This window comes from Xiphias gladius, chromosome 21, assembly GCF_016859285.1.
Source record: "Xiphias gladius isolate SHS-SW01 ecotype Sanya breed wild chromosome 21, ASM1685928v1, whole genome shotgun sequence".
NCBI lineage: Eukaryota > Metazoa > Chordata > Actinopteri > Istiophoriformes > Xiphiidae > Xiphias > Xiphias gladius.
The window spans coordinates 25,333,453-25,459,105 of NC_053420.1; the positions used below are offsets into that span (position 1 = coordinate 25,333,453).

Genomic DNA, 125,653 nt, shown 5'->3' on the forward strand with positions numbered 1-125,653 from the left:
TATGGTGCCTTCAGCGCAGTGTCTTGAGTCATTAGACACAGTTAATCCTGATGCTGTACTTAATTTCTGACTCACCCCTATGCCTTGTGGGGGATGAACCTCAGTCACTGGCCTGTAAGACCATCTTGGACATGCTTAGGACTTTTTCTTTACACACACGTGTATATATACGGTATCAGTTGGTGTATATATACCTGTGTATGTGTGTATATACACAATATATATGTGTGTTGTGTGTGTGTGTGGGTATATATATATATATACAGGTATGACTTTGGGAGGCTCAGTGAAATCTGATAATCTGGGAGCCAAGACTCGTTTCTTTGCAATTTTTTACTTTATTTTATATATTATTTAGAAAAGTAGAGCAACCTAAAACTGAAAAACTTACACTATGATGTTTGCTTGCTTTACCCCATTTCACATACCATAGTTTTTCTATAACACCACACATAATAATGCACTTTACCATAATAAATCAAGCATGCTGTTTTAGCAGTGAATTGTCTAAATATCTCAAGCAACACTCTGCAAGTTGTTTCTCATGCTATGCACATACTATAACCAGGTAAAAAACGGACTTTTAATTATATTTATATATTCAGCACCTCTCTTTTCCCTCAGCTGGCACTGGTGAGCAGGAAGCACTTGATCAGAGGATATAAGTGGTGTTCAGCAACACTTTCCATAGAAGGACCAGTGCGTAGGATTTAGTGGCATCTAGTGGTGAGGTTGCAGGTTGCAACCAGCTGGATACCCGTCCCCTCACCCCTCCGTTTCCAAGCGTCTAGGAGAACCTATGGTGGCCTTCAGGTAATGTAAAAACACAAAAGGCCCTCTCTCGAGTCAGTGTTTGGTTCGTCCGTTCTGGGCTACTGTCGAAACATGGAGCAACAAGGTGGCTCCATGGGAGAGGACCCGCTCCCTATGTACCTATGTAGATATGAAGGGCTCATTCTGAGCTAACGAAAACACAACAATACTTAGTTTCAGTTGATTATACACTAATGAAAACATAATTATGAATAATATAGTCCATTTCTGCCAATAGATCCTACACACCGGTCCTTCAAACTCTATAAGGAAACTGTCTCCTTTTATCAGATGTCTGGTAGAAACTAGGTCTGTCTGATGAAAAACCAGCCAGAATGGAGCAATGCCATCAGAACCTGCCTGTAAAATGGTTTTACAGCTTAGCTTAAATTTATGAGGCCTGTCTAATTTTCAGAATGCAATTAATTCTGGCAGGAATATAGAATACTGTGATTCTTTTACCACATCCCAAATGGAGGTGCTCAGCATTTTTACTTGCTGTAGATGTAGTGTGAATTCTGACCAGGACACTACAAAACAAGTGTTGCTGGGCAGTGATTCTTGTGCAGAGACACTATTATATAGCTCCAGCCCTCAAGGGTCATTTACAGCTGTCCAGTTCCGTTTGCCAGCTATTTTGTGTACGTGAAATTTATTTGATATTAATGGGTTTTCTCCCTTGTGCTGAGAAAAATGCCCTTAAATGCCCTTAAATAAAATGCATCCACAAACACGTGTAGTCAGGGGTTATATGTTTTAACATTTTTTGTGATAGACAAATTATATTACAGAGCTGCAATTTGATTACATCAATTCTAAAGTTCAGTTATTTATAATTGCACTGTCTGATCTGACAGTGCCTCTCAAACCACAAATGGAAGAGGAACTGAGAAAAGACCAGTCTATTGGTAGTGGGATTATAGGAAAAACAGACCGGTGACCGAAAACTCATTACTTTAATCACCGTCACCTTTCAAGAGTAGATGTCACAAAGTGATATAAAATAGAAGGGCGATGAGATCTAAAACAACCACAGACTACAAACTAAAACAAGCTATAAACTTGAACAAAAGCCAGTCTATACGGACGGTTGTGAGCTGTTTTTAAAAAAATATCTACAGTCCAGTGGGAGTGTGTTGAAAAGTCTGGGAGATACAACCTCAAAAGAGCGATTTGCCTTTGATTGTGTTTTGAGTCTGGAGTGTGATACGCAGAAAAATCCCTGGACAGATTACCTCAGTGACCTACCGGCAAGATACAGCACAGTTGAACTGATTTCTGAATTTAATGGGGAGCCAGTGTAAGAATATCAAATATGTGGGATGGCAGATTTTTCTGCAATATGATGTGAATCATGACGCCGCCACCATTTGTGATCTGCATGTAAGTGGCGCTGGTGCTGGTGGTGCTGGTGGCTTGCCCTGCTTGCCCTAGCCGGCAAAGCGATGAAGAGATGACCTGCTGAGTCACGTAAACAGAGCCACAGTAGCCTAAGCAGGATGAATTACAAGCATGAGTGATCGTCTCCTTCTCCGCTGGAGGAATAATGAGTGTGGTAATATATCTCAGTTGGTCAAAACAGAAGCGAATGTCTTACAGTTTCTCTTTGCTGCTGGTAATAAACATGATGTTTAAATGTAAACAGGAAGCCATTATGTAGGACGTGTGGCTGATATCAAGCAGAGCAGGGACATACGTATCCTGCCAGACTCCAACAGAGAGAGACCTCTGGCTCTCAAGTCTCTGTTTAATCACCTCTCCAAAGGATACACAGCTTCCCTGAGCCAGGTTAGCTGCAGGCACATTCACACACACACACACACACACACACACACACACACACACACACACACACAAACACACAAACTCACAATGCAACTTCAGTAACAAAACCTTTTTTCCTCTGATTTACACATTTACTATAACCTGTTGTAGATAATAGCAAATGTGTAGGTTAAATATTTCGCATCATGATCCAGTTTATCAGGCATTTCGCTTGGATCTCTGTCCCTTGTTGTTGCTGTAAAATGTGCCAGACATCTGCTGGTGTGACATTCCGTATGTTACTGCTGGATGTGGATAAAAGTCATAAATGAAATACCTGTTCTAATCGTAATGCGCTCCATTTCCCTCTTTTTCATGATTTGAACCACAGTAGCCTGAGCACTAAAGATCCTGCAGCAGTAGGCAGGATTAATTGAAAAGCAAAAGAAATGTGGTACATTAGTGGCTGCTGATCACTGTTGCTACGCAAATGTTCATTTGCTGTCAGACTGCTGCACTGACAAGTAACGAAACCTCTGAACCAAAGCGACACTATGGTGAACATAAAAGAAGTAAAGCTTGCAAGGTAGCTCATGCAGTCAACTTGAGTCCAGTGCTACACTCATATGCTACAGTCTTTTCACTTATACTGTATATCCAAAGCACCATTTTCATTAAGGCAGTGTACTTAAGCCGTCAGCTCTACGCTTTTGTTGCCGTGCCTCCTGCCACACTGCTCGACCGACAGCTATATTGTCATTCACTCCTGTGTTCATATCGCTTTTCAAAAGCCCCCACCTCCAACCCATCCTCCACCTGTAGGCTCTGACTGTTCATTCCCAACTCCCCACACCCTGCTAGGCCGCACTTGGTGTTCCCTTGTGGGGAGTGATGAGGCTCGAGCCCAGACGCCAAGTATCGACACTGTATTCTACGTAGACATAAAAACACATTCCCTGTGAGTTGGCTGACTGCGGTTGTGGTAACTGAGGGTTCTTTTGGCAAATTTTCTGTGTCAGATTTCCTTTTAATTGTGCTTTCAACACACAGAGGGGGAACTCACACATGGTCTCGGCTCTCCTACAATCGTCTGTAAATAAACTGGAGAAACAAATATGTAACAACTACAAGCAACCCAGTTCTTGCATCCACTCAATATGTGAAAATTGTCAACTTAATCTGATCATCTGTGTGAAATCGTAACAGATTAACACGAGGGATTAAATGTGCCATGTCAGTACTTCATGGGATATCCTGTTAATCATACATCCAGTCATGTAAATCCACATGCATCCATCACTTGTAGACCATCCTGTGATCTTTAATCAATTCATTTTAAAGAGATGGGATTTTGATATGATAGATTGTTGAATCTGTGTGGGCGATCATGTCAAATATTTCCCACAAGACATGTGACAGTACAACAGCAAGACAGCCCACTATTGACGCACAGAAGTGTCTGGCCATCAGTATTCAGTTACATTCATTAATGTTTCCATTTTGAGTTTTTATCCCTGTAATTCTTGAAATAAATCAGCATCGGTCTTGATATGGGTGATGTTAATTGCTCTTTTATGCAGCGCAGCAAATCAGATAGCTGAAAAGAGATCTTCTAGACAAAGAAACAAAAACAAAACCAAGGTCTGCTTGAATTTCATTAATGTACAATGTTTTTTTTCACTTGCACCTGGTGGACAACTATGTATGTGTTTTGAATAGCAATTATGCAGAGTGTCAAAGGAGCTATTATATAATGGGGATTTTCCATTACATTCAAGGTCTCTATATTGTTTTCCCCTGACACATTCACACATTCATTCACACTCATTATAATAGCTAGGCACTGACCTCTGCGTCTAAGTGTTAAATTCAACTCTTATTATGCAAAGCATAAAAAAATTCTATCACTTTCCCACACATTTAAAAGCACAAAGTCAGCATCCTCAGCTCTAGCCGCTAGAACTCAGCCTCCTCGTGTTTCTTGTGTGTTCGTCAATATTCTTGTTAGAGGGAGAGAGCGAGTTAGAGAGACCCTGCAGGTGGCGAAGCTGTGCGGGGATGATGAGCGATGGTGTGTCTTAAGCCCATCTTTAATTCAGATGTCTCATGCTTCTGTGGTGCAGAGAAAACAAGAGACTTAAGATACAAGATTGATGATCAAGTGGGAGGAATGCACAGCCCGTGTGAGTCAGACAGCTGAGGCATCATGCTACAAAACAAGCCGTAGATTTGCGGTTCATATGTCATGCCATATCTATCGACTGGGCCGTCTGGCGTTGTTGGTTTATTCATAAATCACATCAGATTTTGTCTTTTCATGTGTTTTGTTTAACTGAATTATTGCTGAAATATTAACAGAAAGTGCAACTGAAATTAATATTTGAGCATTTGTGTGAAGGACGCTTTCGATATAGAAGAAGAAAACTGAGCCAGATAAAACCACTGGAGGGCCCTGGGGGCGAAAATGAGCTTTGGGCCCTGGTTGACCCCCCTTCCTCTCATTCTCTATGCATTGTGTCACCTTCAAGGACCCGTCAAGTCAACTACACTCAGACCAATGGCAGCTTCACACCAAAATATGAAAGTGTTACACATATGTACAATTTACATAATAACGTATTATAATACACAATATACAGACAGTTATACAAAGTAGGGCTAGTGTCATGGGAAGAAGAAAACTAAAAACTGATGTTCTTGAGTTCATAAATTAGTGACCTCTGCTCTTGAATTACCTATTCTATTACCTAATCTATTTATTATAGGATCAAATGTTTTTGAAGGGTAACGTCCAATTATATCTATGTATCTGTGTCTAAAAATCCAAGCAGCTCATTTATGATAGATTTTACAGACTGTCCATGGCCTGACAACCTTCGCCATTTATTTAGTTAAAATGTGGGTACATATGCGGGTACATATTGGTATATGTTATGTTTACCTGACTGATAGCAACTAAAGTTGTCCAAAACTGTTGAAACAACTCCCAATGAAGCATAACCACTGTATTAAAGAGAGTGTCAAGGGGGCAAAGAGACATGTAATGAGTGCTATTCCCTAAGAAAATTAATATTAAGGGGTTAATTCAATATTTGTAGGTACCCCAATACCAAAAAACAGATGTTAGCCTGCCATTAGAAATCTGGGTGCTCCAGGTATAGCTCAAAGCAGCCACAACAACCTGTAACACCAGTTTTTGCTGTTACGGTAATTTGACAGTAATTTAAAAGCACAAAGTCTAATTCAAACATTCAAATAAAAAAGAACTACTCCTGATACCCGCCTGGTTCCGTAGGATTACCAGTAGAAGGGCTATAAACCTAAAATTTATCCTGAGGGAGGTACAGGAAGAAAGGTCAAAAAGTAATTAAAATCAAAAGATTTTTCATCCCTTGAAAAGAGAAATGTGCTCGGTAAATTTAATGGCAATCTGCTCATTTGACTTTCAGATGTCTTGTATTGAAAGTTGACATTTTGAGCATGTGGTGGTGATAGAAGAAATCAGGGGGTCACCAAAACCAGCCAAGAATCCTCCTTTCGGGAATTTGAAAATCCAACTAAATTTACCATTCCTAGAGAGTTAAATAAACAAATAAAAAAATAAATAAAAATGTGGCATTTTCACTCCAAAAGGGACGACTTCTGGAGCTTGTAGAAATTCACTGTCTTGCTCAAGGACAGTTTGTGGACACATACCAGCAAGGTGTCATGGTGTCTTGTATTCAGGTCTTGTGCCCCCCCACACACACACACACAAACACACACACACACAAAAAACACGCATGCACGCACACACACACACACACACACACACACACACAATACACACACACACCCCACCCCCACCGACAGCATCCCTCAGAGGATAGAGGAAATTGTAAGAAGTAGTACAAATGTACTGAGACTACAGGTGCTTGAATTAATTCTACGTACAGCAGTTCCCCGTGTTCCCCCAGAGACAGCACACCTCAAAGAATCAAAGGCAAAGGAAGCACATAAGAAACACATATCGGAACAAAAGGAAAGTGTTTTATCATTTGCCTAAACTGATTCCTGCCAGTGTCAGATCTAGAAATCACATATATTCACATTTTTGTACTTAAATTCTGTTTTTTATCAGGTGCACTTTCTGAAATATTGTAAAAATGGGTTGAAGCAATACTAAAGGGAATAGTCTACCTTTTTTAATCCTGAAAGACTTCTGAAGAAACCATAAAATGTGTCATGTTTTTGTACTGATTTTTTTCCCAGAGATTACTGGTCAGCACAGTACCAGGTAATGCCTGTTACCTTCATTTGGATAAAGTTTAAGATTTTTTTTCTTTTTTTTGCTGCTTTTTTCTTTGATCCACGACTGTGCTTATACTAGCTACCTAGTTCTTCTCTGTTGTTTGAAGTAATCCACTGTTACCTCTGTTGTTCAGTATAACATAAATGCATTCCTAAACTGGATATAGGTTGAATATCAAGCTGTGATATTTTTATGGAAATATTCATTTATACACAAATATATAGATTCATGATTAACATAAAAAGGTAAAAATGAAAAACCAAATAAATTGATAAACAAAACTCATAAACATAAGTTTGTGGAATCATGTCAAAACTTTGCATTTGTTTTATTCTCTTCATACCATTATGATAATTGTAAAATTGGATGCCTATAACTGACACAATAACCATATAGAACACAACTGTATAGAGACATGTTAGGCAAATAGTGGTCCATGGGCCAAATCTGGCTCTGCAACAAAAATATTTTGCACCCCCCCCCCCCCGCAAAAGAGGCTATTTAAACAGCACATGGATCTAAAATTAAGTGATAAACGAGACGAGATAAACAAAACAGGTCACTAATATATATTTAGCCTATTTGACTAGATTTAACAGATTAAAAAATTAATTCAACCACATTGAAGCAGACAATAGTGTTTATTGTGTGTGGGAAATGACATCTCCAGTCTCGTAGTGAAACGGTGAACATGTCCATGCTTGCGAGTCTTTTTTTGCCAATTGAGTTGATACATAAGCTGCTGTAACTCTGTAAGCACAAACTTACAGAGGGAATTATGACATCTGCCCTCAGATACACTCCTGAACTGTTTGATAAAATAGCTTTATTCTTTAATGAATTAACAGAAACGAATAAACAAAACTTATTGAAAACATACGTCTTCACCGCACCTTTAAACTGATATTGATGTTGGCCCCCCAGTAAAAGAAGCTGAAAAAGACTGGCCCCTGGTTGATCCTAATTGCTGACCCCTGATATAGAGTAATTATATACAGCACGTTCCTATGTGAAGACAATTGCAAGGAGTAAGGGCTGAAAATAATCTACAAGTCACATCTGCTATTAAACTGTCAAAGTGGGATGGATGTGTTGTATGGCATTCTTGTATATGCACCATAAGCAATGTGCTAAGATGGTACCTAAGATACAGTAAACGTATGTGTTATTGTGTGTCTGTTTGAGTTTTAGACCCATTTTGCATACCTGATGGTTACAGGTATGGTTGGGATATGGGAAATAACCAAAGTCAGTGAAGTGTCTACCAAAGGAGAAAAATACCACTATCGTTGTGAGTGTGTGTGTGTGTGTGTGTGTGTGTGTGTGTGTGTGTGTGTGTGTGTGTGTGTGTGTGTGTGTGTGTGTGTGTGTGTGTGTGTGTGTGTGTGTGTGTGTGTGTGTGTGTATGTGTGTATCCACCTATTTTGTTTAGTTAAACTCTCAGTCCTCAGTACGCTCCCTAAACACATTCCATATGTGTGGATCGATTCTAACGGACAACAATTGTTGCCCATTATTTGGCTCTTGCCATCACAATCCAACTTTCACTGCCAAACTAATTTACTCGTGCCGCCAGCACTCTTCATAGTTGCCTTGGAAACAAAACTTGTGGTAGCTTTTCTGTTTAGTGAAAGTGAAGTAATTGATGCATTATATGCTAATCAGAAATAACAGTGTGGGTAGGATGATGTGGATGTTCACCCAGTTGGCATACCAAGCAGATGCAGATGAGTGTAAAGCTGTCTGTTTCCTGGGCAGACCTTTGATGATGCATGCCAGGCGCTGCTCTGCTGATGGAAACGTCTGCTTCCTGCTCAGCAGACCAGCAAAGACACAGTCAATGGAATATTAAAATCATTATATCTGAGAATGAAAAAAATGAGAGCACTGGAGGCGGGAAATGGTGCTGCAATAAACATCCGTGATTGTTCAAAAGAAACCATTTCACCAGGCTGGAAATTCTCAGATGCTTCTGTGGTCATCACTGATATTCCCTCTGCTGATATAATGTCTGTATTTATGGTGGACAATGAAACGTTCCACAGAAAAAAGATGATTATTTTAATTGGCTGTGAGACTCAATAAGGTCATAACTGAGGAACATATGCACATACAGGAAGAGCTATCACAGTAAAATGCATCACTTTTATGTCACCATGTGGATGAAGGCTTAAATGGCTGAATACTGTAAATGTTCCCTTTTTTTTTTTTTTGTTGCTTCTCTTTGTTGTTATTACCGATTTCCAAAAGGCTGTTCCTAATGAGGATGGCTCTATGTGAAAAAATACAGCAGTGCCTGTTGATACAGCAGCAATGATTTGGGCTCCTGACAGTTGACAGGGAGAAAAAAGATAAAAATGGAAAAAAACCGAAGTGCAGTGTACTGAATTATTTAATGCAGGGGCCGTGGCAAAGATCTGACTGCTTGCTCATTTAGGAAGATTAACAGATGTGTCACTCCATTGTCAATCTTTTACAGTTCCAAGATGAAGAACTATGAATTAATCGGGTTTCATATCTCCAATGGGAACTATTCTTTATGAGGGTCCTCTTTTCTTCTCTTCCCTGCACAATAGATCTAAAAATAAAAAAAAGGGTTGATTTGTTATCCCATGGCCATTGTATCTCATTTTTCTCTGTGGCCTTATCTCACTCATTCAAATTCTGCCCTGACAGCAACTTCTGAATCCGTCTTACTTACACGAGGAAACACATTTGTGCAAGTTTTATGTAGAGCTGCACATAATGAGAAAAATATGGCACTGCTGGACAGGAGATGAGTGTGACCTGTGCGACACTGAGAGGCTACCAGCCAAAGATTTCGTAGAATAGACAAATATCCTCATCTCAAAATGATGCATCTTTTAAAACTCAGCTTCCATTTTGTTCTACATTCCTGTGACTTTGGTGTGCCATTACTTTCATGATAAGCTTTTGGCTTCACTTCTTACAGTTCACTCTTTAAAACCTGTCCTCTAACAGAGGAGCACTTAGACCCACTGAAGACACGGGCATTAATCTGCCACTGGCCCCGGCCTTGTTTAGGACATATTGTCCGCGGAGAATAAGTACTTCTCTTTACCACTGATCCTCTCTCTCATTTTCCTATCTCCTCAATCTCCAAGCCACTGTTTAGAAAAGGAAGCTGTGTGCTCAGAGGAGCTGTTGTCTTGTTAAATGGTACAACTGAGGAGGAAATGGACAGCCAACCTTGATAATTTTACATCCTCTGCCTCAGACAAAAGATTAAACCACTGGGAATGATTTGCCTCAAAGGATACCCATCTTTTATGATGCTTTATTAGTTAGTGCTGCCAAGTCTTGCATAGTTTTACCACTGACCTCAAATTCCCCGTTACGTGAGAAACAACATTGAGCGTTTACAGCCACGCTAGCATCTGTGTGAGGCCGTACTTACGGCAGGGCTTTGAGCTAAATGCAAACTTGAGCATGCTAGCACGCTCACAGCGACAATGCTAACATGCTGATGTTTTGCAGGTATAAATTTACCTTGTTCACTGATCATGTCAATGATTTAGTCTGATAGCATGCTGACATTTAATTATTAGCACTAAACGCAAACTACAGTTGAGGCTGACGGAAATGTCATTAGTTCTGCAGGTATTTTGGTCATAAACTAAAGTACTGGACAAATTCAAATTGATGATGGCACTGCATGAAAAGTTAAGGGATCAGTAAAATCATTACAATTCATCCTCTAGGAACCTTGAATATCTGTAGCAAAGTTCACAGGAATCTATCCACTAGTTTTCAAGATCCAGTATTTCACTCTGAACCAAAGCAGTGGACCAACCAACTGACAAGAGCCAAGCAGCAACTGGGCTAAAAAAAAATCGTCTAACTCATAATAGTTTGGCAAACATACCTGTGAAAACACCTCAGCTTCTGTTGAAGCAGGACATAAATTCAGTTGGACATTTTTCATTTTAAAATGTAAAGAAAAGGGAATGTTCAAACCGTGTTGTTTGACCAAGCACACTAATGTGGACACTTGAAGGATGAGGTGTGCTATCTCTGAGTTGACACGGGCTTTAAGAGCAAACATAGAGAATGGTATTATTAACTTTACTTGAGTGCAAGTTTGTGATTTCTGTCATCAAATTTGGGTGTCATTATTGCAGACCTGTTGGCCCATTGTTTAATGGGGTGATTCAAATTCTCCTTTAAGACTTAGACTAATGTAAACTGCAATTAATCAAGCAGGGTGGTCTCTTTGATGCAAAATGTCAAAGAGGCACATTGTGTCAAACACAGTGTCTGATTGGAGAAGACAACCACTGCGTAAAAACACTCTTTTCCAACTGTTCGACACAAGCAGCAAATTGGCTGGAAATTAAAACTAATGAGCAATTACCCCACCAATGAACTTGTAATAATGACTGTTTTCGGAGTGCTCTCCGACTGATTCCCAATTTCTAGAATTCACTATTGCATTCTGACACGCTTCCAAGAAAATAACTCATAATCTCCCAGCTCCTCCTGAATGACTGTAAATACAGTGTACACAGACAAACATCTCTATTCATAATCAAAACATGGCAACCACTATTGGTGCAGTTTGAGTCTACATTTATAAATACTTTATTAGATGTGGCTTCTATTATGAACCTCTCGCCAATATTTTCTGCCAAATTAAAGGTCTTTACCCTTAAGAAATGGTTATGTTGCACTTTGCTTGAACCGGCGGCTTGTTTCCAAATTCATCTTGTATCCCCTACCAATGCGACTGCACATGAAAGACCCTTCAAAATGGCACGGTAATGACTTAACAGGGTGTGTTCACAAAGAGAAATATCCAACAATATAATCAATTATTCACCCACTCTCTCAGTCCTGAACCACTACAGTAAGGCAGAGGATAAGCATGTGTGCATTGCTTTGATAATGGAATTCAACACTGTAATCAATGAACAGTGAGGTACACTGAAGGTTACTGTTGTTCTTTTAATGAACTAATGCATTCATGTGCAGATATTAACATAGTGAATTATAAATGTATAACTCTGCCATCAATTTCACTCTCGCAGAGCTGAGCATAATGTTTAGTAACCTCAGCAGAGGGTATGGAGGAACCTTGGTGGGGATTCACAAAGAAAGAAAACCCAACCTTTAATCCCAAAATGACTGGACTTCTCACAAGACTGCATTTCCATAAATGTGAACAGATGTGAATATGAGTGAGCATGCTTGAGTTTGTGCATGGAAACTGGACTCACCTGAAGTGTTCCGCATTCAGACAAATGAATGTTTTTTTAAAAGATCACTACCGCCACCTGCAGCTCGCTACCTGTAATAACATACAGTACATGCAAATGAATACTAAGTTACCTTTCTTAGCATCATAGTAGAAAACAGCTCAATGGTTTGCCACTCACTGAGCCACACAAGACACTTGGAAATACTTGCAACATGTGGGTGCGGCTCTTTGCCACAGTCATGAATGCGTCAACAAAACGGCAGAAAATCTCCATACGCAAGTCCTTCTGAGAGAGTAAAGCTACTCACTCATAATGTCTAATTTGTTTTGTGCCATCATTTGTCTGTTTAGTGTTGCGGTATTTGATCAGTGCTCTTTGTAGATAGTTTTCAATGCTTTTAGGCTCAGATGGTTGGAGCAGTGACAGTCACAGATACGAGGAGGCATCTGAGGCATCATAACAGAATAAAGTGAAGCTCCATCAGAAATATTAATCGGGTAATTATGCAAATCAGACACCAGCTTTCATCATTCACAAAATAGTGATCTTTATGTCACACAGACATGAAGCTCATTGTTAAGACTGTTCTCCTTTCTGCTGGTTCACAAATATCTTTCTAAATCAGAGCTGATAATGCCTACGGCTGATAAATGTCTGTATGCTTGGCTGAAAAGCTTGTGCTCACTTATCAAGTCCCCGAGCATCGATTCCCACAGACGTAATCTGTGTGATAGTTCATGCTGTCAGAGGGAAACTAATTCCTACTGTCATGCTTTAATTCCACATACAACACAGATGGCACGCAGGAGTAAAGCTCTATGAGAACAAAGTGTTGTTTCCTGTGCTGTGAATGGTTTAGCACACACAAACGCACACAGAGAATATGAGCATTTAAGACATCTTGATAGTAGTGTCATTCTTGAGGTTCGAGAAATTAAGAAATAAAACTTTACCATGCCAAGATTTCAGCAAATCTAACTGCCTGTGACCTTGTAGACGTCAGCCTGTGTTTTACGTAGGCCAATGCTGCTCCCTAGTGTGTGAAATGGGAATGAGGAGAAATTCAATGCAAGTCGCTGCTAGAGGCTTCTGTTAATAATTAAATGTAATGCAAAACTTGAGTGATCGTCATATTGGCCCTCCACCGGGAGTTCAGAGTACAGGTCAACTACAGATTACTGAAGTATTGACAGGGGGAGATAAAAACTGTAATTTCACATGAAGTCATCCAGGGAAACTGACAGTGGTCAACTTTATTCTGATTCAAACATCAGCTACAGAGCAGCACTGCTGGAGCTTCAGTGTCTTCAGATAATATCTCTAAACCCCTGGTCTTCTATAGTTTTCCAAGTACGCCATCAAATGTAAGGCATCAATCGTCCCTGATGTGAGAAACAGAATAAAAATAATCTGGGTTCTTTTAATTGAGGCCAATAATTTGAAAACTCTCAACACCATGTCACCCTGCTGAGTAAAAGACTATGAACAGAGTCCAAACTATGAACCACATACTAACCACATTCTACTGTGGTTTACTTTCTTCTTTTTTTTTACATTTTTTGCATAACCTGTGCCAGTATATTGAACAAAGGTACCAAGTATATTTACCCTCCAACATTTTAGTATTTTATTTCTATAAAGTTGGGGGAAGGTTGGGAAAAGAAGAATGGTCAAAGCTGAAGCAAAAGATTTCCTGAGTTTTAGTCCTTAACAGGGGTCAAGCTCCAAAATTCCTGAATCCTAAACGTCCCATAATGCAGCCAATAGCATGATTTAGTTTGACCCTCCCTTCCTGGTAAATGCTCACCTTTTTCAACCTCCGCAACCCCAGTCTGTCATGCAGGTTGACATCATCACCTGATGATGTGATCTGGGTTATTTTTCCAGACTTTAGAAAGTTCCTCCATATTATAAAACTATGTTCACAGGCTAAGTAGTACTCTTTGTGACAAGAAAACTGCTCTTTATATAAAAATTCGATGGATTATTCCTTTGAGTTATTTTTTCAATAAATGGCATATTTACTATATTATTTTTTCTTTTTCTCAATGGTTTGTATTAAAAATCGAATTTGAATAACAGACATGTTTGAGTCAACCACACATCTAAGGAGGCAATTAAATACTAATTTGGAGACATTTCTAATTTGCCACTTTTTCAGTGCAACAACCCATTTTCCATTCTTCGTTGACACACGCATTCATCGTAGAAGATGCAGTCTGGAAATCAAAGTTTTAACTGAATGCTGCCTTCACTGTACTGTACGTGTCCATCTCCAGTTTTCCACTGCACTAAGCACGGGGATGGAAACGTTACCTAGGGAACCAGCCAGAGCGACAGTGTACATTCCTATTAGAGGACAGCTTTGATTACTGACTGGAAATAGCCAAGGTGGCAACACTGCAGAAAGTCTGACTCTTAAAATATTCACATATTTTCCAGCAGCTGATCAACCACTTCCAATAGTTAACTTTTATAGAGCATACACTGGGACAGTAATAATGAAAAAACATGGGTTCATACTGTATAGTTATCACATACTTTAATTTGTTTCGTTACACATTTTCAGTTTACCAGTAATCTTTAATGTAGAAAAATACATTATAAACCGTACATGATTTTTATGATATGCAAGATTTTATCTGATACCAAGTAATGCTACATTCATGAGTGTTATAGGGCAATTTGTTCCACCAAGCAGAAAATAAGAGGGTTCTCTCTGTTCTGTGGCGAATACGAAAAATCGAAAACAAAGGTCACTTAGACTTTAACTCAAGAGTTCACAGTGTTAGAATGACTTCCTCCTGGTGTGAGGATTGTTCCTACCCAGGCAGGGTGCTACGCTACTGGGGGAGGCCTGTGACGACACGGTGCAGAAGCTGCATGAGGCCTGGTCCACCCTGTAGGAGATGGAGTTGTAAAAGACAGGGTTGCTGTGGCCTTGCTCCCGGTCATGGTGCGATGGAGGGGCGCTGTCGTAAATCTCTAGGCCACAGCAGACGCAGGAGAACAAGGCTCTGAGTCTGCTGGGTTCAGGAAGCTTAGGGTGCTCTCCCTGTTCAGATATAATAAGTCTGCAATCCTCTGCAGGAGAAGGGAGGAGGTTCGTACAGCTGATGGCCCCTTCCATGGGAAGACTGAGGTTACACCAGTTGCTGTGTCCATCTTCTCTGTCTTTATATCCCACCTCGGCAGTTTCTGCTTCAGCCTCTGACAACTCCCTGTCCTCCTGTGTATCTTCACGCTGTGGTCGCTGCTCCTCTCCCCCTGCCTCAAGCCTCACATCCGGCTCATCTGAATTTACAGTGAGGAACCTCAGGACCACCAGATTAAGAAAAGCTCCAATCACTGTCAGCCCAACCAAAATGTACATAAGACTGAAAGCCACATAGGGGGGGCGCTTGTGGAGAGCATCTTTCTTCTGCAGGGCTACAAAATCCCCAAAGCCGATGGTGGTGAGCGTGATGAAGCAGTAGTAGTAGGCATTGAAGAAGGTCCAGTCCTCAAAATGGGAGAAGGCCGCAGCTCCGATACACAGAGTGCTCATGCAAGACAGCAGACCGACCAGAACCATGTTCCCCATGGACACCTCCGTCTTCCATAAGCCCAGGCCCTTCTTGGCTCTTCGCAGGAGGTAGCGGACAAAAGTGTTGATCCTCTCGCCCAGGCTCTGGAACATGACCAGTGTCAGAGGAATGCCCAAGACTGCGTAAAACATACAGAAGGCCTTGCCAGCATCAGTTCGCGGAGCAACGTGGCCATAACCTACAAAGTCATAGTATATTGCAGGTCACATAATGTCAAGTACTACTGTTTAATGTCTATGAACATTCTCAGGCATCAAGATATACTACTGCTTTACACTATGTGGCTAAGGTGCTCACTTGTCACCTCGTTCATGTCAAAGTCAAATCTCAAGTCTTTAAATTAGGTCTCAAACAGTACTTAAATTGTGAGTTTTGCAGTCAACTGACTTTATGATGGGTAATTTGGCTGTTTTCCACTGGCTAAATGAGCATGATTCAATACTGTGATTCAAGCAGGTGTAATGTGAAACTGCTCATTGTGACAAAATCACTGGGAATGATCAGTAAACTGCAGCTCTACAGTGCTTTCTAGCTCATTGTTTGAGTTCTTCTCATTAACCCCAGAAGGCAGACATTTGCAGAAAACGGCTCCAATAAAATCACGGTACACTACCTGGCTAAAGATAGAGACCAGCTGGTGAAGAAAGTCAAACATCTGTCTGCTTGTTGTAATGTTTCTCTGCTTCCTACTGGCCAGAAATTCATTAATGCAGCTTAAAATGATGTGTTAAGGTGAGCAGACAGCTAACCTAGAGACGGAATGCACAGGTATCTACATAAACATGTATATTACACTACTTAGCTGTAAGAAAACATAATGACAGTTCTGCTTCTTAATGTCACAGGCTCTACACACCCTCACAGGTCCTTTCACTTACTCTGGCTAAGTAGACCTCTGCTCATGTTGAAGTTAGGCAGGAATGTTTGAGGTCACCAAATTGCAGGGACCAATAAGAATGGATGAAAGGTGTAACCTCTCCCGCCGTAAAGGTGCGGTCACGTTACACTTCCCGTCCTAGGAATTTTTTCTTGTTTACTTGCTTCGTCCACCATGCACTTCTGGTGCATGGTTATGTGATTCTACCTTTACAGATACAACGAAACTAATAAGTTGTCAATCAAGTAAGAGCCTGTGCACACACCCACACATTCCTCAAACAAGTTCTACTCAGGAAACTAAGTGAAAGCACCTGCGGGTGGACCGTGGATGTTTAGAGTGTTTAATAACTGGCCAGGAATCATGAATGTCTGAGAGAGAGACAAAAAAGGGGGGAAACATAAACATTTTCTATCAAGCTTCCAGTTTTACTTTGTTCTGGTTCACTGGCTGAGTGGTGCTCTAGTCCTGAATCTGTCATATTCCTTAGGCTCTCAGTAAATACCCACCTGAATACTGTCAACAATAAACAACATTAGGTGAAGTATCTTGAAAAACATGACAGCACATGTGTTTGGGTGATTGGGATGTTTAAAAATTTGAATCAATCGTTGAAAGTACCGTTTCAAGTGTTTTATTGGGCCCATTTTCAGCATTTTAGCTGCTGTTGTGACATCACTCTGCGGTTTTGTTTGTCTGCAAATCACGGGTACATTTACAGGGTAGATGCACTGTGCAAAACCTAAATATGACAATTTAAGGTGGTACTCCATTCAAAATCCATGTTTACGTATCAGACTTGCCCCCTGTAGAGTTGTACAAAGACTGTAGTTTAACCTTCTATGGAGGCCAAGGACTGTGGTCATCTTGAATTCCACTTGCAATGGATTATATTAGTGACCAGTTTACACAGTGGAAAAAATATCTAAAAGGTCATTGAAATGTCTAAGTCTCCTGGACACCTGTACTGTAACAAACTTCTTTGCTCTCCTTCCTTATGCTCAATATTTTCCAATCATACTTGATCAAAATCACTACAGAGGCAATATTGCTTCCTTCGTAATTCTCACATCATTCTGTCAAGCTCCTAGTAAGTTATATAGCAACAATGTGACATGTGCCTGCTCGCAAGGTTGACCAAGTTGTGTATGAGGATTACGATGATGGTGGTATATTTTGCCATGTTTTAGCAAAATATTACTGTTTGGAATAAAAATAATCATATAGGTATGAATATCAAGCAAATAAGAGGACTATACTGGAAGAGAAGTTGTAAGAAGGTTTGACAAGTTTCTTTTTCCTATTTTTACTTCTTCCTCTTTTTTTAAAGGTCATCGTCAGAATCCATTTTCACTTCTGTGAATCCATGCTGACCATGCTGCAAGTGTGGATTCACAGAAGTGAGGAAGAACAAAAACAAGGCATTTTGGTGAAGTATCCCTTTAAGTAATTTTATATGTCATGATTCAGGTTGTTAATTGGTCGTTTATTGTCCCCAAGTTGCTTTTCAGTGGCAAATCATGATCATCACAAACTTCAGTCCGCATCCTGCAAACACACACACAATATTGTGTACTCACAACACCCTGTCTGGTTGTACAGTTGCGCCTGTTCCTCTGCCGTGTGGCCCCTCTAACTTGGGTCCCTATGACAGGGCTCCCCTTTAAACTAGAAAGAGCGCCTTAGCACACCAACACACACACAGGCAGAAATGCTGCCTGTCCTGTGTTTTAAGATTACAAGCACGCCTGGAAAAAAATATTGTACTGCTGCAGTCTACTTGCCAATCGTGGTGATAACAGTGATGGCAAAATAAAAAGAGCCGGCCAACTTCCACTGGCTCCCGGCTCGGTGCGACCCCGACAGGAGGACCACTCTCTCAATCTCCCTGTAGTCCTCCTCGGTGAAGCCGTACTCGTTCTTCAGCGCGTTCAGCTTCTGCTCCAGCGCCTTCTTCCTTGAACTCTCGCTCTCCGACTCGAGTGCGGCGAAGACGGCGGCTCCTAGGAGCAGGTAGACGATGATGCAGAGGATGAGAGAGAGGGTCCTGATGGTCTGCGTCTTCATCCTCAACTCCGGGATGCGCGCGGAGCGGCAGTGGGGCGGGGTGCTGCTGCTCCTCAAAGGCACAGGGGACGCGGGAACATCCTCCGTGGGCTCCATTCATCTCCAGCGAGTTGCTTTATTGAGGCCCCTTCGGCCTGCTAGGATTAATGCAGTAAATGGGCTGCGTGTTGAAATTCTAGCCTGTTGTCTTATCGTGTGATCGGGTGAAATGGTCTCAAACCCGGTGTCTGCACAAGTTACCGGAGCTCAGCAGCTGACAGCACCTTGACCCTCCACAGGATGTTATTCTAGGATAGTTAAAGTCGCTCATTTACTGCACCTTAGCACCTGTAAAGATTTTTACAGGTGCACTCACCCACTCTCTCTAAAGAAGACAATGCATTAACCCCCCCCCCCCCCCTCCACTCAAAGTGTCTTTTTCTTAAAGTTACTTCACTTGGATGCTTGACCTTCACAGTGCAAAATGGTGATATATATATATATATATATATGTGTGTGTGTGTGTGTCTCTACAAGTATTATAACTGAGGATCTTTGTGTTCAGTGTTCTGTCTTGATATTGGACTATTGATTTACCTGAATTTATGGGGAGTTTATCTTTACAAAAATAAGTAATGCAGAAAAATGAACTGAAGTAGGGACAACTTAAAAAAATAAAATTAGGCTTTTCTGTAAATTAACAAGGCTACCAAAGCAATAAAAAAAAGTTAGTTCTCAGTATAATCACTTTCTGTTCTTTTTTTTTTTAAACATTATCACATTTTTGTAAAGTATTTACGCTGCAGACTCTCCAAGACTGACTTTCTCAGCTGTTAATAACTGATCCTGTGCTTGGAGAGGTTTGGGATACACAAGTGTCAGAGTGTCTGTGTGTGTTGTGTCTGAGAGAAGCGCAGCAGAAACAGCTGGCCTTTTCCAGAATCTACTCTCTTGATTATTTTGCCCCGTGAAGCGTTCATGTGTGGAGTATTCACAATGAAGCACGAAGCCATGAAGCATTAGCTGGTGGCAGCACTGACCTTTATCAAGCACACTGAGTCACTGAGTGATCCTCCGAGGCATCGTCGTTAACCAAGTCCAACACAGGGACTGAGTGTGAGACGGTAGGGATGATTTGCGAGTATGTATCGTTTCAGCTACGCAGGAGCCCGCTTCGTGGCGCTTCACTGGGGTTTTCTGGGACGTTTGCTGGGTTTTTGCTCAGTGTCATGCTAATTGGGTTCACAGTAGAGCAACAAGAAAATAGGCTGACGTCTGTAGCATCATGCTGCAAGTTATTTCACTTTCATATCCTGCATGAAGTGCCCATCTATTTTCAATTTGTGGGGCCTATTCACGCACTAAACCAGGCCATAAAGAGCCCGAGATCTGTCATTAAAATCCACATTTATTGCCTCCACTCCCTACAGAACATATGGCTATCTGTACGCTGTGTTTTTATCTTCCAGAGACAGTACGGGACCTTATCCCGCTTTAGTAAGCACAAATGAATCTATTGCTGAGCAGATGTTAACAGTGTAGCATGCAGACGAGTCCTGATTTTCTCCACTGGCAGTAAGAGCAATTATCTCCTTTTGAAAGGAGTCCCTGAGAGATAATAGCCTCGCTGGAGTCCACTCAATAAGAACAAACAGTGCTTACATCAGTATTATTCAAGATCAATTCCTTATGCAAATTTCACATTGCGTGTAGTTAACAAATAACGAACAGAAGAATGTTACAGTCATAAATAGAAACATCAGTTCAGCAGTATACTGTGTACTCGCTTCGAGGACAAGTCACTTTTTTAATAAGGGCCCTGTTAACAACTCTCTGCCCATGGAATAATGATGCCGTATTATCTGATGTACTCGTCTCATTTCTCCCTGCTCAACCGGATGGTTCAGACATTCCCTTTATCTCCCACAGGAAGACATTAAGAGCAGGATGTGCCCGGACTGGATCCGAGACTCTCATCTGTCCAAGTGCCGTCCCCTTAGAAAATAGACTGCAAACATGATGCTATCTTTACACTGATAACAGCAGGTGATGGCAGTGGCAATAAAGACGGTTGTTATGATGATCATATAGCAGAGACACAAAGTTTTTTGGTCATAAATATAAAAAATACCACCTTTTTGTAAAGCATGTCTAATAAATAAATAAAAACTTTACTTCCAGGCAAATGACTTTTTGGTGTCACAGAGGGAAACAGGCTTGAACTTTGCAGCTAATGTGAACAGTCCTTTGAGCCTTATTAGCCAAAAGGGCAGGAGCGTGGTCTTTAATTCCTCTATGTTACCTTCAGGGAGAAGTCCTGTTTTTTTATCACATGGATCAAAGTTTTCTCAAATTACAGTAAAGCGTAGCTCACTGCTCGTCTTTGTGTTTTGAAATTAGAGTCATTGTGTCATTTTCTGTGTAAGATCACACAGTTAAAATAAAAATCTGTCTATGTTTTGGGACCAGGGCAATTTTGTCCTGTGAATGTCCTGGTGACTAGACCACATCATTTCTGTTGACCACATTTTAGGGTACCAAATTAACTGATAGAAAAAAAGCAAAAAAATTCATAACATAATAATTAAAATTAAATTACTTTGACTATAATTATTGCTTTGGTATGCTAAGATTTATTATTTTGATATCGTTAATAATCTTGGAATGAGGAGGTCTTACTGGATGGATGGATGGACCAGGCGCCCAGCAGCGTGCCGATACGTGAGTGAACCAGAGGCGTTACCACTGGGCACCCTGTACAGCACTGTGAGAGGTGGTTTCATGGAGGCCTGTGCTGGAATCATTTCCTATTTTTAGCTTTTAGGGGACCTTATAGTTACTTTACTTTTTTATAATCTGCTTAATCTCATGTGAGGAAATAGGGAGAATTACTTTTGAAACAGTTGTTGTCTACTTTTTTCTTTTGCAATAGTGACTTGGCATAATATACTGCAATATTTGTATTGTTAGGCCTACTACAATCCCTAAATGTCCTGAATATAAACTGACCTTCAGTTACTTTCTATTTACCAGTACAAGTTTAGCAAATTTGAAAGGGCTGCAAGAGACATGCAGAACTACAGACATGACTACCCTGTAAGTTACGCGCACACACACACACACACACACACACACACACACTGCTCCATATTTAATCATAAGTCATGCCCACATTTTTCTTATATATTTCCCCACAGTCCCAGATCAGACCGGAACGCTGGAACCATTACATGCCCTATGTAAGTGCACCTCACACATGTTGACTTTTTGCATGGGTTTTGCTTTTATAAGACTCAGTTATTACTTCATTTGAAATAAAATTAAAAGGACCATGTGCATTTGTTATATTCATTTTACCTAATCTTCAACTGATGGTATAAGCGGGTGAGGGCTGTGGCGATAATGTCAATCATTATGATGATCATATAGCCCAGAGACACAGTTTTTTGGTCATAGAAATTAAAAAAATACCACCTCTTTTTAAAGCATGTCTAATAAATAAATAAATAAATAAAAACTTTACTTCCAGGCAAATGACTTTTTGGTGTCACAGAGGGAAACAGGCTTGAACTTTGCAGCTAATGTGAACAGTCCTTTGAGCCTTATTAGCCAAAAGGGCAGGAGCGTGGTCTTTAATTCCTCTATGTTACCTTCAGGGAGAAGTCCTGTTTTTTTATCATATGGATCAAAGTTTTCTCAAATTACAGTAAAGCGTAGCTCACTGCTCGTCTTTGTGTTTTGAAATTAGAGTCATTGTGTCATTTTCTGTGTAAGATCACACAGTTAAAATAAAAATCTGTCTATGTTTTGGGACCAGGGCAATGTTGTCCTGTGAATGTCCTGGTGACTAGACCACATCATCTGTGCTGACCACATTTTAGGGTACCAAATTACTTGATAGAAAAACAGGCAAAAAATTAATAAGATGATAATTAAAATTGAATTTCTTTGACTATAATTCTTGTTATGGTAGGCTAAGATTTAACATTTTGATATCACTAATGCTACTGGAATGATGAGGTCCTACTTGGAAACCTGGATGGATGGACGGATGGATGAATAATGTAACAGGACAGTGCAACGCACACTGAAACAACAATGCTCTTAATTAATCCTTAATTTATCCCTGAAAATACACTTTACAACTCAATCTAAATCATGGCAGCCAGAGATGCCTTAATTTATCCATCAATTTGGAAAGGTGAAAAGGAAAAAAATATTTTAAAAAGCTACTAATGAACAAATTGTGTAGATTTTAGTGCAGATTTAATAGGTTTAATCCACATACAATATGGGGTGAATTGATGGATAAATTACTGGACTGTAATATCCCAGTGCACATTCAAGACTTTACCCCACAGTTAGGGTTCATTAAGGTACAAATTAATGGATTGTAATATATTAAGTATTTTAAATGGACTATCTGCACAATGTAAGGGGTTAAAAACCCATCACTGAACCTTAATTTCCAAATGAATTCCTTTTAGGCTTTAAATTAAGGGAAGGCTTTTGGTTAAAGCCTTAAATTGTGCAGATAAATCATTTAAACGCCTTAATAGATAGCAAACCATTGATTATCCAATAATTACACAAGTCCGTCTCCTTAAAATGCCTTAACTGCATGAAAATTACACAGGAATTAATGTGTAAATTAATGGAATTTTAAGGCAAGTTTCATAAGGACAGAGGGATAAGGTCTCAGCTGCCCCTGTTTCAACTTAATTCCCTTGAGATATCAAACTTCATTATTAATTTATTATTCTTTTTATTATTATGAAAAATTAATTATTGTCCTTTGTGATAAGAAAAGGAAAATGAGTTTTCTTCAGATCATGAAATGATAGGCCTTTCAAATTCTGCACTGATCAGTTAAAACCTCTCCTCGTGTCATCTCTATTTTAGACTCTACATAGTGACCCGGGGTGAAAGTGGAAATATTTAAACGACTATATTTCAGTGAGTAGCAGGTTGGGTATTCAGTCGTTTATTTAAATGCTGTCAGAAAGAAGGGACACGAGTCTTTAAGTCAACGGCGTCCTGAAAGTAAACTTGTGCACACCGGGCCGTTTTTAGCGCGTTGTGTCCCCTTAGCCGCAGCAACCGCCAACGCCATTGCGCTTTTGCTCACCTCGCTAGCTAGCCGCATGAGCACGAAGCTGCTGCCCTGTTTGGGGGCGTTGGCCTCGGTTGTCAACAGATTTCTCGTTTTTCTGTAAAAAAAAAAAAGGGGACGTAAAAGAAAGTGAAAGTGAAACAGACTAACACTTCACACACACAGCCCCGGCACTTACAGTTGAATCCGTTGTCAGGGCTTGTGTCGCCTCAGTAGGCAGGTTGTGCTTGTGATGGCCTGGCTTGGCTACAACCGCGTTTGTCCTTTTATTTTGTGGTTATTGCGCAGCAGCCAGTCTTTCTTAAGGCGCTCTGCCACAGGGGTGCTCACTACACTAGCGATACTTTTAGCGATACGCTGGCGAGACGACCGCGGAAGCCCCGGTGTCGCCGAAATATGCGACGAAAACAGACTGGAAGCGACAGGTTCACCGGAGAAGGTCGAGGAGTCCCGCTGTGAGGGTCAACGTGAGGCCGCCGCGGGGAGGGAGGACGCGGGCTCCAGCCGAAGGTCTGGGGGACACGAGGACGATGACGAGTTTGACAGCGAGGACTACAGAGTCGAGACCACAGATGAGTTGTACTGCGGCTACGATTCAACCTGGGAGACTGAGGTGTGTCAGAAGACCACGCTCACGAGGACCAGGCGCCCAGCAGCGTGCCGATACGTGAGTGAACCAGAGGCGTTACCACTGGGCACCCTGTACAGCACTGTGAGAGGTGGTTTCATGGAGGCCTGCGCTGGAATCATTTCCTATTTTTAGCTTTTAGGGGACCTTATAGTTACTTTACTTTTTTATAATCTGCTTAATCTCATGTGAGGAAATAGGGAGAATTACTTTTGAAACAGTTGTTGTCTACTTTTTTCTTTTGCAATAGTGACTTGGCATAATATACTGCAATATTTGTATTGTTAGGCCTACTACAATCCCTAAATGTCCTGAATATAAACTGACCTTCAATTGCTTTCTATTTACCAGTACAAGTTTCGCGAATTTGAAATTGCCGCAAAAGACATGCAGAACTACAGACATGACTACCCTGTAAGTTACACACACACACACACACACACACACACACTGCTCCATATTTAATCATAAGTCATGCCCACATTTTTCTTATATATTTCCCCACAGTCCCAGATCAGACCGGAACGCTGGAACCATTACATGCCCTATGTAAGTGCACCTCACACATGTTGACTGTTTGCATGGGTTGTGCTTTTTTCAATTTCCTATCTCTTTTGTTGAGCAGGAGGACAAGCCAAATTTGGGATTCTACCTTGGAAAGAGGGCCTCTTCAATTGACGGTAAGCCTACAGCTACCAGTCCATGGGCCTGTTGGTGGGGCATTTTACATTGTGATTTGTTTTTCAGTGTAAATCTGCATCAGGAAATGTTTTTTTTTTAATCAATTATTAGGATTAATCTTTATCTGTGTATCTAGCTTGACATATGGTATATTCAAATTCAAATTAATTTACTTTTGGGTTGATATTTCTGCATTTCTATTTATCAGGTGTCTACATAGACAGTTTCCACAATGAATGGAAGGGAGATTATGCCACGCTGGAGGGCGTACACACGTATATTCAGTGGTAAATTCCTCTGTTGCTACGTGTGTGTGATGTAACATGTTCAGTTCCTGTTCATGAAATTTATATTAAAATGTTCTCTCAAAGGTTGTTCCCACTGCAAGAACCAGGGGTAAACGATGAGGCCTTGACACTGACAAAAGAAGAAATTAAGGTAAACTACTAAAAGCTATCAAGTTAAAATTTCCAAAGTTAGTGCTTCACATATCCTGACAGAAGTTCTACCTTTGCTGCAGGATTTTCTTGAAAGTGACACTGCAAAGGAAAATCTGCTGAAGTCATACAAGGTCATGTTGGACTTCTATGGTATCCAGTTGTGTGATAAGGAAACGGGAGAAGTCATGAGAGCCTCACACTGGAGAGACAGATTCTACAACCTGAACACGTGAACTATCTCTGACTTTTAATAAAACATATAGTTCTCCGAAAGTAACTAAAATCTCAAAGTAACCCTTATTTGCCTTTTTACTGTTTGTCATTGACAGTCACACTCATAACAAACTGCGCATCACCCGCATCCTGAAGTGCCTGGGAACCCTGGGGTATCCCCACTACCAAGCCCCCCTGGTCCACTTCTTCCTGAAGGAGACTCTCATCCATGGAGAACTTCCAAAAATCAAAGACAGTGTCCTCAGCTACTTTGTGTTTGCTATCCTTGATAAGAAGCAACGCAGGAATCTCATCAAGTTTGCCTATTTGAACTATGACCCTAAAGAGGAGTTTGTGTGGTGCCCAAGAAAAATACAGATGATGTGGTCAGGGCTGTCAGTGTCCAAGCAACAGAAGGTAATGAATGATAAAGATGGGTTATGAGCTTGACCGGAGTCGTGAGCATCCGAGCGTGGACATTGAGGTTAAAACCAAAGACAAGGCAAATCAAGCTGTCAAAGCAGAATCTGTGCCTGACATCTGTTGTCAGTGTTGACGACCTCTCATTAGAGCCTGAGCACCTGATGGGTGGTGACTACGTCTGTAGAGCAACAGTTACAATAGACTTGCCTTCACAGCGGCTGGGGGACAAGGTGGCCACAAAGCATAAAGAACTTATGCAAGTCTGCCAAATTAATGAAGATAAAATATCCAGCCCCAGCATCGAAGCGGGAAAAGATGGGGTCACTTATAGTACATTATCCAGTAATACACATGCATATGATCTTGACATCATTTAAATTTTCTCAGTAGTTCATACACTAGTTTATTGTGCTTTACATACCGAATCAAACAGCAGTTATTTTACACAAATGTGTTTCATATTTTATTCTTGTTTTATTCTTACTCTTTCACTTTCACAAAAATGTGAACTATTCCTAAGTGGAGGAATATGCTTTACACAAAAAGTGCAACTGTAATATAAGTGCTTGTGTTATGGTGCGGATACATGGGACACATGAAGAATTTGAAGAGACACTAGTCAGCTTCACTGTTATTGATAAAGCTGAAACGATTGCTCCCAATTTTAATTGTCTTTAGTCTTCATTCAATTTCTCTTATTCAGTATGTTCAGGTCCTGTTGTCTTATACCCTAATTGCCTTATATGATCACAGATTTGTCACTCTTGCAAATATTCCAGTTAAAGCTTTGTATATATTAATCTGATTAGCTTCGCTAACATTTAAGAACAGGTTATGGCCAAAAATGTCAAACGGTGGTTCTGTACTGGTAGTGCTGCATTTAGCATTCCTGAAAAGGGGGAGTATATGCTACTATACGTTCTCTGCACTGAAGCGACCTAATGGTTAAGGAACAGGGAGATACTGTATTTTTAAAAGTTGTGAATCATGTATTAATCCTATTCTGTCAGTCTTTCTGACACAGCACTTTTATCATGCAGATAAGTTTTTGGTTATTCTTGGAAATTAAAAGTAAAGGATTGTGTTCCCCAAATATTTCTCCTCATCATGTCTTTACTTTTTGTAGCATCTGCCACATATAAGGCTACATACAGACAGGTGAAAAAGGAAAAACCAACATAAAGGGTCTCAGTAAGGCCTTGGGACTTCCACGAACCGCCAGAACAGCTTCAGTGCTCCTTGGCATTGATTCTACAAGTCTCTGGATCTCTACTGGAGGGATGAACACCATTCTTCCAAAAGATATTCCCTCATTTGGTGTTTTTATGATGAGGATGGAGAGCGCTGTCTGACACATCAGTGTAAAATCTCCCATAGGTGTTCAATTTGGTTGACATCTGGTGCATATACTATGCAATGGCCATAGTATATGATTCACATCATTTTCATACTCATCAAACCATTCAATGACCCCTCGTGCCCTAAGAATGGGGGCATTGTCATCCTGTTTCTCAACCCATTTTTTAGGTTTTTCCTTGAATTTCTCACCCGTCTGTACGTCTTCTAGGGTTACATTTAAGACAAGTATAAACTGAGATCCCACCCGTACGTAGATAAATGTTGATATGAAGTGTAATTTAAGTATGACCTATAATGCCAAGAAGCAGTTAAATATTGGGAAGTCAAGAATTGGACAGCCTAAGACACAGGTATGCACTAGTATTGACCCATCTGTCTGTCATATAATTCCTAATCACCCAGAGTTACTCTTGTATAACTGAACCAGTGTGAAAGCAAAGAAAGTTCACATTACTTTGGAACCAAGCCTTAATGTATAATATTTTACGCAAAAATATGTATTGCAACGATAAGGTAAAGACAAATGTTGTCAAACTGTTTTAATTGGTTGAGCTGAAACAAACTCTGGACATTTCATTAACAACCATCGATGGGGTTTATACTGTATAGTTGAAGCCTTTTAGTTCGAAGCTGCTCGACATATAAACACACATTTGTGTATCAACAGTGTTGCCTTTACTTTCACATTATCCATCTCAGATATATGGCTTTTATTTTCTCTACTTAGAAAAGTATGATTAAAAACATAAGTATATACACAAATATATTCATATTTACATATTGCAAATGGTGTGTTAATCAGATGCATTATTGTTTTCTTTAAAAAAATGATTTGACAGGAGGAAGGTACATGAAATAGGACTCAGTGACCTACTTAATACATCTTGTACATAAGCAACTTAAATGGCCTTCAGTTGTTTTGTTTTTCAAATGTCATAAAACAAACTTAGAAACCTTTACATGACAAAGAGAATACAAACATAGCCAAACATTTTTTTATAGTAGGAATACGAGTGGAAATTTAACGAAAAACTGCATTTTCAGTGATGATTTCAACTGGTGAAAGATTTAAGAGTCTCAAAACTAATGTAGTGTCCATGAAACAGAGACTAGGACATGTTTTTGTCATTTTCTACAGCTTTATCACTCTCCTTGGGTGTATCGTGTTTACTGTCCTTTCTCTCCTCTCTCTTTTCTCGACTTCTGCTCCTGTCCCGACGATCCCTGTCTTTGTCACGGTCTCTGTCCCTCTCCCTCTCCCTGTCTCTGTCTCTGTCTCTGTCCCTGCCCCGGTCCTTCCCGCGGTCCCGGTCTCGATCTCGCTCTCGCTCTCTGCTTCTGGATCTGTCCCGTCTCCTGTCTCGCTCTCGATCACGGTCACGTTCACGCTCTCGGTCACGGTTTCTCACTCTGTCACGGTCGTAGTCCCTCCTGTCAGAATCTCTTTCCCTGGCCCTGTCCCTTTCCCTGTCTCGCTCCCGGTCTCTCCTCTTGTCTGTTTCTTGATCCCTGTGTCGCTCTCCCTCCGTCTCCCTGTGCCTCTCACCCTCCCTCCCTCTGCTGCGATCTCTTTCTCGGCTACGCTCTCGATCCCGGTCCCTTTCTCTGCCTCTGTCCCACTCTCGCTCTCGGCTCCACCGCTTTCCCTGGCCCCTATCCCATGATGGCCTGCCAACGTGGGGGACTTCCCGCTCTCTTTCCCTCCTGCGATCCTCAGACAGCTCCCTCTGTCTCTCTTCTGTGGGTTGTGAGGGACCAGGAGCAGGTTCTCTGTGCCCTCCTTCAAAGCGACTGAAGCGATCTCCACTGCGAGGTTCAGAGTCCTCTTGGGTGGTGCTGCTCCTTCTCCTCATTTCAGGAGAGTGGCGGCGCCAGTGGTCATCCCTGTGCAGGTCTGGACTGTGGGCTCCTATGCGACTTGGAGGACCTATGGGAGCCTCTGGAGGAGTTGGTAGTAGTGGCCCGCTGTGACGAACAGGTCTAGCCTCATCCGAGTGCCTATCAAAGCGGTACCGCTCTAATCCTCCAAAAGGCTGAGATGGATGAGGCCTATTCTCGTGAGGTGGAGGACCTCTGTGCTCGTCAAAAGATCCTCGGTGTGGTGGTGAGGAGTGTGGTCTGGAGCTCCCATACTGGTTATGCTGATTGAAGTGTTGTCCGCTCATTTCCCCGCTGGGAGGTGGGCCTCTTCTATCCTCATATTGGTTTAGTGGCGGTCCCCGGTAAGCTGGACCTGGCGTGGGGCCCTGACTTTCTTTAAAAATATGGAGAGAGTTTGGAATCTGATCCACATTTAGCTTGAAAGAGTTAGCAGTGTCTTTGCTATACTGTTCTGCAGGGCCTCGATGGTGGTCTACCATCGGGGGTTGGGCCCCAATATCACCATACTGAGATGGAGGGTGGCCCCTAGGCCCTGGGAAGTGGGACGGAGGAGGAAGTCGGTTATCAAAGTGACCAGGAGGTGGACCCGTGAAAGGTGGAGGAGGAACTCTGTTTGCAGGAAAATTAAAAGGTGGTGGTGGACCTGTGAATCTTGGTGTAGGTAAGCTGTTCTGTCCATCAAAAGTAGGAGGTGGGGGGAGGCCTGGAAGGGGGCCTTGTTGTCCAATGTGTTGAGGGGGAATGGAGGGATCAAATACTTGAGGAGGAGGGACTCTCTGGGCCATTGGAGGGAATGGTGGTGGTGGTCCTCTGGGTGGCATGATATTCTGAGGAGGTGGTCCAGGAAGAGGCTGCTGCTGCGGTGGTGGCTGGGTGCCTGGCCACTGGTTCTGATAGGGAGGGTATGCAGCTGGAGGTGGGCCATATTGCTGACTGCTGTCACCTTGCATGGGAGGAGGAGCACGTACAGGGGGAGGAACATGGATGGGCGGAGGGGGTCCCTGCATAGGAGGGGGCCCTGACATTGGAGGAAGGCCTTGCAAGGGTGGTGGAATAGACATTGGTGGAGGCCTCATTATCAGGTTTTGTCCTTGCATTGGATGGGGTGGGGGAAAGTTGGATGGAGGGGGAATGTCAGCTGGAGGTCTGTACTCGCTGTCGAAACCTGGCGCTGACATGTGATGCGACACTTGATGGGACTGAGTCTCAATCATTGCTGTGCTCTGAGTGAGTACTGGGATTGTCGAAGTTTTTGCAGAAGTGTTTTCAGGCTCTTTATAATAGCTTGTAGTTGGTGTATCTTGGCTATTCTCCTCATACTCAGAGTCTTCGGCAGCTTTTAAAATACTGGCAGCGTTTGGCCAAATACTGTACTTGTCCATCTCTGTTTCTGTCTTGACTGGTTCAGCTTCCTCGGTTTTCACTTCTTTATCATCCATGTAGTTGACCTCCATATCAGGTTCCACCTCCTCTCCTAATAAAGGAATTGACACCTCCGCCTTGTCTGACTCCATGAAGGGTAGCGTCTCGACTTTCACTTCTTCTTGAGGCAGTGATGTCTCTACAACTTGTGAGGAGTCCGGGAGTTCAGGAACATTGGGCAGCTGTGGCTCTGAAGGAAGAGTAGAATCTGATGTCTCCTCTTTCTCCTCAGGTGCATCAGTCAGTTTCCTGCCAACTGAGGCCTGGCGAGGATCCCTGCTCTGTCGAGGATCTCTCTTCTGATTGATCAAGGGAGCAACTGATGAAGACTTTACTAGCTCATCAACCTTTTTGCCAAGCTGCAATAGTTGACTATTGGCCAAAAGGGATTTGGTAGGTTGAGTTAAGAGTGTGTCTGGCAGTGTCAGTGATGCACTAGGTGTCCCTGTTGAAGACATTTGCTGATCTCCCTGTTTCTGGAATGTCTGATCCCCAAGGTTCTCTAGGATCTTTTGTGGATCAGTTATACATTCAGCTGCAGCCTTAGCTTGACTTGGGACTAAAGTTTTAACCTCTTCAAAAATGGAGTCATCCTCTGGGTCATATGCCACATCATCAGTTTCAATTGCAACCACCTCAGGCTGCTTGGGGACTTCAGGTTTGCTTACTATCTCAACAGGCTTCTTAGGCACATTGTGCCTAATGGGGTCATACTCTTCTTCTGGGTCATATGGTCGGTCATCTTCATCCTCCTCTAATGGTTTCTCTTTAGAAATCTGTGCAAACTGCTGCACAATGGGGTCTAGCATTGTAGCTGGTGGGACGGAGAGTTCTCCACCTTGATCAGACGGAGAGTTAGAAGCTTCTGAGTCAAGCTTTTTCTTCCCAAAAAGAGTATTGAGGATGGTCTGAAGAGGAGTGGCGGCTGCTGCAGAGGAAGCGACAGAGCTGGATGAGGATGGGGAATCCTTTCCAGTGGTAGTGGATGTGGCTGGAGCTTTGACAGAGGACATGAAGGAAAGGACAGAGGAGGCTGTCATCGTGCTGTTTGAAGTTTCTGAGGAGCTGGATGGAGGTGACCCTGGAGGAGTTGTGCTGAAGGGGATTTCTAGACTCTGCCGTGTGCTTCTTTCTGCTCTGACTGAGGGAGATGGCTTTGGAAGGCCAGTGTCATCAGCATCTTTGGTTTGAGTCTTGGACCTTTTTTCCTCAGTTTCCAATGGAGCACCAGCACGCTTTCTGTCCTTCTGGCAGATCAACAGCCCCAACAGGAGGTTAGGACGAGCTGGTTCAAGTCCTGCAAGATAGACAAAACAAGGAATTTTTGAAAATACTTGCATGTCAACTAACAGATAAAATTTCACAAAAAAGCTAAAGCAAAAGGTTTGATCGAGGTATGAATATTTCTGACATATGCAATAAAGACACAAAGATACCAGCTGAAATGAGAGCTTCTAAAAATTTCCCACAATAAATACAGAAAGTACACATAGCACATAAGGTTTATTAAATATAAAGCAACAGTTCTTTCAGCTCGAAGATTATACTTTTGTACGACAAATGACAATGATAGTAAGCTTGTCTACATTTTAGCAGTAAGTCAGTAGTCATTAGACTTGTTTCTGAATTAAATTAATTTTTATTAAATTATAATTATAAACATTTGTTAACAGCAGGCCTGTGTTGGCTATTGAAATGATTTGTAGATGTTCTGCCAGATATAACCAAGATTCAAACCGAATCGAATAAAATCACTCTGTATCATCCACTGACTGCACCCATAAATTGGCAAAACAAGACTGCAATAAAGACTGGAACAGATTGTAAACTATAATATTTTTCTGGTTGACCCAGAGTCAGGTGTATAGATCAATTCCTACTGAAATTTGATTTGGGATTATTACCAGCCTGTTCACAGGAACAAATGGCAAATTCAAAATGTGTTATTCCATTTTTCTAAAGTCATTCAATCAATAAAGAAAAAACCTCACAATCTAATATTCGTTTCTGAGGCACACTATGCAGGAGTAGATCTACTAATGTTTGAGCCCCTCTGAGATGGACATCCTTTTACTTACCACAGCTGCAATTGCCATGTGGTACTGTTGAGAGTGTTCTGATCAAGTGCTAATTCTTCATTTAGGAGCACATGTTTAAAAACATTGGTGTATTCAAGCGGTGCAGCATGTTACCATATGAGCAGCAGCATAGTATAAAGTGACTGTTACCTCAGCAATTTATTGATTACACATGTATTTGATTCTGTTTATATCGAGCCAAGTCTTAAGAAACAACAGGCTGAGACTGGACTCAAATGGCACCAACCTGCGATGCAAAATTCCTTTATTAGAAATGTGTGATACAAATTCATATACACAGCAGAGAGCACAGCAGCTGTTACATGTACAGAGGTGTTTTCCAGGGGAAAATCAACAAAGAGTGTGAGTGCCCCCTACAGTACAAACCCATGAATCAAAAAAGCTCTCACTTCAACCAGAGTTAAAAACAAAGATGACACAAAATATACTCACCACATGTAGGACGACAAAGAAACAAGACAAATGAACATGAAAACATTTATATGAATATTATTACATTCATAGGTATATTTGCATATCCCTGCAACTGCTTACCTGGCCCATCAAACGGTAATAGTTTGGAGGGTAAAGGGTCCTTTGAGCCCAGTGGGATGAGATAGAGGTCTTTGATGCGGCGGTTGTTGTTAGCCATCACACCAAATCGTCTCCTGCTGCTAAAGTAAGAGAAGAGAGAGACATATGCCACTTCCTCTTCCTCTGTGGCTGGGTGGAAACGGATCAGACACAGCTCCTGTGAGCATAGGTTTAAAAGAGAGCAAAAAACAGTAAGTAAGTAATGGAAGGCCTTTATAATTAAAATGTTGAACAAAATTCTTCATGCTAATCTTTGCGCAAACAAACCTTAGAGAGCGAGGTTTTCAGCTTCCCAACATAGTCCCACACTGTGTTTGGAGATATCCGTCCTCCAATATGAATGGTGTCTGGCAAATCCTGCATAATGTTGACAGAACTATGAATGATGCTATCGCTTTTGTGTATGCCCAAGAGTTTTTCATTCATCAATAATGTTTGATATGATTACTCCTATAATTAGCAAAAATAACTAACCTCCTTCAAGTGTTCAAAGGATCCTGAGACCAGGTAAGCCTTGGTCACAAACTTAGCCACCGTCTGCATGTTGATAAATCCTTTCCAAATCTTCTCTTGACCATGGAGGAAGATTGCTGTTTCACCCTCAGGAGGAGGCTCAGATGTACTGTAAAACCAAAACCATGTTCCTTTTAGAGAAAAGTCAAAAGCCAAATTCAAGCCTGTACACAGGGTTTTTCTTAAAGAAGAGAATAATGACGCTGCCCCATCATACTCTACTGTAGCAACACTAATGTTTAAAAAAGATTTTTACATTAATATTCTGAAATTTCATCACAGCGTAAAAAAAAATTGCCACTACACAAATATAAAGCACCTTGTTTTAGCTGATTTGGAGACAGCCACTGAAGATGGCGAAGCTGGGGGCATCGGGAGTGGTGCCTTGGGTCCAACCTCCACTGGAGCACTAACAGGAGCATGGAGTGGTTCTGGTTGGTTGTTGCTGGGCTTTTCTGGAGCAGTGTAGGTGACAGTCACACCGGAGCTGTGCCTGGCCATGCGTGGGTCTCTGCGGGTGATGGTGACAGAGGAAACAGTTGGGGCAACAGGTGCGGGGGCCTGGGGTGGAGGTACCAGCATGCTAAGGTCCTCCTGGTAAAGCTGCTGCTGCTGCTGCTGCTGCTGCTGCTGCGATTCAGGACCATCCATGTTTGACTGGTACGATAGAGGGACCGGGTGCTGGTAGGCTAAGGGGTCTTGGTGCTGGTAGGCTGTGGGGACCTGCGGTTGGCCCGCAGGAGAGACATCCCCTGACCTGGACGAGTGCAGCTCTTGTCTGGGTGGTTTAGTTTCAGGCTTCTTGGTCAGTTTGGCTTTCTTAGCTGCTGGCTCATCTTCTGTCTTCTGACCTAGTGGACAAGATTAAAAAAAAAAAAAAAAACACTAATAAAGTTATCTGTTGTATAACAAATTAAGTCTAAATCAATGGATGAATGTTACTCTGTCACTTCATGTCAGCCTCAGATTTACCTGTGCATATTTTACAGTTGAGGTCAAACAGATGAGTCCTGTGTTCTGCAGTGGTGTCTTTGAGCATGCTACTGAAAATTTCTGGCATGTTGCTGCCACTGCTCCCCTCAACAGTAGAGGAGTGAGCTGAAACTGAAGGAGTGGAGAACGGCTCTTCTTGGTCCTAAAGACAGAAAAGAGGATCTTTGTCAAATATGAGATGAACTGGAACAGATGATAATCACTCACATAACAACCCTAATTATGATTACTATGATGTGCACCATTGTATTTTGTGCAAAGTAGATGCAAGTAGGTTTAGTGCCAATCAGTGATTAAGAAAGATAAAGTTTCAGAAAGAAAGAAATTGCATTGAAGAACGGGACAGTTGGCAAGATAACCAACCTGTGATATCTTGCCTACTGTCTTTATTTAGCTAGATTTCACAGTTTGTGCACAAAGACCCCAATGTAAAGGTGAAAAGAAAAGTGTTTAAGCTAGAGAAGAAGAGCTTGCCACCACTTACTGCAGCAGAAGCCATGCGAGATGAAGTGGTGGCAGAGATACATACATCTGGATCAGATGTTGGTGGAGCATCCTCCATGTCCATGCTATGAGAGCTAGAGTCATGCCTGTTACCCAGTCTGGACTGCCCTGAATGGGCTCTTGTACTGGGAGACTGGGTCTACAGGAGACAACCATACAATATGTTGCAATTTTATGCATTCTGTTGAACAGTCAGTTTATTTAAATAAAACAAACTGAAACCACGTTTATGACTTTTGCTTGCTATTTAATTTAAAGGAAGTTAACCTTTACCTCAGGAGTGTCAGGCTTCCTCCACTCAGATATTTCTTTGGAAAGCAACTCTTCAGCACTTAGTCTCACCAATCTGAAGGGACTAACCTCACCACCCACCACCCTGTAGAACAGGCCCTGAGACAAACATTCCAACAGTTATTTAACATCTCAACATGAGTGAAATCAAGTTTAATCAGAAAAGCTACAGGCATCATAATACATGAAATGTACACAAAACTCTAATAAACATAAAAACTAGATTTGTACTCCATTGTAAATACAGACTGCACGCATGTCTATGTTGACTCACTTTGTTTTTAGGATCTTTCAGGTTGAACATGAGGGACCTATATTTGTTCTTGTACTTGCTGTCAGTGCTTAGGCAGAGGTTGAACATTTCCTTCTCAATGGCAACTGCCAGCCTTCCCACCTCACTCTCCGTCATTTTCAGATCATCACTGTCGCTCACCCTGATGGCAAGGAATACAACAAAATTGGTGCTTGAATGTGTTTAGGCAGGGGTTTACTCTAAGTATTTTAGAAACAATAAGATGTATCCTGAACAGTGGTGGGACACTCACCTCTTATACAGGATGTCTGTGAGCGAGCGGCGGATGTTCTGTCTCATCTGGTTGTTGGGCGGAGGCGGCATGGGGGACACAGGAGGTGCTGAAGCAGCTGGGTGTGAGAGCCTGGAGGACGATGAGTGGCTGGAGGGAGCTGAAGAAACTGGAGCTGATGGGACTCTAGAGGATGAGGATGAATGACTGTGGGATAGAGCGTCCTTTTGTTGTGGCTGCTTCTTAGGAATAGTGAAGTTAGACTTGGTGACTCTCAGTGCTCCCGTGACATGGATCGGACCTGGAGGGAAGGGAGAAGGGGCATGGGTGGGCGTCGGGCCGGGTTTCTTGGACTTTGCTGCAGTTTTACTTAGGGGTGTCACATGTTTCTTGGATGCCTTTGAGCTGGTAGCTTGAAGGGAAGGCTTCTTGCCCTTCGAGGAAACCTTGGTTGGTTTAGTGGTCGGGGATTTCTTGTTTGCTTTGACTGGTGTTGCAGATGCTGGAGAAGGTTTCTCGGGAGTAAGGGCTGGTTCCTTCCCTTTCTGTTCCTTCTCACTGTGCTTCTCTTCTTTTGGAGGGGCTGAAAATGAAGAGCAAGACCCAACATTTTAAAATATGCCATCATTTAAAATACCAGCAGTGATGTAGTGTGCCAGCAGTTTACTTACACTACAGATAATCACTTTGCATGTATAATTCAGACACGACTGAAAAAGCTCCATATTATTTTGAGCCGATAATTATTAATTTCACAGCTGATGAAAACAATTCAAATCACATAAGTTGAAACAAAACAGTAAAATTTATAATGAAACCCCCCTTCAGTTGATCCAAAAATAAATGACATTCACAGTTACTTCCTTTGCATGCAAAGAACGCATTGCAGTCAACATTCTGAAATAAACACAAAGTTGACAACTGGGCAGATAAATAGTCCCTCTTTATTTTTTAGCATGGGCAGCAGATACACTGTGCTGTTTATGCAGGTCCATTTGTGAAAAAAAGTATTTTCTTCCCAAAAATTACTTGGTGATGAACTTCAAAAAGTGTACTTGAATGCCTTCTCATAAGCCAGCTTGATTCTCAGTCCTCAGGGATCCATGCAGGGGAGAGGAAACTACTGTACTGGATCTTGTGCAAACTCTTACTGTAAACTCTTACTATCAGAAGTTACTAAGAAAAGACTACAACTACAAGATTCACTCAGTCTAATGTGAGAGACCAGCAGCATCGACCAGTTGGCTAACATGTAGTTTACCCCTCATGTGTCTGTCTACTAAAGCACAAATTGTCTAGAACACTGCTTGCAGAGAATGAGTCACAATAAATATCAAATATAATTTGGGAATAATAAAGTTGATGTTAACCTACTCACCCTAAAACTACAAATCTAAAAATTTATTCATATCACAAGCTCAGCTACAAACACTATCTCCGGCTGATAGAGAGATGAACTTTGACAAAAAGCAACTAGACCCAAGTCTTGTTAATGGTTCTGTCATTTGAACAAATTATGCAAGTACACATGAATACATTTAACCATCAACATTCACATAAAATCTGTAATGAAAAGTAATATATCAGCCAATTTGCACCAAGACTAATATGGCAATACACTTACTAGTTGTCAAATCTCTCTTCAAACTGTCATCTGCACATGCTAGTGCTTCATCTGTCATGTCCATGTTGCATGTTATAGCTGCAACAGTTCAGGCCCTAACCCCACTTGAACACACAAAACTATATACACACTAAAATGTATAAACCACAATAATTTTTTTCAGAGCAACAGTACTGAGACCCAAAGCAACCAAAGTCAACCACTTTCTGAGGCTCATAGGTTGTCACACCAATCAAATTATCACTCAGCAGAATATTGATCCTGAATGAGCAAATCAGTGGGCCATCATTTCCGCAACAACAGTCAGCGGTAATACTGGTGTCCTGACTTGACAGGATGGATTTACATTACATTTCCCTGCATTACCCTATCAATCAATTTCCTAATATTGTCTTCTATGACCCCTTATAAAGAGAGGTGAAAGAAACTGAAAATGTCCACATTTCACTGCAATAAACGTTCCAATCAATATATATTTCATCAGGTGCAAAATGTGTGTGAAAAACTCTGAAGATGGGTCTCCCTCTTCTGAATCTGAGTCTTCAGCCCTGGTCTTCAGCTTCCATCTTCTGCTGTGGCCTTCCTGAACTCCACTGTACTATCTCCAGGTGGTCTGGTCTCTCACTGCACCGTGGATAGAGGGGTCTGGCAGAGGTCGTTTCATCATCTGGGGGCTCTTGAGGGTCACGTCTCCATAGTGTGTGTAGATTAATCAGTTGTATATGCTTTTCTAAGATGAACTGGTCAGGATATCCTACAGCAAGCCAACACTGCTCACATAATCAATCGAGGCATCCAAAAATCTGTTATATAACCTTTTATTTTAAAGCCAGTTTCCCACGAGAAAGGATGCATCATATTCAGTATGAATCAAAAACTTTGCAAAAAGTCAGTTTCTTACCCACAAAATTAAGGGTAGAAAAAAAAACACAAGGTTGTGTTTAACAGCTGATATTATCGGCTCAATATGAGCTGTCAGCATCATTGGTCCATATTAACATTGGGGAATTCTGAAACACCTACCTGCTGGAGAAAAGGAGGGAGGGACCTTTTTTTGGGACCAATAGCTGAGGTGATGAACCCAGGAAGTGGAGTCGTACAGGCAAATAAAGCAGGTAATTTGTATTCACACTCCAATCACACACACAAGCACTATTCCATTCATCACATCCATACGCGTCCTCATAAAGCATCAGTCTGCTGACAGCTATGAGTTTGAAACTATTGTCCTACTTTTACCTGTACTACATGTTCCTTTACAGGTTTTCATCTACAGTCCTGCATTTTAACTATGACGTATTCAAAAGGGGTACTCAAAAAGTTGAGGGACTCACAAGAGTCATATTAAAAAAGGAAAGGTCAAAAATCGATGCAGCAGAGGCCAAGGTATCCTGACTTTTAGTCCATAGTATGGGTCAAGATCCAAAAATGCTGGATCCTACAATTCCCATAGTACATAAGCGTCATTTGTTAGACCCTCTGTGCTTGGTAAATGCCTACACCTTGCAAATTACTGCCTCTAGTTTGTACCACAGGCTTTCTGTTAAGAATTGAAATTCTCCAAGCCAAAGCTGACATAACTCTGATGATTACATGAGGGTTAGTTTTTCTGACTTGACAAAGCTCATCCGGAGCCACAGAACACACTGTACAACTGTTTTCACAGGCTGACTAGTACTCCACTTTGACTAATAGAATGATTTTGATGTGTGCAATCTACGGAGTGCCCCTTTCAAAATAGATGTGTTTTGGATTATTGAATACTTACCCAAAGCCACAAACGACTTACCTTTTCCACAGCTGCCAATATTTCATTGAGTAACAAAACCTTTACATTGATTAAACTCACAACACCTTGCAAAGCAGTCAAAAGTGTAGTGTACAGATGAGTTCATGTTCTTCCCCCAAATGTACGGATGATTTCTAAATTATGTTAGCATAACAGGAACCACATTTATAATGGAAAAACAACAATGTGGTTTCAATAACAGCCCAAGACCTTCAAAGAGATACATACACTTTTTGTTTAACACTGTTGGTGATATGGGTGTAGTCTTTTCTGGTGTTACTGCAATGTAATTATGGTCGCTGGACCAGGATGCAGTGGCCGGCGGGGGCGGGTGTTCCTCAGCATGCTCATCTTCGTCATCCTCATCTGGATCAGGACTGTGGTCTTCCTCGCTGTCTGACTCCTCCCGGGTCTTCTTCTGCATCTTCTTCACACCAGCAGTACTCCTCTGGATGGGTGGAAGAAACACATATTCAGGCCTTTTAGTAAGAGCACTCAGTGATCATGGTTTAATTAACATAACAGTCAAAATATAGAAATGTTGGACTTGAGCTATGTTGGCTTTTAAGGGTAGATTCCCTCTATGAGGAACTAGTAAATGGCAGGAAAGTCTGCCCTTGGAAAACAAAATCATTGACTCGTACGGACTTAGGACAACATGGAGCAGGCAGACCAATCTACTGCACAGAATGCGCATAGTACAACTAATGGCAAGTAAATTAATGGCATTTCTGCGTACCCCAGGCCCAAGACTGGCATCCTCTTACATTGCTCTGCATGTAGCATCTAAACTTCTGTAAACTTGCACATACATCTATGAAAAATGTACACTGTGTTCTAAATTATTCTTGGCAGATACATATTACTGGTCTGGGCTAGTGAGCCAAAAAGTTAATTTCAGACACTTCCTTCAGGACCGTACACTACAAAGCAATTTCAACATTGTCAGGCTTTCTTCAAGTAGCAGTTCTTCAAGTTTAAACCATATGATGATTGTTTCCCAGAACACACGTGTTACTTGAAATGATGAAAGGTCACAATTCATTCAGGTCACTCTCTTAAGTGTACATCATTGTTTTCTCACTCCCCCATCCCTTGAAAGTTCAAGCTCACAGTCCGCTGGAGTTTTCAGAGTAATGAGACAACGGGATTTTTTTTAATCCAGCTATAAAAGGACATAGAAGAGGTAAGGTCTGCAAAAAAAAAGCCAATAACTTCTAAAAGCAACATAAGAAGAGAAGAGTATTTAATACAAGACTAAGACTGTTGACTCTTGTGGGGAATTTCTGTTGTTCTATGGGCAAAATTACTTTAATATTAGGCAAATAAGAGATATAGAATGTGAGCACAAAAGTAAACTATACATAATAGTAAAAACTGTTCATGCAAGAATATTGTGCAGTTATTATAAAGGCTGCTCTATACTATTGATATTTTCAAGCCTATAGCTCAGTGTTTTTCCCCACTGTACTGTCTAATAACTGTAAACATAAAAACGAATGATACCGGACATTAGAAATGCAGATAGTGTGACTGCATAAAAAAGTTTAAAATGCATAAAGACATTTTGTAACTAAACTTGTGTGAAGATTAATTATTAAAAGCCATATTCATTTAGATATTTCTGTCATTAGATAAAACTGGCTTATCACAATCCTTAAGGTGCAATGGGAAATTTTTCACTTACACAACCCATGGCACTCCATCTATAAAAACATTTTCCCTTCATAAAGTCACCACATATTCACTACCAGTAGCCTTATTGGGCTAAACAGACTTTTTTAAATAACTGATATAATAAATTAGCTTGCAAAGCTTAGTAATTGTGGGTGTTTAAACACATTGCTCCACACTTTTAAATATTTGGTAGTTTAATCTGCGTGAAGTGCTTTTGTCTGCATCATGATGCAGTGGGAATGATGACTCCATTGTGCCAGTGATCTGACTGGTCAACAGCCAAAAGCCTTTTACTCATCTTGATTCAAACCATTGAAATCTGAAATTGATGGGCTCCCAAGCTGGTTAACAATGTAGCATGGATTACTTGGGGCACTGGGGCTACATAGGAGCCAGTTTTGTATTACAAAACAGCCGAATTTAAGTTACAGACTCACTAAATTTGCTTCTTTAAACAGGTAATTCAACATCAAAATATTCTAACACTAGAAAGCAGCACCTGTCAGTTACCATTTGTTAATTTTCTCTGCTTCCAAGTAGTTTTTTTTTTTTTTAAAGACATAACAGCATTTTGCTTTACTCTGAACCATTTCAATGTGGTCAAAATTTGAATTCTTGTAACATTATTAAATTGCAGACGGTACAACAACAGCAAAGGAACTTGACACTGCCAAGACCAAACTTTAAAATTGGACTTATATTTTTTTTTTTTTCAAATCCTGTAATAACTGTATGACTGTAATAACACCATGTGTATGTAACAATCATGACCTAAAATGTAATGACTGTTGCACAAACGAGTGCTTTCTCTAATGCTAATCAACAGTGAAACAAAGTTTTCATCCAAGTCACACAAGTGCAGCTATGTATGCAAAGTATATATAAAAACCTGTAAATTATTATGGTTTGATTCAAGTCATTCAGAGACAGGATAGTAAAGTACAGTCACACCACACTCGAGTATTCGACGTGACTACTGCTAAGCCAAGCTAATAATAAACCAAACAGTCAGCAAATAATAAAATGCACTTCAGGAAATTATTCCTCAAATGTGGTCAAGAGATGAGATCAAAAGTCTAATATCTAAATGATTACGACACAGATTGTTTGTTACACAAAATTTCTAAGAATGTGCTCTCCGTTGCTGTTATTATAACATACAAGAATGTTACCTCAGCTACCCTGTCCAACTTTTCCTCATTAGGTGAAAAGCATGAACATTCCTGCTTTAAAGACAGGCAAAGGCCATTAATTTCAGGTGGTCCAAGTTACCTTTGTCGTAGACTTGGTTTTCTGAGCCTTGGCCTTGTCCTTCTGCTTGGGCTCTTTGACATCAGTGATGGACTTCATGGCTGCAGCGGCGTGTCTCAGGATACAGTCGTTTCCACAGTACACGGAATCTGGCTGGGCGTTATTCTCACAGCCGGGCCCAATACATTTGGGAAGTGAAGACTCCTCCTCAGCCTTCTGCCCGGTCTGCTCCTCTGGCACCTCCGCTGCTGGCGTTGTTTTCACCTCCACGTTTGACGCCACTTTCTGCTCTGTGTCTGGTAGCTGTTTCTGCTCTGCTGTGGGTGCTACCCTCTTCTCCACCACTGGTGTAGCCTTCTGCTCTGCCTTATGTTCGGCTATCTGCTGTATTGCCTGCTCAAGTTCAGAACACAATAAAATAAACAGCTAATGATGCGTAATGCATAGCCTCGTCACAATATCAGAATTCTGAATATTCATTTTATTGATAGCAACAGTAATTTGTGAAAACATGTAGAGATGTTTTCCGTTTCAATTTATGGTGGGCTGCTTTATGCTAACACCATGCTTTCAACCATTTGTTTGTCCACATAGAAATTTATATGTGATAATGTCAACAACGGAGCAGGTTAGGAGCCCATGACCTCAGTTTTTTGGTCCTAATAAATTCTCAAAAAATAAGAACACAGTAACAGTTGGGGTATAGAGCAATGTACTCGAAATACAGAATGGGGGATGACTAAATTTAAGCCCTTTAAATTCCATTTCACCACATTCACTGTCAATTTGGTTCAAGTATGAACTGTTTATAGCACAAAATATGGAATTAAATCATTCACTGTGGTATCCTATTAATTTAAAAAATTTGATTATCGAGACAACACTTGACATGCATGATGAAGTACTGCACGGCAGAACAATATGTACACCGACTCCGACAATGATTTAATCGCTGAATTAAATTTGACCTCATAAAGACACCGTTATTTAAAGCGTTTAAGCTGAGATCAGTTGCAAGGACCTACCGGCTGAAAGATCTTTATCTTCTTTTTCCCAGTTGGATTAATAGCTTTCTCTATCCTGCCTTTGATTCCCAGGTCTTCTGCTCCCTTCTCTTCACTTCCCAGAGATGTGGAGGACGGAGGTCCTGCCACAGCCTGAACAGCTGATGGACTGGTGTCTGCTCCACTCGTGTTAGCTTTCTCAGCAGTTGCGGCAGAGGTCACAGCAGAAGCAGCAGTCGCAGCAGCACATGTCAGAGGAGCAACATCAGCCTTGGGCTTCCCGACCTCTGTACCTGTAGAAAGGATAGATGTGGCGGGCCTGAGCACCTGGTTTTTCTTAGCGGTGCAGTTGGGGCAGATGTAGTCTTCGCCATTTCTCTCCATCAGGCGCCCACGGGCCTCAGTGATGCCCACACAGTCTCCATGGAACCACTCCTCGCAGCGGTCACAGCAGATCATGAACCTAGAGAGCACGAGACATTTGTAGTATCACTTTTCCAAGGCATAATGCTCAACACAAACTTTCAGAGTTAAGAATGAAAATGACAAAACAGAATTTGAGCAATTGAAGCAAGATGACAAAAAGGAGAAATTATACTTAATTAAGAGCAATATAACGCACTTACACATCATAAACAATGACCAACTAATAAGGCAACAATGGATAAAGAATACCTTTTGTTGTGTCTCTGGCGACAGATGCAGTAAAGGGCATTGGGGTCATATCCTCCATCATCAGACTCAACGGATGATGAAGACGACGATGTTGAAGAGTCATTCTCATCCTCATTGTCCTCTTGTGTCTGGGGCTTGCGAGTCTTTCCAGCAGCTTGGGTCACTTTGGGCTTAGTTTCCCTCTTGACAGGAGTGGTGCTCTTGTTGGCAGGAGCAGGAGCTTTAACAGGGATAGCGTTCTTATTGGCTGCCTTCTTTTTATTGACATAGGTTCTTATTGGTCCACGTTTTACCACCGCTCCTACAGGCTTGTCTGCACTGTCCTCATCAGTCTCTCTCTCCGTTTCCACTTTTTCATTTTTATCTCCCTGTTCATCTTTCTCCTGAGCATCCTCTTTCTTCTCAGAGTCCAGCTCTGGCTGAGGCTGTACTGTATCGGTACTCCCCACATCTTCAGGAATGGGATCACTCTTTTCATCTTTTTTCTCCCCATTGTCATCCTGTAACTGGTCTTTCTTGGCAGCATCTCTGCTGTCCTCCTCATTCTCAGAGCTGCCCTCATCATTGACTGTCGCTCCACCAACTCCTCTGGTCTGTCTGCCACCTTGAGTTTTGCTTTGAGTCTGCTTCCTTGTGCCACTTCTCGTCCTCCTCTCTGGGGACTCCACCTTGTCCTCTACAGCCTTGGTGTCAGCATTACCATCAAAGCTGGCCTCTGAGGCGGTCTCTGCATCAGTTGGGGTTTGGGAAGGAGGATCTCCACTTTCCAGACTGGGAGGGGCACTCTTTCTTGACCCTCTTTTGGCAGTCAAGAGGAATTCCTCTAGTTTGTCAGTACGCTTAGACTGCCTACCACTACGGCGTACAGGACAGCGGTTTTCAGAGCTGTTGGCTGCTGCCTCCACGGGCATTTCTCTCTTTGCGACAGTGGACCGACGGAAACCCCAAGTCTTTTTTACCTCACTGTTGGCCTTGGAAGATTTGTCTGGCTCCTCTAGTGTCTCTTTGGCCACATTCTCGCTTTCAGTTTGAAACGGTTCCTTGTGCTCACTATCCCTTTCTCCAACACCTGCAGACAGACAATCAAAGAAGGCTGTGAGCAAACAAACACAGCATGCGATCACCAAGTGCACATAACAATACTGCCAACAAAGTATTGATTCTTTTGTGATAAAGCATACATCTAAATCAAAACGAATTTGGAAATGGTTACTTGACTCAGGATTTGACCATTACTTACCCTACAGTTTCACCCAAATTTAAAATCACTCAAAGGTCATAGAACCTGACACCACTATTGTGCCCAGTATTACTACAACATTCCTACAACATTCCCACCCCTTACTTGTGGAAAAAAAAGAAGCTCATTCAAGGTACCTTGAGAGCAGCTATCCATACGGTCCTGGCTCTGCTCTGGCTCAGGAGCTAGAGAGAGCTCAGGGCTCGCATTCTCCTCCATAGATGATGGAGTCAATCACTACTTTCAAACTGAATGTCTACAGTTAAGAGAAGAGCACAAGAGACCAGCTATGAATCACTCGTTTCAGTTCATTATATGACAAATACTGAGGGTTGCCATGTTTTCATTCATTAGCCAGGGCTGGGATTGCTCCACGTGTTTCTATTATATTCTTGCTCCAAAATAGTGTTACAAATATAACACTAAAAGTTTATTTGCACCATACACTAAAAGTTCAACCAATCTTTTCGTAGTAGCTCTATTGAGGGTATGCAATGACGTCACTTTTTCCAATATCACCACAATCACTGAGCAGCTCAACAACCGTGTTATAGCTGCCTTGAATAGGGAGAGACACAATACCGAGAGGAACAAAAACAAAAATCTTGAACACACAAAAGGCCATAAGTATCAACAAAAACTCGGAAACAAGTCCTCCTCAGTAAGTGATGTGTGACATTGAAAAGTGGCCAGAATGTGAGGTTCCTGACACAAAGACTGTACATACGTGTGTACATGCGTGTGTCAAAAACAAGGAGTACAATGAGCCTGAGGGCATGTATAGATGCCTGGTCCTGCTTTACCATACTTAATATTTATCAGCCTAATCAAAATTCCAAGGACTTTAAGGGACATTCTTGTTATCTAATGAGAGGTTTGTAAAGATAATTAAAAATTATTACATTTCTAAATAAAAATATAATAAAGCTGTGTACTTGGTTTTTAAACATTACACAGCCCTTTAGAAAGTGTCACATCATATTGTTTTCCTTCTGTTTCCCGATCTGTAGTCTAAAAACCTGTGCCTGGTTTTTGTTTGTCTGAATGTGTGTAGTAGATTGCACAACAGCATTTTATAATTATAACAGGCTTTTCTAGGCAAAAGCATGAATGCAGATGCTGACTGTTACATGTTTCTCACTCAGAGGAATTGACTGTAGGAAATTCTGTATATAGTCACATCACATGCATACCCTCTGTAGCCTAATGCTGCAATTATGAGTTTTAGTGATAAGAAAGAAAAGGAAAAAAGAAAAAAAAGGTAGCAGAATACAAAAATACATACAGAATTTTTAACTTATAAGTACAGATGTTTAATGATTGGTGTTAACAATTTTGAGATTAATGTATGGGTCAAATACTGGGATTAAAACCATTATATCATGGTTAACAGTCAATTCAAGTCAAAAACCCCCAAATTATTGTGGCCAAACATCATGTTGACCATGATTGGTGAGTCCCCCTGCAAAATCTTACTGCAAATGGGAATTAAAAAAGCTATACTTCATTTAAGATTCTCCAGGGCCAGACCCGCTATTCTTTCATTCAAAAGCACATTATGAAAATAAGCCCTTGTCTGTACCTGCAGTTCAGCAGTGATGGGTAGTAGAGAGCTTCTTCAAACTAAACAAAGTCTTTGCAGCAGTAATCATCAGTCTCGATAAAGGTTAAAGGATCTGCCAGAAAGAGGAAAACCCAAGTTAGGATCAAATTACACCATGCAACAAACAATATGGATTCAGTTAAGATAATGAAAATGATAAACAAATCAGGTTCATTTTCTGGAAATTACAGATGTTTACTAATTGGGATATTTATTCATTTTCCAAGTGTTCAATTTTAATGTAAACTTTATATAATCAACAAAAAATACACCAAAAAAAAAGTGAATTTTGAATTAATTATATTTTATGCTATAATAAGGACTTTGCAGTGTTATTCAAAGTAACTGCAAAGCAAAACAATCAGGATGAAAGAACCAAATGCGAGAGCTTGCTGAGCAATGACAACTGTTTGAATCTGTTGACGAATCACGGTAAGAAAGAACCCTTAGCACATTATTTAAAATTAGTAAGCATGGGTATACAATTAGGTCCATAATAATTCGATCTGCTTTTATATTCTTTTATATTGTCGCACTGATAAGCCTTGCACACTGCACCGCCAACACTGGGGGGAAATCAAAAAAATCCAACCAAAGACTAGAGGTGGTTAAACGAGAATCCTCCAATGGTGTGCCAGTGGTCACGACAGCGTGCCACGTGAATGGGAGGAAAATTGTTGCCAAGAAAGGTGGGAGGGGCCCGGGACGATTATCAAATTTCATACTAACGTCTATTTACACATTCAGACAAAGCGATGAAATCAACTTTCCGACATGTACAGGTGCAGCGGTATGACATGTCAACAGTGGCGCTGCGATCTAATGGTTGTTGCTCGACACCGAAAGAGGGAAGCTGCACACGGCCACCGCGCGCATGATATAACGCTTAATTCCACATCGCAGCCACGCCGCGATATCACACGTATATTGTCAAAACAGACCTGCCTGTACATATGTACGAAATAAAACAGACTATACTGGTGAGATCACATCAACTATGACAACAGACTATGCACCCTGCAGATCCACCACTTCCAATGATGGCCGCAAAGCCTTCACTTTACCGACTCACCTAACTATCTTATCTACCGTTAGCTAACGTAGACCATACGCAGAGATTCCGTTGAATTATTGGAGAGGCCATATTTTGCAACTCTTTGTATAACGTTAAGAAAACCTTTGCATGTTTCGGCTCTTCCTGTTTATCGTTTCCTTTCAAAATGAAGAATCGAGCGTTGCAAAACGTGAACTTGCAGCTAGCAAACCTGGCTCACGCTATTAGCCACCACGAGCATGAACATGCTAACGGCAGGGTATACTTGTAGCTATTAGCCGTTTAGATAACGCTGAAAAAAAACATTCCACTTCTCAAAACAGAACCATAAGAGACATTCAATCTGTTGCAAGAGCAATATCTATCTAAGTAATATGCCTGGCCAGATTCAAATGGAACAGCGTAGTTTGACTGTACACAAGTTATCGTTGAAGCTAACGTCAGGCGCATCATGTTCAACCTCGCCTCGGATACCTGGAGTAGGACAACCCCAGCAGTAGAACAAAAACTGAGATACGAAAGAATCCCACAAAAAAAAAAAAATCACCGCGACACAACTAAAATATTAAATTGTTGCTTTCTACCCACCTACACGCTAGAAATACCGATGATATGCCCTCGCTCTTTCTTCGGTCAGTCCTCCATTTTCCATTCCCGCTGGAGCTAACTGACTGCGGCAGATGGCTGACGGTTTACAGAACACGCTCAGCTCATCTACAACGCCCCCCATCGGGCAGGAGGTGAGCGGCCACGGGCAACAACGCAGAGATTGTTTGGTTTTGGCTGTTAGACGTATCAGATAATGTTTATAAATACACAGCATTCTGAAGTTTTTAGTTGAACATCAAACTATAGATACACTTTAAATACGCTAAAATTAATACATATAAAGATTTACAAACTGAAAAGTGTTTGTGACTTTTTATTTTATTTTGTTGATAACACCCTTGAGTTAAATGTTAATTTGCCTGATATATATATATATATATATATATATATATATATATATATATATATATATAGTGAATATTTTTGCATTTTAATATACTATTATACTGTGGGTCAGATCACTTTTTTAAAAATGAGTAAGAGCTTCCAGTTGTGAGAAAAAAAACAGACATCTTCTGGCATTTCATACAGAAATGCAGAATTTTGACCTCTCATGAGTCCGTATTGAGCCTAATGCCCTAATAAACCTCTTCTTCAGGACTTCTGACATACAGAGTTCATCAATATTAAAAATGTGCTACAGCTCTTACAGTTTAAAATACAGTCAGTGTTGAGCTGACAAAACGAGTTTTTACATATTTACATATATCAAAACCAATGGAACACATGGACAAGTTCCTCTGATACAATCATAAAACTTAAGATGGCACTGTCTGTGACCAACATTTTTGCAAGATTGTATTTTCTGAAGTTGAGTTTCAGAAATTCAGTTCTCTGATTAAACCCGACTTACCAATTCAGCCTACAGTCAAACCTATATTAATCTATTGCAGAATACTTCCTAACTACTTAGACCACATTATATCCATAGAAACAGCTTGTTTAAAATGTCTGTATTTGTTATTTTCTTTGCAGTGTACAGCAGGCATCATTAGAATAACAAATAAATTAACACAGAATACAAAATAAGTAATTTACAGACATTTCTGTCAACAGTCCTCTAATCTAAAACTGAGGTGGTCCATTAACATGGGTTACATTTTTGCAGTTTTAAACTGTTATACTGTTGTCCTTTACACTATGTGTATGTTTTGTGACACTCAAGCATGCTCTTAAGATCTTTATACTGACAGCTCTCTATAGACTGCAACAAGGTGCATGAATATGCAGTATACGTTTTTAAACTGCCCCCTCTAGTGGTTACTAACTATGAGCTGTCAGTGTTGTTTCTACATTTTAAATGTTTCGAAGACCACTGTGCCCTGGGAGCAGTGTGTGAGCCCTGAAAGGCGAACGAAAAATATATAAATAAAAATAATTTGGATTGCTCCCTTAACAGCCGCTCAAACAGAACAATTTACATGTACATATCCTTGTAGTAAAAAAAATATATATATATGTATACATTTACATTTTCAAGTAAGTTACGACAAAGTGACAGGCACACTGTCAGCACTCTTCTCCGTGTCAGTGTCTTTGTCTGATGGTGCAGAGACTGTTGTGTCTCTGAGAGAGTTTGGGCCACTGCTAGCCTGCCCTAACCCTTTGTTAGGGGGGTCTGCTGTCAACTCAGCCTCAGGTTCTTGCTGTGGGGCTGTGGCTACAAATAGAACAAAAGTATGCATTACATCTATGTAAATATCAGTATAAATGTCATTATTGTCAGCAGGCAAGTTAAGGAATGGAGATGTCCAGACAGAGTTAAGAACTGCCATAGGAAAAAACAATAGTCCTTGTTTGTGTGAATGTCATCAACAGCATGTTGAGACGGGTACGTGCTGTTACCTGACTGAGTGCAAGACTTCATGTGTTCTGGCCAGTGGGCTTGCTGACAAGGGTAATCACAGTAGCTGGTGTTCCAGCAACAGTAGAAGATGGCCTCTTTCCGGCAGTTAGCACACCACTGTTTCTTCTTTGTCTCATCCACTGCTTGTTGCTTCTCCAGCTCCATCTGTTTCTTCACCTCTGTCACCAACCTCTCTCTCTCCTGCTCCAGACTTTGCCTCATCTCTGCCATTGTCAGCTCTAAATGGAAATACACAAACATCATCAAACACAATTGGAACTCATTACGCTGTTTTGGGATAAGAGGCCTACAAGCAAAGTGTTTTTCAGATTTCCCCAAGTCTCACCGAGATTGTGCTTCATTTCTGACAACTCTTGTTGATGCAACCACTGTAATTTTTCTATTTCAATTCTCAGTCGTCTTATCTGTAGGAAAAACACATAGGCATGTCAGAGTAAGTAAATGGTCATGTGCAAAGCCAGTGTTACGATCTGAATCGTACTCAGTGTCTGAAGGGACGAGTGTTAACTCCTACCTCTGCTATTGTATTCCCTGAAGTATTTTTAGAAAGATCATTGTAGATTTCAGTCATGGTACCTTTGATTGCATCCATTATCTGAAAAAGAGAAGACCATAATATTATATGAAGACATGATAAATATATGAACCAAAAGCTCTTTTTTTTAAAAATGTGTAGTTTGAAAGCTGTAAAGGAATGGTTTATAATTTAAATTTAATCTGAAGGGATGAATATACTGTAACTATGTATATTTAAACAGCACAATATTTCTTGTAACTTTCCTAAAGTTACAAGAAAAGGCAATACAGTCCAATAAGTGACCATTGCAGATGGCACCTTACAGGGCAAAAACTTATACTAACTTTATTTGTGTACTTGGCAATGTCTGCAGCCACATCCGCTGAGGCAGTGGGGATATACAGGTCTGTTGCCACTGGTGAAGAAGAAGCAACTGCGCCTAGACTTGATGCTGCCATCATGGCAACAGAAGCTGGACTACTGGATACTAGAGTGACAGCAGACGTGGATGCGCTGAGTGGAGTGTCTTTTTGTTGAACAGCTAGAAAAAACAAAAAAAAAAAAAAACTAGTAATCAACAATATAATTATGGACAAACTGATGAAACATTTCACATTCACAGTGGTTGCTGTGGGGTACAAACTGGTAATATTCCACCTGATGATTTGTTTAACATATATACTGTATACACCATGGATCTCAAACATTTGAAAAGCTCCCACATTAATGGCCCACACTCTATGAAAATTCATACTTGGAATTCTTTCAAACTTGTGACTAAAACCATTTTATCTACCTTTGACAGCCTGTCTGGTCTGATAGCGTGTGCTTTGTGAAGACTGCTGTGCTGAAGATGAGGACACTGCTGTCGAGACACTCACAGCCTGTGTCTGGGTCAGCACTTGAGCCTGGCCTTGCCTGGGTGACGACGCCTGAATTTGGGTGGTTGCCACAGGTTGCTGGTTCTGTTGTTGACGCTGCACCTTCTGCATGTGCCATTTCTGCGAGGAAGTCTGAAACTTGGCAGTGGGATTCCACACAACAGCTCTCTGTACCACTGGCACAGTCTCTCTGGGCAGCAGAGGGCGCTGTTTCTTCAAAGCTGGGGTGGTGGAGGCTGAGGAGGAGGAGGAGGAGGACGAGGAGGACGGGGGTGTTGCTGTGACACTGGACACGGTTGCAAGGCTTATGGTTGCGGGAGAGGGAGTAGTGAAGGAGACCATGGTGACAGGAATGGCCATTGAGGACTGCGTAGAAACACTGGAGGGTGTGGAAAGAGCTGCACTGTTTTGAGACGGGACAGTTGATGGGGTCAGGGCTTTGCCTACAAGAAAAAGTACCCACATTGTTTACAAGTTCAATCAGTACAGAGTTGCTAATGTTTCCACATTACAAACGCTAAAAACTGACATTACATAAAGTATAATTTGATTTTTTTCTCATGGGATCAGCAGAGATTATTACAAATCTCACCTTCAGGTTTACCAGCAGGTGACTCCTTAACAATGGTGGTGTCTTTCCTGTTCCTCTTCCTGTCTTTGCCTCCCTGTTCCTCTCCAAGGTCAATAACCAGCTCCCTCTCTGAGTCAGAGTCCTCCACTGGCACAGGCTGCTTTGCCTCTTCTTTCAACTGAGCCTTCTCTCTGGGACCAGGTGATGCTGGAGGTGCTTTGGTCTTCTCTGGGCTCTCTTTTTCTGAATCAGTGCTTGTTTTCTCTTTAGTTGGAGCATCTGATGCTGTTGCAGTGGTGTCACCGGTTGCAGACTCGGATGCCACAGGTGCATCAGCTTTACCCTCCTTATCTTGGCTTGGGGGAGACTGGTCTTTGACTTTACTTTTGGTAGGGTCCTTCAGGGCTTCATCATTGGCTGCTCCGTCCTGGCCATCCTTGGTCTTTTGCTCGTCATCACTGGCATACTCACTGTCACTTGAGTCAGATTTATCAGAGTCTTCGGAGTCACTGTGTTCCACACCTTTATACACATCAACAGAGATCTCATCGATACCTACAAAACAAAGGAAGAGGGATGATATTACACTGCAATTCAACATGTCTTAGAATTAGAGGTAGATGTGTTCATCATATGAACACATTGCCAAAATGTGTTCCATTAGGCTACCTTTAAATGAAAACACTGATACTGCTGAATATATATCAACATCTAAGACAGAAATACATCAGAAATGTTTATTTTTCTATATTTTTTCTATTTCTTCTGTACGGACCCAGCTGTGCCTTGCAACTCTCAATGGTTTTGTCCAGGTTCAGCTGGAAACGGCTCTTAATCTGTCTTTTTGGAGACGTGAGGACTGGTGCTGTCCCTTGCTTCTGCTGAACTGTTTCACTAAGCTCTTTTAGGTCCATTTCTGCTTTGCTCCGATCTGGAAGAATACAACGTAAAATAATTCCAAATAGTAATATGTGCACATGAGAAAGATCTTATTTATTTACTTATTATATTTATAGTTTCTCGGAGAATCATATCCAATGATGCTATATTTGCTCACAAAGAATAGACATTATTAAACACTTGCATGCATATTACATACTTGGCATAAAAGATTCACCTAGATTGAGGTTCAGAATGCTTCCTGTCTGTGGTGTCTTCTCCTGCTTGGAGATGCCAGGAGCTTGAGAGTGGAATGGTTTAGGGCTGTCCAATGAACTGCCTGCAGGACCAGGTCGAGGATGGGAAGGTGATGCTGTTCAGAGATATTTACTGTTAATTAAAGTAGTCTCCCATTAGATACAACATGTTTGTGGCTATAGTAGATGCGTCTGGAATACCTGTACAGTCCATAGACTCTTCCCCTGCACTGTACTGACTGTTTTGGGCTTTTGCCTGCAACTTGTCTGCTGTCTCCTGTTCCCCATCTGAACCAGTATGGGCGGAGGAGTTGGTGCTCATGGGGGAGCGAGGCATATCACTGAGAGGGAGCCGCCGCCCGACTGTGCCCCCTCCCACCCCAGCCCCGGACAACATGGTCCTGGCCAAAGGGATTTTGGGTGATGCTGTCATATCAAAGCTCAGCTTGATCTTTTCCTGTTTCTCAGATTTGACAGGAGTGGACGAGGGGTTGGAGGGATCCAGCAGCATCTGAAAGTTGTTGTCAGGAGTGTAGGGTGTCCTGAAGGGGGCATAGTTAAACACTCCAAACTTCTTCCTCATGTTCTCCACATAGACCTCCATCTCTTGCATGGCACTGTTGAAGATGCTTTTGGTCTTCTTCACAGAGAATGGAATCTCTTTGGACATGAGGTAGCAGTTGTTTAAAGGAACCCATGCCCTGAAGGATAAAAACTCACATCATAATTCTGTGTTACAATAAACCTTGAAATGTGCCTCCGAGCCTAAGTAACTGAGGCACAAAGGGCTGATACCTGTCGTGCTGACCAAAGAAACGAGCGTCCACCTGTCCATCTTTGTCCCGCAGAGCCTTAGCAGGCCAGAATGGAAATCCTTTCAGTTTGGCCCACACTAGAGGGTGTGGGTTACTCTGCAGACATACAGCAAAACACTGGAACTAAGTGGATGTATTCCAGTGATCTATGTTTGAATGGGTAAACAATCTGGTGGAATCATGAACAGATACTTCAAGTTACTCTACTATCTTACACAAGGCTCACAAAACCAGTTGTCTCTCTTTTGGCAAGCAGACAGATAACACTCAGGACAAACTTCAATTTCATTCATCTGCAAAAAAAAGAATCAAGAATGTGTATGAAATAAGTTTCAGCTGTCATGTCTACTTTCTTAAATTTATCAGCAAATAAAAATTTGGCTTAAATCTAAAACTCTTCTTCAACACAAACTACATACTCACCTCATGCTCACAGATTTTTACTATTACTTTAGCTGTAGCCGTGAGTTTGTGATTGCCTGCAACAAGGATATACATTTGTGTTATACTATTTATATACAGACTAGACACGGTGATAATTCAACATTATTGCTAAGTGTCTTTCAGAGGGATTGTATTATGATGATCCCATCATGTTATCCAAATTAATGAATCTGAGAGAATTATGGTTAAAAACTAACAAAGTAAGTTATTATTTTAACCTTAATTTAAATTATTTTATGTAATTCTGAATATACCATATTTGACATATCATGATATAAACCAATATTTGAATAATATTCTTATTAATCTTATAATATTTATTCATATCAAGCAGCCTTACAAGATTATTTTCATATTGTGCCCAGAGTATGCACCATACCTCCATTGTATATAATACAGTTGTGCAAAATCCATTTTGCATCAGCCAAGAAGGCCTCTGTGCAGCCGTACATTTTCTTTTTGATATTCTGCAGTGCAAAAAGAAAAGATAGTTCTCATCTGTCATACTGTTCAACTCTTCTACATTTATCGTTTCAAATAGCTGTGTGACAGCTTGTGTTTTACCTTCTCAAGTGTGCAAAGATCCATAGGATGAAAAATGTATTCTGCATAATCTGGATGCTGTTCAAGAGAGACAGGTTTCTGGAAGGGTTCCGTCTATGAAATTGAGTAGACAGAAAAAAGAGTGAAGGTAAACAAACTCTCTGGCCACACTGACTATACAACCTTCCCCTCTATCGCACATCAACATGCTACCACTATGCTACTACTTAAAACTCTAAAAGCCGCTTCAAACAAAAGGAGGAAAACCAGTGGAGGAGAAAATCATGACGGGGTCTTGTTAGTGGTGTAATTGATTACCCAATTAAAAGTCTTTCTCTGCGTGGAAGCTGCGTGGGGGGAGCGAGATGACAAGCGGGGATGATCCTGAAAGAGAGTGAGAGGGGCAGCTGTATCCTCACCACCAGCTAGCATGTTTACCTTCATGGTTTCCAGCCATGACAGGCCCATTATTGCACAATGACTGTGATTGTTAGTTCAGTTATTAGACATCATTTGCTCATGCAAATCAATAATATATCATGCCGGTTAGATATGTGGACAGGTTTTACTTTGGGGTGCAGATCTTAACATATAACGCAACCGATGGGAATATGATGATCAGATAAAAGCGTGTCTTTTGATTGCACAAGCAATCTAAAAATCAAGACTGGCCAGAAAAGAACACATGCCAATATGCAAGTGATACATCTGAATGTACAATTAGAAAAGGCAGAAATTTAAAGGAGAATAAATAGAGTAACCCATTTGTTATAAAGCTACCTGCCCCAATATTATATAATTTTGGTAGCATGAATTTCCTAGTAAGACAGAGGGCCCAGAATACTTACACCTGGTTGTTTCATCTTCTGAAGGGCAAACTTTAGTAGGTAAGACAGCTGGTCTATAGTTAGCATCATCATGGCTTTGCTCTGAGTCTCTATGCACTCGGCAACTGTTATTTTCTAAAAGACATCAAGAGGAAAAGAGTTGAACACTTTGTTTATATCCCACAATTGCACAGAATGTATGTAGTCTTAGCATGTTTTTTTAGCTTAGGTCCAAGCTTACTAAGAGGTCCTCCGCAATTAAACAAATATTACAATAGGTTTTGACTACAGGCTCTGAAATATGTTTTTTCTAAAACCCACACGCTATGCACATTCCTGGTTGGGTACCTCACACTCCGGACAGAACCAGTCGCCCTCGGGCTCGGCTGGTAGTTTGAGGCACTTGGCATGGTACACCCTGGGGCAGAGCTCACAGCAGAGCACCTGGCCCTCGCGGTGGCACAGCCAGCAGTAGAAGTCATTCCTGCCGTCCTGCGGTACAACATCAACAGGGTCTGTGGTGAGTGCTGGCTGCTTCACATAGTAAAAGGGACCATGTCTTAGTTCTGACTGGAATGCAGGCAAAAGAAACACAAAGTTTGGGAAGGTCAAAATCAGGCCAGAGATTAGAAAAGCCAAGCAGACACGCACAACATCAACAAAAGGTAAACTAAAGTCAAAAAGTCCACAACACAGACAGCTGTTACACACTGCTGGTTCATGAGTATGCCATAACCACTGAGATTTAAAGGTCAACATTATATTGGTCAAAATTGCGATGGAAAAGATATCAAAAGATAATGAGTCTTGATATTTATTCTAAGTCATGTGACTTGCTCAGTTCTGTGACTCAGTCTGTGTTTTAGGACTCAAGCATCACTAATGTGCAGGAGGGTAGACAGTGTAGACAGCCTTGATTAAACTGGCAAAAGCCCAGATAGCTACAGTGGCTACTAATCATTTGCAAAGGTCAACTTAATGTGCCAAGTGTACAATACTATCCATCATTTACCTATTGTGCATCTGTGAACTGCTTTAAGCACAAAGCCAGCAAAGCATGCACATAAAAAACACAAGCTAAAATGTCAGGCACAAGTAACCACATGATTTTCTCAGACTGTGGAGAATATTAATAAAATAGTGGCAACCTAAAGTAGAATTTGGTTAAATTAGAGGTGCACAAAGATGCCAATTCCTCAGAATTTACTACTAAGCAAGTATAAAGCACTGAAAATGCCAATTTTAGTGACAATCTGAACGCTTAAAGTTAGGTTATCAGTGCTGTCCAATAAAATTGAAAATTACTTAAAAATATACATCAACATTTTTATTCATATGGCAGACAATCCTAAACATAACACTTTAAAATAGTACAAACATAACACATTAATAGGCTATAGTGCACAATGATTGAATCAGAAATTGGATACAGCCATTTACCATTCACAGCATACTGTGCCTCAAAAACCTCAACATTTGATCTAAATGGAGCAGACCAAAGGTTGAAATTGCAAGGTAACTCGTGGTATACTGTAATACTGTGAAAATATTTAGCCCCGGATGGAATGAGGAATCTAATTTACAGAGGACAGCTGGAATTAAACAGTACGATTTAACAAGTAGAGCGTTTCAGGCACATGAGAACAAGGGCCATTATTCAAATGTCAAACAGCTATAATGCAAAGGTCTGAACTACCAAAAATGGAACAGTTCAGAGCTAAAATGTCTGCAACTAGGAAAGAAATACCTCTACCTCAGTATCACAATAGAACATATGATGCTGCTGATACCAGTCTAGCAATAATATAAAGCAGGACACAATATCCCAGGAGCAAACTCTAGAGTACTTATGAAAGTCAAGGGCAGAAGGGGGTCATTTAAGAAGGATATAAAAGTCTAGACACACAACATCTCACTTGTTACAGTAAATGTGATGAATTTAATTTAAAGAACTTCACCCCTATATTCTCCAGTGGAGCTGCTCAATAGCCAACAGTTGGTTGTACTGGGCAACTTCCAGCTGTGGATGTGTTTAACTATGTGTAATGAGTGTTGATGGGGAGCAGGGCATTCTCAGTGAACCCCTGAATAAATACAGGCCTCACAATCTTGACAGAATATGAATTACTAAACACAACCAACCACTTCTTCCCCTCAGCAAAAGATGTTTATTATGATTGTGTCATCAAAAGTATCGGTCATGGTATCTGAAAAAGATTAATACTTTTGCAAACACTGTATATGTACTCTCTGGACACCTATGCCCACGCTATAGACCATATCAGTGCACCTGGAATTATAATTTCCTGAATCTGAAGGTCTGAATGTGGCAGCTGGTGATGTTTTGATTTTATAGCTGAATATTGCAGTTACATGTATAACAATATAAAAGCGAGTTGATTTAACCAGGTTTTGTATCCTCTCGCATCCAAAATTTTCTGCTGCATACGACATTGTTCCCTGTAGCTTACAGTGAACAAAGTCCTTATCTGGCACCTACAGCTAGGAAAACACTTCCAGAAAGTGTACACAAAATTCAAGGAAAATGAAAACTAGCTGCGGATTATGCAAAAAAAAGTTAAAATAGAGAGTTGCATATGTTTTATTCAGTAAGATTTTCACACAAATACTTGTATTATTGATATTTTGTCTGATTTCCACAAATTATTAATTGTGAAAATAATTTATTTTGTAAGGTATCATGTACAACATTAACCTTAATGTACCAGAGTTAGCTTAAAGCCAGTCAAAGCTAATAATTAACTATTTAGTAGTTATTACAATAATGCAGTTGAAGTAAATGAAAATAAAATTAAAGTCTTCACCAAAGATTGAACAAATAATATAAATATCTCATTTGAATTTAATTTTTTTGGATGTTTTGAGTGTCACAAAGTTCCATTGTCAGGGTGGCAGCACAGGCCTCAGTTGCAGACCTCCCAAATCTTTGACAAGTTGAATCCAAAATATCCACTTTGCTAGTGCCACATGCAAAATATGGTTTTAGGGAGTAGGGTGAACTGACCCTATAAGTAGGACAATCTAAAGGCTATATAACCCTGTTTATTTAAATCTTTCATTAAAGAGCTCGGCTGTTTGATGACAAAAAAAAATTCTCATAAGTTTTACTATCAATAATATTATTCACTTAGTTGCTGTCATGTGTAAGTCTGAATATCAATTAGTTTGGGAGCGATAGCAGGCTTAAATCCTGTTTTTTGGTGGTGGGTGCGGTGGGACCCTTTTGTTAACATTTGGATCATGGGTTGTGCTTTGATTGTTACCTGGTCTTTGCTGCTGCTCACAGCACCTGGTTTCTTCTTCTTTTTCATTGGGCAGGGGGAGGTTTCAGCAGAAGAGTGACCATTGGATGAGTGAGAGGGACTCGGCATCTTTCGTTTTTGGGCCGTCCGCTCCGTTGACCCTGTGTCTGAAACTGCAGACAAAAGTCAGAGGTTACACAAAGTAGTGAGCGCACACTCATGTCCTACTCAAAGCAGAAAAAATTTCCAGAAATGACACACCAGTTTTCCTGTACTCACACAGTCGGGTGAAGCCAGTAAACATGGTGACATACTTGTATATAATATAAAAACAAAAAAATAAAGCCACTTTACAAATCACTACATTCCATAAACAAACAGCTTTTCCCATCTAAAAACAAACTTGTAAGGTATGTTACCTTTGGAGCGTGTTGAGATCTCCATTCCTTCTGCTGCAATGTCTTTTCCCTCTTCGTCTGCCACACTGATGCAGAAAAGATCATAGTCAAAGGTTTGCCAGTCAAAAATAACCTATAGCTGAAGATTTCTCATACGAGTGATGATTGATAAGTTCATGACTTAAGGTAGAAGGAGTCAATTTTAGTCCATCAGCTGTGGAGCATACAGAGCCCCTCAAGATCATGTCTTGGATCTTGTCAGTGGTCTCCTGTATGGTGTCGGTGACCGGCCTTCTGGGATGGGGGTCATCTTCCAGGCTCTCTCTGCCACAATTTAATTCAGCACCCCACTTCTTCACCATACGTTAAGAAGGGGCACCCTCCCCTAGTGTTGCCACAATGTCTCCTTGGGTGATGAGCACTTGAGACCGAGGTAGCGGATGACTGCACAAAGGCTGCTGCTGTCCATTTTCTCAGACAGTGCTGACTTTGAATTTTTAATTACCCGAAACAGAAATACCACAAAGTTATTTACTTCACTTGCCTGTAACAAGAGCTGTATAACTCATCTCCTTCTACCTTAGGCCATAAACTTATCAATCACCCCTCGTATCTATGATATAAGCTATTATCATTCAGTTAAAAAAGTTATTTGAAATTGTGCCTTAGAACAACATGTTCTTTAGAAGTACACTATAGTTTGGACATCCTGGTGGCCAAGGAGTTTAAAATGACATCTCCTCATCCACCTTTGTTTCCTATGGTAATCTGTCTGATAAAGGAAGAAAACAGCCACCCCCCAAACAGACATGCAATATGCAAATGGTCAGGTTTTCAGTTTTTGGACTTTAATACATTCCTGCGGAACTTTGATACAGTCTGACCTACCAGTCCATATTTTCCCCTCACCCTATTACAATGGAGTTATTCTGACAAGAAAGGTCAGTTTTACCAACAGGCTCTCTCTTGACACTAATGTAATTCTGGTTATATTTGGGGTTCCCTACTGGGAACAGAAGCATCATAACTCTTCTATAAAAATTTATATTAAAACAAGTCTTCAAATCACTATCCCTACTGAAGCACTGTGTTTAAACTGGAGTCTTAAAGGCTCAAAATGGTGTGAATGATTAGGTCAGGAAATTAATTTATCACCGGTCACAGGTTGCTAAATTGTGTCTGTAAATGGTTGCGTTTTTAACCAACCATACATTTCAAGAAATATTTCCTTTTGCCTGGGATGGTGAAATCTATTTTTTCTCTTTTGAAATCTACATGATTTGAAGAAACACATTAAAAAGTTACTACACATTAAATGAATGTAGGACTACACTACATTTAAGAAAACAAACGGGCCACTGGAAATACTCTGCCTAACACCAGACATATTGTCTAAGATACAGGTACTTTGTTGACTTTAACAAAAATTAACTGTTTTGCAACTTTCAAGCCCGACCATGGCTGAAAATACTGATAATACAGCAATTATATCACACAAACCATACATCAACAGCTTAAAGACAACGCAGGCACATCTTCTAAATGTTAAAAATATCTTAAACTCAGGTAAAGCAAGAGTTAACCAATACTAGAGCAATGGCAGCTCAAAGTGTAGTGCCATTCTCCAATTATGAATAGCAGGCTCCTGTCTCCACCGGCCACAGGTCTATAAATGGTACACATGAAAACACAGAACAATACAATCTACAGTGCCTGAACCTTCTGACATCCAACAAGTGAAAAGCATGTAAATAGACTACCCTGCTGTTTTAAAACATCCAAGTAATATTCATTGATGAACTAACCTAATAACAGACAGTGTATTATGATGGATTACACAATCACAGACTGTTCTGTTGAGAAAACATTTCCTTGAAATGCCAGCCACAATTTGCTGTGAACTACCATTTATTCAAAATCTACCCAACAGGCTTTTCTCAGTATCAGTTCAGCATGATTCACCTTGGTTTGAAGGCGCCCTGTTGTCGATCCTATTATTGTTGCCATTTTCTCTGACGCCACAGCAGATGAATCGGCCTCACTGTTCAGATGGCTTAAATTTTGCCATTTTTTATTTCACTTACTCCTGAGCAAAGCATCATTTGAATGTATTGTGGGAAAAATAGACAGTCCTTCAAAAAAAAAAAAAAATACTGTCTCCACTTCAATTATGTTGCTCACAAACCCCCACACCCCTCCTCCTCCATCACTAAATAAAGATGAAATGACAGACAGAAACATGGCACATCTGCAGACACAGGCAGGGGTGCAGTGAAATGGCTTTACTGGCCTCCTCATCTAACCAGTCTGGACAGACTCAGACAATCTACCCCAGCAAGATCCTGTCCTGTCCTGGCCAGGAAATACAGCAACAAGAGGCAAAGAGAAAGACATGAACAGGGACGAGGAGGAAAATCAATGCTGCCCATCCTGACAAAAACATTTTTAAATCAAAGACCACAGAGCACACAATACAGCCTATTGTAACCTACTAAAACATCCCTTTCCACACCCACCATTTCCATTACATCCATGCTTCAATGTAGGAAATCAACAGCATACCTGTTTCCTTACTCACATAAGGATTCTTCAGCCTATTCTTTAATCTTTTTCAATTATTGAGGGCGTTGGGGGATGAGGGAAAAGATGGGTCCAGGTTTCCCAGAAGGCCTTCTCTCCCTGCTGCTCTCTCCTGCAATTGTCAATCTTTAACCTCGGCTGCAGACTGCCGATTGGCTCAAGCACCACACGGAGGTGCCTGATTGGGTGCTCAGCCTCAGTGTGCCACACAGGCTCTCTTCTCCCCGCTCTCCTCAGCCACACTGCTGCAATGCAGAGAGGACTGCTCCTCACTGTTGCAAAAAACCTCCTGAAAACCAAGTCCCTCACTCCCTTAAAACCCATAAACACATACTGTATACTGGTAGTGTGCCTTTTATCAGACATGTAAGATGCAGCTCTACAGGCTTGACAGGGAGAGGATCATATTCCCTCCCTCACTGTGCTCTCAGCCAGTGTATGTGTATGGCATCCATTTTGAAGACTCTCCCTCTCTCTCTGACCACTGTGTGCACTGCACACATAACAAATACACACAGCACCAGTCGAATCTGCTGTAAAGGACCACATGCAGCTTATTATGTGCCCCAGCATGTTGATATACAGCATGGTCCCTGATAGTGGACACAAAGACAAGTCTGAAAATGACACAGGCCTGTGCAGACAGTGTGCAAGGCATAACCCTATCCTGTTTCTCCAATTCTCCCTCAGCATATACTGCCTCATGATCAATATCTGCCCAGAGATCTGAATGTGAGCGACAGTAAGCTGAAAAAAACATGAATAAACAGCTGAGAGCAAAGCTATACATTTTTCCATCTTTCTATAGTAATTTCTGTTTGACACACTAGTTGCACTTTATTTAATCTATATAGAACCTTAATGCATGAAAACAATGCACACATTAAAACACATTGGTGCAGATACATTACAACTCAAGTATAAACCATCATTCAAAACAGAAACTAATCCAGGCCAATATTTCAAGGCCAGCTACCTAATCTAGAGAAGTCCAAGAAGGTCAGCTATTGGATATTGTAAAGACAGACACCAAACTAAATAGGCTGTGTGTCGGTGTAATACAGATTTAAGTGTGCCTACACCACTCCTCACACCATAGTGGAACGAGGGGATTAAACGCATTACCAAGCACCATTCACAAAACACTGAGGAGGGGGGATTTGCTGTTTCAGTCACTGCAGACAACTCCTGAACCCTGGTCAAGCAACATTATGTACGCCATTATATCCAGGCCATAGTTCCCCTGGTTATATTTAAATCAGAGCCTTTGTCAGACATCATCCACTAACAATGAAAAAAAATACATCACATATTCCACCTCAAATATATCCAGTGTTCGAGAATAATACAACAATATTGATAAACTGACTAAATTTAATGGTTTTTATCTGATTCATGCATACAGAAAACCAACACCAATCCCATTATATAGAAATAGAATTAAATCAAACCTTGTCGACTTCAAACAGGTTTTCAAGCCTCTCTGATGAGATGAGGTTTCTATGCAGAGCCTTTTCAGAGGAAGTCCTTCCCTTCTTCTTTCCTTCTCTCTTACATACAAATACCCAGTGTGCTTGGAGCAGAGGGACAGAAAGGGGAAGCTCTCTAAAATGGCTGACACTCGGCAGCAGAGAACAACACTGGGAGGCAGTGCACACCATTAGGCTCAGGCAATTCCCCCAATCCTGAGATAAATAAACTGCTCCAGCGTATTTATTCTGTAGGTAATTGGTATTTTAGAAAACTAGTGAGCAGTTTACAGGATAAGGGTTGTAAAAAGCATGTTTTTATTTGCTAAGTAAAAGGGGCATTTTGGTGAGGTGAGCTAGATTTTGTGTCAAGTGTAGAAGAATTAGGCATCTAAACAGTTTACAGTCTGTTCTTCATTGCCATGTTAGTCTGGCAAACAATTAACAAAAGTGCCCTGCTAACTTGCTCACATGCCAGTTTGAGGCCTAAATTAAACTTGCTGTGCTGTCAGTTTACCATCTGTTAATTCCCCTGGGGACTCCCCTCTGCACTGTTCCATGTCTCTCCCATCCTGCCTAGATCCCTCACCAGGCCTGCCATCTTGACAGCATAGGCCAGGGGGAAGCCACAAAATCTCAGCCCTCCTTTAATCATGACAAAAGAAAGCATGTTTTCTCAGTCAGTATTCTATGAATATACAGTGACCTTAGACTTGACCTGTGGCCCCCTACTGTACGTGTCCAGCCAGCCACCCAGTTAGCAGAGGCAGTCTGTTGTACTATACTATGCTATGCTCTCTTACCAAGCTCCACTTCTATGCTGTGGGGTGACAAACTCTTCCCCCTCCCCCAGTCTGTCAGGCAAACATGTATTATTACTCAGGCACGGATCACACACAGTGGCTTGTGCCTTATCAACAGAGTAGAATATGTGAAAGAATGAAAATAAGGCTTACCTCTGTGGATGCATGGCTAAAAACTCTGTGTGATATGTCAATGCTTATTAAAACATGGAGGACAGCCCTGTCAGCCCTCACCCTGCTCAGAGCATAGCCACGGCTCTCTAAGCTGTCCGACTCGCTGCTCTGATATAAGGCACACTGAGACTGGCCATGCATGCTGACAAAATGTAAGGCAGCTGCTGATTGGCTACTGCATTTCCTGGCTGCTTGTCTTTTGTTTAGCACAGGCAAGCAGAAAAAAGCAGTACTCAGAGCAAGGGGAGCTAGGCCCAGATCAAAATAATCAGCCAGTGCACACCTATTACGTACCAAGAAGACAGCATACAGCTTTGTTTCATAAATGTGCTATAGAGAAGGCCTTTGGTGTAGCTGTGAAGCGTAGTCAGCAGATGTGCACATAAAGAACAGACCTGAGGCTGTATGCTTGAGGAAGAATTTGTGTCACTAGTTCCCACCCTCAAGTTAAACTAACCATCATAGGAAAGATTGAAGAAGCGGCTATATAAATAAAAGGAATAGGTAAAGGGGCACTAATTAAAATGTACTGTTTCTTTGACCTCTGAAGATTTAACGGCAATTCTTAAAAAACAGGCTAAATTACAGTCATGTGATTTGCCTGACTCTGGCCTTTGAACTGGTGTGATCACGTGTTAACAATGTGGTTCCAGACAGGCCAAGATTATACTGTTAAGGACCAATGACTTTCAGTTTCTGTTGTATCATTCCACCATGGAGAAAGATTCAACAATATTTTCACAAGGTTTAATGATTAACAACAAAATGTATTATACCTCATATTACCTTATATTATTAGTACAGTTCTCCTGCAATTATTGTGATTTTGCCCTATTATGGAGCTTTGTTTTCTTTATTTTGCCTAATGAATATCTTGAGACATATGAGCTTGTTATGTTAAACATGTTATTAACACAGCTTAGAACCTTTGCTTTTGAAAATGCATTTCTCATCACACAAGAAGGAAGTGCCAGGTCGGCAAATGTCAGCACAGCTTTTTAGTATTTACCTTTTTTTTCCAAGCCTAATCTAATTTTTATTTTCACTTGTAGCATTTTGTTAAAAATTTTGTGAAAAACAGAAGTTATTTTTTCTCACGAATTGTGTCATAAATCATTTGTGGCTTTAGTTACACACTTCACGTAATCACATATACTCACCTAGCACTTTATTAGGAACACCATACTAACGCTGGGTACGGCCTCCCTTTGCTCTAAAAACAGCTTCAGTTCTTTGTACATTCCTTTGAGATTCTGGTCCATGTTGACATGATGGCATCACATCATTTCTGCAGATTTGCTAGCTGCACATTCATGCTGTCAGTCGCCTGTTCTAACATATCCCAAAGGTGTTCTACCGGATTCGGATCTACTGACTGGGGAGGCCACTGAAGTCAACTGACCTCACTGTCATGATCATGTGACATGGTGCATTATCCTGCTGGAAGTAGCCATTAGAAGATGAAAAATTGTGGCCATAAAGGGACGAACATGGTTAGCAACAACAGTCTGATAGACTGTGGCATTAAGACAATGACTGTTTGGTATTAAGGGGCCAATAGTGTTTCAAAAAAACATTCCCCACACCATTACACCACCACCAACAGCCTGGACTGTTGACACAAGGCAGGTTGGGTCCATGGATTCATGCTGTTGACATCAAATTCTGACTCTTCCATCTGCATGGCTCAGCAGAAATCCAGATTCTTCAGAACAGGCAACGTTTTTCCAGTCTTCAACTGTCCAGTTTTGGTGAGCCTGTGCCCACTGCAGCCTCAGATTTCTGTTCTTGGCTGACAGGAGCGGAACCTGACCTGGTCTTCTGCTATTGTAGCCCATCCGCCTCAAGGTTTGACGTGTTGTGCATCCTGAGATGCTTTTCTGCTCACCACAGTTTTAAAGAGTGGTTATCTGAGTTACCGTAGCCTTTTTGTCAGCTCCAACCAGTCTGGCCAATCTCCTGTGACCTCTCTCATCAACAAGGAGTTCCTGTCCACAACTGCCGCTCACTGGATGTTTTTTTTGCTTTCACACCATTCTGAGCAAAACTCTAGACACTGCTGTGAGTGAAAGATCAGCGGTTTCAAAAATATTCAAACCTTGCACCAACAATCAAGTCAAAGTCAAAGTCACAGAGATCACATTTTCCCCCTTCTGATGTTTGATGTGACCATTCTCTAAACCTGTTGGCCCATATCTGCATGATTTTATACACTGCACTGCTGCTATGTGATTGGCTGTAGCACCCAAAGAGTGCCACTCGCTGTATAAATAAGCAGGTGTACAGGTGTTCCTAACAATGTGGTCAGTGAGTGTACTGTATTTAATGTGTATGCACACGCTGCACATAATATATCATGAATCAGAGAGCTAAGAGCACACAGACAGCTTACAGCAGGGAGGGATGAGTGTCTTGATAAAAAGACAGAACTGTATTCTGAATGTCTGAGGGAGCAAACCAGTGCCAAAGGTTAGGGTTAGGTTATTAAAACTTCAGAACTTTCTAATTCATGCATTATCAAATGTAAATGTTTATAAGTGGCTGAAAATAAACCTTACTGAAAAACTAACAAAGCACATTACATGGCAATAGCAACACTATTTTAGATTGCAAATTTGACAAGTGGTTAACAAAGACCTGTTAACAAATTTTCTCAACATCTCTAGCTGAATATCTATTGGTATCAAATGGTCTCTTTTATCCCCCTGTCTGTATTGTGAAGGTTATTCACTGATTGGCTCAGTATTCACTGACAATACAAAAATGGAATTGGTGACTTAGTAGACTGTATATCCATCTACTGAACATTCAACTAGAGAACAGGTTGCCCACCACTTTATACAGAAATTCCTCTGTAGTAAGTTCATGGTAGGCATCATAGCCTTAAGCTGATCTGAGATATATTGGGTTAGACTGTTTAGGGGAGAAACAGATTGCTTCTCTGTAGGTAAAAGATTATATACCAGAGTTCATTGTTTATTTCAATTGGTGGCTGTTAGTGATAATACTAATTCTATTCTGCCATTTTTAATTTACAAGAATTGGCAGCTGAGAAGCACCTGTCTGCACTGTTCAGCTGGCCTCTCCTTCAACAGGAAGAAAGACAGCAGCGACATCTTGTGGGAAAACTTTTTAACAGCACACTATACACTAGCCCAAGGATTCTCAAACTTATTGATACCAAATATATGCGGTAAACCAAGTAGCCCATTTAACAACCTTGTTCCAACAAGTCCAACAGATTTGTTGCCATGATAAAGCAAAGAACGCATGTATGTGATGTGTAGGATGGATAATAATGGGTTGACGCCTACATCATTGTAGTAATTATACTGTATACATCAATGCCTGTGTGTGAGTAAATTGTGAAATATTACTGAAACTAACAAATCCTCATTTAGCTATGGACTCTTATGCGTGGCAACATTAATCTGCAAGGGACCCCAAGGGAAAAAATTAACTGTATGGCCTTCCTGATCCCCCATTCCTCCCACTCTGTACACTGTGTATGTATGTACCTTGTCACCTTCAAATGCACATCATGTACAGGGCCAACAGCTGGCTATAAAGTGCATCTTAGTCATATATTGCCAAAGCAGTAATAGAATAAGCATGTTAGTAGTAATGTACCCTATGTAAGCATAATGCCAGCAGGATGTAATAAATGTCTTAAAATCAGTTTTAAAATAAGGCCTTAACATTAAAAAAACCAACTGACAAAATGTGAACCTGTCTTTGGTTATCCAGTCTTGCTTTTGAGCATCACTGCTTGGGCTTACCAATAGTAAATCCCCGGGTTTTACCGCAGGCCAAGACCAGATGCTGACACACTGAAACTTGACAGCTCAGTACAACTGGTGCATTGACCCTATTGGATATAAAGTGTCAGAAATTTAAGCTAGCAGCTCTAAATTTTGAATTTGTGGGAAGTGACCCTGGAAAGAGTCGGTTGTCGGCAACGCAAAGATATCAAATCTGTTTAGGCCATTAAAAGCCACCTTAGGTAGGCTACAGTGTATTAATGTAAGTAAGTACTAAAGCTATCTAACCTAACTTTGTTTAGCTAGTCTAACTCCACTGCTAGCGTTAGCTACGATTTAGAGCCTCTGACAATTAAAGTGTGTAATTAAATTAGTGAGACTGGGAGTAATGTTACTGTTTTTCCTAATTTCAACTGAATGTATTTTATGGAATTGCGAAGGCTTCCAGTGCGAGTCCATTTTCACATCTCTCGACAGTTAACATTTGCATAATTAACTTGTAGTTATCGTTAATTAGTTATTAAATAAAGTTAATGTTAATTAACACTTGCAATCCCCCAAGATGGCGCCCTGGTCAGCCTTTCAATGCTAAGGCCAGCCGTGAGCTGTTCGAGACTAAACAGGGATAACTCAGATAACGACGTCGTGAAAACACACGGTCCATTTCCCAGTTTCATTTACGTTATAACATTGTTTCTCTGTTGACACCCCATATTAAAACCTAGCTATATACAGTACAGTATATATTCAGTAACATGTGTCAATCTCCACCGTACCGTTTGGTGTCCAGACAACAACAGTGACCCCATGAGCTTCATAGTTGACCGATTAGTAACGAGCCCTGTAGTCCCCCAAGATGGCGCACTAGTCAGACTTTCACTGATCAGGCCAGCTCCTTGAAAAGCCTTCTCGTCCTTGGATTCAAGGCCTTGAGTGTCATACACGTAAAAGTGCTTTTTTTTTTTTGAAGGGATTATATGCTGTTGATCAGAATCACATTGTTTTCTGAAAAGAAAAAACACGTAAAAAATTGTTGAGTAGACGATACACTGGCCACATAAATTATAACAGTCATTTTCCTATTTTAATAGGTCTTTCCTGCACTTTATTTTTTTTTAAATGTCACTAGCAACTGATAAAACAATCAATAGATTTTTACTGAACTTTAAACTTGTAAAAATTTTAGACACACACATATCATGGAAGGTATACCTTTTATTAACCTGACAGTAATTAAGTATCTGTGTGATTTTATAAGCTGCTTGGAAATGAAATCTCAAGAGTCGTTCCTCTCCATCTCTTTATTGTCACCTTGTTTACTTATAACTTGTGTTATAGCTGATAATGGACATGCAAGATCTCCTTTTTTTTGGGAGGGTTATGCCATTTGCATAGTGTTGAGGAGTTGGGGGATGGGAATGTGTTTGGAACAAAGAAAGGCATGCTGTTAGCTGTTTGCAGGTAAACCCATCTGAATACATTAATGATTATGGGGCTATCCCCTGTCCTTTCAAACTGTTATCTCCTGTCTTTGCAAAGTAGAGAGAATGAGTGGGGATGGGATTAAGTGTCTCACACTTGCTGAGGGGGGAGGTCAGTTTGCCATGTTTTGTGGGGGAAGGGGCACAAACAGAGGGCCACAGGGCCCCTCTCTGGGTCTCCATGGAATGGCATTGAGGTTCTCTCACACAGGCAGACATACAAGCAGACCATAAACACAGACAACATAAATCTGCAAGGCCTTTTACGTTTGCTTATTTTATCATATAATGAATCATCAGAAATCTTCTAATATAGGCAATAATCTGCATAAATCTGGGTTAATCTAAATGCAATTGTGGTTTGTATCAATATTGATAATAATTGTATGAATTACTTATTAACCATATTTACTAATTGAGTAAGACTTCTGGAAATACACTACGCCTTGCCAACAATAGCTAAGTCTGAGTAAATTTTGTGAATTGGTCGCAAAAGATAAAATGCTGCAACCGTGGTAATGAACTTCACTGCTTTATCAGCAGCTATGGTTTAACTAAATAAGCTGTAAGGATATTTCCGTTCTGCATACACACCCTTTCATTTTTTCCATCTCAAAGTTTTTAATGCTGATTGCAGAGAGAATGATGTTCAGACAGGAAAGTGCAAGTAAGGAGCTAATTACCTGGTATTTAACACTGCCTGTTTTTCACTGCCTTCGCCCCCATCCTGCTGCTCTCCCTCCATCGTTGGACCTCACTCCCTCCACAGTGGTAAAAGCTCAATAGTGGTGTGCCTGAAAGTTCGCCATGGAGACAGTTTCTCCCATCCTCTGTGACTGCTCAGGGGCCATAGTGACTCCACAGTCACTCCAATTAATATAACTGAAAGTGGACACAGAATCTGGATTGATCAGGCTGCGCATGTTGGCATGTACAGTATGTGAGTGCAGTCACTTTATAACTGGAGTAATTGCAAAGTACTAAAAGGTCAAATGTGATGCAGTGGATGGGGTGTTCTGTGTAACAATATTGAGTACATAAATCGCAATTACCACATTGTAGACCTACATCATACTTGATCCTGTCAAACTACCTGGACATTTGTAATGTCCCAGTGAAACAATATTGGAAAAACGTCCTGCTTTTTACACTGAGCTCTCTTAGCTGTTGCAGCAGGCTAACAGTAAATCCTCATACAACGTGTACATACTGCCCTTAAACAAATCCAAAATGCTATTCAGCAGAACTTGTTTTCTGTTGATTTTTTAACAACAATCTTCAATTCTTTAGTTTTTGTGAAAAATACCTCTGCAATTTTATGTATACTGAAGAACATAATAATGTGATTCACTATGGGTATGATAAGTCATTTGCATAAAGCTGCTTTTCTGCCAGCCTATAAATAAATTTTTAAATCCCTCCTCTAATAATATCAGTGACTGCTGCTCATATCACCTATGGGTATTGGTGTACGTGTAGTTCATTTGCAAAACGTGTCGCACAGTTTGATGTGGCTTGCCGAGGAAAGCAACTACATTACCCAGAAATCTTGTCGCGCTGCTACAAGCTGGCTCTCTCCGCTCTGGGAGTGTTTCCCATTTAAACAAACATCGTCCTGCCGAAGATGGCGGAGAGTTTGTAGAGGCGTAAAAGAAACTGCTACACTCAATGAAATCGTCGAAGCCGGTGAGTTTTCTGCAAATGGTTTACGATTTGGTTATTGCCAAGTTTTGAACACTGATGCTATTGTGTGTTTGAACGCGCAAATCCGTCTCAGGGGCAGTTGGTGTTGCTTCGCTTCCGAGCAGGCTGTGGTTTTTGAGATACCGTGTTACAACGAACCACCTTACCAAAGACTATTTGTTATTGAATGTTTGTTATGATATATTTGGCTGCAAAACTATAGATATAAAAATAATTTATACGAAGCCTGGCTTAATAATGTACCATTCTCATCGGTTACGGCGTTTGTTGGTGTGTCTATTATCCGCTAGCGACAAAGTTTACGAGACACAGTCTCTGATTCGCTGAGGTGCAATCGTCTAGTTGTTAATACTCAACACTGCTTGTGAGTGAACTCGTTTGAGTTTCAAAACGGTAATGTTAACTTTTTAGCGCCACTAGGTTGTGTTCACTGTCCACAACACAGCCGAATAGCTCTGGACACCACATTACTATTTTTTTTTTTTGCTGGACGGTCTGACTTGCTTCCTCAGTTTCGGTATAACTGGGGTTGCAGGAATCGTTCACAGCTAACGCAAGTTACACCGCAGTAGTTGTCTCGTTCAGCAAAATCAAAATAAAATTGTTTATTGCTCGTTTGTTACGGCTGTCTAGGTTCCACCATGAACGTAGTGTAAGGTAAACTCATTTAAACAGCGTAGTGTGCCTACATATTGTTTTTTTAACAGATTTCTTTACCCATAATTTGGCACACAAAGTGCACTAGCATGTAATAAATAGCAACAAACTAATTTAGCTGACTTTTGGGCATACGGATTTTGATACACACGAATTGCCTCTGGTCAGAAAACAGTAGCAGGTGACGATAAACCACCTTATCACCGTGCTTCACTGCTGACAATCAAACTTGAAGTGACCAGCACCGTGTGGCTGTTCTGGAAAAACCACAGCATCTGTTATTTATTTTCTTAGCTGTAGTGAGATTACGTATCTGTGATTGTAATTGTTGGTATAATGGCCCATCACACTATGATAACTGTTGGTTTTCATTCCTGATCCATCATATTTATGTGCATTTGTGTGTGAGATTATCTGTCTATCTAGCTATCTATCTATATATGTGGGTGTGTGTGTGTGTATATATACACACACACACACAGACAGACTGGCAGAGGGGGGTGGATGTGTTTCAGTGCAGGGGAGGTTGAACACTGGCAGGGTTCAGACAGAGTCCAGGTTTGCTTTTTTTCTGGGCTCCACAAGGTGTATGCCGTGCACTCAGATTTTGAGGTGGTAAAAGGACATTCTTCAGCATGCTCATGTGTAGGCAAACAATGGGGAGGTAGGTTAGTCATTCCACTGAAATGGTTGAGGTCTAGGTGTGCTGTCGCTGTCTTTGCCTGAGGCCATCCCTGCCAATACTTGCAGGCATTTCCAGCTCAGTGCTTATTTCCACGTGAGAGTCTCTGAAATCATCTAGGTATTTTTGTCCTGATCGCTACATTGTCTAGCTCCTAAGTTGTCATTTACTGATCAATATTCCTGCTTATACAGTTTCATGCCGGACACTCATTAAATGAGCTGTGATATTTCAATAATGTGGGCATTTAAATGGTGTGTAGTTGGGAACAAACAAGCGAGAATGGTGCTGCTGGCAGTCTTCAGCCGTCAGATGAGCTAACTTGTCTTTATTTGGGGTCTGATGGAATGCCATTACTCAAGCCCACGTATGTGGTATTTTGTAAGTGGCAGAATGACCACTGTGGGAACCTGTCCAATGAACTGCTTCTGCTCATATTCTTGGCAAATGGAGCCCCCTGTCCCCCATTCTCTGTCCCTTTATCTACCACTTTCTTTCTCCCTCACACAGGGTGTCAGGCGGTGTTAACAATGAATCAATCTTTGGGGGGATTCTTTGACTGCAGCTTTCGCTCTTTGTCTGCCGACCCCTGTGCTCTCAATGATTCATTAACTTATCACTTTTTCTCATGGGACTGGGAGAAGTCTCTCCGCGGTGCTAGATTCTGTGGTTACATCAGAAAGCCTGATTTGAAAAATCGAATGAAAATAAATTTTGTGGCATTACTAACGTTTAGCTAATACTCATAGAGCTTACTTTTGATGTTGAATATGTTAAAATTTGGTCCATGATAGAATTTAAATGCAGAATAAATTTATTGTGAGATAATAACCAAACAGACGTACTAAACGGGAGCGGGCATTGCAGATAATTCATCTACCAGTATTTAAAAATACACTATTTATGGCTTTTTGTATTTATTCAGTGGCATCTGTAGATACTCAATAAAGTTGGGCACACTTTTAAGCGTGATCACCACCCCACTAAGTTGTACATACATATGCGTTATTGTAGATGTATATGGAAGCGCAGGGGTCCAAACAGCACTTTATGAGTTTAGACTTAGTTTTAAAAAAAAACATCTTTCTGAATGAAATTCTCTGTGTTTAAGGCTTCAGAATTTCTTTAATTTTGCTATATGTTCTTGGTTTTAAGGGTATCCAGTAAATATTACTTCTATATGGTTTGATTTTTTTTTTTCTAATACTGACTGGTATCAGACAGAAAGAGGAAAAATAAGAGGAGAGCATGCCACTTTTGTGTGGCAGAGGCAATTAGATAACTGTCTCTAGTCTGTCAAGCTGCATTTTTGCGTCACTGTTGTCTGAATAGATGGCATTCTTTTAGTGTTTCGTCAGCCTGTGTGCCTTAAGCGAGACCGAGAGACAGAGATAATAAGTTTTGCTTCAAGTAACTGGCAATCGGTCACATGGTAAGTGTTCAATTTAAGATTAAAAGCTTTAGCTGTGAGACACATACAGCTGAAAGGGCAGCCTGATTGTTTCGCCTAATTGAAATATGAATCCTTTGTTTTAGTACCTTTTTATTAGGCGGCAAGCTTAGTCACGACAAACACCAGAGTTTTTTGCATCTGATTGATAACTTACACGCAGTGCTTGTCATTCAGGGACAGTGTACATCTTAAATTTGCAACAATAGTTTTTTCATTAGTTTTTTTTGTGATTTACCTTGGCTGGTTTCCAAGTCAGGTTAGAGCATTCAACAGTTTTACGGGATTCTCTGTAGCCAGTTAGACCTGACTTGTCATTGGAGGCTGTTTTACAACCAGGTTTAAAAATACAAAAGTTTCCTGTGGTCATGCTGTGTAGAACATCCTGTTTAGTCCTGACACCTCAAGGTCACTCATAGAGTGACAATGATCTTCTGTATTTGTGTTTGTTAAAGTGTGTATACACGATGGTGTGCTGGTGTGATAGTACACAACAGGTAGGTTTGCTTTTTTCTGCGCGACTCTCTAGAGCTAAATATAGAAAACTCTGCTCAACAGGACAGTCGTGTTTCCACTATTAAAATATTTACAGCTACTTTGCCCAAACAAGTATGAGTGAGAGTATGAGATGAGAGCTGCTGAAACCAGATTGTTATTCAGTATTCAGAGGAAGCCACAGCAAGTCTGCTAGGTCCCAAGTCAACCGATGCAGTTTGCACTCGGCCTGTATTTGAAGTCACATCTCATTCATCCCCTCGGTCCCCTCTTCTTCAACTCTGAGGTAATACCCAAGTGTTAGACTAGCTGAGCCATATGTGAGCCATGCGTACTTCTAAAAGCCAAACGGGCAGCCTGAAGCAATCATTGCACCCAATTCCAGTTTATAACCAGCGAGGATTTGGAACAGTTCACTCTCTGTAGTCCTCGTTGATTGGACGAAGGCAAGGGTTTATGAGGGAAAGGGGTGCCAAAAGCTTTGTCCCCCCTCCCCTCTTTGCCCTGCTTCTTTAACTTCAACTCCCCCTTTAACTTTCACTCCCCCAGTTGAAGAATGCTCGTAAAACGGGTTCACCTGAACAAGCCAGTGGGAGGGTAGCTCCCTGGCCTAGTTTTGTTACCATTGTAAAATGTTAGCAAGACCTTGTTTGTGTTTTGTTTAGGGCCCCGTTTTATAAAAAAAAAGTGCTTTGGAGGAGAGACAGCAAGGGTGAAAAAAAGTTTGGTTTGTGAGATAACTGCTACCAGATGCTCTCTCTGTCTGTTGTTCAGCGTAAAAAAGGAGAAAGAGAGGCTGGTGAAGAGGGGAAGAGAGAAGTGACACTGTCATTTTTTTGGTGAACTTCTCATCTGCTACATGGATACTCTCGATCCTGTCCCTGCCTAAAGTTTTCTTCTCTCATTTATACTCTGCCTCTATTAAATACACAAGTATTAAAAAAGGTGTTTTCACTCAGGCAAAATAGTTTTCAACCAACATAACACAAGGCTTTGACCTCCACTACTACAGTGTACCTCGGTTTTCTGTCCCAAATTTTCACCAATCCTACCTTTATTTCCCCAATACTCCAACCCCTGTAATTCAACAGTGTCAAATGGTTGGTTGCTTTTATTTCCTTTGTTTACATTGTTTTCCTCTTTCTGTCTTTACATCACCAAGATGAAACTGTTTGATGTTGGACTCATGTGGCAGTAGGGTGTGGTTTCTGGGTCTGTCTGGATTGAGAGGCAGCTGTGGCTGGCATGGAGCTGCAGCAAGTTGTAAGAGGATATGAGAACATGCAAGCAGGGACTGTAAGAGCACTAAGTTTCTCCCATCTTACATTTCACCTGCAACTTGAAAGTTTCTTTCATTAAAAGAAAATAGCAGATGTTGGCTAGAAGAATTTGCTCACAGAACTGTGATAAACAGAAATTTGATTTTTTTTTTTTTTTTTTTTTCCCACAAGTGCAATTTCCAATTTATTGCAGCCTTGAATTCAAAGAAATGTTAGGTTGTGCATGACAAAATGTCCACGGCATCATTAAAGGCTTCAGACTTACTACAGCATGTCAACACTGGCAAGGCATGTGTCAGATAATTTATTATCCCTTTTTTCTACAACGCTTATTTCTTAATTGGGTATTTATTTTTTTTTAATTTATTTATTTATTTATTTTTCCTCCTCTGCTTTCTGGATTAAGTGGAAAATGTTCCATTCACCATTGCTGCTCTTCACTCTGCCTGGTGACGTCACGCCTGTTTATGTGGCTTGTCGTTAAGACAACACTCCAATCAAAAGGTTGCTGCTCTGGAGCTTACCGTTACCCCAGAATAGCCGAGCTAACAATTGCCTCCTGACATCGCCATATCACATCAAGCTTTGCACCAATGGTGGAGTTCATATACCAAACAGCACTCACAAAAGTCGGCCATTATTCTGATTAAGCATTTCTAATGGAGGTGGTCCTACTTTTGGAAAATGATCACCATGTTTCCCTTCGGCAGACTTCTTGTGGTGCTCATATATGCTCATCTGATTGCTATTGCCATACGTAAACAAGTAATTCTATATGACTCTGTAATGAAAAAAATGTAAGAAAAAAAAGTACCCATTCAATTAGCACCACAGTAACAGTCCATACTACCCTGTTACTACTCTGTTCCACGTTGCCACCCTTGAAATTGGATGAAAACTAAACATTAGTTAAAGCAAATGGTAGAGTTTTGACAGCTGTGGGGGCCAAAACACAGTCACTGTTGCAGACCAGAATAAGTGTGTTGATCAAGTCAACCAACATTGTTTTGTAAGCTTCAATAAAATTGCTTGGACAGACAGACAAGAATGGTAATCACAAGTAGTGTAATAATAAAACAGCTGTGTTTGAATGTGTTTTATTCTTCCTTAGGTATAGCAATTGCAAATAGATGTCTCTAAGTTTAGCCTTTTTTTCATTTTTAAAATTTTTTTCTTTATGAAATTCATTGAAAATCAAATAATTGAATCTCTTCATAACTATAACTATAAATTAAAGGGAATAAATGGTTGTAGCGATTTACAGTGTTACATTTGGATGACTGATTGTAAGTACTAGTTGAGCAGTACAGCCATGCAAAAAAGCTCACATGCAAATTTCTTTGTGCACAATTAAAGAAGTCTGTCAACATGGTGAATTACACAAATGAATTTGCTCGAAGGTATTATGATCTACAGTACACTCCAAGCTAGGGAAGGGAATCTTGAACCATTTCCAGTTAACAACCAGTTCCAAATTGTGCGAACCATCGGAATCATATGCCTCAGAGCTTATCAGTTCCTTTCAATGACATTGGCATTTTTTTCTCATAGTTGCACTTTGCAAAAAAATGACACCAAACTCATGCATCTACACTTCTCTAAACTTGCAACAAGAAGACTCATGGTGGAGAGGAAGAAATGGTCCAAAGCATGGCTTCATTTCACAAAGAAAGATGACGACAGTGATAGATTTAATGTCTGTATAATGGTGATTTCAAGTAAGTGTGGAAACACCAGCAATATGCTGAAACATCTTTCAACACAACATGGGCTTAAATTCCAGGAATGCCATGTATTTGATGCTCTACGCAAGAGTGCCATGGCTTCCCAACCAAGCAGCAAGTCCGTTACCAAGCGTAAATATCCTAAGCTATAATAACATTTGTGTCACACAGGCAGGCTAATCATATTTCTTGTCTTTGATTAAGAAAACCTAAATCAGCAATTCCCTTACATAAGGTCTACATTGGCGGCCCGCCCAGTTAGGGGTATTGGAATATCACGGTATTGACAAGCCAGTCGCAGGGGATGGCAAGCAACCTCCACAACCACTATGTTCGTGTTTTTCCTTTTTTTTTTTTTTTTCATGAGGCTAGGCCCCTCTTGTTTAAATTTCAGGGCATGTGTTTTGGATGTTAACCTACTGGAGTTGCTCCAGTTACCAATGACCGGCAAAGCAATCGTCTGATTCTTTAATTATTGTGTCTGTAAGAGATTTATATAGGAACTTGTTTTTAAAACTGTCCTGCAGCGCAAAATTTTTCCGTTATTTAAAAAGCAACAATATACCTACTAATTGCAGGGGCTGACCCGATGGCCTCCACGATTTGGAGCTTCTACCGTTGCTGTAGTAATTGACATCCAAATCAGTATTAGAATTCTGCATTTTTTTTTTTTTTTTAATATATGCATTACCACAAAAATCCCAAATAGCCCATGAAATAAGAAATAGTAATCCAACATTATTCAGTATGCATCAACATTAATTATTATTAATTATTCTCAGACGTTTAATATAAGTGATAGTTTTGTGTGTCACAGCATCCCTCTAATGTTAACAGCACTGACACTGGAACAGTGACAGGTGACCACGTGACAGGCTTACAAGTTACAACTACACTAGCAAGATGTCAAAAAAGTCAAGCGTCTGCAATAACTTCAAAATTTGGAAAGAAAACCCCCAAAACGTGGCGTGCCAGATATGCCTAAAGAAACTGGCATATCACAAATCTATAACAAGTTTGGCAAATCTCCTGGAAACTGTAAGTAACAGTTTAGCCATCTTGTACTTGCTAAAATTTTGTTTTTTCTATTATGGCTGCTGTTATGGCTGAAGTCATATTCTTGTCCTCGTCTCTTTCTCTACGTTGACGCTGAAAACCTGTGTAGACCTACTTGTTGTCCACAAAGGACCAAATAAGCAGAATCAATAATTGCATTGGTATCAAAATCAATAAAATCTTTTCAATTCCCGTCCCTACTCTGAACGGACATTTTAAGAAATTTACCTGCAGGTTTTGTGTGATTTCAGCTTTTTAGTTGTGAAGTGTTGTTACATCCTGTAAGATAGGCTTGTCCTACAGATTTGATTGTGTAGATATTTTTGATCTATGTTGAGTTCCTTTAAATTATGTGGTATAAATTTACTACAGATATGTTGATAGTTTCTTAGCAATTATACGAAGAACATTTGCTCCAGGCTGGAACCCCACATAGATGCAAAATGCATCTCATTTTGCATCTATGTGGGGCTCCAGCCTTGAGCAAATGTTCTGTTTGACAAAACTCAAAATTTTTGACGTGTGGACTACTATAGGAGAATTTTTGATTTGACGAAAGTTTAGCCCAATCCAGGGCATTTTACAGGCCCTCATGCCCTTTCATGAAGGCCTCATAAAATGAACAAACTGCAGTATGTTTTCTTTGGTTCACGCTTTTGGTTTGACAGCTTGAAAGCCTTTGTGAACACATCAAATTTAATTTCATTTGGAGCAGTATGTAGGTCTCCAGTGGGTCTACATGTTTTTTGGTCAGTCAAGACTGTGAAGGTAGTCTGAAGCACAGACCGGCATGCGTCAGCTCAACCAGTGTGTCCCGTCCTTTTCCCCACTCCCTTACAGTGTGAGGGACTTGATTAGCAGTGCAGGCTTAATCACTCAGCAGATGGGAACAGAGTGCAGTGTCACCAAGACAAAAACAAACGCACAGTTGGATTATGGCTCAGCGTGCGTGTCTGTGTGTGTTAGTGTGTGTGTGTGTACATGTATGTCTGAGTCCAGTCAGACTGAACAACTCTGATTTGACTCATAAACACATTCTCGAGTGTTGTGATACAAGTCCAGCAGAGCTCCTTGTTTCTTTTGACCCCAATTGCCTTCTCTCTGTCTGTCTTTCAACACTTGGTCCTTTTGACCCTTGTATCCAGCCCGTCCTCATAAGTCATTTAAACACACTTTTAATAGTGTTAACCTGGAACTGAGCGACATGTGGTGAGCAGAATGTGTGGCAGGCTCTTTAAAGCATTGTCGATGAAGAAACATAGAAAGAGGAAAACCAAAGAGTACAGCTCTAGACTTTATCAAATAGACAAAGATGAGGTTTAGGTTTTGCAAAATCATTTTATAATCCATTAAATTCTATGGGGTTTTTTTACCACTGAATTGAAACAAAGCAAACAAAAATAGTCCCTATTTATATGTTAGACTAAAATGATCACCTGAACCTCGCATGGTAAGATAAGTTGTATTATTTAATTGATTTTTTTATTTATTGATTTTTAGTTTTTAATTTGCTAAGGTTAACAGCTCATCGGGAGATGAAAGGCAGCAGGTATTGACAGTTTTCTAAAAATACATTTCTTTGAGACTTTTAACAAACTCCAGTTCTTCTCCTGCTCTCCCTTACCCCACAGAAACCTTGTTTCTGGAATCTTTTTTTTTTTTTTTTTTTTTTTAACCTAGGCTCAGTCAACACCTGAAACTCGCCAGTTGAAAGAAAGGAAAAGGAGTAGTATGGCGAAAAAACGGGAGATGGGGGGTGCAGTTTTGAAACTGGCGTCAGACCATCTTTTGAGTGGAATTCTTTGCGGGGGTCAGAGTTCGGGTCTGCTGTGTGGCGCTGTGATTGGTTGAGGAAAGGTGAAATGAAAACCACAGTAAACTTTTGACCCTGGCGCAGGAGCTCTGCAGAAACGCCCAGCTCCAGCTCTGGTGTGGTGGAACAGAGCCTGCTCTCTTCCTGTGTTTACTCCACCAATCCAACAGGGATGTTGGGGAGACGAGGAGGGGGGGTGAGCACAGAGAGGGAGGAGAGAAAGATACAAGAGCAAGAGGGAGGGAGGGAGGAAGAGCAGCGCTGCGGTCTGAAAATGAATATCTGCCTTTTTACTGAGAGGCACAGTTGAAACGTGTGCATAAACACACAAAATGCTTCTGAAAATCAAAGTTAAATCCAAGCACTGTCTTTGTATCAACATGAGGTCCTTTAAACAATTGGTAGTAGTAAAGACAGTGATTGACATATCTTCACACTGAATTATCTGTGGCTTTGTGAGATTTGTCTTCCCACTGCATCTGTATCAGTTGCTAGTGAAGATGTGTGTGTTATCAGACTGGGCAGCATGGAGGCTGATCAGGCCCTGGAGCTCTGGCTCCCCAGATAAAGGGCTGTTTAGCCATTGATTAATTAACTCATTTCCATAATATTAGCCCCATGTGATCACAGCCGCCTGTGTTTTGTTTGGTCACTGTGGTCTCCTCTGGACGATGCTGTGTCCTCACTCTTATCACCTCGCTATATACACCAACATGTCAAGCTTATGGAAAATGAAGGGGTTTTTAGAAATGCAGCATTACAATGGTGTGCGATGAGATAGCTGGTTTAATCTGTGATCTCGTGGGTCTTTTCCTGTTCTTTTCTGTTCTTTGTCTGTATTAATGATGGATAGTTGTAGGAGATGCATGTTATACAAACGCACACACACACACACACACACACACACACACACACACACACACACACACACAGTGGAATCTGCCATCTCTTTGTTTCCACCTTCATTTATTTTCCCTGGTTTTCTACACGTTTCAGTTTGTGTGAGAAAAATGGGAAGATGCACACACAGCCTCTCTGAGCTCTGTGCGTGTTATGTGCATTGGGCTAGGGTGGGGGATGTTTTTCTAGGGGAGAAAGCAACCCTATGAAGGCAGTTTTCCCCCTGCTTTGAACTACCTTCTCTCCTTCACCACACTCATCTATGGACATTTTGTAAGGAAAAAGCTACTAGCACAAATAGCTGATTTGTGTTTTTTACACATTGCCTGTGTGTATTGTGTCCTTGTAAATTTTGAATATGAGGAAATTTATGCGAAAAGTATGTTGTTTTGCAGTCACTGTAAATGAATCGCAGATGGGTTAAGCAGCACTTAACTTATTGACAATTCTCCCCACATTTATTTTAATCCGCAAAGTTTGTTTGACTTAGATAATTAGATTTGGAAACTGCTCACATGCATAGAATATAGTGTGTGTTATGTTTTTCCCATATTTTAGACTTTGATTGGTCAGTTAAACTGACCAGCCTTCAGGTTGGATTCTTTAAAGACTGAGGCTTTGTGTACTTATTGATGTTTTTCTGAAATGCTTCACAAACTTCAATAAGCTACTGTGAGGGTGTGTTTCTGTCTGCTGTCCGAACTCTACCTTCCTGTCCTCTTCTCTCATTTTGGGGCACCACCATAGTTTTGAAAGGTGTGCTTTATTCCACTGTGTACTGCTCCTTGTGTGACTTTAATATTAGCTAAATCAGTAAATCTTTCTTTTGAAAGAATTATCCAAGTGAGTGAATTTGGTAAAAAAGACATGAAACAAATTTGTCTTTTTATTTGTTTTATTTTTGGCTGTGTCAGTTCACAACTCAGACATAGTTCGAATGGCCCTTTACATTAAAAGTACGCAGAGGAATAAAGTGACAGACATCTTGCTTTCCATCAGACTCACTGTAGACAAATGAAAGGAATGTTTTCAGCCTGGTTTTTAAGCTTCGCTGGAATTTAACAGCTGGCTCAGATCCTAAATGGAGGCGTTCTCTGAACAATTTACAGCTTCACTTTTTCAAAATCCACACTTGTACACACATGCTTGACATATGCCCTCCTGATCCCCATCCTTGAATCTCATTTAGTGGCGACACTCTCCATCTTGCAATCAAACCCTCTGGCTCCAGTGTAGTCCTAATAGCACGTTTCATTAAAATCATGTGTAAAGTTGGCAGGAAAACAGCTAATAAGCAATAATCAGCAACAACAGGGGCGCATTCAACTGTATGAAAAATGTTTTCTTCTGGAAGTTATCTTCCCTCAAAATTAGAGGGGAATCCCCAAAATGCTAAGATGATAGATGACGGCTGTACAAAGTGAAATTTAGTTCTAAATTAGATGAAGCAAGAGCAGTAATGTCATCCATTGCTCCCTTGTTTTTCCTGCCATCTAGCAAGGGTAAAAATGACTGGCTCTAGCATGGACTTAAAAGTAATGAAAGTTTCCATGTGTCAGGCACCGCGGGTGTTTTATGACAAGGATCCTTTTTCTCATTTAAATTTTGATTGAAAATTGAAAATTAGTTTTTAAATCTGATTTCACTGTCTGTTCATCTACAATGCAGAACTAATTAACCATCTCAAAAAACTTGGAGCAGACCAGTGCGAAGAATGTTTGGGCTCCAAACATTGGTCTTTTTTTTTCCTTTTTTTGTATTTTCTAATTTTACTGACATTACTGACTCAGTACTTTTAAAGCATTTAATTTATCTTCAATTTCATTCACTCAAACTGATGCAATTGTCTGATGGCTACACCTGTTTTTAATTGTGGAAAAGTTGATTTCTAATCTTTTCTTCTCTGCTTTGGGCAAGAAGGACACGGTACTTTTGGGTATGGATGTGCATACCTATCTGTCGCACATCTCACCATTAGGGTAAGCACTTACTGAAGTGAAAACATCAAGAAACATAATTTGCCAATGACCCTTTGCTAAACCCCTTCATTGTCTGATTATAGTTTTTTTTTCTTGTTGTTGTTGTTGTTGTTTTTGGTCTAAACTAAGATACTAACATTAGCATTTGGTTTCTCAGTACAACCATGTGTATTTCCTTTTCTTTGTCAAGGCTTTGCAGGTGGTTCGTGACAGTTTGCCACATACAGTAATAACCTACTTCCAGGCCAAACAGGAGCCATTAGTGTTTCCCTTAGACATTATGCATTACGCCACTGACAGAATCAAATCCACAGTGAAAAGGTTGTTCTCTATTAAGATTTAGTTGCACCAAGTGGGACAGTTAGTTGCACAAGATTAATTTGGTTGAGGTTCATTAACAAGCTCCACAAGATGCTCCTTGTTGACTACTCATTGTTGTTGGACAGTGTTTGATTTAGTGCAACAATAAAACAAATGGGATTTAATAGACAACAAATGGCAGTAATTCATCAAACCAGTTATCAAGGCAGCCCATCCTACATCGTGGACTCAGGACTTAACTCTAGCTCACATTACAACAGTCTGTTTAGCACGCAGGGTCTAGATGTCCAAATGGCTTTTTGTTTTTCTCTTTGTACATGCAGGCTTCCGTGTGAATGGGTTCCTATCATTCTGGTTAGCCAAAAAACTTTTTTAGTTTTGCAATTTTACCCAACAATTTAAGAACAGGAATCCGTAAATACTCAGAGATCTGTGAGATTAAATGAGATTATAAAATATTTTTGATTTGGATTATTTTTTCTTTTTTTTGTTTTAATTTTTTTTTTTCCATGAATGAAGTCCAAGAGGGCCATATTTGCAGGTCTGAAGGGTCAATATCTAGATGATGCAAAACATGGCTTCAAAATTATCTAGGATTTGTTGTTAAATGAAGACACAGAGAATGGGATTGGTGTGAGCTTCAATTGCACCCAGTGTATAGCTCGTTGTATGCTCAGCAGGAGGTGGAGAGGTTCTTTGAAGGCATACAGGAAGTCATTCTGTCCTTTTGTTTCCTTTTTGCACTTGATGTCCCAAACTCTAGTGGACACCTTTTTGTTACTTAATTACCTTTCCTCTTTGGCGTGTGTGTGTGTGAGTGTGTGTGCGTGAGTGTGCGTGAGTGTGCGTGAGAGTGCGTGAGAGTGCATGAGTGTGTGTGTTAGTGTGAGTGTGTGTGAGTGTGTGTGAGAGTGTGTGAGTGCAGTAAAGTAATGATGCTAAATGCTTCAAGTAGCTCATGTCTGCCATGATTTTGAAAAGAAAGAATTCATTGTTGTATTTTTTTTCAGTATTTTAGTGGGTTTTTTTTTTTCAAAACCCTCAAACTTTGAGCTGTTTAACTCTCTCACACACACACACACACACACGCACACACACGCACACACACTCAAGCACATACATAGTTATAATAAGGACAGTGTGGGTATGTGTTTTGGGGGGTCTATAATTGTGTGTATGGCGGCCCAGTTTGTCTGTTCTTTGTTTTGGGTGGGTCAGTGTTTATTGTTGGGCCTGCCACTCTTTGTCTCAGGGAGCTCAGATTGCAGGCTTTATTTCAGGCTGAGCAGGAATGTCCTCCTCACTATTCTGGTCCTGAATGACTGACTGACTGACACTGCTGCTGTTCTGGCCTTAAGCCAAAGGCCTTTATATCGAAGTAGTGTATTTATTTATATATTTTTGGCTACCAGAAAATTTGATGCAGATTTGGTGCAAAGTGCAGAAAAATGCAGTGTCATTCAGTACAATGTTTACCTAAGTAATCGAATCAGTCTTTCTTCTTTAAGAGAATATGCACGTTTGTTTAGAGATCCACTAGGGTGATTGGCTTTTCAGCTTATACCTGTTAGGCGTACAAGAAAAACAGAGAAACTCTGTATTCTGTAACGTGGTCCCTTCAAACCCATTTCAATCAATGAGGAATGTTAGCATTTTAAGAGCTGAGTTGTGTCACACAGATTATAACCTGTGTGCAGGATCATTATCTGAGAGAAAACCAGTATCAAGAGACAGATTGCCTATGTCTTTGGAGTTGCTCACTGTTCTCTCTTTATTTACCTTTGACAATATTAGTGAGGTCATGCTTGAGTTGAATGTTTTGAGGCATGCAACTCCTATATCCTCATAGGACAACCATGCCACTGATGACGTAAATGCTTGTTTTCTAACAACTGATTAGCCTGGCAGCAATGTTGGCAGGTAGTTTAGAAGATATGAGGAAGTAAAGCCCCTCACAGTTAAAGGGGTTAGTAGTACAAGAGATTGTGTCTTTCCATCCCCTGTCGACCATTGCTTTTGACCAGCTGAACAAGAAAATTCACTGAGTAAAAGAAGTTAAAAGAAGCATAGTCAACTTGAAACACAGAAATATTGTCCAAAAAAAATTAAAAAAAAAAAAGTATAGCCACATGTAATTATATGTGGAGCGTACAATTGCACCAAGCTACATCAGATGTTGATTTGAGTATCTCGTGAGCCTCATAACAGTTGGGTTTTGAATGAGCACTGCCAACCTCAAAGCTTTCTGTGAGCTGTGTGACAATGTTAACCACTTTACCACGGAGACTCTGACCTTAGCTGCAAATCAGAACCAGTATTTTAATGTCACAACAAAGTTCTTTTCAAATCAACGATGTGGCTGTTTGTTAAAAACAGAAAAGATAATAATGTACAGGCCATAACTGGCCAGTCTATTGCACCACCAACTTAATCTACTGTAGACTTCCCTGATGTCGTTTTTCTGAGCAGCAGGTTTCCCTTTTGAATATTTTTCAGGAAAACTGGCTGGAATATCTGTATTTTTTTTAAAAAAAAGCCTTGTTTGCCCATCACAAATCAATGTATATAATACTGTCACAGTCAGCATTAGACACATTGTTTTACACCATTTTAGTTCAACTTTAATATTTTGTTTTGGTTGCAATCTGATGCTTTATTATTGGCACTGCACTGAAACAAAGAACTTGATGGGTTTTTAAAAAAATATTTACAATAATAATTATAAAATTGAATTGAATAATAACAAAAGGTATTTTTATCATTGTAAAAATTGTATTGTATCATTATTGTGTATCATTGTTTTACTTTAAAGCAGTATATGACATTCAACTTAGACTCACTAAGACTATCTATATTCAGATAAAAAACGGGCATCAAAAAAGTTTAATGAATAAACTTTATCATAATCAAATAACTAGCGTTGCCACCAGTATCTGAATTTTTCTGAATTATACCCAGCACTATTTAGCTCACTGTACTGTGCCCCAACCCCCTGTTCCCCTTCCTCCTCTCCCTCTTCAATCTACTCAGTCTGCCTTGACTCCTCCTCCACCTCCTTCATTCCGTGTTCATAGAATTAGTGCTTACATTTCCTGGTCTGAATAACATTTCACTTCCAGAAGTTACCCTTGCACATTAATGTGTGTTTGTCTACGTCACCAAACAAGGACGGAACAGAACGCTTTTCTTTCTTTCTCTGTGTTAAATTATTCAGCTGCAGCATTAGCTCAGTAGCAGCCCAGCATTTAGGACTGATGTGATCAGTGGTCTGTGGTGGAAGATCACACAAATATACACACACACTCACATTCACTCACACACAGTCTCACACATACACACACACACACACACACACACACACACACACACACACACACACACACACACACACACAGACTTCTTCCACTATCCCCGTGAGGACACTTTTTGCATTCCCTAGCCTCTTACCCTAACCTTAACCATCACAAATAAATGCCTTTTACCCTAACCCTAAACCTGATTGTAACCTGAACCCTAAAACCAAGTCTTAACCCTCAAAAAGCTGTCTCTACTGGTGGGGACCTCATATTTGTACCCATGGTGAGACAATTCCCCATGGGTTAGTTTGCATTCAGATTACAGTCCCCTACAGGATATTAGAACAAGTACACCAACTTTTGGCAGAGTAGGTAGCAGGCTTATAACTACTGCCTCTGTATGCAGCTATTATGATTATGAGTTGGACTTAAAAATAATGAGGCTAAACCTGGATGGAGGCGCTATGATGGGGTTTTTTTTTTTTTTTTATCAAATCCAATTTTTTTTGTTTTTGTATTTTAAATCGCTAATTTCTATTTAGCATGTCCTTACAGAACAGCAGTAGTTGAAAAGTGAATCTTAAAGTCACATTGTTGTAGATGTATTATGAAGAATTAGTGTTTAGAGCTGTGTGATTATTATTAGATTTCATGAAGGAAAGAACATCTGACAGGCTCATCTGTGGCAGGAGGATGATGGTGCTAAAGGTCAGTGGTTTTGGATCAGTTTGTACTCAAACACTGAAGTACCCAGTATGTGGGTTAGGATCCTATGACAGGTCCCTTGATATTAAAATGTGGTCAGAAAAATCCCAAGCATGCACAGTTATTATATTGGAGTGTAGTATTGTAACTGCTATTTTGAAATGGAAAGAAAAACTGTACACAGATGTTGGTGATAAGCTCAAGAAAGATTCATTTCTGTTGCTTTCATGAAAACTTATCCAATTGCTATAATGAGAAAACACAAAACACCAGAGGGCCTTCTTTACTGTGATTATGAATACAATGATAAAGTACTAAAGCTTATGAATGTGTGTTTAAGTAAGTGTGGTTTCTGACTAATGTTTCTCAAAGTAGTGTAAGCACTGTATATTAAAAAGAAATAGTAGAAAAGAAAGGTGACATGCTTAGTTGCTTCATGGTTGCTGCAAATGGTGACAGAGCAACAAATAAAGTGCTGCTTAGTTATGTGCAAAGTGAAGTAAGGTCTTTGACTTGTCAGATTTGATTCACTTTTGCAGGAATTTTCTGAAATCTGATGAGAATGGTATCATTTGCTAACTGTCTTGTTCTCTGTGCTGAGTAAGCTAAGCTTTGGAAAGCATCTGATGGCCGGCAGCAATCATACCAGGTGTTAGTAGGACGACAGGGAGCCAGCCAGATGAACAGAATATGTAAATAGGGTGGATTAGTGGCCACATTTCCAGGAAAGGGAAGTGATGACGCATTGGAACGGGCTGAGGGGAGGACGCAAACAGGATGCACTGTGCTGTGGCTTCCTGTGAAATTTTAGAAATCAGTTTTTTCCCATGAATTTCTGTGAAAGCAAACTTATAAAGAGTTCATGCTCTTCTCATAGGAAGCAGAGGAGTGCCAGTGTTGAGTTATGTCGAGACATCCATAAACTTTCTATTTTTTTCTCTTTCTGTTTACAGGAGATGTTAAGACATTGAAGTGACACTAGACCCTGAATGGAGCTTGACTGGGGCTTGTACTGGCCAAGGTGAGCACATGGTATACGTAGAAAAACACACACACTCACACTCAAGCACACAAACTCTAGATAGACAATCCATACCAACCAACCAAAGGTTCAGACCCTTTTGTTTTTAACCATGAGATGTTATATTTATCACATTGGCAGCTGCTGTTTGTGAACCTGATGATTTGTGAAACACCTCATCTTGTCCCTGAGCAAGTTTCACTTTGTCAAATGAAGCTGTTTCAGATCAGTGGCATACTGCCAGGCCTGTTGAGACTCATCTGTGGTTTTGGTGGGCTGCTGCTCACGGTCTGTCACTCTGCTCTATAGGTGTTGCCTACTGGGGTTGGCAGTTTTTCAGTTTTCAGTCATGTCAAACTTTTAGAAGGTGCAAAATGTTTACATGAGTAACTAATGAAATATATTCTGGTGAACATAAAACGCACAGCAAATTGTGCCATGCAGTTGTCTAAACGTAGTTGTTTTGCTACAGTTGTTTTGTAACAAAGAGGCTCAGAGGCTTTTTAAAGAAAATTGTATCTCAGTGATGAAACCAGTTTACATTAACTCTGGATTTCAGCAATCCCTCCCTGTAGCTACAGTAGAAACCGTACTACCCTGCCGTGCATTCCTTGTTCTCATAAAGGCTCCCAGCAGCCCCAAATTTCTGCTGTTTGTCCGTTTCAGGATGTGAGGCTGACTGAGGGCTGATGTCATCTTTCTCCACTGCTGCAGAGGTGAGCCTTAGGACAGAAACCAGGAAGGAAGGAAGAAAGACAGAAGGGGGGGGGGGCAGCGAGAGTCACAACCGGAGCAGGACAGGCAGATTTAGAGAGGGGTGTTGAGAGGTAGACGGACAAGAAGCATGCAATGCAGATTTATGGCGCAGATTGTGTGTCTGAGACTTGGTGCGCTTCTAGTAGTAGTGGCGGTGGGTGACTGGAGTACATGTCCTAGCCTGCTGTTGTGGAGCAGGAGTTGCATAATGATTCTCATCCGTTCTACAGTTTTCCACTCTGGAATGAGCTCACTCTGTGTTTAAGAGTGCTGGTGTTTGCACATACATACATGCAGACACAAAGTGAAGGATAGACTTGTAGTAGAACAATGTGGTTGAACAGCCGCACGCTACAGCTTTGTGTGTGTTTCTGGGTGGGAATAGGAAAGATCTGTGACCTTAGAGGCTGGCTACAGAGGTTTCCTCTAATTTGAACTCTGAGGGGGTCAGACACAGGGCAATGCCAGAGCAAGAAAACAAGGGCAGGGTCCCAAGCCCAGTACTGCTAAACCCAGGGAGGGAGGGGTTGTCTGAGAATGGTATGGGGGGGGGCAGCAGTTTAAACCTATTGGAAGAAAGAACGGATGTAGGCTAGTATGGAGAATGCAGAGTGAAGGGAATGCGGAAGAGGGATAATTCTTACTAGTCCCTGGAATACGCTTTGGAGCCTCGCCTGGATTGTTTCTAGGCTACACAAGCCTGAGCAGTGTGTATTTTTTGCTCATGCAGTCCCAGGCAGTTAGACAAAGAGGCAGGCCGGTGAATATATACCTTCCTGGGACAGTAGCTACTACTGCTCAACTCCCTTACAGACTGTGCCGCGACATGCCTGAGCATGTAAGTGTACTGGAAATGGTTTGTATACACAATGTGTATGTGTGTTGCCGCTGCTAGCAGAGTGGTATCATTCTAGTGGGCAGGCTGGCTGAACGCAGGATGACCCATCTCCCCCGAGGCTCCAAATCACTACATCATCATCAGTCGCTCCTCACAGTGGAACAGATGAGATTTCACTGCCATCAAGCTATAAGCAGGAACCAAGGCTGCTTTACTAACTGGATAGTCTACACTCATAAGACTGTAGGAATCTACAATCTCTACTCTTCCCTTGGAAGGCACTTCTTTTTATAACCTCAATAGCGTGGGGATTTTGTTGATTTTTTTTTTTTTTCCCTCATAACTTGACACTAAGCTTTCAAGGTTTGCCTGAATTTAGAGTAATTTCAGAGTGGACTTGTCAAAAACTGACAACTGAGGGCACTTTCCAATCCACACTTATCCTTTCATTAGACTGTACCACACACATACGAGCATATAAAGCCACACTGTCAGTTCATTTACACTGAACATATTGCAGTGCGTGTGTGTGTGTGTGTGTGTGTGTGTGTGTGTGTGTGTGTGTGTGTGTGTGTGTGTGTGTGTGTGTGTGTGTGTGTGTGTGTGTGTGTGTGTGTGTGTGTGTGTGTGTGTGTGTGTGTGTGTGTGTGTGTGTGTGTGTGTGTGTGTGTGTGTAAATAAATAAATATATATACATATATATCAGGTGCTGATGTGTGCTGAAGATGAGTGGCGTAGGAGACAACTCGTTGGACCCGCTTTGCTCTGACCGCAAACGTAAACTGTCAACCTGTGACACACCAGGTTTAGGGTGAGTGCTGTAAAAAAAATTTTAATACATCATTCTTATATCAGTCCACTTTGGCTGCGTCTGTTTTTGGTGTCAATGTCAGGGAGTGCATCAGGTCACTTCCTTGCTCCTGGCCTCACATAAACATCCCTACCTCCCTGGTTCAAATGTGTGTCTGCTGCTAGCAAAATAACTGCTGCATCGGAGCCCTGGCCGTATGGCCTGCAAACGGACGGGGCATAGGGAGGTGAGGTTGCCATGGCAACATGTCTAATCCCCTTGGCGCCCCGGCAGGTGTGACAAGCGTCGGAGGGAACAGGAGAGCAAGTACATCGAGGAGCTGGCTGAGCTCATCTCTGCCAACCTCTCCAACATCGACAGCTTCAACGTCAAGCCTGACAAATGTGCCATCCTCAAGGAGACCGTGAGGCAGATCAGACAAATCAAAGAGCAAGGTACCACCGCTGTACAAATTACACCCATACACTCCTGGTCATGAGCAAAGCAGCATATGAAAAGATAGAATTTGACTATAACTTGATAATAATTCAATTTTAACTTAACTGCTAAAAAAATGTTTTTCTTTGTTTTTGTTTGTGGAGTAAATGTTGATTAATGTTCAATCATATCAAGAACCCTGCTGCAGGACAGATGATGCCGGTGATGAAGTGGTATGTTTGGTTCATGGCCAGGCTGCTTCAGACCGACAGTCACTTTGGCTGTTTGTATCGCCAGGGGTAAATGAACACCAGTAATTGAGACCAATCCTTGGTGGTCATGGCTCAAGGCTGTCAGTGACAGTGTGTATCTGTTAGTGCCAAACCCTGCTTCTCTCTGTGAGACTAATGATGCTGGTGACTCAGAAATCAGACCTTAAAGAGAGTCGCTCCTATCCTGAGGCCATTTTCCAATAATTTTGCAGATTTTACATGATTAGATGTGCAAAGGAAGATATTTTCTTCCAGCTTGGTTGAGATTAGATCTGTGAGGTTAAGTGGGTAAGGAAGAAGGAGAGAGCAATCATACTGGAATCTACCCAGAGGGTCACAGCTGGCTACTGCTGGCCCCAGTGTTGTGCAGCCAGGTTGCCATAGTTACAGGATAGCAATGATGGAGGGCCTCTTTTTTTCTTTTATTTTCTGTCTGTTGTCCATTTAACACACCTTTTTCCTTTCCCTGTTTGCACATCTTCGCTCTTTGCATCAGTTTCTCCGGTGTCTTTCATTTTTTATGTCAGTTACTGCTCTCTCTGTTCTGTTTGCTCGTACAGCTAGTTCGGTTTGAAATGAAATGAAATCCATCCAGTGATATATTAGCTGTCGTCTTGCTTAGTGTCTTGTGCCACAGATGACCCTGCTACATGGAGTGAGTGGTATCTAACAAAGCCTCAGACACATGCTGATTTTAAAAATAGAAAGGCATGCTAACCATGCACTCCATGACTTGTGCTGCCACCTGGTGGCCAGAAGAAGTACTTTATTACACTGTATACGTCAAGCAGCCAGCTGTAAATCGGAGAATGGTTGCCTTGAAAATATGACAAACAAATGATGATTTTTTTTTTTTTTTTTTTTTTTTTAAACACAGGTCATGTGCACTTCAAAAAATTGTGGCTCTAGAGTTTTTTGAGAATAATAACTGTTCATGCTAAGTCAAACAGTGGAAACAATTTGCAATGTGGAAAGTAAAAAAATTCCAGATCCATTGATAATTGTTGTAAAATGATAATTCTCTTCATCAGTAGTGCCTTGTGCTTCATCTGTCCTTTAGGAAAAAGCTCTTGCAGTGATGATGATGTCCAGAAGGCGGATGTGTCCTCCACTGGTCAGGGGGTCATTGACAAGGACCATCTGGGGCCACTGCTCCTGCAGGTCAGCTTGGGGACAATCCCTGTGGAGCAAAAGACAACACCAATTAGTCGGTCTTCCATATGCTGGACCAGTGCTTTGCTGTCACTGCTCACTTAAAGTTTATATAAATTTCTCAGCTGGTTTCTAGAGAGGGAAAATAGCAACCCAATTAGTTGTCTGTCTGTCTGCGTCTGTGTCTGTTTATATGTATATATGTGTGTATATATGTATATATTTGTGCGTGCATGTGCTTGTGTGTGTGTGTATGTGTGTATATGAAATAATATGAAATGATATAATGTTGGTATTTGTATTCAACTCTCCATTTTTGGTGCCCTGCTTTTTTTTTTTTTAGGCCTTGGATGGCTTTCTGTTTGTGGTGAACCGAGAGGGCAGCATAGTATTTGTGTCAGACAATGTGACCCAGTACCTGCAGTACAAGCAGGAGGAGCTGATCAACACCAGTGTATACAACATCATCCACGATGAGGACAGGGAGGAGTTTCACAAGAATCTACCCAAGTCCAATGGTGAGGCTGGGATTTATATAACATACACTCACACAGTCACTTACCCACACACACACACACACACACACACTTGTAGATGATGTGTAGAACACTTGAAAATCGGAGAGATCTGGCACTCACACACACGAATCATTCTCATCCGTTTACCATTGTTTTCTTTTTTTTTTTTTTTCTTTTTTTTCTTCGTAGCACCAAATGGGGCATCGTGGGGTGGAGAGGCACCCCGACAGAAGAGTCACACCTTCAACTGTCGTATGCTGGTGAACTTTGTTCATGGTCAGAGTCATGGTTTGTCAGAAGAGAGGCCTGGAAGCCAGCGCTATGAGACCATGCAGTGTTTTGCCCTCACCCAGCCCCGGGCTATGATGGAGGAGGGAGAAGGTAAAAGTCATTATTAACAGCTTTTGAACGTTTTTGTTTGTTTTTTTGTTTGTTTTTATTTTCAGTTTAAAATATAGAAATACCAGAAAAACAGGAAAATATGTGACAACAGTCTACATTTACAGTTCTTGATTTAGGAGATAGGATTTATTTTGCAATTCTGCATTTTTCTGTTTGACTTGCTTACATTACCCAGTGTCTTACCTGGCTTACACATAGTGTGTAGCTATGTTTTCTACTATTTATTGGTCAATTTTTGCCAGGCTTAGGGTGAGTGCTGTAAATTCTTCTTGACGTCGTTCATATATCAGTCCACTTTGGCTGTATCTGTTTTTGGTGTGTATGTCAGGGAGTGCATCAGGTCACTTCCTTCCTTTTGGCCTCACATAAACATGTGTCTCTGGCTTACAAATATTGTGTAGCTATGTTTTCGACTATTTATTGGTCAATTTTTGCCTAAATATTGTATATAATACTATACTCACGAGTAAAATATTGAATGTCCAGTTTCTCCTCCAGTGTAGTTAAATGAGGACTTAACATTGCATTGTCTCTTTCCTCAGATTTGCAGTCATGTATGATCTGTGTGGCACGACGCATCACTGCAGTAGAGAGAACAGAGAGGTTTAGCACTCGCCATGAACTGTCTGGTAAGTTTCCACTGTGTTCCATCTAATAGATCCAAGTAAGTATAGTAAGTATTAATAGTGTATTAATTTTGTATACATTTGACATGACCATTGGAAATGTTTTTGTTAGGCAGACCGCCTTACAAAGACCTCAATTCAACCTAGCTTTGTGCGTTTAAAAAGTTAACATTAGAATTGAAATTCTCCACCTTGGCTTGCCCTGATATGAAAACGTGATCTTCAAGCCAAGTTATTCTGGATATTTAGGGATGTACGCCATAGATTCTTAATACACCGAATGATAAATATACACTGCAAATAAAGTTATTGCTCTTTTCCTTTGCCACCACTAGCCATTATCCTTTGTCTAATCCCAGTTGTGCATCTTCTATTGCAGGAAAACTGATTGAAATTGAACAGCAGGGCTCTCTTCACACCACTATGCGCCCAGGCTGGGAGGACCTGGTGAGGCGCTGCATGCAGATGTTCCTCAGTCGCATCGAGGGACAACCCTGGTCCTACAAACGTCACTATCAAGATGGTATGTAATGATGTACTCCCTACCACCTAAATTGCTTAATGGTTCAGTTTTGAGCATTGTCAAGAAAGCAACAATCATAGGAGTATACAAGGAATGTACCAGACCACAAAACCTAATTGAAACGTTTGGTAGGTGAGACACAGCCCTTTCTAGGTGAATAAGCAGCTCAAACCATTAATGAGTCATCTTTAATACATCAGAAGACATTACCAGACGCAATGAACAGCACTCTTGACTTTACGGTGTATAAGAGTCAACTCCTTCAGAGTATAATTAAAAATCGACACCGTTATGTCAGCGGATCGGTTGTATACAAGAGTGGACAAAGAAGTGCATGTGACACATACTTATTTGCAGTTATGACTTTTAACATGTCAACAGGTTGAGCAACAGCTTTTGCTGTACTCTTGTGTGAAAAACAATAAAATCTGTGTTGTGACCACATCAAAGAATGGCACGCATATATCAACTATATGGAAATTCAGTTTATGTCCGTGCCAAAACCTGTGGAGGCTCTTCATTAGTGTTACTTTTTTTTATGTTGTTAGTGTGCATGCTTTGTCCCATTGTCAGCTATTTATCGGGGCTATAACTATCCGTTTTTTCTGCTACAGCTCTCCATAACGGCCATGCGGAGACCCCACTCTACCGCTTCTCACTCTCTGATGGCACCCCAGTCACAGCCCAGACCAGGAGTGACCTCTGCAGGAATCCCAACACCAATGAACCGAACTCTTTCCTGTCCACACACTTGCTACAAAGGTGTGAATGCTTTAACAATTAAAACTAGCAAGAGTATGATTTCACCAAACTTAGATGAATGTCTGACTGTCTGACTGCAGCTTGTTTTGTTTGTTTTTTTTTTTTTTTTTTATTTTTTTTTTTAGGGGGAGGAATGGTTATTCGTGAAAAGGAGAGAGAGGAGGCATGAGGCCTCAAACCTTGAGTGTCAACAACCCCAACCAACAGATGAACATGGGCCAAGGAGGCATTATGGGTATGAACAGGGGCTACGGTATGGCCGAACAGGGCAACATGTCACAAAGAGGAATACCTCCGTATGCTGCGGGTAACCGCATGAATCCCATGAACCAGATGAATCAAATGAATCCCATCAATCAGATGAATCCCATGCATCAGATGAACAACATGGGTCAAATGAATCAGCTGAATCAAATGAATTCCATGCATCCAATGAACTCAATGAACCAAATGGGGCCAATGAACCATATGAATCAGATGGGCCACCATGGCATGCATCAGCAGCAGCACCAACATCAGCAGATGGGTCAATTCCATGGAGGAGGAAGTGGACCTGGAGGTGGAGGGTACGGAATAGGAATGACCAGCCCACCCCAGGCCAGTCCAGGGATTAATGGCCCCCCACACAATGTCATGGGTTCACCCAGGGTCCGAGGAAGTCCCAAGATGGGTGCTAGCCCCTTCTCTCCGGGTGGTACGAACCAAACTTTTTTAGAACTCTCAAGAACTATCAGCAGCTTCTAATATGCAGGTTAATTAGACGTAGAAAATCACAGCTTCTTAAACCAAATGTTTGCTGACATTCATGAATGGTTCATTTATCCTCTGGGTTTTTGTACTTTTGCAGGTATGAACTCTCCCATGAGCTCCAGTCACCCTGGTAACTCTGGAGGTGGAGGAGGAGGAGGTACCTCCTTCTCCAGCAGCTCCTTGAATGCCCTCCAAGCCATTAGTGAGGGAGTGGGCAATCCGATGCCCTCCCCACTCACCTCTCCTCCCCCTCACAAGCCTGACAGTTCCCCAAGCATCAACTCCACCAACCAGGCAGCAGGGGGACCATGTAAACCAGGCCTCCAAGCCTACTCCGACTCCAAGAGCCCAGGCAGCTCACTGGGGACTGGAGGAGAGCAGCCGTCTCAGCAGCACCCACACACCGCCACCAGCGAGGGCCCTCCTGACAAGCCAGACAGCCAGGCCAGCAGAGAAACAGGTCCCACTGGGGGAGAATCCAGTCGACGGGTCCCTGACAGCAAATGCCACAAGAAGCTTCTGCAGCTCCTTACCTCTCCTACAGATGAGCTTGTGCCACCTAATCACACATCAAGCTCTGGACCCAGCTCCACACCTGAGGCTAAAGATGGAACAGCGGGTGTCACCAGCCCCTCCTCCTCAACAGGAGTGTCCTCCTCTACGGGCGGAAATCATGGCCTTGTGTCTTCCTCGGGTGGTACAGGACATTTAACAAGTCAGTCACTGCAGGAGAAGCACAAGATCCTCCACAAGCTCCTCCAGAATGGAAACACTCCCGATGAGGTAGCCCGCATCACAGCTGAGGCCACTGGGAAGAGCAGCTTGGATTCAGAGTCTGGGCCTGCAGCCCCTGGAGGGGTTAGGGGATCAGAATCGAAACAGGAGCAGCACAGCCCTAAGAAGGAGAAGCCTCACGCCCTCCTTCACTACCTCCTCAATAAGGACGACTCTAAAGAAGGTGGTGATATCAAGCCAAAGCTGGAGGAGCTGGAGGGGAGAGGAGCACAGGGGGCAGGGGTCACTAGCTCCGACCCCCACTGCATGGATGGAAAGGTCAAGTTGGAGCCATCTGATGAAGTAAGTTTTTTTTTTTTTTTTTTTAATTATTATTATTTTTTTTTACCCAAAATAACAACTTATTAGATGTATTTTAAATATCCAGTAGAACATTGATTTCTAATCATTCTTGTGTCTCAATGGTTCAGACGGAGACCCTGGAGACTATTCTCGGTGTCCCAAGGAACAAATCTGGCTTCTACCCTGAACCAGACTCCAGAGCAGGGAAGGAAGTGGGAAACAAACAAGGAAATATGCCTGACAGTGTACATGGTAAGTCAGTCAGTAAAATCGAAAATATAATATAATCAAATGGAACACTGGACTGCAAAGATGTTCATACTTCGTGTAAAAAAAAAAATACAGAGTATGCATGAGGTATCACACCGGAGACACTTGTGTATCACTTGTCATTTGGAATCTCAGAACCTAAATTTATGAAGGTATGTAACCTCACCTGGGTACTGTGTGTGTGTGTTTCAGATGGGGAGAAAGGCCCCATGCCTCCAGTTCAGCGTAGTGCCTATCAAAGAGCCTTGTCCATGGATACCAAGCCCATGGGTGGAGAGGGAGCAGTAGGAGGTGGCCTGGCTGGGAGAAGGAATGTCCCCTGTCCCACATTGATCAAACAGGAGAACATGGATGCTCCGATCCGACCCAATGGATTTCCTGGAGGCATGAGTGTGTGTCCACCACGGGGCAATCCAACAAGTAACTTAAACACTGATTTCTTAGCATGGCAGACAGCCTGGCTTTCTTTATAGACCTGGGTCCCAGAGAATAGACAGCATGGGGATATTTGTTTTCTCAGTACTGCTCACTGTGAAATATTAAATTACATTTTTAATCAAATGCGCTATCTTTAAAAGTGCATAAGCTTAGGGTCCAGTTTTCACTGTCACTAAGCTTACTCATGAAACACTCAATGTAAATGGTCTTTGTGTTGTTTAGGAGGTATGGGCAGAGGTATGGGAATGCCCCAGCGCCCTCCAATGGCAGGGCCAGCAGAGTGGGGGATGCCGAGGTCCAGCGGCAGCCCTGTGGCCGGACCAGGGCACCCAGGCATGGGTCGCTCTGGCCCAATGGGAGGACCCATGATTAACCGCTCCAACAGTGTACCTGGAAACACTAGGTCTATGCTGCAGCAGCAACTCATGGAAATGGGTATGTCACATGTCTCTGTTGCAATGTGTGAGGCTGTAACTAGTGAATGTTTGGTGCTTTTATCTAGTTGGTGCCTAATATGATGAAGCAAAGTAATAACTGAATTGGAGTCATTTTCTGTGAATTCATCTGCAGGTACCAATGAAGCCAATATGAGTATGAGCCCGTTTGGTGGACATGGACCACCACCTCAGTCCCCCTCCTGGCCAGACCCTGCCATGGGAATGGAAAGACCACAGAGTAACACAAACAGGTAAACCACTGGTCCCAACCCTACCCTTCTTCATTTTGCCAGCTCAGTAGACCTCAAGCTGAATTCAGAGGTTGACATTAAATAGTGTCTCTGATCAGTCTTTTCTTGATGTGACTTAATATCTTGGTCATTTGTTGGTTTAGGGACCAGTTTGTACACCCCCTGGATGAGCTGCTGGGGCCCTTGGCCAATAGCGAGGGCCCGAATGATGAACGCGCACTTCTGGACCAGCTGGACTCTCTGCTCAACACCGCTGATGTCATTGCTCTGCAGGAGATAGACCGAGCCCTAGGAATCCCTGAAATAGTAGGCCAGGTACAGGACAAGTTGCAGTATAAATTATGTATTGCACTCATTTTGTTAACAGGAGATGACAAGACATTACTAGTGTTGGGAACAAAAGCCCAAATGAACTTCAGTGCCTGCCTAAAAGTAATTCTAAATTATCCGTGGTTATTGAATAAAGTGAAAAGTGTATACTTCAGTGTAAAATCTGAATATTATGACATTAAGTGCTTGTTGCTCTGTCTCTATTAAGTAAATACTTAGTCACCGAGCATTAAGAAAAGCAAAACATGTTCAGAAGCTCAGAGCGTGTTCCAAAACCACTGCATAAATGTATATTAGCCTATTCTAAATAGATGTGATTTGAATTTAGGCTCCTTATAATGCTCATCTTGAATGTTAGCCTGTATTAATGTTATTAAGCTCCCAGTTTCTTTAGCTTCTTTTTGTGCAGATAATCTGTAAACCTAACATGTCATGAGAATAACCTGTCATTCTCATGCAGTTGTTTAATGTATTGTATACTACTGTGGATACCACTGTATACTGTGTAGCTTAGTCAGCTATGTTTCAATATTGCATTAAGGTTTAATCTGCCCAAACAAGCTTTAAATGCAACTTTTCTGTACCCCAGACCCAGGGACCTGAAGGTCACCAGCAGGGCCAGGATCAAGGTCAGGGTCAGTGCCCACCATCAGAGCCTTTCCCGGGGCCAGACTCCTCCATAGGAATGGACCAAAAACCCATGTATGGCCAGGGCTACCCCGGGCCCCCAGGGCCCCCCACCATGGGCATGCAGCCTGGTTATGGCGGCAACACAATGCAAGGCCAGTCTCCCGGAGGCTTCAACCCAATGATGAATCAGATGGGCCAATCAGGGGGCTTCCCTGTCATGGCGGGCATGGGCGGTATGGGCAACCCCCGGGCAAACATGGTGAGACCTCGCATGATGGCCACCAAGCCTCTCCGACTGCAGCTACAGCAGAGACTGCAAGGGCAGCAGGTAATCACTTAGAGAAATACAGATAACATCCAACCTAAATGTGACCTTCCATGTCGTTTTATATAGTGAGTACAGCAGGTCAGCTTCTTTCTTAGGGGGAGTGGGAGGCTTCTTGGATATGATAATCATGAATATTAAATTTAGCAAAGTGGCCTGATGAACCGTCTTTATCCTGTCTAATCTGGCAGTTTATGAACCAGACCCGACAAGGCATGAAGATGGAAAATGCCCCCGGAGGAAACCCTGCCATGCGCCCAGGCATGCAACCTGGCATGCAACCTGCAGGCATGGGTGGTCAGGTATGTAGTCAGCACTTTCTCACATCCAATGTAGTGTGCATTGACTTGCCATCTTTAATAAAGCCAGTAACGTCACTATTTGCTGAATTAAGGTCAAAGTATTGATATTTCTCTGCAGCCTGGTTTCCTAAATGCCCAGATGATGGCTCAGCGCAGCAGGGAGATGATGACCATGCAGATGCGGAGGCAGCGGATGATGTTGCTGATGCAACAGCAGCAGGGGCAGGGGCAGGGAGCAGCGGGAGGCTTCAGCCCTCCTCCAAATGTCACTGCACCAGGAGGCATGGACAACCCCATGGGAGGCCCCCCCTTGAACCAACCTGGACAGCAGGGCTTCAACTATGGAGGTAACTATGGTGAGTTGACTGAAACAGAGCTGGTTGTCTGTATCATTTCCTCCTGGATGTTCATGTTTCACACTCATGACTGCTCGTTGTACTTGCAGGGATGAACCAGCAGGGAGACCCATCATTCATGGCTCCAGCCAGCAGCCCATCTGGAAACATGATGCAAGGACGAATGGGCGGCCCTCCTCAGAACACCATGATGCCAGGGATGCAGGGAAACCCACAGGGAGGGCCCATGTACCCGTCTGGAGCTATGAAGGGTTGGCCACAGGGCGGCATGCCACGCAACAAGTATGTAACATCAGGCTTCTTTGGGCAATAACTTATCAGCATATTAGAAAAACACTCAAAAGGGGCTTGTCTTTGTGTATTATTTCTGTAAGTTAAAGGCGTGAATGACTTGTCTCAAAACTTTTATTTGTCTGGTGTTCCAGCTCATACCCCCAGCAACAATTCCCCCAGCAGGGCAGCCAGGGCCAGTTTGGACCCATGATGATAAACAACTCCATGGGTGGACCTGGGCCTGTCAGTGGGGGCAGTGCAGGACAGATGGGCCAAATGCCAGGACAGATGCAGGGCCAAATGGGCATGAACCCCATGGGAATGGGTAGAATGCCAATGGGACCTGATCAGGTTGATAATACTCTGACACATTGGAGATTAGTGGCCTTACATGAGCCTCAGCTGATGTTGTAAAACTCTGTAGAAAGAAAAACTGTAGACATTTACATGAAAATATTGAGTCCTGACAACTGCTAAGAGGGTTAACACAATGTCACTGTTTTTCTGTGTCTGCAGAAGTATTGTTGAGGACCTGTGGCTGACAGCAGAATCTGGAGCCTTTCAGCTGTGGCAGAGCAGCCTGGGCCAGGAGATGAGCTGGACCTACGCACACACAAACACACACAATATAGGAGCTCCCCATCTTGAAATGTGACGCAGGAGACTCAACACAATGCATTGCTCATCCTGGAGGAAGTCGGCTACAAGGACAAGCATGCGTCAGGTTTTATCTCCAACTGAAGCCTCACATGCTGTAGCCTATTTAGGTTATGCACAAACACAAAATGTGTGTGCGTGTGTGCGTGTGTGCGTGTGTGCGTGTGTGCGTGTGTGTGTGTGTGTGTGTTCACGGGGAGCTCTCGAGCAGTATTCAGCGTCACAGTCTGGCTGCATAATGGGACTATGGTACAACTGGCTCTGGCTGCACTTTACCTGGAGGCTTCTGTGTGGAATAAAGATTGATGCAATATTTCTTCATCATTACAGCCTTACTAGAGATTCAATGCCTTCACAACAATGGGTTTCTTTTTTTCCTTTCTTATCCTTTGGATGCACCTCATTCTTTAAGTCATTGGAAGTTATAAGCACAGTTTACTATGACCCTGTTTACAACTGGCATTAACATGCGTCTTGGGTGATCGGATCCCAAGTGGACAGCGTTAAATACAAATGTAAACAACTACCGAGGCGGATTTATGATCCGATCACTCAAACCAGCTGCCAAGGCGGTCTGGGACGCATTTGATAACACATCTTTTGTCATGTAAACGGTAATGCATTCTGTTGCATCCCTGACAAGGACATAACAGTAGTTAGATGTAGGCAGTAATGAAATCTGAACAAAAGCAGTCAGCTGGACACTTTGGAGAGGCGTGATAGACACAGGTGTAAACGGTGATGTGTCTCAGCCGCCCACTTGTGTTCGGATCACCCCAGACGCACGTTAATGCCAGGTGTAAACAGGGTCTGTGTTATGCAGATTGGAGCAATAACTCTTGCCTCTATGCTTTAGACTGTAACTGAGCATCATTACCCCTGTTATAAGCAAACAAATGGTACTGCAGTATTAGATGTCTCAAATGTCCTCTGTGAATATGAATTGTAAATATTCTACAAAATATATCAAACATGCTTTTTAAAGGCCCATTATTGCACAAAGTATGAGACCTGGTTGTATTTTTGTGTCCCATAGGTCAATACTGATTTGGTCGATTTGCTTTTTTTTTTTTTTCCCCTTTGCAAATATTGCAGGCGTATTTGGGTTTTCCTTCCCTTGTTTTGTCATTTCCTTAATGCTGTATTTTTTAATTTTCTGAAAAGTCATGTTTTTCATGTTTTTCATGTTCTAGCGAGGCACTTTTTACTTGTGACGCAGATTTGATCAGTTGAAGGTTTGAGCTTTCACACTGTCAGAGGTTTTATCGGAGGGTGGTGGAAGTGAGTTCTGTCAGGACAGTCGGTTACTTGTTTTTGTTATTTTGTTGGAGTGTGTGTGTGCGCGTGTGTGTGTGTCTGCCTGCAGTACAGTGAACATGGGAACACACTCTTCAGTTCACCAACAGGCCTGGTCCTTGCAGAGTTCTCCCCCTCCCACCAGCTTTTCCTGTCAAGTGTATTTTATTCAAAGCATCTTCTTTTGACTGTTATTCTCAACTCGCTGAATCTACCTTTTCAACATGCGCAATCCAAAGATATTTTTCCACATCTCTGTATAGTTTCTGAGGTTTCTGGTGTACATTTTTTATGATATGCGTTATTATTATTCTGATGGTAAATGGGTACATATCTGTAATAGCGTATGATGGTCGTGTACTGTAAGCGTATCGGCTATCAGTGCAGTGCAAAGAGGACTGGAAGGTCTCAACCCCACAGCAGAATGTTTTTACATCCAGCATGTTTTGCTGTGAAAGAGAAATACCAATGGAATGAAATCCACTTTAAGACATATCAATATCTCTTCTATTTTTCAGGAAACAACTACATTTTATGTCCAGATTTTGTTACTTCAGGAAAAAGTAACTTTGTAGAGTTTGAATGAAGTGCAAAAAGAGGCAAGAGATCATTGGGTTTGTTTTAGTTTTTCTTTGTGTGGAGGTAAGATAAGCTGTCATTTTACAGGATGTATATTACAGATTTTTTTCTTTTGATGTTGATATTGATGTAAATACAAATTTCTATTTAAACACTCTTGGCTCTGGCTCTCTATATATAGTGACTCCGATTATGAGCAGTGATGCAGGCATGCAGTTGACTCATTTCTCAGTCTGGTAACAGTAAATATCAGCCTCAGTCGGATCAAACAGAACAGATGAGGGCTGCAGCTTGTCAAGTTATTGAAAGAAACAAAGATTAAACAATTTCCCTTTTTAGTTCTAATATTGTTCTGTCAGAAGAAAAGCTGTTCTGCTTTGATTTTCAATATTACTCCCTGCTTAGCATTTTATAAAGACTTAGATACAAATTTCCTATTTCAGGTTATTGTAACGACTGTACAGTGGTGGAAGAAGAATTCAGATCCTTTTGTAAAAAATAAGTAAAAAGTAGTGATACAACTGAATATAAATACTTGTGAAGAGATTTGATATAGTGAGGCACTAAGATATTTTACCAAAGTAAAGGTAAAAATACCACATTGTAAAAATAAAATTCCATGCAAGTAAAAGTACAGCTGTGGAATTAGCAGAATGTACTTAAATTATCAGAGGAAAAAGTAGTGACTTATGTATTCTCATATATATGACATTATTAGATTCTTAATACCGATCATCAGCAGTACCATTTTACTGTTGTAGCTTTTTGAGGTGGAGCTACTTTTAACCAATTCATACAGTTTTGTAGTTTAATGTAGTGGTTCCCAAAGGTTGAGCACCCTCCAAAGGGTCACAAGATAAATCAGGAAATTATTGATGAAAGAAAAACAAAAGTGTGTATTCTAACTGTGTATTCACTTTGTGTCTCTAATCTTTGCCCTCTATTTATTTTGTTTGTTTGTTTATTTTTGTAAGTGATCACCAGTCAAAAATGTTGAATCATTAGTTTAATATTTAATAATACATTGTAAATTAAAACATGATTTTAAAAAGTAAAATCTTAATCTGAAAACTAACAGTAATTGTAGCTTTCAAGTAAATGTAGTGGAATAAAATGTACGACATTACCCTTTGGATTGTAGGGGAGTAGAAGTATAAAGTACAATTGAATATAACCATAGTACGATTAGTAGAAGTAAAAATAGGACTGATTTATTAACAACTATTATAGGGTGTAGTTATATTCTGTGTTGTTAGATTGTTATTAAATTTGGTAAACAATTTAAATGTCATAGATGCAACAATGCATTTTATTTTTAGACGATCATATGTTTTGAATGTAAAATCTGCAAAGTAATATGGTTGTCACGAAAACATAACGGAGTAGAAACTGCAATATTTGCCCTTACATATGGTGAAGTACCATAAGTACAAGTATGAAGTGGCATTATATATGAATACTGAAATAGCTAAAGAACAGATACCCCAACATGTACTTCAAATACTGAAGTTGAGTAACAATTTTGAATTGAATCCAGAATATTTGTTAACAAATTTAAATGTCAATTGTTAAAAAAATGTAAAGTTTTTGGCCGATGTCACCGTTACCAGAAGGGGGCGCTGCCGTCTGCTCATGTCTTCTCCTACTTATCCATTGCCTCACGCAGCAGCCGAACACAGCGGGCTTCTTGCGATTCGTTTCACGGCCACGAGAGGGCGCTAACCACAAGTCAGTCGCTGGCGGGGGCCTGGGGTTTGGAGGTAATAACAATCATTCGGACTGAAGCAGATCTAAAATCCGCGATGCAGCCCCGACCGGCTGTATTGGCCGTCGAGTGATAACACAATGGTGCCGGACCAAAGGTTCTGTAATCGCGGACGGAGCGGCTGTGGAGACCGCCACAGTCTCCGTCTTTCTCCACAGCGCGACCGCATTACGTAAGAGATTTCTATCTGCCCTATAGATAATAATATGCGATTCAGAATTCAGGGAGGAAGTGGCTGCTGCTATCATTTAGCAGAGTTAAAAGAAAGCACCGGGGAATCGTTTATTCAACCACTTATGGGCACTTCTCTAACAGCTCAAGCAGTTTTGGTGCCCCAAAAAAAAAAAAAAGACGTGTATGTATTAATAGCAAACTTATAACATACGACTGTACTGTGGGAATCTCTCCCCGAGAGCGACTCTCTCTCTCTCCCTCTCTCTCCCTCTCTCTCCCTCCCTCCCTCTCTCCGAGCGTTTGGCGTGGTTCCCGGCCCATCTGCGGCCTGGCCCGTGGATTACTGTTTGTTAATGTTTCAATCAGCTGTGTGTTGAGGAATGTGGAGCTATTTAACCTGAACTTCCCCAGGTGTGCCGAGGCGCCGCTCAGTCTGGGCCCCGCCGCCCTCCCCTGCCCTTGGCACAAAGCTATCGCACAAACACAATCACACACTGGCCACGCCGGGGCTGCAGCTGTGCGCATCGCACCGCAGGGAAATGGGAAAAACATTGCACCAGGGAGACAGAATAAATCTTATAACGAATCGCCTTGCCAGAGCAGTTTTAACCCCCGCGGTGCCGGCGGGAGCCTCAGAAAACGGGCTTGATTTACACGAGAACAGATTGGAACACCGCGGTTAAATGGCCACGCGTGACGTGAAACAAGCTTTTATCTTATTTATTATATTTTCCATTCATAATAAACCATCTTACGTCACTTGAATTGGTTATATACAAGCATAACCTTAATTCCGACGTCATGTCTACGATGATTTTGCTGTAACCTTTCAACCAAACTGCCTTTCTTTGTCAAGATCTTTCGACTTGACGGTTTAAAGCGAGACTTCCGCTTGTAATGTGATACGTTAATGACCCATACAAAGGCAAATTACCAATTTAACTGGCTACGAGCCATTATGTTGACCACCAGCTTTGGTTTTATGTTACCTGAATGACTTAACAGCTTCTTTCTAGGTGTAGCGCTTTCTGTTTGTGTGTGTGTGTGTGTGTGTGTGTGTGTGTGTGTGTGTGTGTGTGTGACAACCACTTTACACTCCCCTAGTGCTCAGCTACAAAACAAATTATTCAGATGAATGCGAGTAGGCCTGCGATTAATCCCAATGCTAATGAGGCCATTACAGCCCACAATCACCACCCAAGTGTCCCAGTCTTACAAGACCGTGTCCCAGCACATATGATGTGATAGTACACTTGATATCCGACACCCCCCCCCACACACACACACACACACACACACAAACACAAGGACACAGAGGGATTCTTGTTCAAAAATAGTTGTCTTGTTTTAATAAAAACACCAATAAGGTACATTGTAAGAAAACAATATCTTCACGTAATGAGGCATTGTAATATACAATACAGTTTGTCGCTCAGGAATCTGAGAAATTTACTTTTTTTCTTTTACAAAATGTTGAATTCTCTACATGGTTTACACAAGATACAAAGAGCGTAACAGAGACATTAGCTTTCTTTAGAAACTCTACAAGCAACGAGCGATGCTGGCTGCACTGAACTTGTCTTGGTCCCCCCGGCTAACCCAGTCTAGATCTGGACACTACCGGTCTTTCTCCTCCCAGGACCCTCTGATGAATCGAGAGCCGCGAGTGGCAGAGATCCTCGCCGCCGGAGAATGTCCACACAACGTTTTTTTTCTTTTTTCCTAGCATTGGGAGTTTGAAACGTCCCTACACAGTTCAAGGTTTTGTAATGATGTGGTCGAAAAGTCACATCAGGTAGCCCTTGTTCGTTCTTGGCGGTGCTCGCTGTTCGGATCACGTTGCGATGCTCCACGAGCTCTTAGCGGCACATAATCCTGTCATCTGAGCAGCCGTTCTGCGGGGGGAGATGGGAGAAGGAGGATTAGTACATCTGCGTTAGAGGGATACGCGGCAGTCGCAGGCAAACCGCTGCGCAAAGGGAACCTTTACGCACGGACCTGGCAGCTTTACGCACGCGTAATGACACTCGAAAACATGTGGCACTGGGGGTGCTCGCACCTCTGGAGCACCCTTACCCGTACCCCGAGACACATATAGCAGAAAATATGAAGAGATATTCACCTCCACTGAGATGCTGGCGAGCTCTGCGTTCAGGGTGGTCAGCGGTGTGCGGGGGACGCCGCTGGCGGAGTGCTGGCGGCTCTTCTCCGGCTCGTCCAGCTCGACCTGCAGGTCCCAGATGTAATCGATGACGTGCTGCAGGATCTCCACTTTGCTGGCCTTCTTGTTGGTGGGCAGCGTGGGCACGAGCTCCTTCAGCTTGCTGTAGCAGCTGTTCATGTCCTGCAGGAAGACGCTCATTTGCTCGTCCAGCAGCGGGATCTTGCACTTGGAGATGGCCAGGCTCTGGTCGGACAGGCAGCGCACCACGTCCTCGCTGCCGACCTTGCTCTTCAGGGCGCAGGTAGATCCGACAACCTTCATCTCGATCAGTGTGCGAGGTGTAGTTTCCAAGGACGACGAGGAAAAGGAAAATATTCAGACGCGGTTGAGCAACGAGGCTTCTCCTCCTGCTTGGGATGTGAGCAAGGCAATGTTGACAGTTTGCAACATCCACATGGGCAAACCTCCTCCGGTTTATAGCGGCGCAGGGGCCGGGGGCGTGCCCGAATCCTCCTGTTTGAAGGCGGTGAGCCAATGAGGCGGCCGCCTTTGTATTGATGGGCCGGTCCGCAGCCGCGCGGTCCGCCAATGAGCGCGCTCGCCTGGTTATCGGGATTTACAATCTGTTTGAGGGATGGCGTTACAAATGGAAACAAATGTGTGTCTTTTATGGGTAATATGTGGGAATCCAGCTGTCCATGGCTTGGGGACTCTGCAGGTGTAGATCGCCTGGGGACAGTCGAGGGGTGGCGAATGCCCGGGTATGTGCTGTGAGAATGTGTGTGGGATGGGACGGGGATGAATGGGATGAATGGCTAATGATAATTGGGCTACCACGGCGCCCTGGATTTGCCTCTCGCAACTGGCGATGGCACTGCAGATGTGGGTGACGACAGTACAGTCAAGTTGGACAACTGATTACACCGAGTGGCCAAACAATTCTGGGAAAAGATTCACTTTTTATTAACTTAAATTAGTTCAAGATGATGACGTTTAAGAATTAGCCTTCTGGTGAACCCTGTGGAATGCAGTTCCAAAAAAGTTTATTGAGTTTAGCAGATCATTAGCCTGATAGCATTTCGATCTGAGGGCAGGCTGGTGACTGTTTTAGAAAATATGCTGCGCAGTCATTCCCGCGCCGCTGCTCCCTGGACAAAACCCCCTTGCCCCCCAAACTCAGAGCTCTCTTCGTGCCTGCAAACGGCACACACTCTCCTCTCCCCGTGAGCGGCGGCTCCGCGGATTCCTTCACATGTTTCCGCAGTGTGTGCTCAGCCTTGTGTGCACACTCGGATCGCATCGCTCTGTTCCGAATCTTCCCCCCGGATTGTCCAAACAAGCCCGAGCAGACTGGCAGGCGCCAGCGCGCTGACGTCACCCATTCATCCGAGCCCTGACGCCTGTCAGCCTGGCGCCGCTCGGGCGGTCTCCATGGAGACGTCAAACAAGAGCGCCTCGCACTCTCCGCGCTCCTCCGCTCACCTGCGAGGCGCGCGGAGCCCCTGAGAGCAGACCCCGCTCCGGAGCCTTTGTCGTTCATTTATCACCGCGAGGCAGCGGGGTGGGATTACCGCCCCGCGCACCTGCAGAGCGAAGGCTGTCAGCCGGTTAACGGCGGAAGGACGGGGGGGAGGAGGAGGAGGAGGAGGAGGAGGAAGGCTCGGGCATTATGCTGTGACCGCACATTAACACTAAATAACTGTTGCATTCCTACACAGCCCGCCTTCACTACTGTATGACCCCGTGGTTACTATGAAACGTTTCTGGAAACTCGGTTTCGTGCATTTTCTCTTATTTGCTGTAGTGATGACACTTGATGTCAAATGCTGTTGGCTAATCACGCGTCAAGCTAACCGATACAGCTCGATACATTATTAAGGAATTACCAAAAAAAAAAAAAAAAAAAAATCTTGAATCAATTCACTACTACTTCATTTACTCCCTCTATTTTTGTAATATAAATATTATCATATTGCAGCAAAATAATACTTAAATATCAACTCTCAAATTATAGTGAAAGAAGTAAGGACTAAAGTAAAAGTAGCATAAACCTCCTGCATTCAAAAGCCTACTTAAATATAAGTACTAAGATTATCAGAAACATGTACTTAAAGTATCAAAAGTTTAAAAAAAATACTCATTATGCAAGACAGTGGACCCCGTGAGCATCATATTATCATATATTATACGACTAGACTATCATTACTGGTGCATTAACATGTAAGCAGTATTTTTTATATAGTAGCTGACCAGTGTTCCACTTTGTATACTGTTGGGTAATTTCATCTATAACAATTCATCAAAGCTTAGAAGCCAGTCGTTTAAATTATATATGTAAAACCAAAAAATGTGAAGTAAGTAGTCACTATAGCTGTGGAATCAGTGTAGTCGAACAGAAAAACCATTACATTCCCCTCTGAAATGTAGAGTTAGTAGATAGAAAGGTAGCATAAAAATATAAATGACAAAGTCGAGTACAAGTAGCTCAAAATTGTACTTAAGTACAGTACTTAAGTAAACGTCTTTAGTTACATTTCACCACTGTATAATACCATATGCTATGCTTATAATTGCTTTTGCTGACCAGGTTCTGCAGCATCTAACTGTTTATAGATGCCTTTATTTATTTTTTTGGAAAATATATAATTTTGTTTAAAATATTGTTATCCTGGTTTTTGCACAGACCGATGCAAAGCACAGGTTTTTGCATTGTCTCTGAAGGAAAAGAATCAGCGTGTTCCCCTCAGATTTTAACAAAAATGCTATTTAAAGAGCAACTGCTGATATCTGCACAGATGTTCCACCAGACCAAAGATAACGTCAGCGTTGCTGTCTTGTAACAAACTTAACTACCACCGGGACTGTTTCTTCTAGCTGTTTCAGTAGCCTGTAAAAACTTTTTTAAAAACTTTCTTTTTTTCCTTTTCTCTTTTTGCCCTCTGTCCTAGGTCGCAGCTGACAGGGCGGAGGGAGGGCCGGGTGGGTAGAACAATGGGAGTGCGGTGCAGGGATTGTGGGAGAGAATCTAGGCTGGAGCCACAGTGTCTGGAGCGCCCCTCCACTCCCCTCATCCAGCTTTTGTTCAGCTGCAAAAGCTATCAGCACTTCCTACTGACACCAACAATAACTCCACACAGCTGGGCCCTTTTTAGCCTGTTTACAGCACATCAAGGCGAGGGGAGAGAGAAGACAGAGGGATGAGGCAGAGGAGGGGAAAGAAAAGTGAAACATATTAGCTCCTGATTTTAACTGACAGAATGGCAGTGCCCTCTCCCAGCTCCCCTTCCCTCCTTCATCGCTGACACAGAATTCATTTCCCAGTGGCCTCCTCATATTTGAGCCGATTATCACTTAGTATTTTATTTCTATGACAGGCTACTGTTTCTGTTGCAACATCCTGCATCCATCAAACAGCAGAGGCGAAATACTTGTCTTTTTTTTTTTTTCAGGACATTGTGTATCTTGGCTATATTTGTGCAGGCACACAAATGCAAACCCTTTCCCAGTAGCATTTTTCAGGATAAATTGTTCCATTCGGTGGCAGGGAAACGTATTAGCTAATACGCCCTCTTTATCGCTACAGCAAATAGATCTACAAAAGCACACTACAGGAAGCCACAAGGGGAAGAGTTGGTGCAGGAATTCATTCAGAGGAAATGGGACATTCCAGCAATGCTTTCACACTTTTGATGCTGTTATTATTGCTGTGGGGACAATAAGTAACGCTCGTACTACTTCCTGAAATATGAAAGTGACCAAACCATAATAATGGTGGAGGAGAATAAATGGTTTCTTAGACAGAGGATTTTACTTCAGTATGATTATTGAGATACACTGTTGAAAAGAAATGGGGAGGAATTTGATAATGAGAGGAGAGCACCACATGCAAGTTTTCAACAATTTTTCCTCACACACATACACACACACAAAAACACACACACAGGCCATCTCCTTGCAGCTGTGGGATTAGTTTCCAGTTCCCAGTCAGGCTCTTCCTGTTTGCTTGATAATGATCACACCTGTGTGCAGGTGTGTGGAGAGGCTCATACGAGACTGAGAGGGGTGTGTGTGGTGTCAGATACAAAAACTTTTCCACGCCACAACGTCACATCTATCCTCGGCTTAGTGATGATTGACTATCGGCAATCAGGAGTCATCAGTCATAGATACAAGTGGAGAAAGTTTGTGCTGAATGTGTGAGTTTGTAGTGCTGTGTGTCACTGCTTGTGTGGGTGTGTGTTAAGTATGTTTCCGCCTGGATTCCTGGTGTGCCCCGGCGTGGCCTGGCACCTCCCTGGGCAGCCCAGCCTCTGTAATGACTGAGGACTCGTGGCTGGGAGTCACTTCCTGTGGGAGTCCTGGTTCAGAGATGTGTCATCAGCAGCGCAGACCGACTGGAGCCTCGCCGCCTGTTGGATGTTTTTCCTGTGTGCAGGCAGCAGACTGGGTGGGTGGACTGATGCCTAGTCCTTAGAGCCAGGAGCAGGTTACAGCAACACGATCGCCATCTGATAGTTGGTGTGCGGCGAAGCCTCACAGAGATCCTTGAAGCCCCACAGGTGTCTTCTGCTCTGTGTCCTTGGCCCCTCGAGGACTCACAGGGACAGCTTGGTCTCTATTTTTTTTCTCTCACTTGTGTACATGCGTATGTGTGTGTGCATTCACTGGACCCAAAGCTCACCCCTCCTACACCCCTGTGGCCATCTCCCTCCGCCTGGTTCCCACACACACTATCAAAGCCCTTTAATGGCTTCTAATTAGCTCCCCATCTGCTGGTGACAGCGCACTGGTGGCATGCTAAAGCACCCATTGAGAGCGTAGGCATTGTGCTCTGGAATACTTTCCACTCCAGTGGCAATTGCCTGGTGAGAGAGCTTTAGTTGGGGTTGTGGGGGGTGCTGGGGTGGGGCTGGGTGAGGAGGGGTTAGAAGGAGGAGGAGGAGGAGGGGATGCTGGGTAGAGTTCTCTACGGTCAGGGGCTTGGGGGAGGGCAGGGGTGGAGGGATACACAATGGAAGACAGTGTTACGGCTTGTTGCAAATCTAATAACGCCCGAGTCCCTTTTCCGTCCGCTCATCACCCCCATGCACCACCAGCAACTATTTCACCCCTCCCTCTACTTCTTTCGCTTTAGCAACAGTTTGCCGCTGACATTGCACAGCAGACGCTCGGGTGAGCTAACGCTGACTTTGCGCTGAGGCTACAGTGAAACCAGCAACACAACCTGACGAGGTGCTCCATTGTCCTGAGGAGCCCCATGGCTATAGCTCCCCTCTTGAACAACTGACTGAACAATAGATTTACCTCTTTAGAAACTGTAAATGTTGCCTAATGAGGCCTCTTCGTTAGCAGAACCTGTCTATGTGTGAATGCTGCCTGTCTGTCAGATCCTATAAGGCCTTCTCCTTTCCAGGACTTTCAGCAGGGCCCAGGTCTGCTGGCAGCAGAAGGGGAGACCAGCTGTTCCCAGCTGGTAGCCAGAAGATGCCTATGGGGGACAGGCCTGATTGCTGCTGGCCAGCTGCCCCCTGCTGTAGGAGGGAGATGGACAACAAACAAATGCTTCTGGGAAACCATCAGATCAGCTCCAGTATTGTCCTCGTCGTATGTCCACCGTTTGCTAATGTACCTCTCAGACAGCATTGTTGGACTGGAGGGGGGAATTGTGGATTAGAATAAATACTGTGCATATATTTTAACAAAGGCATTTAGCTGACACAACTATGGACGGAAATCAAATCCTAGGTCATTGTCAACATCCAAAAGAAAAAAAGGAGAAAGTGACAATTTTCTTGAGATTACTCCTGTGAAGTTCTCAAACCAATAAGAAGGGAAAATATATGGAATTAAGAGCCGTATATGGGGGGCATTTACTGTATATACAACAATATATTCCTTGATTAAGTTCTAACAAGAAACCAAACCAATGTATTAAACAGAGGAACTCATTCTGGTGTTTTTAAGATTCCATGGCAACCAAATGCACCACTTTGAAATGACAAGTAAGACCCTCTGTACAGCCACGTATTTGTGTGTTTTCCTGTGTGAGACGAATGGTCTGTCACCTGACCTCTCTCTCCGTCCCAAACACACACACACACACACACACACACACACACACACACACACACACACAAACCCAGCACATCCCCACAGCTGCACGGAGGCGTCCAGTCAGCACGGCCAGGGGACATGGGAGCCAAAGCCCAAAGATGGAGCATGGACAGTGGCAGCTGGGGAACTGACAAAGCCCCATTCAAAGGGCCCAGGCCTGGGGACAATGGCTGGGCCAGGCTGAGCCCTCTCCTCCACTCTTCCACCCAAAGATTAATACTTCAGATGGGCTTCCCAGTGGCAGGCAGGGCTAAAAGGAGAGCCCTCCTGTTTGTCACTGGGCATTGTGTGAGTCGCCTGAGAACCAACCTCTTGGATGGGCTTGACAAATGAGAGCCGCCATTGACAGTGAACAGATTGGGCCTGCCACTTTTGTTTTGATTGTGGAGCGGGTATAATCAAGTTATTTGGGCCTTGGGGAGTTTTTGTTTCTCTCTCCTGATGCTCTTGACACTAAAGTCCCACCTTAAAAGTCTATGCTGGCTCAGCTGTGATCTTAGCCTGCTCAAGTTTCGCTTCTTGTTTGTTGTTTCTATTTATCAAAGCTGCATAGAGGGTGCAACAGCAAGAGGAAGTTAATTTACTTTGGTGTGGGAATCCGGCTATCTATTCATGTGGTCTACAGTAGGCAGTGCAGGTGCAACAGGTGTAGGTGTGTGTATTCTTGACACAGTCAATAGAGCTACAGTGCAGCGTTATTGTAATGTTTTCTACGCAGATGTCCCTCGTACACCTGACCTGAATAATGTGTTAAAAGAAACAGCTCAGCCAGGGGACTACAGTAACCAGAGATCCTGTTAAGTAAAGGCGGGGGGTAAACGCAAGCAGCTCAGGTGTACCCCCATTCACCCTCCCTATTCGTTTCTCTGTAAGTGCAGCGCAGGTGTTTAGCCCCCAGCAAGGCAGCATTTCTGGTTAAACCGTAGGAACGCTGCCCCGCCTTCACACCAGGAACTAGAAGTGGCCACAGAGTACACAGCGTCACACCCGCACACCTGTGCTCCCAGTGAGTGTGTTTTTCTGCTGTGATCACATCACACATTTTCACAACAGGAAATATTCTACCAAAGAATTTTTTCAGAGAAGGAAACAGACATTCAGTCGGCATTTGCAAATTTCATTTTGAGCCCCATAGCTAAATTAAACTGACCTGAAATTCACTTTGACTGTCTGACATAGCAGCAAGCAAGGATTGAGCCTTTGTTTTCATGAGCTGTAGCTACAGTAAGGGAGGCCTGGGGCCATCTGTCCTGTCTGTTTCGGTGTTGTTGCTGTACATCTACCAGCCATTCTCACGATAAAGGAATGTGCCCTTTTTGTAAACATACATCGACCCCCCGAAAGTGCCGCAAACTTCATTCCCTTTCCCTGTTCCCTCCAATCCATCCTCTCACGCCCGGGTGTCCCTTCATCCGCCCCAGTCTCCATCACCCTCTCAACCACCCCCCCCCCAGGTCCTTCTACTGCCGGTCCCCCAGTCCCCCTCGGCTGTCCGGTGAAGATCCTCCTCTGGTTCCCACGTAGAGCTGAGAGACACACAGCTAAGACAAGCGCCCTGCTTTTCATCCAGGGCCCTCTTCCAGGAATACGCTTGTGTGAAACTTGGATGCAGCAGAAGGTGCCCTACTTTTAAACTTCATTCTTCTCCCTGGGATTGTTTCAGGGGCTTTAACAAAAGGGGAAAGAGACTGTGTGCGGGTCAGCAGGGGTTGTGTGTGTATGTGCATCTAGGTTATACTCGGATGCATGTGTTCGCGTGCACGCCTGTGTTTATGCAACAGTGTGTATGTGTGTGTGCACGTGAGGGGAGGGCTGGAGGATTATAAAGAGGAAGTGAATGGGAAGTACACACTCAGTGACAAAATAAGAGGGAGACATTCCTTTGCTGCCCCTCCCCTCCTCCTCCCTGCTCCCTCTTTCTCTCCTCTCCCTCCGCTGTGGCAGGGCCCTGGGAAAATCAAACAGGTGGTTTGGGCCTGGCAGAAAAGCTGGCTGGGCCCAGGGTGGGCAGGCCTACAGGCTGCTGGGGGCTATCAAAAGCTCTTAGGCCCAGCTTTAGGCCAGCACTCTGAATGGCCCCGGGCTTCATTATCATGTGAATTCTGGGAACTGCCCCGGGCCCCCAGTAACACCAGTGAGCTGCCCATATGGCGTTCGCTTGGCAACTAGGGAGACCCAGCACCTCCCCACCCTCCCTTCCAGTGCTACTCCTCCATTCCAGCACTCCTGATATCAAAGGAGGACAAGGAGGAGAGGGAAGCAGAGGCCCAGAGCCCCCAGCCCAAGCGTTCTCTTGGGGGGGTGGGGGGTGGACCACACAGAGCAGCACTGGACAGTCCTTAGGGACCCTGGATAACACCACTGCCCTATAGGCCACTACAGCTAGCCTGGGTGGATTTAGCCATTGAATTAGCATTAAAGACGAATTCTAAAGCTGTCAATTTAGCATCAGAGCCAAAGCTCCGACAGATAAAGATGTCGGCAGCCTCTCCACTTCATGATGGTGCTCCTAATCAGCTGTCCTCCTCCCATCATCCCATTATTATTTAGACAGGGCCCACTACTAAGGCCCGATGACGACAGAAAAATCCACCACACACAGCTCAGCAAAATTCCTTTGTGCATCTTTGCGAAATGTGTGGTTGTAGAAGTTGGTGCGATAGTGACTTTCTTTCTTTCCATTTTTTTTCCCCTGTACTTTGCCGGTTACTCACCCCAGGCATTTTGTTCTCAGTATCCTACATCATCCTACGCAATAAATGCCGTTGTGACAAGCTCTTTTAGTGAGTCCTAGCAGCCAAAATGCTCACGATAAAATTTCCTCTCATCAATATCTATGATACATTTGCAGTAATACGCTGTAGGTGTGCTGATCCAAGCAGCCCCCCATAAGCATTCCAGTTACATTAGCAGCCACATAAAAACCCCAGTGAGATCCATCTGGGGTAAATAACCTTGTGAGTCATCTGATTTTCCTGGATGAGGAGGAGGACACTTCTACAGAGGAGATGTCACTTAACAACAGTGCGGGAATGCTGCTCCAGCTGCCGCAGTCGGCCACCTGTGTTATAGTGCAGCAGGGTTAGAAGGAGGAGGAAGTGTGTTATACGTGCCACATGATCTCATGCTGATGAAGAAACTCTGGATGGCTACGGCATTGTTCATTGTGATTACTAATGTGTGTGTGTGTGTTTGTGTGTATTTACATCTCCCTATGCGTGTGTGCACTTGTGTGAGAATGGGGAGTGATCTTAAATGGCATATGTGGATAGTCTAGTCTGCTTACTTCACCGCTTGCACCTGTGATAAAGAGGGCGCGGTATGGAAAACAGAAGAGAGCAAAACAAGGAGGGAAAGAGGAGTGTGTGAGAGGGAGAGAGAGAGAGAGAGAGAGAGAGAGAGAGAAGGAGCTGAAAGTGTGAGCTGACTTCTGAAGAACTCTACCGGTGATTCATTCCGTTACACATGGAGCAATTCACTCCCCCTGCAGCTGTGTGAGCCACATGCGCAATATGATTTCACAACATCTCCCCTGTCCTTGGAAATTCCTTATTTTCATGCAGCCCTCTCACCCCCTTCCCTCCTGTCAGTGTGCTGGCGGTGTTATTCTGACAGAGAGGCAGGTGCATGACTTAGTCATTCTTCTCTTCCCCGAATGGCTCTGTGCTTCACTGTGTCTTTAGTCAGCTAGAAGAGCTTGACCAAAAAGCCCTGTCAGAGTCATGTGTTAATCATACAGTAGGCCTCACAGTGCTGCTTGTGATGTTGTCCTTGTTATTGCTCAGCTCATCGCTGCTCCTGTAGGTGTCAACAGCCAGCTGGGAGCAGAACAGTGATGTCTCGGCCGCACAAACTCGAGTGAGTCAGCATTTTTCAGCTTTCAGTTGCTGCTTTTTGCCCTGCAGTGTGTTTGTTTATCTTTACAGTATCACGCTCTCTCTTTCTAGGATTAGATCCACTCAGTGTCCAGCTGTAACCCAGGGGAGCGTCTGTGGGATCGCACCCAGGATGACGTGTGTGTGCTGGGGCTGTGAATCATCCTACAGCTGCCCCCCTTACCGGCTCCGGCTCTGCCGAAGCAATGCAGCCAACATTCAGACTGCTCTGTTTACAAAAGAGCAGAGCTCATAACAGTGAGGAAACCAAAGTCACTTTTGCACTTGGAAGCCACAGTGATGCCATGTTCAATTATCCAGGTAACATGATTGTTCCGGATGGATTAGGCTGCGCGCACGTGAGACCTGGCATCTGCAAGGCTTGATTTTGTTGAAAATTTGCGGTCCTTGCATGGTAGTGCACTTCAGTGCAGTGGAGCTAAGTATCATACACAGTAGATAAGATATACAACTCCGCTGCTGAGGAAGAGCTAAAATAGCTTTTTTTAATTCAAGAGCCTGATAAATTAACATTGGTATATAGAAAAGGAGAGCATGAGGTACTGATCAGTTCTCGGTATGAGCAGATAACCTGAGCTGAAGCATTACAATCAGTATCAAAGGGGCAAAGGCGGACCAGTGCAGCCCTAGTAAGCAATGCTGCTTTTCAGCTGCCTGGAAGTCTTGAACATCAGCTTCACAGCAACATGGGAAGCTTTTCAGTCTCATCTGAACGGCTGCTCGCAAAACATTCTATAAAAGATCACTGGGACCTTGTGAGTGTTGCGAACGGAGCATTGCCGCTTTTGGTTTTGAGAAATCTTACTAGTATGTTTAACAGAGAAACAACCATGGCTGCTGTGAGCACCTGTTACACACACACATTGAAAACTGCCACGAGTAAGGCTGAATGGGTCCAAAGGGGTTACAGACCCCCATTTTTCCACATTCGAAAAAACAAAGTCTAAAAGAGAGAGAAGATTAAATGGCCTGATGGATTGACACTGAACTGTGTGACTGACGAAAGAGGACTTGATAAGATAATAGTGGTGATAGCTATGATTGCTAACCTTCCCTTGGTGTCCTGATACATTTTTTGTGACCATTCTTAGAGAGTGACAAATAAAAAAAATGACAGAAAGACAACAAATGGCAAAAACTTTGAACATCCGTCAGTTTTATATTATTTTATTTCGACAAAGGTCTCGTTCATTTGTGAACTCTGCTTTCTTGTTTTTTTTTTAAATGCATGGATTTCTGTACTGTTTTAGTATTTGTGCCAGATTTCAAATTGGTATCATATCGGCTCTAGCAATGAAAACTTTCAAAATGCTACTCAGCCATAGTCATGAAATTACCTTTGACATAATCATGCAAAATATAATTTGTTGCTGTAAAGCTCAAGTAATATCTGCAGGTAAGCTCACGTTCGCCTGGTTACGTCAGTTAGACGGTATGATGGCATCTTTAGTAATGGATACCAGCCTTGAATGAATATAACATGTTTAATATAGATATAAAGTATCTGTTAAGAACTATACTCATTGTTTCATGGAGCATTTCAATTCCTAATCCCCCTCTCCACCCACACACACGCACACACACACATACATCCCTTATCCCTCTTCGCGCCAAAAGAGCCGGCAGGAGAAACTGAAAGAAAAGAGAATGGGCCTTCGAAAGGCGAGGAATGAGAGTTGAGTTGAGGAACAAGTGAGTGAGTTAGAGAATGAGAAAATGAGAGGGAGAGACAGCATGGATTCTTTTCTTTGGGGCCTTAAAGACATGTTTCCCTCAGATGTTGGCTCTTCTTCAGATGCTAATGGTTCACTCTTATTCCCAAGCTGGGCCTTAGCATAACAATGCAGTAGAAGTGAAAGAGCTAAACCTCTGCTTTCTTTAAGAAGCCAAAGCCGGGCTTTTCTTGTGGACTAATGCCCCTCTCCCTCTTTGTGCTCCCCGTGAAAGGCCTGTGGAACGCGAAGGCAAGGTGATCACAGAGTTTACTGAAAATGAGACTGAAACAACACATGGGCCTGGTCTAAAACTGCGTTGGTGAAGTCATTGTAAAGCAAGAGAATTGACCAAATATAGAGCAGTGAGTTTTCTGGCCCTGAGCCACAGTACTCACTCTCTTGAGTATGATGACAGCAATCATTTTGAATATTATCAGCTTTTGCTTTTAAAGCTGTGCTGAATTATGTCTGTTGGAAGACTCCAACCCAAATGTTATGACTGTGTGTCCTGTGCTGACTCCAAGACGTCAGAGTCCCATCTGAGAAAGCAGTTGTGAGCCTGAAGGGTTTTTGGATGAACTGCGGTCTGACCTTGACGGGGCCTTAGTAGATACTGTCGTTAGGCCCTGATAGCCTCTGATAGCAAACGCAGAGCATATGGTTTTCTGCTTTATCGGTTATCAGGGAAGATGAGCAGCATCGGCCGTAAAGGACATGCAGGAGGACATGAAGATACTGTACATGTCACGCTGGCTGCGTTGAGACATGATGACTTCAACTTATCCGTAATTGTGCAAAGTCACACTGTTCCTTTTTATTATATGTCATTCGATTTTCTGACTTTCTGTGAAAGCGCTTCTTTCAAAATTTGGAGCGTTCTCAAAGGCCACATTTTGAGATGTTGTTTAAAAAGCCGGCTGGCATTTTACAACTGCATGTTTATGACATAGGCGCACATAAAAATATTGTATACTGAATATTGTTTTACAGTTCTAAAGAGGCCGTGTACAATTTTTAACACAGATAATACTATGATAGAGACATATGATAAAAGATATCATGATTGATCCAATGCAGGGAGATGAAAGTGTCACATAAGAAACATAGTTTGAAAGAACATGTGCGGTGTAGATAAGAGAAACGAACTAAAAAACACAACACCACATACAATATGAAGCACAAAAAGGAGAGGTAATACATACACCATACATACATAGTAAGAGTATATAGTATTGTATCAACAAAAGAAGAAATCAGGATGAAGAGGCAAAATACTGGAAGAAAAGTCTAGTTGCACAGTAACTGCTTTAAGTGACATGTGAACTCTAAGAAATCCAAATGAGGCTTCATCTGTTGTCCCTCAGGCCTCACAATGACAACAGGCAACTAAGTGCCCCCCAATTACCAGGTTTTAACCCATTAACACCTCTGATGTTTTCCCTCTTTTTCTCTCTTGCAGCTCTCCTTCACCCGCCCCCCCAGCCCTTCCCCTTTATGCAGATGAGCGGTTGGTCCAGGTGCAACGCAGAGGAAGTTAGCACCTCCTCACCACCGCAACACACTCTATTTACATGCAAAATGCTGGGCTTAGCCAGAAAATGCATGAACACAGGTGTGTGTGAGTGGGACGCGGTGGGGATGTTGTCATCTGTTTGTCCTGACGTACTCCGTGTTTGCTTTGATACTGCTGAGTTGCGCTATTGTGTAATTAGATGTTTTGTGAAAACACGTTTCAGTTTTCTATTGTAAGAGATTGCAAAAGGAGAAAAGCAGCTGAAAATATGCCTCTCACAAACAGAAGACGCATTTACTTGTGCTGAATTGAGCTTTTTGTGCTCTTTCGTTTGTGTGTGTATATGTGCGTGTAAGTTGAGAGGAAGTCGGTGGTGGCACCCAATGTCATTTGAAGCGGAGCGCCTGGCGCCACAGCATCAGGCACATCACTCCCTGGTGCCAGGCTCATTTTTATAAGCACTCACTAAATGACACACAGCTGGCGGCATGGAGACAGCTGTCACTGCCGTCACAACGCCCTAATCTGTCTCTCTCTCCCTCTGTGTGTCTTTCCCTCTCTTTTCCTCCTCTCTCACACTTTGGTGTTCAGCTGGGCTACCTCCCTTCCTCCTCCCTCCTCCCTCCCTCCAGGATCCAGACTTCGTGGAGCCGAAGTTGCAAAAACTCGCTTCCTGGAGCTGGTGTTCACTTCCTTTTCTTTTTGTTGGACTTCCTGTGCTGCCTCTGTGATCAGACCGGTCAGAGCTGACTCTCTGGGAGAGACTTCCTGACGCACAGACAGCTGGGGAGATAATTCTCTCTTTCTGCTTTTGTCAGGATTTTTTTCTATCTCTCTCTCTCTCTGTGTCTCCAGAGGTCTTCTTTTCCCCCCGTACTGTTTTTCCATTTACTCTGCTAAGCTGCAGGTTTATTTTGATACGATTCAAAGCGAATCTGATCCCCCAGAGGTAGATCATCTTCTGAGAGAGCTGACCTATGAAACACAACATCACAGGAAAACGAGCCTAACAGATATCATACAGTCTCATGATATGAGACCAAGGCACAAAGCACAGTTCATACCTGCTGATCTGGAGGGAATATCTTGCAATATCGCACCAGGCTGTCCCATCCATGAGGACTGATGTTCACCTCATCCAGCACCTCACCCTCCCCTCTGGCTGTGAGTAGAGGAATGTAGTGGGTGTGGGTGCGTAGGCCCTGGTAGCGAGCAGAGACTGGCTCTAGTCGGTACGCCGAGCCCGAGAACAGGCTCCTGTGATGGGGCAGGCAGGACAGAGCACAGACAGCTTGTGAGAAGGAGGCCTCAGTGGGTGAGCAAACACAGGCCCACAGAGCGAAACAGAGAGCGATAGAGGCAAACGGAGCATAAGGAGTGGGAGTGTAGGATGTGTATGAGAAAATATAGTTTTATTTTAGACGCCTCTCTGTCTGAGATCTTGGTGTATCCCATCCTGCAACGCATCACCTGTAATCCATAGATGTTATTTTATCGCTGTAACATTTTTTTATCTCTCATATTGTGTGTGTCACTAAAAAAAAAAGAAAAAAAAAAGAAATTAAGTTCCTGGCAAAAACATTCCGCTTCTTTTGCACCAACATATGTTCACCTTATGCCACTTCCTCTCTTTATGTCCATCTGGCCACCTGGGCAACTGGTGACAGCATGGTGGCAGGTCCAGGGTCCGGCCAGAGGAGAAAGGACAGCAGGGAGCAGGGCTAGCCTGAGGATAAAGGTGTAGGATCCCGGGGCGCTGGCCAACATAACCTGAGCGCAGGCTACAGGCCGCCGTGAGCCGGTATGCCACCTCAGCGTCACCCCACACAGAGGCCAAACTGTGAGAGGCTCCTTTGAACCGAAGGGATGTGGCTCACACATCGACTCCTTACAGACAGAACACGTAGTGTGTCAGCAGGCTCTATGCTTTGTGCAACGGACAAATGGGTTTAGTGTTTTGCTCCGCTGTTTGCACGGCTGCTCTCATATGTTTGAGGTTCTCTGAGGGGAACGACCTGGCGGGGGCAATAAATACTTGGACTGGATAACTAGTGTTGTTTCACCTCAACACTCAGTCTATAGTCAAACAAGCCCAAGGGATGCCTATTGAAGTGTACAGGTGCTTAAGGTTTATATTACCTCAGTTAACATCTACACAGATAGTATCAAGGTGTCTAGAATCTGAACTATGCAAACAGAGCTAAAATGAGACAAGTGATACTGAACAAATGAAGGTGCCTTGAAGAGACAGCAGTGTTTTGTAGCAACCTCTGGCAGTTTCCCTTTCCTTACTCGACAAAAATAACAGCAACGGCGATACAATCTCTTTCTCAATCCATCATAATTAAGACGATGTAGTTTTTAGGACTCATTCTCAGGGATGGAGGTTTGGAGAGAGGGAGGGAGGACTAGGCCCGTGCTCTGGGCAAGTTCCGACAGAATCCCCCATCGCTGCCGTGCTCTGGCCCTGGTCCGCCTGGCTCGGCCTGGCTGGCTGTTCCCTGGAGTGCTGAGTGACAAGAGTACACGGCAGCCTCTCCACACGTCCCCCGCTTCCTGAGCTACCGCTGGGCTCGGCAGCCTCCAGGAGCTCCACATGGCAGCAGGCTAAGTACACACACAGGAAGAGGTGACATCTGAAACAGCAAATGCCGCAATAGTTTGTTTGTCTCCTCTTCAAACTGGTGAAAGTGTGAGGGCGTCCATTGTATCCCAGGCCCATCTCATCGCACTGGAGCATTGGCCAAATATCAGTATCCCATAATTTACATTCAACATAAATATTTTAATAAAATTCACTAAAGTGCAGTAAAAAACTTGCGAATTCCACTTTGTTCGAAATTCTTTAAAATAACATGAAAGATAATGTCAGATTTGGCCATTTATTTGGAAAGAATATGAAGTATTACCAGCTGGCCTAATTATCTAAAAAGAAAACAACAAAGACTTTTCAGCTGGGAAAACAAGTGTGTCAGCAAATAGGCTCTAATACCCTGTTACATTTATCACAACAGAAGGGGCTGCAATTTGATTATTTGTTGTGCAAAACTTTTAGTTTTTGCTTCAAATCACAAAAACTTGCTTGATAAGTCCATAATAAATCTAATAATGAATTCAAACACTTTCAAGGTATTAAACCAGCTTAGCCCAGAATGTTTTTTTCATATAAAAGGAGATGCTTTAGGAGAGCTCAGGGATGAATGTGTAATGAGCTCGAAATAACCTAAAGCCCTTTTTTCTCTCTTTTTCTCTTCTCTGTGTCCTCCCTCCCTCCTCCCCTCTCTGTCTTTTTTCTCCTCTTTTGGGAAACATGCCTTTCCCAGCTGCACAGCCCCCACAGCGCGAGGCCAGGCCAGGAGCACAGCTGGCCAGACTTGGTGGAGCCAGTCGACAGGCGCATGGAGCGCAGCCCGCCCAGGGCCCGCTTCCTCCGCAAACATGCCCAGGTGTGGGGCCTCCGAGCTGGGCTTCTGATCTCCACCAAACAGCACTGTGTGTGTGTGTGTGTGTGTGTGTGTGTGTGTGTGTGTGTGTGTCTGTGTGTGTGTGTGTGTGTGTGTCTGTGTGTGTGTGTGTGTGTGTGTGTGTCTGTGTAGGGAGGGACGGTGGGATGAGGGATCAAGAAGGGGGGGGGCGTCCCTGCTGAAGCTGTGTCAACATTGTGTGTTAATGTGTGTGAGTACTATGTGTATCTGTATCTGCATGTGTTTGTGTTTCAGGAAGTGAGGGGTCACCCCTGGGGGAGACAGTGGGCAACAACAATTACTGCGGCATTGTAGCTAAATTGTGTCTGAATTGTTCGTCCCTGCCCACAGTCAGTCTGTGCCAGGATAAAAAAGCTTAGAGTGGGTACGTAATTACTGTGTAGTGG

At 42.1% G+C, this 125,653-nt stretch overlaps 6 protein-coding genes across 22 annotated transcripts; 2 read left to right on the forward strand and 4 right to left on the reverse strand.

The window, feature by feature from the left end:
• Positions 1 to 14,612: 14,612 nt before the first annotated feature.
• On the reverse strand, positions 14,613 to 24,004 carry LOC120782998 (potassium channel subfamily K member 9-like). 9 transcript variants are annotated; one of them, XM_040115641.1, is made up of 4 exons: positions 23,889 to 23,906; positions 23,726 to 23,807; positions 16,288 to 16,360; positions 14,613 to 15,852 (listed from the first exon to the last, which is right to left on the reverse strand). In XM_040115641.1, the coding sequence occupies exon 4, from the start codon at positions 15,803 to 15,805 to the stop codon at positions 14,876 to 14,878; it is 930 nt and encodes a 309-aa protein (XP_039971575.1). In that variant the 5' UTR covers positions 15,806 to 15,852; positions 16,288 to 16,360; positions 23,726 to 23,807; positions 23,889 to 23,906; the 3' UTR covers positions 14,613 to 14,875. The 9 variants fall into 9 exon arrangements, with proteins under 9 accessions (XP_039971575.1, XP_039971579.1, XP_039971581.1 ...); XM_040115645.1 differs by lacking the exon at positions 16,288 to 16,360 and having other exon boundaries at positions 14,613 to 15,757; positions 23,889 to 24,004; XM_040115647.1 differs by lacking the exon at positions 16,288 to 16,360 and having other exon boundaries at positions 14,613 to 15,792; positions 23,889 to 23,912.
• Positions 23,578 to 27,299, forward strand: LOC120782997 (opioid growth factor receptor-like). Its single transcript, XM_040115637.1, has 8 exons — positions 23,578 to 24,377; positions 24,690 to 24,752; positions 24,846 to 24,887; positions 24,964 to 25,018; positions 25,228 to 25,306; positions 25,391 to 25,457; positions 25,540 to 25,688; positions 25,789 to 27,299. The coding sequence occupies exons 1-8, from the start codon at positions 23,943 to 23,945 to the stop codon at positions 26,114 to 26,116; spliced, it is 1,218 nt and encodes a 405-aa protein (XP_039971571.1). The 5' UTR covers positions 23,578 to 23,942; the 3' UTR covers positions 26,117 to 27,299.
• A 679-nt stretch (positions 27,300 to 27,978) lies between these two features.
• Positions 27,979 to 48,891, reverse strand: LOC120807096 (death-inducer obliterator 1-like). Of its 3 annotated transcripts, none has more exons than XM_040158780.1 (17): positions 48,760 to 48,891; positions 47,097 to 47,190; positions 45,652 to 45,770; positions 44,275 to 45,343; positions 43,621 to 44,062; positions 42,617 to 42,988; positions 39,896 to 40,115; positions 36,276 to 36,837; positions 36,005 to 36,164; positions 35,713 to 35,829; positions 35,465 to 35,578; positions 34,915 to 35,077; positions 34,262 to 34,793; positions 33,904 to 34,051; positions 33,697 to 33,786; positions 33,391 to 33,586; positions 27,979 to 32,054 (listed from the first exon to the last, which is right to left on the reverse strand). In XM_040158780.1, the coding sequence occupies exons 3-17, from the start codon at positions 45,731 to 45,733 to the stop codon at positions 28,564 to 28,566; spliced, it is 7,758 nt and encodes a 2,585-aa protein (XP_040014714.1). In that variant the 5' UTR covers positions 45,734 to 45,770; positions 47,097 to 47,190; positions 48,760 to 48,891; the 3' UTR covers positions 27,979 to 28,563. The 3 variants fall into 3 exon arrangements, with proteins under 3 accessions (XP_040014714.1, XP_040014713.1, XP_040014715.1); XM_040158779.1 differs by having other exon boundaries at positions 35,420 to 35,578; XM_040158781.1 differs by lacking the exon at positions 45,652 to 45,770 and having other exon boundaries at positions 35,420 to 35,578.
• A 320-nt stretch (positions 48,892 to 49,211) lies between these two features.
• Positions 49,212 to 69,706, reverse strand: zmynd8 (zinc finger, MYND-type containing 8). 7 transcript variants are annotated; one of them, XM_040115750.1, is made up of 22 exons: positions 65,048 to 65,138; positions 64,074 to 64,195; positions 60,064 to 60,128; positions 59,666 to 59,817; positions 56,730 to 56,951; positions 56,403 to 56,516; positions 55,873 to 55,938; positions 55,576 to 55,668; positions 55,391 to 55,478; positions 54,991 to 55,046; positions 54,783 to 54,860; positions 54,548 to 54,663; positions 53,954 to 54,453; positions 53,734 to 53,868; positions 53,392 to 53,547; positions 52,638 to 53,171; positions 51,961 to 52,488; positions 51,509 to 51,705; positions 51,162 to 51,242; positions 50,973 to 51,051; positions 50,626 to 50,865; positions 49,212 to 50,440 (listed from the first exon to the last, which is right to left on the reverse strand). In XM_040115750.1, exons 3-22 carry the CDS (start codon positions 60,086 to 60,088, stop codon positions 50,265 to 50,267), a joined length of 3,636 nt encoding a protein of 1,211 aa, XP_039971684.1. In that variant the 5' UTR covers positions 60,089 to 60,128; positions 64,074 to 64,195; positions 65,048 to 65,138; the 3' UTR covers positions 49,212 to 50,264. The 7 variants fall into 7 exon arrangements, with proteins under 7 accessions (XP_039971684.1, XP_039971685.1, XP_039971688.1 ...); XM_040115751.1 differs by lacking the exons at positions 64,074 to 64,195; positions 65,048 to 65,138 and adding an exon at positions 69,606 to 69,706; XM_040115754.1 differs by lacking the exon at positions 64,074 to 64,195 and having other exon boundaries at positions 56,730 to 56,873; positions 65,048 to 65,165.
• Positions 69,707 to 71,888: 2,182 nt separating this feature from the next.
• On the forward strand, positions 71,889 to 104,595 carry ncoa3 (nuclear receptor coactivator 3). Its single transcript, XM_040159700.1, is given in 23 exon segments — positions 71,889 to 71,996; positions 89,326 to 89,393; positions 91,694 to 91,798; positions 92,072 to 92,232; positions 93,548 to 93,648; positions 93,983 to 94,157; positions 94,347 to 94,538; positions 95,102 to 95,188; positions 95,565 to 95,708; positions 96,323 to 96,470; positions 96,596 to 97,164; positions 97,318 to 98,297; positions 98,426 to 98,549; positions 98,760 to 98,987; positions 99,228 to 99,440; positions 99,576 to 99,693; positions 99,837 to 100,008; positions 100,613 to 100,981; positions 101,170 to 101,280; positions 101,399 to 101,636; positions 101,726 to 101,918; positions 102,062 to 102,260; positions 102,426 to 104,595. Coding segments are annotated over 21 exon segments (4,620 nt in total). The 5' UTR covers positions 71,889 to 71,996; positions 89,326 to 89,393; positions 91,694 to 91,712; the 3' UTR covers positions 102,438 to 104,595.
• A 3,111-nt stretch (positions 104,596 to 107,706) lies between these two features.
• Positions 107,707 to 109,004, reverse strand: id1 (inhibitor of DNA binding 1, HLH protein). Its single transcript, XM_040158673.1, has 2 exons — positions 108,503 to 109,004; positions 107,707 to 108,275 (listed from the first exon to the last, which is right to left on the reverse strand). The coding sequence occupies exons 1-2, from the start codon at positions 108,863 to 108,865 to the stop codon at positions 108,240 to 108,242; spliced, it is 399 nt and encodes a 132-aa protein (XP_040014607.1). The 5' UTR covers positions 108,866 to 109,004; the 3' UTR covers positions 107,707 to 108,239.
• Positions 109,005 to 125,653: the final 16,649 nt, after the last annotated feature.

Coding starts and splice junctions, on each gene's coding strand:
- LOC120782998 (XM_040115639.1), bottom strand. CDS start 18,714: ATGGAGCCCACGGAGGATGTTCCCGCGTCCCCTGTGCCTTTGAGGAGC. Junction 15,853..18,335: donor CACTGTTATCACCACGATTG/GCAAGTAGACTG, acceptor ATGACTTTGTAG/GTTATGGCCACGTTGCTCCG. Junction 15,220..15,570: donor GGACTGGACCTTCTTCAATG/CCTACTACTACT, acceptor ACCTCAGTCTTC/CCATGGAAGGGGCCATCAGC.
- LOC120782997 (XM_040115637.1), top strand. CDS start 23,943: ATGGCCTGGCTTGGCTACAACCGCGTTTGTCCTTTTATTTTGTGGTTA. Junction 25,019..25,227: donor GAGGGCCTCTTCAATTGACG/GTAAGCCTACAG, acceptor TCTATTTATCAG/GTGTCTACATAGACAGTTTC. Junction 25,458..25,539: donor TGACAAAAGAAGAAATTAAG/GTAAACTACTAA, acceptor CCTTTGCTGCAG/GATTTTCTTGAAAGTGACAC.
- LOC120807096 (XM_040158779.1), bottom strand. CDS start 45,733: ATGGAGGAGAATGCGAGCCCTGAGCTCTCTCTAGCTCCTGAGCCAGAG. Junction 40,116..42,616: donor AAACCAAGTCTACGACAAAG/GTAACTTGGACC, acceptor CCACCCATCCAG/AGGAGTACTGCTGGTGTGAA. Junction 35,579..35,712: donor GGAAGCCTGACACTCCTGAG/GTAAAGGTTAAC, acceptor TGTCTCCTGTAG/ACCCAGTCTCCCAGTACAAG.
- zmynd8 (XM_040115749.1), bottom strand. Junction 55,479..55,575: donor ATCTTTGCACACTTGAGAAG/GTAAAACACAAG, acceptor TTTGCACTGCAG/AATATCAAAAAGAAAATGTA. Junction 52,489..52,637: donor ACCTGCTGGTAAACCTGAAG/GTGAGATTTGTA, acceptor TTTTTCTTGTAG/GCAAAGCCCTGACCCCATCA.
- id1 (XM_040158673.1), bottom strand. CDS start 108,865: ATGAAGGTTGTCGGATCTACCTGCGCCCTGAAGAGCAAGGTCGGCAGC. Junction 108,276..108,502: donor TCGCCAGCATCTCAGTGGAG/GTGAATATCTCT, acceptor CTCCCCCCGCAG/AACGGCTGCTCAGATGACAG.